This window comes from Rhinoderma darwinii, chromosome 2 (genome assembly GCF_050947455.1).
Source record: "Rhinoderma darwinii isolate aRhiDar2 chromosome 2, aRhiDar2.hap1, whole genome shotgun sequence".
NCBI lineage: Eukaryota > Metazoa > Chordata > Amphibia > Anura > Rhinodermatidae > Rhinoderma > Rhinoderma darwinii.
Window position 1 is genome coordinate 380,276,756 of NC_134688.1, and position 122,213 is coordinate 380,398,968.

The following is a 122,213-nucleotide window of genomic DNA, read 5'->3' on the forward strand; positions in this document are numbered from 1 at the left end:
CCGCCCCGTTTCCTCGTGGCGTTCCGTGGCTACTGCCCCTTCCCTTGCGTGTTCCCTGTTTGTCTTCCTGTGCACTTAGCCAGCGTAGGGACCGCCGCCCAGTTGTACCTCGTCGCCTAGGGCGGGTCGTTGCAAGTAGGCAGGGACAGGGCGGTGGGTAGATTAGGGCTCACTTTCCCTTCACCTCCTTCCTGCCATTACACCTATATTGGTCTTTACCAATCTATCTTTCAAATTGGACGATCTCCTAAACGAGAACGAGGGGGGGGGGGGGGGGTTTAAATGAGGGGACATCATAAAAATTACCCAACATGGGCCAATGTCTACGGATTACCTGCATGACTTTAGGACTGTGTACATCATAAGTGGGGACACAAGGAACACGTTTTTCCCTTTTACAACCTATGGTATCCCCAACACGGTCATCACTATTCCTTACTCGGGCAATATGGGACTTAATCAGTTTATCAGGGTAACCCCTAAACCAGAATTTCTCACTTATCTCATTCAGCCGATCAACCATTTTAGACTCGTCATCAACTATGCTTTTTATCCTCAACATCTGACTAAACGGAAGGGATCTGATCATTCTTCTAGGATGATGGCTTTCGTACCTTAACAGGCTATTACGATCCGTGCTTTTTATGTAGAGATCTGTCACAATACGGTTATTTTTAACAAAAACAGTGGTATCCAGGAATTGTATAGACTCAGTGGAGCCAACCATGTTAAATTTAATATCTTGGTCCATCCCATTAAGGTCCACAAAAAAATCTTGCAGGGAGTCCTGTGCATCAGTCCAAATGAGGAATATGTCGTCTATGTATCGCCACCATCCCAAAACCTTGGAAAAATGGTGAGACACATAGACGACAGATTCCTCAAGGTCTGCCATATATACTTTGGCATAAGTGGGGGCCATGTTGGACCCCATGGCGGTACCTTTTAATTGAATGAAAAAATCATCACCAAATAAAAATAATTACAAGTGAGAATAGTCTCTAATAGGCCCAGGGCAAACTCCTTACAATCGGGAGAATAATCTGTAGTATCCAAAGCTTTTTTAACACTAGACATCCCCTCTCGTGGTTAATGGAAGTATATAATGAAATTACATCAAATGAAACCAGAATAGCCCCCTTTGGTATACTTAAGTCATGAATTTTAGATAGGAAATCAGTGGTGTCCCTAATGTAGGATCTAGCTGACTTAGCTGAATTCCTTAAAAGTTTATCCAAAAACATAGCTGAAGGGCTGAATATAGAATTTCTGCCTGATACGATCGGACGCCCTGGTGGATTATATAAATCTTTATGAATTTTCGGAAGACAATATATAAGAGGAGTAACTGGATGTTTAGGCAATAAGAACTCATGCAACTCTTTATCTATCAAATCAAGTGCATACGCATTATCGACCAAACATTTAAGCTTCCTCATAAACTCAAATTTTGGATCCCCAGTGACTTTCTTATAAACAGCAGGATCATATAATTGCCTCTCCAATTCATTAACATAAAGCTGACGGTCCATAACGACGATCCCACTGCCTTTATCAGCAGGTTTAATAACAAAATCGTCGTTATGGACCAGCTCCTGTAATGCCACAATCTGTTCACACGTTAGGTTAGGACGAATCGAAGGTTCACCCTGACCCAACACGTTAGTCTTTAGTGTACAAATATCTTTCTTGACAGAAGAAATAAAACCATCCAATACATCAGAATTAACCATAGGTGAAAAGTCGCTCTTGATGAAGAGACCAAATTTCTTTTAGCAGAGTTCAGGTGTCGGTGAAGGTTCTAGATGAGATGGTTGCTGTTTTCCAGAGAACCACAATTTTAATTTAAGCGACCTAAAAAAAGACTGTAGGTCAATATCAAGTTGACACCAGTCTGTGGCTGAAGCTGGACAGAAAGAAAGTCCTTTACCCAATAGGGACATTTGTGTAGGAGATAACATACACGAAGATATATTTACCACAAAAGATTCTCGCATAGCATCTATTTCTTCTGAGCTCCCACGTTTCGTGGATCTTCCACTCCTTGTTTTCTGACTTTCGATGGTGACGTCTACCGCCGCCTTCTGGTGCGGTGTTTCTTTCTGACATAGACATCGTTGGTACGTCTAAAAAATCGATAGTTGTCGACTGAGGAAACATCTTATTTACAATGGATTTTTTACTACCATTGCTATTCATTTTCACATTTTTGTTATTATTGCCAGCCATACACATCTCCGGAGCTATAATCCTCATGATCACGAGGCCATTTATGTCTCTTAGCCTCCTCCTGTTCAGATTGGAATTTATCCATCAGTTGTGTAACTCGATCTTTGTAACTGGTCAATTCACTCGGTTCCATAACTGATGTAAGCTTCTGTTCACTCTCACTGAGTTTAAAGAGGCTCTGTCACCAGATTTTCAAATCCCTATCTCCTATTGCAGTTGATCGGCGCTGCAATGTAGATAACAGTAACGTTTTTATTTTTCAAAAACTAGCATTATGGACAACTGGGCATGTTTAAAGTTATGTCCAACTGGGTGTGTATTGTGTGTGTACATCTGGGCGTTTTTACTTGTTTTACTAGCTGGGCGTTGTGAATAGAAGTGTATGATGCTGACGAATCAGCATCATCCATTTCTCTACATTACCACCCAGCTTCTGGCAGTGCACAACGAGCATCAGAGGGGCTTATTAGCAGCATTGCCCAGAACCCCCATGACAACGAGCATCAGAGGGGCTTATTAGCAGCATTGCCCAGAACCCCCATGACAACGAGCATAAAAGGGGCTTATTACCAGCAGTGCCCAGAACCCCCTGACAACGAGCATAAAAGGGGCTTATTACCAGCAGTGCCCAGAACCCCCTGACAACGAGCATAAAAGGGGCTTATTTGCAGCATTGCCCATACCCCTGACAACGAGCATCAAAGGGGCTTATTAGCAGCATTGCCCATACTCCTGACAACGAGCACAAAAGGGGCTTATTACCAGCATTGGCCATACCACCTGACAACGAGCATAAATGGGGCTTATTAGCAGCATTGCCCATACCCCCTGACAATGAGCTTAAAAGGGGCTTATTAGCAGCATTGCCCAGAACCCCTTGACAATGAGCATAAAAGGGGCTTATTAGCAGCATTGCCCATACCCCTGACAACTAGCATAGAAGGGGCTTATTACCAGCATTGCCCATACCCTGACAACGAGCATCAAAGGGGCTTATTAGCAGCATTGCCCATACCCCCTGACAACAAGCATAAAAGGGGCTTATTTGCAGCATTGACCAGAACCCCCTGACAACGAGCATAAAAGGGGCTTATTTGCAGCATTGCCCAGAACCCCCTGACAACGAGCATAAAAGGGGCTTATTACCAGCAGTGCCCAGAACCCCCTGACAACGAGCATAAAAGGGGCTTATTACCAGCAGTGCCCAGAACCCCCTGACAACTAGCATAAAAGGGGCTTATTTGCAGCATTGCCCATACCCCTGACAACGAGCATCAAAGGGGCTTATTAGCAGCATTGCCCATACCCCTGACAACGAGCACAAAAGGGGCTTATTACCAGCATTGCCCATACCCCCTGACAACGAGCATAAATGGGGCTTATTAGCAGCATTGCCCATACCCCCTGACAATGAGCTTAAAAGGGGCTTATTAGCAGCATTGCCCAGAACCCCTTGACAATGAGCATAAAAGGGGCTTATTAGCAGCATTGCCCATACCCCTGACAACTAGCATAGAAGGGGCTTATTACCAGCATTGCCCATACCCTCACAACGAGCATCAAAGGGGCTTATTAGCAGCATTGCCCATACCCCCTGACAACAAGCATAAAAGGGGCTTATTTGCAGCATTGACCAGAACCCCCTGACAACGAGCATAAAAGGGGCTTATTTGCAGCATTGCCCAGAACCCCCTGACAACGAGCATAAAAGGGGCTTATTAGCAGCATTGCCCATACCCCTTGACAACGAGCATAAAAGGGGCTTATTACCAGCATTGGCCAGAACCCCCTGACAACGAGCATAAAAGGGGCTTATTAGCAGCAATGCCCAGAACCCCTGACAACGAGCACAAAAGGGACTTATTACCAGCATTGCCCAGAACCCCCTGACAACGAGCATAAAAGAGGCTTATTTGCAGCATTGACCAGAACCCCCTGACAACGAGCATAAAAGGGGCTTATTAGCAGCATTGCCCAGAACCCCCTGACAACGAGCATAAAAGGGGTTTATTACCAGCATTGCCCATACCCCTGACAATGAGCATAAATGTATGTCTGCATGGCCATGTATGATACTGTCTGCTGGCGCCCTGTATCTAAGCCAACTTTACGGCAGGCTTCTATACGTGGTACAACAGTCAGTATCACACATGAAACTGAAACTAAGCCTACAACATGTTTTATTCTTTTTTTTAGAGTGTTTTTTTTACAGGTTTGGTCGTTGGACTACGTCGGTTTCGAGGACTACTTTGATGACACCTCTTTTTTCTACAATAAAATGGTTAATGAGGGTTGTGTTGGGGGTGCTTTATTTCAATAAAATATTTTATCTATATCTTTGTCTTTTCTTTTCAACTTTTATTACTACCACTTTAGTAATGGCCGCTGTCTGACAACATCCATTACTAAGGTGAGGCTTAGTGTTAGCCGGTGCAGAGGCTAACACTAACCACCATTATTACTCCGGTACCCACCACCACTAGGGGTGCCGGGAAGAGCCAGGTACGATCCAGTCCCCGTCCATCTGTTGTGATGGCCGGGCACTGGGGCGGCCGCAGGCTGGTATTATGAGGCTGGGAAGGGCCAAAAACAGTGGACCTTCCCACCCTTGTAATGCTAGGCTGCTGTGTTGTAACTGGCCGGTTATAAAAATTTGGGGGACCCCACGTCATTTTTTTAAATTATTTATTATTTTTAATTTTTTTGTTTTAAAAAGACATGGGGTTCCACCCAATTTATCATAACCTGACACAAACACCACAGTGTTATTAGCCTGGGAATGTACAAAACCAGTGGACCTTCCCACCCGTGTAATGCCAGGCTGCTGCGGCCTTGTATATGGCTGGTTATTAAAAATGTGGGGGACCCAACGTCTATTGTTACTTTTTTTTTAAAAAACGACGTGGGGTTCCCCCCCCATTTTTATAACCTGCCCGATACAACACAGCAGCAGCAGCCTAGCATTACAAGGGTGGGAAGGTCCACTGTTTTTGGCCCTTCCCAGTCTCATAATAGCAGCCTGCGGCCGCCCCGGTGCCCGACCATCACAACAGATGGTCGGGTACTGGATCATACCTGGCTCTTCCCGGCACCCCTGGTGGTGGTGGGTACCTGGGTAATAATGGGTGGTTAGTGCTAGCCTCTGCCCCGGCTAACACTAAGTATCGCCTTAATAATTGACGCTGTTAATCAGCCAACTGCCATTATCTAGGCACTAATAAAGTTTAAAAAAAAAAACACAAACACAATTTTTTTTATTGAAATAAGAAATCCCCAACAAAACCCTCGTTAACCATTTTATTAAAATTTGAAAAAACGTAGATCTACGTAGTAGTCCAAAGAATCGAAGATGTAGTCCAATCGGTACATCAAAATCTGCAACAACATTTAAAAAAAAAGAAGTTATCAATGTGAACAATACCAATACTTATACTCACCTACACACACACACACACACACACACACACACACACACACACACACACACACACACACACACACACACACACACACACACACACAAACAACCCCACACAAACATATACACAAACACATATAAACACACACCCATATATACACAAACACACACATACACACAAACATACACAAACACACACATATACACTCAAACATATACACAAACACATGTACACAAACACACCCATATATGCACAAACACACACATATACAAAAACACACACATACATATACACAAACACACCCATATATACACACACATACAAAAACACACACAAACATATACACATATGCACAAACACACCCATATATACACAAACACACACAAACATATACACAAACACACACAAAAATATACACACAAACATATACACATACACACAAATACACCCATATACACACACACACACACACACACACACACATAAACACACACATATACACAAACACACACACACACACACACACACACACACACACATATACACAAACACACCCATATATACACAAACACACACACACAAATATACACACAAACATATACACATACACACAAATACACCCATATGTATATATATATATATACACACACACACACACACACCCACACACACACACACACACACACATATAAACACACCCACACATATACACAAACACACACACAAACATATACACACAAACATATATACATAAACACAAATACACCCATATATACACACATAAAGACACACACACACACACACACACACACACACATACACAAACATATACATACAAACATGGGCAATGCTGGTAATAAGCCCCGTTTATGCTCGTTGTCATGGGGGTTCTTGCCAATGCTGCTAATAAGCCCCTTTTATGCTCGTTGTCATGGGGGTTCTGGGCAATACTGCTAATAAGCCCCTTTTATGCTCGTTGTCATGGGGGTTCTAGGCAATGCTGCTAATAAGCTCCTTTTATGCTCGTTGTCATGTGGGTTCTGGACAATGCTTCTAATAAGCCCCTTTTATGCTCGTTGTCATGGGGGTTCTGGGCAATGCTGCAAATAAGCCCCTTTTATGCTCGTTGTCAGGGGGTTCTGGGCAATGCTGCAAATGAGCCCCTTTTATGCTCGTTGTCAGGGGGTTCTCGTCAATGCTGCAAATAAGCCCCTTTTATGCTCGTTGTCAGGGGGTATGGGCAATGCTGTTAATAAGCCCCTTTTATGCTCGTTGTCAGGGGGTTCTGGGCAATGCTGCAAATAAGCCCCTTTTATGCTCGTTGTCAGGGGGTTCTGGGCAATGCTGCAAATAAGCCCCTTTTATGCTCGTTGTCATGGGGGTTCTGGGCAATGCTGCTAATAAGCCCCTTTTATGCTCGTTGTCATGGGGGTTCGGAGCAATGCTGCTAATAAGCCCCTTTTATGCTCGTTGCCATGGGGGTTCTGGGCAATGCTGCTAATAAGCCCCTTTTATGCTTGTTGTCAGGGGGTTCTGGGCAATGCTGCTAATAAGCCCCTTTTATGCTCGTTGTCAGGGGTTCTGGTCAATGCTGCAAATAAGCCCCTTTGATGCTCGTTGTCAGGGGTATGGGCAATGCTGCAAATAAGCCCCATTTATGCTCATTGTCAGGAGGGTAATACTGCTCACGCACGTGGCATGCTCGTTGCCGAGGGGTGATGTCTGGTCTTTAAAAATAAAAGTCCAATGCCTCGTTGCAAATAGGGGAATATGCTCGTCTCTAGGGAGTTCAACTAGACTTACCTGCAAACGCCGATGCTGCTGCAGAATCAGCTGTAGCCTCTGTCGCCTGGTGCCGATGTGTCCTCGCTCGTCCGACGCGATGAAGGACCTGGGGCAGGAAGTGACGTCACAGCGTGATCTCGCGAGAACACGCTGTGTGTCTGTGCACTGCCAGAAGCTGGGTGGTAATGAAGAGAAATGGATGATGCTGATTCGTCAGCATCATAGACTTCTATTCACAACGCCCAGCTAGTAAAACAAGTAAAAACGCCCAGATGTACACACACAATACACGCTCAGTTGGATATAACTTTAAACACACCCAGTTGTCCATAAGAAAGGCTCATTTGCATAAATATAAAAATGCTCATAACTTGGCCAAAAATGCTCGTTTTTGAAAAATAAAAACGTTACTGTTATCTACATTGCAGCGCCGATCAACTGCAATAGGAGATAGGGATTTGAAAATCTGGTGACAGAGACTCTTTAAGTTTTATGTAAAGTTCTGGATCAGCCTTAGCATTAAGTGGACTATTCCCATTTGAAAACATTTTTATTTATTTGTTTTTTGTTGTTGTTATTATTGTTGTTGTTGTTATTGTGAAAGGAAAATTCTGTGCAGTGTTTGTGTATATATGTATATATATATATATATATATATATATATATATATATATATATATATATATATATATATATATATATATATATATATATATGTGTGTGTGTATGTGTATATACACTACCGTTCAAAAGTTTGGGGTCACCCAGACAATTTTGTGTTTTCCATGAAAACTCACACTTATATTTATCAAATGAGTTGCAAAATGACTAGAAAATATAGTCAAGACATTGACAAAGTTAGAAATAATGATTTTTATTTGAAATAATAATTTTCTCCTTCAAACTTTGCTTTAGTCAAAGAATGCTCCATTTGCAGCAATTACAGCATTGCAGACCTTTGGCATTCTAGCTGTTAATTTGCTGAGGTAATCGGGAGAAATTTCACCCCATGCTTCCAGAAGGCCCTCCCACAAGTTGGATTGGCTTGATGGGCACTTCTTGCGTACCATACGGTCAAGCTGCTCCCACAACAGCTCTATGGGGTTGAGATCTGGTGACTGCGCTGGCCACTCCATTACAGATAGAATACTAGCTGCCTGCTTCTTCCCTAAATAGTTCTTGCATAATTTGGAGGTGTGCTTTGAGTCATTGTCCTGTTGTAGGATGAAATTGGCTCCAATCAAGCGCTGTCCACAGGGTATGGCATGGCGTTGCAAAATGGAGTGATAGCCTTCCTTATTCAAAATCCCTTTTACCTTGTACAAATCTCCCACTTTACCAGCACCAAAGCAACCCCAGACCATCACATTACCTCCACCATGCTTGACAGATGGCGTCAGGCACTCTTCCAGCATCTTTTCAGTTGTTCTGCGTCTCACAAATGTTCTTCTGTGTGATCCAAACACCTCAAACTTCGATTCGTCTGTCCATAACACTTTTTTCCAATCTTCCTCTGTCCAATGTCTGTGTGCTTTTGCCCATATTAATCTTTTCCTTTTATTAGCCAATCTCAGATATGGCTTTTTCTTTGCCACTCTGCCCTGAAGGCCAGCATCCCGGAATCAGCTCTTCACTGTAGACGTTGGCGTTTTGCGGGTACTATTTAATGAAGCTGCCAGTTGAGGACCTGTGAGGTGTCTATTTCTCAAACTTGAGACTCTAATGTACTTGTCTTGTTGCTCAGTTTTGCAGCGAGGCCTCCCACTTCTCTTTCTACTCTGGTTAGAGCCTGTGTGTGCTGTCCTCTGAAGGGAGTAGTACACACCGTTGTAGGAAATCTTCAGTTTCTTGGCAATTTCTCGCATGGGATAGCCTTCATTTCTAAGAACAAGAATAGACTGTCGAGTTTCACATGAAAGATCTCTTTTTCTATCCATTTTGAGAGTTTAATCGAACCCACAAATGTAATGCTCCAGATTCTCAACTAGCTCAAAGGAAGGTCAGTTTTATAGCTCCTCTAAACAGCAAAACTGTTTACAGCGGTGCTAACATAATTGCACAAGGGTTTTCAAGTGTTTTCTAATCATCCATTAGCCTTCTAACACAGTTAGCAAACACAATGTACCAATAGAACACTGGAGTGATGGTTGCTGGAAATGGGCCTCTATACACCTATGTAGATATTGCATTAAAAACCAGACGTTTGCAGCTAGAATAGTCATTTAGCACATTAACAATGTATAGAGTGTATTTCTGATTAATTTAATGTTATCTTCATTGAAAAAAACTGCTTTTCTTTCAAAAATAAGGAAATTTCTAAGTGAGCCTAAACTTTTGAACGGTAGTATATATATATATATATATATATATATATATATATATAAAGAAGAAAAATGAGTTTGCATGTATCACTTCTAGTTATTGCTCAATGTGAACGTTTGATGTAAAGATGTTATTTGTTAATGGGTTTTTTTCAAATTAATTATTTGATTAAGATCAATTAATGTTTATACAATGAAAAAGTTTGTTCTCCACAGGAAGAGTCCAACTGGGAGCGGAAGGCGTGAGAACCAGATTCTAACAGAATGTGGACGGATAAGGGAAGGTGAACCGGTAGCACCCAAGGCACTCTTGATAGCACTTGTAGTGATGGTGTATGACCTCACATATGCCCCAAGACTGCAAGGATCGATTTGGTAAGATCTAATTGGTATGTCCCAGGCTTTATAGCTGATGCTGCTAAATTCTGTTAGAGCTGTTTGATTTGCCTACAGAACAGTCCTGGCAGACCGGTGCCAACCTTATCATACCCACCTCCCACGAAGAGAACAGACCTTGAGAGGCCTTCCCATGCAATACAAATTAGAGTAAGACAAATTGGTTTGCGACATTTGTCAGATAAACATGTGGAATCTGTGTATATTTCTGTGGGTAGAAGATGTTCCAGGCAATCAGCTCAGATCAAGGTACAAATCCTGCTGGAAAGTGTGACACCAAGTGCAAATGAAATGTACCCAGTAATCACACATCTTCTAGGTGCCATGTCCATTGGAACAGAGAAGTTTTTCTTATATAAAGGTGTTTGTTTGATTTAGTTTAAGGGCCTGACATTGTTATTGTATGTACTTAGAACAACTTTTATATTACGTAGATGTTATCACCAGATTAGCATTTATTTTAACAATTGACAAGGGTTGGGGGTCCCCAGCAAGTGCCAGTAAATATGAACTAAAAGACTTTTAATACGATGAACTCCATCACTGAGGTGCGGCAGGTGCAGCCGGAGCCAATACAATGCGTTTGTCATGAACGGACGGCAGTGTCACAATTCCAAGCAGCCGCCCAGACAAGTAACTTACCGGAGGAAGAGGACAGATGCGGAGGGTTTGTGGTTGTCACAATAAAACTCCACTAATCCGCCTACGTGGGATCTCACCCCAGGCTCACAGCATGAAGTGCTATGTACAGCCCGGTGATGTAAACTAAAAGAGACGGTGTGTCTCACAGATGAGAAGGACCAAACCAAGTCCTGATGACATCAGCAAAGTTCAAAGTAAAGACCAAAGACCTGAGTGAATCTGTCAGCAGTATCAAGTATTTTAATCAGAAGACAGGAGAAGAAGAGGACGATGATGTACAGGACTTGTCAATACACTGGTGGGACCCCATACCCAAACCGGACATTGGTGATGGCATCATATTAGTTGTGGCCCTATTATTGTTTGCGTTTTATAATCATAACATATAATTTCTGTCATTTAATATGATAAAAAGGGGGGTTTGCGAAGGATGGTTTATTTGCTTATATTCTCTGTATGAAATGACATTGTGAATTATCAAGCAGGATGCCGAATTACTAAGATATGTATTATGTGAAAGTGATTATAATAATGTTTAAATGATTTAGTTTCGTGCAGCAGCCATCTTGTCTGGAGTTCCCATCTTGGTTCTTTTGTAGTGAATAGGAAAGTCATTGTTCCTTTAATACAAGTAATGTTGATTTCGTATGTTTTATCTTTGACCTTGGTTCCCATACGAAGTTTGCAGAGAAGGAATGGAGTGAGAAGGGAGAGTGGCAAGTATGCGTGTGGGAGTGCCATCTTACGGGAACATTCTGCCCAAGAGAGATAAGGCCACCTGCAAACCTAATGTGTGAAGAATTATAATGATGTATCTGGGATGTATTTTATTGTATGCTTTGTACTGAATAACAAATATTGTCACATTGTCTCTGATTGGTTAACCTCAAGCCTACACCCCTTCTGAATGTCAGTATTACAGTTTGAGCTTGGAAATAAACCTTTAGAGGAGTATTTTGAGCATATCAGCAGCGTCTGTGTGTTTTCTTCTCCTCTCTCGATATATATCAGTGAAATATCCTGATTAGGATGCTGAATAATGGGGCCTGGCCTGAGAGTCTGTTAGGACTCGTATGAATTTCAGTCTAATATATTTTGAGCCATTGATTTCCACGACAATACCTATATCATGAGGGAAAAACCCACATGGACTTTCTTAATGGACCCACTGGGGCAAAATATAGGTAGTTTTGTTTCACTATATTGTAGCCCTCAATACTGTACATGTTTTTTTGTTAAATCCTATTTGTACTCATTTAGAAATAAATTAACAAGAATGTAAAAAGAAAATCTATTCACTGGACTAAGAATTTGAATGGTAGGACGACCTCCAGGATGAGATGAATTTATGAAAATTAGTGGGCATTCCAAAATATAAAATAATCAAGCATACAGTAAGCTACTGCTTGTTTGTTTTTTATTATTAAACTAAAGGAGTAATATTTATTGCCTGTCCTGGAGAAAAATTCTCTGTCTCTTTTCTAAAACCCAATGTATTGGTAAGATGAGCAGTAACTTATATGGGAAATGTAAGTGCTTCACCAGGTCCAATTTTTTTCATCTTGGAATAAAATCTGAGCTTGTAAATGATTCAGAACTGTGAATTCAGCATTTTGGATGTCTGGGTCTATGGACAGTTTAAGAAAGGGTAAAATGTTTCTAATGAGAAAAAGTTTCATTGCCAAAATGCAGTGACATTTGCAGTCAAAATGCAGTGACATTTCTGGGCTTACTGTTTTCCCCTTCTTTTTTTTTTTTAGTAAGTTTCTCACAGTATTATGCACTTTGCCACTCAACAAATTATAAAATGAAGAGCTGATGGACAGGTTGAACGTAATTTATGTGAAGTTACATTGGCTGGTTAGTAGATTATTTTAGACATTTTCTTACAGCTCCATGTCTTTCAGCATGCACCCACTCACATAACCTTCCTGCAGGCTAAATCTTTTTCATATTTCATGGTTTTTTCTACAACCTCCAAAGAGGCTTTGTTTAGCAGCCTGAGTCACTGCAAATGCTCCAGGCGTCCTGCTGATTTTAGTACCCATTAAGCAGAAATATGCCAATATAAATTGTCTGCTCTCCAAGTCCTCTTATGTATATGAATTCATTTCATAAAGTTTTCCAACCTTATTTCAAGGAAGAAAAAATACAGCAGATGAATGTTAGGATAAATCCTTAAAATGGAAAACTAAAACTGTACTGGACTGTATTAAACACATTGGTTTAATGGGATGCAATTAGGCATTTTTATTTATAATCACATAACAATAACTATGTACCTTCAACCAAAAATGAAACTTTGTCTGTGCGCCTCCATCCTTGAAATAGTAAAGGCCGTTTTACACCGGCCGACACTCGGCCGGAGCAGCGAGCGCCGATCAACGAGTCATCGTTACTCCGATCGCTCGTCCCCATCCATTATTATGATGATGTCGGCAGCGTGACTCCCTGTTTACACAGGAAGATATGCTTCCGACAATGATTATCTTTTCCTTTTTAAAACGATACGACCAGCAGATGAACAAGCATTTGCTCGTTCATCTGCTGATCGTTCCCCTGTTTACACAGGGCAATTATTGGCAACGAGCGTTATATTAACGCTCGTCTGACTGATAATCGTCCGGTGTAAAACCCCATTAACTTTGAGTATTCTTAAAAGATCAGTGGTTTGTGCTACACACTATAACAACTTTGCACAGACTAACAGTATGTCAATTGTTGCATAGAGATATACCCGGTAATTCCATTGACCACATCGGATTTAATCTTGGACCAGGCGTAGATGTATGCCTTCCAAAGGCTGCCAAGTATTACTTCATGAGTGATTAACATTCTATTAGGCCTTCCATTCACGCTCATAAGATTGTTAAAGAGGGTTTTCAACTGTGTTGGTGCTTACGACATAGATGGCAAAATCTTCTGTGATTATACTCCCTTTGCCAGAATTCTCAAACATTTTTACATACAGTGGTTTTGAGGTTAGTAATAGTATTCCTGTAATATTCCTGGTGGTCTAGAGTAAGGCCCCCTGCACACGGCCGTACCCGTGTGTACGGTCCGTGATTAATTCATGGACAGGCCACGGACTGTCACCCACATTTGCGGACCGTGCTCACATTAAAAAGTATAGGAGCATGCTCCGTAAATGCAAAAAATAGGACGTCCTATTTTTTGTGGGTAATTTCTACGGCCAGAACACTTAGGCTGGGTTCACACGACCTATTTTCAGCCGTAAACGAGGCGTATTATGCCTCGTTTTATGCCTGAAAATAGGGCTCCAATACGTCGGCAAACATCTGCCCATTCATTTGAATGGGTTTGCCGACATACTGTGCAGACGACCTGTCATTTACGCGTCATCGTTTGACAGCTGTCAAACGACGACGCGTAAATTGACTGCCTCGGCAAAGAAGTGCAGGGCACTTCTTTGCAACGTAATTTGAACCGTTCTTCATTGAACTCAATGAAGAGCAGCTCAAGATTTATGAGCGTCACAGACGCCTCGTATATTACGAGGAGGAGCATTTACGGCTGAAACGAGGCAGCTGTTTTCTTCTGAAAACAGTCTGTCATTTCATCCGTAAATGCCTGCTATCGTGTGAACATACCCTTACCTGTAAAAATACAGGAAGGTGTCCGTGGCCCATAGAAATGAATAGATCAGTATTTTTATCCGCAATTACGGATCTCGTGAGATGCTGGATGCTAGAGAATACCTGGATGCTGCTTATGATCTTATGAGCGGGATCTGCAGTCTGGGTCCTCCGTTCTTTTCCCTGTCGCTCCTTCTCTTGCGTTCTGCACGGCGGCAGCTCCCAGGGAGACTACTTTACAGAGGCTGGTCTTGCGAGATTAGGTAAATCCCCCACGATCAGCAGGTCTTCTGCATCGCTGTGAGGCTGTCAACACCTACTGAGGAGAGATGAGTGTTATGAAAACACCTGCTCCCTTAAGGTCGCTATAACAACTTCTCTAGCTTTTAGGCGGTTCTTCCTTTGCATTGAGCCTATCTCTTTTCCCTGTCCATCTGCCAATCAGCTGTGGGGTTGTATTTATGCCTGTCTTTTCCACCTGTCCTTTGCTTGTGAAACTCCTCCTTTGGTTTCTGATCAAGCTTCTAACATCACGTGCACTTCTGATTCTGGACCTCATGTACACTGACCTCGGATTGTCTCACGTTTACTCTCTGCTTACCGATTTTGATTATCCGATCCCGGCCGGTTTTGACCTTTTGCTATTCCTGATATCCACTTGCCTTCTGTTTTGAACTTTGTTACCCTCTGGCTGACTGGTTTCAAGCCCAAGTTTGTATGCATTGCACCTCCCGTCCCAAACTGCACTCTGCTAAAACAACCTGGGTTCTGAGCAGCAAAGTCCATCCCACCTTGCGGTCGGCTCTGGTGAACACATCAGAGTAGCCTTAGACGCTGTCAATCAGAGTGCTTGCGAATTTGGGGTTGCAGTTTACGTGCACGCTCTCTCCCGGCAGACTCCAGCAGCCTTGAGGTAATCGCTAACATTACAATGAGGTCTCCTCTTTTCTGTATCTTATCTCACAATTAGCATATTTTGCACCAAATCTGAGCTGGGTCTGTAGCGAGAGACTGTCTGGAAAAAACAACTAACCTCTAAAACATAACCTGTGCTAGGAATGCATATCCCTTAAAATTAACTCAACACGGGACACATGGCTTTTCTTTTAAACGTGAGTTTTATTTATTATTTAAATATTAAATATATAACCACAAATATATAACAATTTGGGTAAAATCCGTATGCCAGCCAACTAAATAAGTGGGCATGTAGGTAAGACCACCTTATAGAAAAACGCCAGCTGTGACAGTAAATGCTACACAAAATTCTCAAACAATAAGAGAAAAGTAAACAACATGACATATTAGTATCCTTTCTTTTTTCTCCATATATATATAGCTCCGCCATTCGTTATGTCATTTTCTTATTTATTTTTACTATGAATTTTTTTTTTCTATAAACAACAAATACACACATTTCCATTCCGAGTTATGGCCACAAAAGAGGCCGGAGAGCGGGAGCTCAGGGGTTTTGTTCAATGGAGGGGTGAGGAAGACCATAGACCACCCCTCCCTACTCGAGTGCACCAATTCCAGCACAGCCAATGCAACCTTGCCATTGGCTGTATCCAGAGCTGCACGCCTACAATTCCTAGCTCTCTCTCCCAACTATTTTAACCCCTTCCTAACGCTACAGTCTCAGGCCCGTCGGTTATACACCTGCAGGCCTCAAACAACGAGCCCCCCCCCCCAAAAAAAAACAACTGCTCTGGAATCGGGAGGAAGTCAGTAATAAAGGGAGGCATGTAGTTAAAAAATAAATAACAATCCATACCAGGTCCTCTTTAATACTACTAAACAGGTTGATTGAGATATTAACATTGATATCTATTATCCATAGTGTTCTAGGATGGCATAGTAATTAACATCTAATATTCATGGTAGTTTAGAACGATGGTAGACTAAGGCAGGAATTCTTTATAGGGTCAAAGCTCCGCTTTCTGATACAGAAATTTAAATCCCTGCCCCCCCCCCCCCCCGCTTTCCTTAACCCCATCCCGACCAGCCCTCGTAGATTAACAGGCTGCAGCGCGGGTTCTCGTGCCTGCAGCCCGTTAATTTACGTGTGCTCCTAACGGAGCGCACAGGCATCCCCCGCAACCCGGCATCTCCCAGTACAGGCTGCTACTAGCAGCCTTAGTACTGAGGGAAAACATTGGGTGGGATAACAATAGTGATCCCCGCCAATTAACCCCTTAAATGCAGTGGTCAATAGTGACCTCTGTATTTAAGTCGTTACAACAACATCGGCACCCCGCAGTGCAATTGTGGGGTGCCGATGGTTGCTATGGCAACTGGAGGCCTAACAAAGGCCTCTGGTCTCCCATCTATGAAAGACGATTGGGTCCTGCCAGAGGCAGAACCTAATACGCTGCATGTCCGTGTCAAACTGACAGGTCTAATACCCTGCAACACATAAGCATCGCAGGGTATTATAACAATGATCCAACAGTTGGATCTTCAAGTCCCTAGTGAGACAAAAAAAAAAAAAGTTACATTTTTTTTTACAAAAATAAAAAAGTAAAAGTTCAAAGTAATAAAATTAAACATCGCCTTTTTTCCCTTATAAAGTCTTTTATTAGAATTTTTTTTATCAATTATGCATAATTGGTTTCGTCACATCCGTAATGGCCTTAACTATAAAAATATAATGTTGTTTATCCCTCACAGTGGCCGACATAAAAAATTTAATTAAAAAACAATACCAGAAGTCACTATACCATAGTCACTTCAGCTCCCAAAAAATTTAATAAATAGGAAATCAAAATGTCGCATGTACCCAAAAATGGTACCAATAAAAACTACATTTGTTCCCTCACACAGCTTTCTTGATGGAAAAATAAAAAAGTTATGGCTCTTAGAATATGGCGACACAAAAACAAAATAATATTTCTAAAACCGTGATTTTATCGTGCAAATGCCATAAGACATAAACAACCTATATACATATGGTATCGCTGTAATCGCATCGACCCGCAGAATAAATTAAATATGTCATTTATAATGCATGGTGAACGCCGTAAAAAAAAAAGAATAAAAAACAAGTTTTCACGGCCTAATTACACTAAATTCAGCAAAAAAATCCTGTGGGATCAAAATGCTCACTATACCCCTAGATAAATTCTTTTAGGGCTGTATTTTCCAAAATGGGGTCAGTTCTGGGGGGTTTCCTCAGGCGCTTTGCAAATGCAACATAACACCAGAAAACCATTGCAGCAAACTTGAGCTCCAAAAATAGTGCTCCTTCCCTTCTGCCGTGTACCCAAACAGCAGTTTATTACCACATATGGAGTATTGCCGTAATCAGGAGAAATTGCTTTACAAATTTTGGGGTGCTTTTTCTTCTTTACGCCTTTAGATTTAGATTTTAATTTTTACGGACTAATTCCACTAAATTCAGCAAAAAACCTGTAGGGTTAAAATGCTCCTTATACCACTCTATAAATTCCTTAAGGGGTGCAGTTCACCAAATGGTGTTTTTTTGGGGGGTGTTTCCACTGTCTTGGCCCCACAAGACCTCTTCAAACCTGACATGGTGCCTAAAATATATTCTAATAAAAAGGAGGCCCCAAAATACACTAGGTGCCTCTTTTGCTTCTGAGGCCTGTGCTTCAGTCCATTAGGGCCACATGTGGGATATTTTTTAAAACTGCAGAATCTGGACAATAAATATTAAATTGCGTTACTCTGGTAAAACCTTCTGTGTTACAGGAAAAAATGAATTCAATTGTATTTTCTGACAATAAAAAGAAGTTTGTAAATTTCACCTCTACTTTGCTTTAATTCCTGTGAAACACCTAAAGGGTTATGAAATTTTCTAAATGCTGTTTTGAAAACTTTCAGGGGTGCAGTTTTTAAAATGGGGTGACTTATGGGGATTTCTAATATATAAGGCCCTTAAAGCCACTTCACAACTGAACTGGAACCTACAGTATAAAAATAGGTTTTGGAAATTTTCTTGAAAATGTAAGAAATTGCTGCTAAAGTTCTAAGCCTTGTAATATCCTAGAAAAATAAAAGGACCTTCAAAAAACGATGCCAACATAGAGTAGACATATGGTAAATGTTATTTAGTAACTATTTTGTGTGGTATTGCTATGTGTTTAACAAGCAGATACATTTAAATTTCGAAAAATGCTAATTTTAGAAATCTTCTCTAAAGTTTGGTGTTTTTCACAAATAAATACTGAATTTATTGATCAAGTTTTTAATATACAATATGTCACGAGAAAACAATCTCAGAATCGCTTGGATAGGTAAATGCATTCCCAAGTTATTACTACATAAAGTGACACATGTCAGATTCAGCTGCGTCCACAAGGCCAAAACAGGCTCAGTCCTGAAGGGGTTAAAGAGAATCTGCCATAGAGGTGCATGCGGCAATAATCGTGAGAGCAGGGTCCGCCGTCCTGACAATTTTGCGCATTCCATGCAAATGATGGTGCTACTGGGCAGCAGCATTACGGTTTAGTGCAGAAGCGCAGTGGCAAATATGACAGCACTTTTCAATGGTGTCGTTATTTGGATACAGGGTTCAAAGGGGGGTGTCTAGATACTAGAAACTCTAGCAAACCGAGCAATGCCCCAAATTGTGCCGATGGTCACAGTGACTAATATAATAAACCAGAAAAAGAAGAACAGTCACGACCATAAAGAGATGGAATCCAAACATGAAAGCAGCCTGGTCCCCCAGATGTTAAAGTGGTCAAAAGATCCCACAAAAAGCATAAATCAATATTTTTAGGCAGGTGCTAAGCATAGTACATTTGCACAGATAGATACCTAATAAAATACATGCAAAGTGCAGTCATAGGCAAACTAAGGAGCAGTATACCGACACCTACGTAGTGGAAAATGAGCAGGAGATCAGGACCGGGAGGGGAGACCGCTGCCAGACCCGACGCGCGTTTCACTGGTGCTTCACGGATTTCATCTCTTTATGAGGGTTCATTCTTTTTACTGTGTATAGTTGTAATATGTTTTTTCTGTGTATTTTTGACTGAAATAAAGATTGTTTGTAATTTTGCAAATACTTGGTCGTGACTTTTCTTCTTTTTCTGGTTTATACTAGAAACTCTCCTTCCCCCTTATTGTGACCCTATGCCCAAATTTATCCCTTTGTGGTACATTTGAAATGCTACAGCCACATTCCCATGATTCAGTTGTACTGTAGTTTTGATGTATTTTTTTCCAGTCATAAGCAGAAGTGGCTTTATAAAAGATAAGCGGCATTAATCTTTTTTTTTTTTTAGTTATCCGCTCTTAGGGTATGAACACACATGGCGTAAACACTGCAGATTTCCCACAACTGATTAATTGCGGAAAAACCTGCAGCGTATTACAGTAGCAGCAGTGTGGGTGAGATTTCAACAAATCTCGTCCCCACACTGCGGAAAAATGCCACCGAAAAAAACGCACATAAATTTACCTGCTGTGCGGTTTCTTCAACCACAGCATGTCAATTAATGCTGCGGAATTGCAGCTCTTCAGTTGCGGGTATTCCCATTAAATTCATTGGGATGCTTATACCCGCAACAAAGTGGTGTGTGTTGCGGCAGAATTACAGCGATTCCTCCACAAAAATCGCAAGTAAAAAAATATATATAAAGTTATACTTGCCCAAAGTTCCCTGCTTCTTCTCCAGTCCACCCTCCTGGCATGACATTTCATCCCATGTGACGGCTGCAGTCAATCACAGGCTGCAGCGGTCACATGACCTGCAATGTCATCCCAGGAGGCCGGACTCCAGAGGGAGGGGGTAAGTACGAGCGTTTATTTATATTATTCCAGCGCTGCTTTACGCAGCGGAAATTCCACCAAAAAAAGTGGTGCGATTTTTCGGACGGCATTCTCTGCGGTGTTCAGGGTGGATACGCTACGAAGCCGGACGCAGCATATCCGACCAGAACATGCCGTGTGTGTTCCTACCCTTAAGGGTCTTCTGGTTTTGGCTAAAAGAAAATGTTCACACATGCACCTTTTGAAACCAGAACAATCAATGCTTGGTGAAAATAAAATCTGGAACAACATGGGCGTGTAGAGATAATTATTGTAAAAGTGGAACATTTTCATAGTCACATAATTTAAATTACAATTTGCTTGGAGTTTTTACCTTGTCTCTTGGAAGTGTTCTGCTTGTCTGGATCTAGAGTGCTCAATAGAAGACCTAGGAAGCACAACGACCACTAGCAGTACCAGATTCCTAGCCAACCATATACTATTCCTTGTTTACCCCCTCATTCAAGAACACAATTTTTTTTATTTTCAATGAATGGTACGACAACATCCCGCCTCTTTCAATTGTTAATTTAAATTAGCTGTTCAGGCAGCATTACATTTTTCCATCTGTGACAAGGTTTATTAAGCACAGTCACAAAATAAGTGTACTTTCTATGATTAGCGCATTCCAGGTATGTCATCTGTGACATATGCAAATAGAATTGGCAACTAATTTGTGTAATTTTGCTGTTATATTTCCATAGGGTTAGACTGGGACGTAGCTAGAGGCTCATGGGCACGGGTGCAAGAATTCAGCTTGGACCCCCCTACCCCTCCCCAACACCACCATCACCAGACCCCTGCACGCGCCTATGCCAAGCCGCCTTGCCCAACAGCCCCCATAGTATAATGCCCCCATACTGTATAATGCTCCCATAGCTGCCCCCACATAGTATAATGCCCCCATAACTGCCCCACACCGTATAATGCTCCCCATATCAGCCTCCACAGTATAATGCCCCACATAGCTGCCCCCATACAGTATAGTGCACCCCATATAGTATAATGCCGCTCATATCAGCTCCCCATACAGTATAATGCCCCCATATGAGCTTCCCATACTCTATAATGCCCCCATATGAGCTCCCCATACAGTATAATGCCCCCTATATCAGCTCCTCATACAGTATAATGTCCCTTCATATCAGCTCCCCATACAGTATAATGCCCCCCATATCAGCCCCCCATACATTATAATGCCCCCATATCAGTCCCCCATACAGTATAATGCCCATATATCAGCCCCCCATATCAGCTCCACATAAAGTATAATGCCCCTCCATATCAGCTCCCCATACAGTATAATGCCTCCCATATCAGCTCCCCATACAGTATAATGCCCCCATATCAGCCCCCCATGCAGTACAATGCCCCCCACATTATCAACCCCCATGCCATATCAGCCCCCCATACAGTATAATGCCCCCCGCCATATCAGCCCCCCATTCAATATAATGCCCCCTGCCATATCAGCCCCCCATACAGTATAATGCCCACATGTGTGCATAACAGAAAAATAACATAATTACTTACCTATCCCCATTCCCACGCCGGGTGGAGGATCCTTCTCCTCCTCCGGTGTGTGCTATGAGTGACTCGGCGCAGACAGGCATGATGATGTCGCTACATCGCGTCTGCCTGCGTCGAGCTGCTCAGGGCACAGTGAATGCTGGAGCAAGGAGCCGTCAGCTCCTTGCTCCAGCATTGAATGGTACCGGGACCTTGGTGAGTGACTCGCAGCCCCCCGGAGATTTTCACACGACCACCCAGGGGGACGCGGCCCACAGTTTGTAATGTATTGTGTTGTATTGTGCAATTTGCAGTGGAGAGAGGAGGGGGGGGCTGTAATTTAATAGGCCCCCCTCCACCACAAACACAGAAGGCACAATACATTACAAGGCAACACAATACAACACATTACAATACAATACAGACTCTGCAGCTCACCTGGAGTCCTCCGCATCGGCTCTTCCACGCTGGCTGGAATGCCTCTCACGTGAAGTCACGGTCACATGGTACACTAACTGTACCATTTGACCGTAACCAGGAAGTGCTGGCTTCATGGCACAGAAAATGTATTTAATCAGCATGCTGTACGGCTAAGGGGGGCCCGGTCGCAACTGTGACCACTGCGACCCCTATAGCTACCCCACTGGGATTAGAAGTTTTGACAGACAGAAAGCATTGTAAAAAAAAAAATGTAATTTCAGTGCCCTGTGTTCACATCCTTCTATTTTTTTTAAATCTGTATCACTGGTAGAGTCCACTGCCATATAAATAGTATCATATTGGTGTTCTCTGCAGACAGATCGCTATTATGCTGTTAGATCAGGTCATTAGACCCCAGGTCGGGCCGGGACTTGCGACCGTAATGCGGATGGTAAAATGTGGTCGCATTACGGCTGTCTGTATGCAGCCTCAGTGTGATTGCGTTAGGAATACAACTATGTTCCATATATACTTGCTGCTTTGAAAATGCTGACCTTTACCATCCTGTTGCGCTACGGGTCTCTACGGGGGTAGTAATATGGCAGCCAATCACGTCACAATCTCTCATTGTTAACAGAGTCATGTTGGTGAAGGGTGTCAAAGTAGCAACTATATTTGGAACATAGTTGATTTCCTAACGTGATCACAGCAAAGGGGTTCTCCGAAATTCACACACATGTTGGAAAAACCTTTAACCCTTTCAGGACGAGACTCATTTTCGTTTTTATGCTTAGGTTTTTTCCTCCCTGCCTTCAAAAAGTCATAACTTTTTTTATCTTTTCGTTGACACAGTCATATGAGCGCTTAATTTTTACGGGACAAATTGTACTTTCTGGTGGTATTATTTAATATTATGTGTGATGTACTGGGAAGCTGGAAAAAAATTAAGAATGGGGCGTAATTGGGAAAAAGTTCCACCATTTTTATTGGTTTTGTTTTTACAGTGTTCACTGTACGGTGAAAATGACACATTACCTTTATTCTGTGGGTCAGTACGATCATGGTGATCCGAAATTTATATAGTTTTTGTTATGTTTTATTAACTTTAAAAAAAAAAAAAGTTTGAAAGAAACAAACAATTTTTTGCATCGCCATATTGTGACCTTCGTAACTTTTTTTTATATTTTTGTGTACAGAGACGTGTAAGGCGTCTTTTTGGGGAATGTCTGTCATTTCGATCACTTTTGATTCCATTTTTTCGGGAGGTTAAAGTGGCAAAAAACTGTGATCCGGACATTTTTTTCCGCTACGGCGTTCAGCGTATTGGAAAAATATTTTTATAGGATATTTTTGGACGCAGAGATACCTAATATATTTATTTTTATATGTGAATCTGTTTTATATTTTTAAACTTTTTTTCCATTTTGTTATTACAAAATGTTATTGAACCTGCGATCATTAGATCGCTTATGCCATAGACTGCAATATCACAACATTGCAGTCTATGGAAAAATGAGTGCATTGCTATTGAGACCTGCCTATAGCAGGGCTGGGAGTGTTTACAAGGCTCCCAGCTGCTATAGGAATATACAGGCTCCCGCGATCTCGCCGCACGGGAGCCGGTAACCGGCCCCGAAGTGAAAGGGGCAGTAAAAACCCCTCAGATGCCAGTGGTCACATCCGACACCGGCATCAGACGGGTTAAATGCTTGTAATCAGAAATTTTTCTGATCATAAGCATTGCCGCTGGGTCCCTGCTATGCAACACAGCAGAGACCCAGCGGCTATGGTACCCCGCTTGGCTTCTGAGCGGGCGCCATTTTTAAAAACCTTTTACCAACGTAAATAATACAGATCCTGAGTGTATTAAAAGAAAGTCGGAAAAATTTCCACCATTGTTCCTATGCCCTGTGATTGATACATTTGTAAAAACGGTAACAAAGGAATTTGAGTCTATGTCAAACACCCTAATTAATGATAATTTAACTAAAAATGAAAGAGTGAGCCTTCAGAAATTGAAAGCTTTAAAAGACGTAGTGTACAAATCAGCTGATAGGGGGGGAAACATTGTGATATGGCCTAAGGCTATGTATGAGAAGGAGGCAAATCACCAATTAAGAGATATTAAATGCTATAAGAGGCCAACATTTAATCCAACCCTCTCTTACAGTGAACAACTGATAAACATTTTAAGACAAGCAATTGATGATGAAATCATAACTAAAAAGGAATATGATGCACTCATTGTACCAACACCTGTGATTGCGACATTGTACTTATTGCCAAAAGTACATAAAAATCTGAGGAATCCACCAGGTAGACCTATCATTTCCGGGCAAGGTAACTTTACTGAGAATATTTGCAAATTTATAGACCATCATCTCAAACCCTTAGTAGAATGTTTACCATCATACATTAGAGATTCATCAGATTTGTTACAGAAATTAGAGAATATTCATTTGGATGCAGATATGTGGTTCGTGACGTGTGACGTCGAATCGTTATATACTAGAATCAGACACAGTGATGGAGTACAAGCCACCAGATACTTTTTAGGTATGAGCAACCTAGAGGAGAACTTTGCTCAATTACTTACCACCTTATTAGAATTTGCTCTGACACACAATGTATTTACATTCAATGGGTAATTTTTCCTACAGCAGGGAACTGCGATGGGGGCGGCAAGTGCACCCACGTATGCAAATTTGTTCCTGGGGCTGTGGGAGAGAGACTGATTCCTGTCAGATCGTGGCACATCAATGGAGCGGGTCATATTTTGGGCCCGTTTCATTGATGATATCTTCATGATCTGGCAGGGGACATTGGAGCAGTTACAGCAACTCATGATTGAGTTAAACTCAAATGAACAGGACATTAGATTAACATACAAATAACAACTAGACTTCTTAGACATTTTGATTCAATGTGATGATAATGGATATATTCAAACTGATTTGTTTAGGAAGGAAACATCGGTAAATTCACTTTTACACTCCACCTCTGCGCATCCAAAACTGACAATTGCAGCTATACCCGTAGGCCAATTCCTCAGATTGAAACGTACTTGCTCAAGAAATGAAGATTTTCAAAAGCAAGCAAAAGACCTTGAAAATAGATTTATTGACCGTGGATACAGTAAACGATGCATTAGGAAGGCTAAAAAGCAAGCAGAAGACACTGAAAGAAGCAAACTGCTACAACCAGTTGTGAGAACAACTAAGAACAATAAGGAGAGATTTATCACATCATATCATTCTCGTTGGGATGAGATGAAATGCCAGTTAAATAGATATTGGCCAATACTAAAAGCTGATCCAATATTAAATAATATTTTACCACAATTCCCCTCGGTGACATATCGACGTGCAAAGAATCTTAAGGATCATTTGGTACAGAGTTTTTATGCCCCAATACCACCAGGTAAAAAGTTCTTTGGGACCAAAGGGCCAAAATGGGGCTGCTTCCCCTGTGGAGATTGCATCTCATGTCCGAATATCGAACGTGCTGTGAGTTTACAAATTCTAAAAGGGATAAAACATTCAAAATTGTATGGCACATTACATGTGCCACACGTGGTGTGATCTATTATGCAGTATGCCCCTGCGAAAAAATCTATCTAGGATTAACTCAGAGGCGTAGCTAGGTTCTCCTGCACCCAGGGCAAAGATTCAGATTGGCGCCCCCTCCCAACCTCTTTCCCGACAGCTCCTTCCCCCTCGCCGTGTTTGCTTTCTATACCAATCAATGAGGTGTAAATTTTTTTCACCATTTTTTTAATGTAACTCATAAAAACATTTCTACATTTTATAGTTATATAATGTAATTAACATAAAAATAAATTGAAAGAAAATAAATTAAAGAGGCCACACACAGCCCCTCTCTTGTAGATAATGCCACACACATCCCCCCTTGTAGATAGCGCACACACAGCCCCCCTTGTAGATAGTGCCACACAGCCCCCCTTGTAAATAGCGCCACACAGCCCCCCTTGTAAATAGTGCCACACAGCCCGCTGCCCCTTTGTAAATAGCGCCACACTCCCCCCCTTGTAAATAGTGCCACATCCCCCCCCTTGTAAATAGCGCCACACTCCCCCCCCCCTTGTAAATAGCGCCACATTCCCCACCCTTGTAAATAGCGCCACACTCCCCCCCCTTGTACTTAGCGCCACACTGTGAACAGAACGGTGAGCGGTAGCCTACCGCTACCACTCTCCGCTCTGCCTGGTGTGACTTACCGGATGAGCCAAGGAGGTCATACGGCGCAGGTGGAGTTCCTTCTGACTAGGGTTGGTGACAGCCAGGGCCGGCCTTAGCTTGGATGGCGCCTTGTGCGGGACTCTCTATTGCCGCCCCCTACACAAACCAAAAATAAACCACATATATGGACACGCTGGAACATATATACTGTACATACATAAAGACAACATAAAGACAGATATTTAGACATACAGGCAAATATACATACACACATTCTGGAATCTATACATACAGGTAAATATATAGACGTACAGACACATACACACACATTTCATTTTAGTGGACATAGATGGTGTGAATCATCCTGATATGTAGGATATATTTTTCGACATTGCAGTACAGAGTACTTACATAAAAAAATCTGTTGGACCTATGCAAGATACCAATAAGATGTCCTTCGTTTGTTACTTCTTCATCTCTTCATCTGTGTACATGAATACTGTCAGTAGAAGACGCACTTTCATTACAATATATATATATATATATATATAAAATTGTGTATTGAACATATGCACACATATAAAAATATATATTTTGTTATGGCACAACTATATATAACACAAAATATAAAATAAAATACATTGATAAATACAGACATCACTTTTTGTCTCACACAAACATTCATTTATATATTTTTTCACTAATAATTTATTATTACGTTCTTTCACTAGAGTGCACTATGTGTAGAGAGACGCTTCGTTACATCTACATGCTTTTCACAATAACAAATTATTTTCACACATCTTTTTCACATTTACTATTTTGCAATTCATAACAAATATTATGATCTTCTTTTGTGTTATAATAATACAAGTTTTTTATATTTTTTTAATGTTTTTGTGACATTATTTCACTTGATATTATTTATGCACCATGATTTATAGTTCGATATGTGCATGTGCTTTAACAAATTTATCTATATATTGAAAGACACTGGAAGATTTGGATAATGAGATTATTTTATTATATGTATTCAACTACATATGTCATGATTACCATTGTGTTGCTTACAAATGTATCACACATTCTTAGATTTGGGTGTATGTATCTTTAAAGGAACAGTGTCATCACAAATAATTTTTTTATATGTTAAAGATGTTAGTGCCTTAATATAAACGTTTATTTTCATTTGTGTGTTTGTGTTTTACTGTTTCTTATTTTTACACTTTTTCTTCCCTATGGGGGCTGCCATTTTTTGTTCCATTTCTGTGTGTGTCGATTAACGACACACACAGACATGGAATACGGCAGCCACAGTCCCATAGGGACTGCGAACGGCTCCCGTCCCATTGACTGCCGTGTACGGCGTCTGTGTGGGAACTGCGCATGCGCCGCTCCCACACAGTCCTATTCGAAATTGGCGCCATCCGGCGCCATTTTCCTGTGGACCGGAAGTCGCGGCCGGACAGTAATATTACTACTTCCGGTCGCGGCTTCCGGACTTGTGCACATGGAACAGCGGCAGCAAAGGGAGCGGACGGGCCGGAGGGAGCCGCGGCGGCAGGAGCAGGTAAGAGATTTCAATGTATGTTCGTGTTTGTGTGTGTTTACTACTGTATGTAAACCTACTACACTGTGTGTTAGCTCAAAAAATGGCGACACACAGCGTAGGAGGTTACACCGTTCAAACCCCTCGTTTATCCCGGCACTAGCCAGGATAAAGGAGGGGGGGATGCTGAGAGCTCACTAGAGCGAGGGCTTTTAACCCAATGTTGCAATGCTGCAATTTTGGGAACTAGCTCCATCTAGTGACCAAAAATGGGTAGTATTATAAATTAGAAAAAATTTATAATATTTCCTGACTCGCGAAAAAAATAAAAAAAATTTGAACAATGTTTAATCACCCACACACTAAATGTTTAATTTTTAAAAAAAAAACATGTTTTTCTGGCAACACATTCCCTTTAAATCCCAGCTATGGTCACACCATACAAAATCGACAATTAGTAATGCTATAAGAACGAACAAACTTATAGGATGTTGTGGTGATATGACTTATCTGTGCACTTTTTTAGTAGTACATACGCAATACTTCTCCTCCTGTACATAGATGGAGATGCTGTGAGCACTATTTACTAAAACACTCACTTGTTATGATATAGACATGTAGAGAGATTTAGAAATGAATAGAAGTACGTACCTGTGTCAAGTGCGCATGCACAGGCGTCCATGGCGATTCACTATGGGCCGGTATCTGTAATGCACACGTGATGGTGATGCGTTGCGATGATGTCATCACGCACGCACTCCACGTGTCATATGACGCCCATATCATGTGATGAGCTGCCATGGACAATCGCGGTCAAGGAATGACAGAGATATTTCAGGTAATAACATTCTGCAGATGAGCAGAAAATCTTACAATTGGTTAGCATATGGGATAAATAGGAAGTAGAAACTAGCAAGTGCCACCCCCAGACAAAGGCGGAAGTCGAAACGCGCGTCGGGGCAGGTCGCTATCTCGGAGACACAGCAACATGGGTCAGTAGTCCACCATTTATTCCAGGTCGTTCATCGTTTGCACTCAGCACTTTATAAATAGTATATGGAGTATAATGCAATAGTGGTAGGGGGGTTTCTATTGGATTTCCTGTGGATGTTGGTAATAGTGTAGTTCTCATATCTCAACAACTAGACTGTCACGGGCACAGGGTATGTGGACCCACTAGGCCGCTCCGCCGTAGCGGGGAGGCAGCTGACCAGGTCACAGTCTATGTGGAAGTAAATGGCAGACAGTAATGCTTGGGTACCTGAAACAGTCCGGGCGGTGGCTGTGGCTTCAGCACGGATGGAGGCAGGTGTGGCAAGTGGCGCCAGACGTGGCGGGCAGTATCCGATGAAGCGGTAGACACTAGACGTGGCAGATGACACTTGGCGTGGCAGAAGACACTTGGCGTGGCAGATGACACTTGACGTGGCAGATGGCACTTGACGTGGTAGATGGCACTTGACGTGGCAGATGACACTTGGCGTGGCAGATGACACAAGGCGTGGCAGATGGCACTTGACGTGGCAGATGGCACTTGACGTGGCAGATGACACTTGACGTGGCAGATGGCACTTGACGTGGCAGATGGCACTTGACGTGGCAGACACAGGAACAATACGGAATACAGGAACGGTAACAGGGCACGGGTAACAGCTGGAACGGGAGACAATAAGGAACCATTTGCGAGACAGACTGGGAAAGACTAAACGCTCAGGCATCGAACTAGGGGGCTGGACCCCTCTTATAGCCCAGGGTACTCACGGGTCAAAGGTCGTTCAAGATGTCCGGTGCGCGCGCTGCCCCTTTAAGAGCGGGGACGAGCATGCGCACGCACCCTGCAGGCTCCGGCGGAGGTGAGTGGATGCAAGCGCTGGCGTCTCCTGAGGAGGAGGCTGGGGCCAGCGCTTGCCGACTCGTGGCTGCGGCTGTCAGCGGGAGGCTAGAGCGGACAGCCCGCAGCCACGGACATTACATAGACATTTAAATGGTCAAATATTTACTTTGCACTACGCACTTTTTCATGATATTGTATACCAACGTATATGTGGACATATGATTGTTATGTGAATCCTCTCACGATAATTGTCTCATTTTTTTGGCGGTCCTCTTCTGTAATCTGTGGTGATTCATTTTTAAACAGTTTATGTACTAATATTTTAAGAATTTGTGAAATAAAATCTACATTTTATCTTTTGACTTATAAACTCCATGTTCTCTTTTTTTTGGTGTAATTTAAGGGGTTTGTAGCATATCAGCAACCCCCACAAGCGCCGATGGTTGAGATGGTAACCGGAGGCCAAACAATGCCTCCGGTTGATCCTGATAGGCTTTCTGACAGAGTTCCATTTGTGGGACTCTGGAGCAGGTTCCTTTGAGGCTTGCACTCACTATATTTCATATAGCGTTGGGTCTCCAGTGCTGTGATATTCTACTTCTGTTTTTCCAGAGTGACAGGAAGTCACTGAGTGGTTCCTGATGCACACTATCAATGACAGTGTGCATCGGGAAGTCAGCTGTCTCCGACAGCTGACATTCCACTGATGCTGGCCACTGGTCCATCTCTGCTGATTTTGCTAATTGACTCCTTAAATGGGGCAATCGATTGTGATCGCCACATTTAGGGGATTGTAGCATATCAGCAGCCCCTACGATGTAATCGTGGGGGTTGCAGATGGTTGTCATGGCAACCGGAGACCAGACAATGGCAGCCTGGCCTCCGGGCTGCCATGTACGGAAGCCTATCAGCTGGTCCTCATAGGCATCCTGTCAGAGTGACTATCAGCGTCACAATGACAGTTATAATACATTACACTACGTAGTATACATACACTACGTATTATAGCAGCGATCAGTGCTGCACGTCGTCAGGTCCCCTAGTGGGACAAAAAAAAGAAATAAAAAAAAGTTAATAAAAGTGTTTTACAAAAGTGTCAAAATAAAAGTAGAAAAAAAGGGGGGGGGGGAAGCCTCCAGCTCACCTGACACTTGTGTTTTGTGTCGCTGACAGCGCACGAATCCTCGCGTCGGCACACGATATGTAGATAGCAAAGGTAACGGTGGGTTGAATCCAGCGCTAATTGGAATAAAATGGAAACTGTTTCCAAGTTTTAATGATCTTCTTTAAAAAGGGTCCAAAGGTATGGAGTCCTGGTGTGCAAAAAGGAATGTCAATCCAATGATGAAGCCTATGCGTTTCAGACGTCTCAAACGTCCTTAGTCATGGCTAAGGACGTTTGAGATGTCTGAAACGCGTAGGCTTCATCATTGGATTGACATTCCTTTTTGCACACCAGGACTCCATACCTTTGGACCCTTTTTAAAGAAGATCATTAAAACTTGGAAACAGTTTCCATTTTATTCCAATTAGCGCTGGATTCAACCCACCGTTACCTTTGCTGTCAAAATAAAAGTTATAAGTTAAAAAAACAAGAACTGCTTTTTTTTCCTATTAGTAATTTATTATAGGAAAAAAATGAAAACGTTCAAAAAAAGTACACATATTTGGTATCACCACATTTGGAACAACCCAAACTATAAAACTATTATGTTATTTTTCCCGCACAGTGAACACCGCAAAAAAAACAACTAAAACATTGTCAGAATAGCTATTTTTTGGTCACCACCCCTCCCAAAATATAGAATAAAAAGTGATCAAAAAGTCGCATGTACCCCAAAATAGTACCAATAAAAATTTCAACCTGTCCCTCAAAAAACAAGCCCTTACACAGCTTTTTTGAAAAATAAAATAGCTCTCAGAATTTGGCTCTCAGAATATGGTGACAAAAAATGATAATTTTTTTTAAAAAGGGATTTATTGTGCAAACGCTGCAAAACATAAAAAAAACCATATACATATGGTATTGCCGTAATCATATCAACCCGCAGAATAAAGTAAAATGTCACGGTGAACACTGTAAAAAAAACATAAACAAAAAAACATAGTCAGAATTGATGGTTTTTGGTCACCTTGCTTGCCAAAAAATTAAATAAAAGGTGATCAAAAAAATCGCGTGTACCCCAAAATGGCACCAATGAAAACCACTGATTGTCCTGCAATAAATAAGCCCTCACACAGCTCCGGTGAAGAAAAAATAAACATTTCTGGCTCTCAGAATATGACGATGCAAAATGTGCAGAGTGTTCCAAAAGCAGATAAGATTGGGTGCATTTATCAGTGTGACCATGGCCAAATATCTGCGGATTATTATTTATTTACCCCATTATTATACCCTCTTATTATACCTTGATGTACTCGGCATAGCTTACATATGCCCCCACATTATAAACTGAAATACCAGTAAAACACCAAACAACTACTACCAAGCAAAATCTGCACTCCAAAAGCCAAATGCCGTCCCCTCCCTTCTGAGACCAAACAGCAGTTTACAGATATGGCATCGCAAAGTCTGGGAGAACCCGATTAACATTTTATGAGGTATTTGTCTTCAGTGGCACAAACTAGGCACAACATTGCCACAAACTGGGCACAACATATTGTGCAGTAAAATGGCATATCAGTGGAAAATTTTGTTGTAATTTTCACTTTGCAACATCCGCTGTGCATTAACCCATTTGCGCACTATGACTTAATAGCATGTCATGGTGCAGAGGTTGATGCATCTCGTGCTGAGCCCGCTCCATACGCTGTGGTTGTCAGCTGTGTATTACAGCTGACACCTGGGACTAACGGACAGAAACAGCGATCGCGCTGTTACAGAAGCCTGTAAAAATTACAATATACTGCAATTCATTAGTATTGCAGTGTATTGTGACAGCGAGCCAATGATCGCTGGTTCAAGTCCCCTAGGGGGACTAATAAAATGTATAAAAAAAAGTTACAATTATTAGTAGTGTAAAAGTCCGAACTATAACAATATACCATTATTTAACACACACGATGAACGTCGAAATAAAATAAAGAATTTAAAACGCCCAAATCACAGTTTTTTGGTCACCTTAGCTCTCAAAACAACATGTAATAAAAAGTTATCAAAAAGTTGTATGTACCAATAAATATTACAGCTCATCTCACAAAAAGTAATCCCTCACACCGCTCAATCGACCAAAAAATAAAAAAGTTATGGCTCTCGGAATGTGGTGAATCAATTTTTTTTTTAACAAATAGTTTTTCTCTGTAAAAGTAGTCAAATCTAAAAAAAAAACAATATCAATTTGGTATCACCTTAATTGTATTGAGACGCAGAATAAAGTTACGTTTTCGTTTTTACCTCACGGTAAAAAGCCGTAAAACTAGAACCAAAAAAATAATGGAGGAATCACAGTTTTTCTAATTTCAGCCCGCAAAGATTTTTTTTTCCCGTTTACCAGTACATTATATGGTACTCTAAATGGGGTCAGTAGAAACTACAACTCCTCCCGCAAAAAAATAAGCCCTCACACCACTCTATTGACGGAAAAAGCAAAAAGTTAAGGCTCTTGGAAAGCGCGGAGTGAAAAACGAAAAAGCAAAAAATGGATCAGTCCTGATAGGGTTAATTAATTTCAAATAAAAAAAAAAGACGTATTGACCACATGTGGAGTATTGCCAAACTCATGGGAAAATTCTCTACAAATGTTGGGGTTCTTTTTCTCCTTTATTCCTTATGAAAAAGTTCTACGTTTTCTTTTTTAGAAAAAAAGGAGATTTTCATTTTTACGGCCTAATTCCACTAAGTTCTGCAAAAAACCTGTGTGGTCAAAATGCTAACTATACCCCTAGAAAAATTCCATGAGGGCTGTAGTTTCCAAAATGGGGTCACTTTATGGGGGTTTCCACTGTTTTGGTCCCTCCAGGGCATTGCAAACGCGACATGGCACCGAAAACCATTCCAGCAAAATCTGCGCTCCAAAATCCAAATGGTGCTCCTTCCCTTCTGAGCCCTCCTGTGGGTCCAAAGAGCAGTTTATTAGCACATATGGGGTATTGCCGTAATCGGGAGAAATTGCTTTACCAATTTTGGGGTTTATATTGTAAAAATTTGTACATTTTTTTCAGTAGATTTTAATTTTCACGGCCTAATTCGACTAAATTCTGCAAAAAAAACCTGTGTGGTCAAAATGCTAGCTATACCCCTAGAGGGGTATAATTTCCAAAATGGGAACACTCTTGGGGGGTTTCCACTGTTTTTGAACCTCAAAACCTCTTCAAACCTGACATGTTGCCTACAACATATTCTAAAAGAAAGGAGGCCCCAAAATCCACTAGGTGGTCCTTTGCTTCCGAGGCCGGTGTTTCAGTTCATAAGCATACTAGGGCCATATGTGGGATATTTCTAAAAACTTCAGAATCTGGTAAATAAATATTGAGTTGCATCCTCGGGTAAAACCTTCTGTGGTACAAATTTTTTTTTATTACAAATGAATTTCGGCAAAAAAAAATGTAATTTGTAAATTTCACCTCTACTTTGCTTTAATTCCTGTGAAACGCCTAAAGGGTAAGAAACTCTCTGAATACTGTTTTGGATACTTTGAGGGGTGCATTTTTTTAAATGAAGTTATTTATGTGGGGTTTCTAATCTTTAAGGCCCTCTAAGCCACTTCATAACTGAACTGGTCTCTAAAAAAATATTATAATTTCTTGAAAATGTGAGAAATTGCCGCTAATGTTCTAAGCCTTGTAACGTCCTAGAAAAATAAAGGGACGTTCAAAAAAACTAAGCAAACATAAAGCAGACTTATGGGAAATCTTGACTAGTAACTATTTTGTGTGGTATTACTGTCATGTCTTACAAATATATACATTCAAATTTGGAAAAAGGCTAATTTTTGATCATTTTCTCAGAATTTTGGTGTTTTTAAAAAATAAATACTAAATTTATCTACCACATTTTTTCACTAACATAAATTACAATGTCACGAGAAAACGACCTCAGGATAGGTAAAAACAGGATAGGTAAAAGCATTCCCAAAGTTATTACGACATAAAGTAACACGTCAGATTTGAAAAAATCGGCTGTGTCCTGAAGGCCAAAACAGGCTCAGTCCTGAAGGGGTTATAACCATATCTAAAGCCTGGATTAGATCGGAGGTTTCAGCCATACATTCAAATCAGAACTTTCTTTCAACATTACTGTATACTAGTTGAACATTTAGTAGAAAATGTGTTCAACTATGTATGTAAACGATAGGTATTGTCCTACAAGGATTTATATAAGATGAATTATATTCCTATTGTGAACACAGTAGAATTAAGTGTATTGACATCTATTCAATCACCCAATATAATTTCTGTAATGCTACTGTGTACTACTTCCACCAGAGGAGTCCTGCAAGGCAACTTTGTAGCAACTCAGAATAATATTTTTGTGCGATGAGGGTGTGTGGTGCACATCAGAGAACTGTTGTACAGCCGATCTTCTGATGTGAAATGGAGTGGATCTACTACACCAAGGGTCTGTAACCTTCGGTACTCCAGTTGTTGTGATGCTACAATTCCCAGTATGCCCTGACAGCCTTTGGCTGGAAAGATAAAGCCTAGGGCATGCTGGGAGTTGTAGTTTCGCAACAGTTGGAGTGCCGAAGGTTTCCGACCCCTGCGCTACACAATGAATGTCCTCATCATCCTTCGGGAACCCAAATCTTTCAGGTTCTGAGTTGAGGCCTTCAGGGGATAGGGATTCAGACTGGTAGATTTTCCAGGATTTGGCCCTAGACATCTTTGCTAAGGAATCACCCCCTCCCCAGTCTCTTGACCAATTGTATCGCTGCCATTAAAAGACCCTTGGATAACCATTGTGTGATTGTTTAAATTGCAAGCATAGGGGGTACCAGTATTTATATTATATATATGTTCTCAGATTCTTTTTTCACACTCCTTGATGTCTGGCCTTTCTATTGTTTCTGACACAGACATTGCACAATGTAAATGACCCCTTCGCTACTGTGCGTGTTAGCAGTTCTTCAATTCTATACTGGCACTGAAAATATGAGAGGGTTTAAGTTTGGGGCTTTTTTTGTAGAGTTTTGTGGAGGTATGGTGTTTTTGATATGGTTTTTTTCCATATGCTTCTGTATTTTATTTTAAAAACGGCAGAAAAAAAAGCAGATACAAAATGCCATAAAATAAAAAAAAACACAGCTAAAAATGCATTTAAAAAACATCATTAAAGCTGCTTGAAACACTTGTTGGAACTTATTAAACACGCTACGTAAATGTCAGAATTTGCTCAAAATTGTTTTAAAGCTTTTCCATTTTCAGTGGGCGGAGCTTAGCAGGAGGGGTTGGGGCCAACGCAACCCAAACAATTTACTGTAATTTTTTTAAAATTGGCATAAATTATAAAGCAAATTTAGCTTGAGTAGATTTGACTTTCTAGTGCATGGATGGCCGGAAATGCACCTTATTTATTAAGAGGCGTGCGACACTTAATAACTTAGGCGCATCATACTGTAGTGCTTTTTAGATTAAGACTAGGCCTTAGTCTCAGGCAAGTCATATGTATGAAATTTTGCAATAGTCCCAAGAATGCTTGCAACTTTTTTCTACATAGAGAACAGTCCATAAATTTTTTTGCTAGACAAACCACAGTCATCGGGCTGTTCACATCACATTTCTTTGCCTACATTAGAAGTATGCGCTGGGAAAAGCCCCCAACATATACTTTAGACATAGGATATGACGTATACCCAACAATAAAAAAGTCAGTCATGGAGAAAAAGCACTCACTGAATCAATGCAAAAATGGGTTTAATTCAGACATGCAACGTTTTGGCGCAGCTTTTTCAAGGCCAATAGTGGCATCTGTCACCCATAGGCTATAGTGGTATCTGTGTAATGGACACATCATGAACTCTCATGATGTATATGTTAAAAACCATACAATTATAGCCTATGGGTGATACATGCCACTGTTAGGAATTCGTTTTAACGCATCTGTCACGCATAGGCCATAATGGCATCCGTTTAATGGATACGTCATGAAAAGCTTTTGAAAAGCTCATGACGTATCCGTTTAACAAATGCCTATGACAGATGCTATACAGTGGTATCTGTCACCCATAGGCTCCTAAATTTAAAAATATATGTTTAACCTATATGTTTTTTCTAATGGACTCCATGGGTTGAAATAGCATAGTCTACTACGCTATTCCATACCTTTTTTTTGTGGTATAATAATGTATACAGACTAGATGTGCACTCTTTTGGCCTCGGTCTGCCCTATAGACACATTTAGTGTGTATGCCGGAAGACTTTGCGACATATGTGCTAACCGTAAACATATGTATTTCTTTAAATAATAGAAACATTTTCTCTAAGAAAAATCATGCAACCATTGCTGACCTCTAGTGGCTGCAGAAAGCTGTAAACTACCTTTGGAAATAAAAGCAAGATGCACGGCGCCACATAGTGTAGGCAAATCCAGGTAAGCAAGTATAGGTGATACAATACTATGCTTACCTAAGTGCTGTACTTAAACAGTGGTTAAACAACGTTCAGGGTAAAAAATCCAATATGTGCTGCTGCCAAGATCCAAACCGGTTAACCATACGGTCACCGCAATGCAAATGAGAGATACAAAAAATAGGAAAAGATTGGATCGTATGCGGTGCTGCTACAGTTACAATTTGCGTAAAACATCAGTCATAAAGGAATGCGTTACAAACTTTTTCGCCTTATAGTGTTTTTAACCCCTTAAGGACGCAGCCTAGTTTTGGCCTTAAGGCTCAGAGCCCATTTTTCAAATCTGACATATTTCACTTTATGTGGTAATAACGTCGGAATGCTGAAACCTACCCAAGCGATTCTGAGATTGTTTTCTCGTGACACATTGGGCTTCATGTTCGTGGTAAAATTTGGTCGATATATTCAGTGTTTATTGGTGAAAAATTGCAAAATTTAGAGAAAATTTTGAAAAAATTGCATTTTTCTGAATTTAAATGCATCTGCTTGTAAAACAGACGGTTGTACCACCCAAAATAGTTACTAGTTCACATTTCCCATATGTCTACTTTGGATTGGCATCGTTTTTTGAACATTCTTTTATTTTTCTTGGACGTTACAAGGCTTAGAACATAAACAGCAATTTCTCATATTTTTAAGAAAATTTCAAATGCCTTTTTTTTAAGGTACCTCTTGAGTTCTGAAGTGGCTTTGTGGGGCCTATGTATTAGAAACCCTGATAAAACACCCCATTTTAAAAACTAGACCCCTCAAAGTATTCAAAACAGCATTTAGAAAGTTTTTTAACCCTTCAGGCATTTCACAGGAATTAAAGCAAAGTGGAGGTGAAATTTGCAAATTTCATTTTTCTTGCTGAATTTCAATTTTATTCATTTTTTTTTCTGTAACACAGAAGGTTTTACCAGAGAAACACTACTAAATATGTATTGTCCAGATTCTGCAGTTTTTAGAAATGTCCCACATGTGGCCCTACAGCGCTCGTGGACTAAAACACAAGCCCTAGAAGCAAAGAAGCACCTAGTGCATTTTGAGTCCACTTTTTTATTACAATATATTTTAGGCAGCATGCCGGGTTTGGAGAGGTGTTGAGGTGCCAAAACAGTAGGAATCCCCCAATAGTGACCCCATTTTGGAAACTACACCCCTCGAGGAATTCATTTATGGTTGTTGTTACCATTTTGACCGCACAGTTTTTTCACAGCACATATTTGAATTGGGCTGTGAAATGAAAAAAATGTCATTTTTTCCAATAAAATGTCATTTGTGATCAAAATTTCTTATTTTCACAGGGAACAAAATACCCCATTTGGTTGCCCAATTTGTCCTTAGTGTGGCAATACCCCATTTGTGGTGATAAACTGCCGTTTGGGCCCATGGGAGGGCTCAGAAGGAAAGGAGCGCTATATGTTTGTTGGAGTCCAGATTTTGCTGGATTGGTTTTCGGGTGCCATGTCGCATTTGCAGAGCCTCAGGGGTATCAAAGCAATGGAAACCCACCAAAAGTGACCCCATTTTGGAAACTACACCCCTCAAGGAATTCATTTATGGTTGTTGTTAGCATTTTGAGCACACAGTTTTTTCACAGCACCTATTTCAATTGGGCTGTGACATTAAAAAAATAAAAAATTACATCTTATTGGAAAACATTTCATCAAAATTTCTTATTTTCACAGGGAACAAAATGCTCAATTTTGTTGCCCAATTTCTCCTGAGTGCAGCAATACCCCATTTGTGGCAATAAACTGCCGTTTGGGCCCATGGGAGGCCTCAGAAGGGAAGGAGCGCTGTGTGTTCTTTGGAGTACAGATTTTGCTGGTTTGGTTTTCGGGTGCCATGTCGCATTTGCAGAGCCCCAGAGGTATCAAAGCAATGGAAACCCACCAGAAGTGACCCCATTTTGGAAACTACACCCCTCAAGGAAATCATTTATGGGTAATGTGACCATTTAGACCACATAGTTTCTTCACAGAACTTATTTGAATTGGGCTGGGAATTAAAAAAATATATATTTTTTCCAATAATATGTCATTTTAGCTCAAAAATTCTTATTTTCACAAGAAATAAAATACTCCATTTTGTTGCCCAATTTGTCCTGAGTGCGGCAATACCCCATTTGTGGTGATAAACTGCCGTTTGGGCCCATGGGAGGGCTCAGAAGGAAAGGACCACCATTTGGCCTACTGGGGATTTTCTAGTGCGAAGTCATGTATGCAGAAGCACCTGAGGTACCAGTACAGTTGAAACTCGCAAGAAGTGACCCCGTTTTAATAACTACACCCTTAAGGCATTCATCTAGAGGTGTAGTGAGCATTTTGACCGGAGACCTACACCCCATAAACTGTAATGTGGGTTCTCCCGGGTATGGCAATACCCTACATGTGGCTGTTATCAGCTGCCTGGGCACACAGCAGGGCTCAGAGGGGAAAGACGAGGGGGGATAAGCTGTGCGGAGTGCATCAGGGTAAGTAAAATTGGGGTAAATTATAAACCAAGGGATGTATGATACATTTTAATACACTCTTTCATACAGAGCTCTGGTTATTCGGGACACGTGTCACATTGATATATTGTGTCATCCCTTATCGCCCTCTTATAGCAGACTTTGCACCTCTATTGACTATTTCCCTTCTTGCCAGTTTGGGGAACTTCTCCTGGAAAGTGTTGCCCTGGTACGATGCGTGTGTCCCCGCTTCCAGAAGTACTGGGTGCCCCCCCTTCTTGGTCCCTAAAGATTAGGTTCTTGATAATCACCTCTTGAAATTCCAGGAAAGTTCCCGTCTGGCCTGCACATCGACGTAGCACGTACGCATTGTACAAAGCCATCTGTATGATGTGCACGGCCAGCTTCTTATACCACACCGCATGGCGCTGTAGGGCTTCAGGATTTGATCTGACAAGTCCATCCCTCCCATGTACCTATTGTAGTCCAGGATGCAGTTTGTTTTGGGGGTGGCCTTTCCTTCATATATCCTAAACCTGTAGGTATACCCTGATGCACTCTCACAGCTTAGACATCTTCACGCCATACCTTGCCCTCTTACCCGGCAGGTACTCGCGGAATTGAACCCTCCCTTTAAAATGTACCAAGGACTCATCAATAGAAATACACTTCTCGGGGGTGTATGCTTGGGAAAACCGGGCACTGGAACGGTCTAATAGGGGTCTCCGTTTATACAAACGGTCAAAACTGGGGTCATCTCGGGGTGGGCACGGCTCATTATCAGTATAATGTGAGAAGTGAAGTATTGCCTCATTTTTTTTTTTTTTTTAGGTTCCAGTTCAGTTCTGAAGTTGCTTTGAGGGGCCCATATATTAGAAACCCCTATCAAACACCCCATTTTAGAAACTAGACCCCTCAAAGTATTCACAACAGCATGTAGAAAGTTTATGAACCCTTTAGGTGTTTCACAGAAATTTAGAGCAAAGTAGAGGTGAAGTTTACATATTTTTTTTTGTCAGAAAATCCTCTTTATACCATTTTTTTTTATATCACAAAAGGATTTCTCAGAGAAACGCAACTTAATACGTATTGCCCAGATTCTGCCGTTTAGAGAAATATCCCACATGTGGCCCTCGGGCGGTAATGGACTGAAGCACCGGCCTCCGAAGCAAAGGAGCACCTAGTGGATTTTGAGGCCTCTTTTTTATTAGGCACCATGTCCGGTTTGAAGAGGTCTGGTGGTGCCAAAACATTGGGAACCCCCCAAAAGTGACCCCAATTTGGAAACTAGACCCCTTAAGGAATGCATTGTAGTTTTCTTGGGGTGCATGCGACTTTTTGATCAGTTTTTATTCTATTTTTAGGTGGCGCGGTGACTAAAAAACAGTCATTCTACTATTGTTTTTTTATTCTTTTTTTTCTACAGCGTTCACCGTGCGCTATAAATGACATATTCACTTTATTCTGCGGGGCGATACGATTACGGCGATACCAGATGTTTATAGTTTTTTTTTATGTCTTATGGCGTTTGCACAATAAAATACGTTTTGTAAACAATCATTCACTTTTTGTGTTACCTTATTCTAAGAGCCAGAACTGTTTTATTTTTCAATCAATAAAGCCGTGCGAGGACTTATTTTTTGCGTAATGAACTGTAGTTTCGATCAGTACCATTTTTAGGTACATGCGACTTTTTGATCTCTTTTTATTCCATTTTTTGGGAGGTGAAGTGACCAAAGAATTGTGATTCTGGTACGGTTTATTATTATTTTATTTTACGGCGTTCACCGTGCGGGATAAATAATGAAATAATTTTGTAGTTCAGGCCGTTACGGACGCGGCGATACCAATTATGTATAGTTTATTTGTTTGTTTATATATTTTTATTAATAATAAATGACTGATAAGGGAAAAAGGGGTATTTTTACTTTTAATACTTTTAAATCTTTTATTTTCTTTTTTTTACACATCTTTTTTTAACTTTTTTTTACTTTATTACTTTGTCCCACTAGGGGACATGAGGGCAGGAGGCCCTGATCGCTATTCTAATACACTGCACTACATGCGTAGTGCAGTGTATTAGAACTGTCAGCTACTCACTGACAGCAAGCATAGTGGGTCCTGACGTTGTCAGGACCCACTAGGCTTCCGTCTATGGCATAGCCGGACGCCATTGTTTGGGGTCCGGTTGCCATAGTCACCATCGCCGGCCGCTATCGCGTAGCAGGCCGGCGATGGCAGCTTAACCCCTAAAAAGCCGCGATCTCTATAGAACGCGGCTTTTAAGGGGTTAATCAGCGGGGACACAGCGATCGGTCCCCGCTGTAGGAGCTGTGACAGCTGCTGAACAAGACAGCAGCGTCACAGCTCCTGTATGTGTCGGGAGGACGGCCGAAACGGCCGTTACTCCCGAGACGTACTATTACGGCATGGAGCGCGAACGATACAGCTGCCATGACGTAATAGTACGTCAAGGAGCGGGAAGGGGTTAATATAGATATAGATGTCTTATATACGCATTTGTTTTTGTAACGCATTCCTTTATGACTGATGTTTTATGCAAATTGTAATGTTTTAAAAAATAACAGTGTTTTTTTCGTATGTTATGATGTCATGGTCGCACTTTGACCTTTTTTCTTTGGTGGCTTTTTTTGCAAATTTAAATTTACTAAGGTATCATGTGTATCATATGTGATGTATATGGCCTGAGGAAGACGCTAGTTCGGTGTCAAAACGCGTAGCCACTATTGTTTCTATTAAATAGATATATGTTTCAAGTTCATGTTACTTTAAATCTCCGTGTGCTTTTCACGGAAACAATAATGTAGTCAACTACGCTATTTTAAAAAACGGAAACTTTCTGAAACGGAAACCAACTGCAATGGAAGAATTACCATTGAATTTAATAGTAATGCAAATAAGCTATAGTTACCGTTCAGCTTTCCATTCATCTGTTCCTCTGATGGAATGGATGAATGGAAACCCCAAACGGAACCTGATGCTGATGTGGACAGGGCCTTACATGTACCACTAACCTAAACATTGTTGCAGACCAATTACCCCCCTTACTGTGCACAATTGTTCAGGAATGGTTGGAGATATAACAAAGAGTTCAAGATGTTGACTTGGTCTCCAACTTCTCCAGATCTCAAGCCAATCGAGCATCTGTGGGATGTGCTCGAAAAACAAGTCCGATCCATGAAGGTCCCACCTCACAACATAACTGCTGCTAGCGTCTTGGTGGCAGATACCACAGGACACCTTCAGAGGTCTTGTGTAGTCCATACCTCAACGGGTCAAAGCTGTTTGGGCAGCACGAGGGGACCTACACCAATATTAGGCATCTGGTTTTAATGTTATGGCTGAACCGTGTATACTAGGGCTACATGATGACTTAAAATAACCTGGGCCTCGCATTTATATGCAACGCTTGAGATTTGGTAATATGCCGTAAAAATTCTAATGTGTAGATTTTTGGAGATAATATCACAATGCACTTTTCCAATATAAAATGTCTATGAATTACCGTTGAGCCCTAGATTTATTGCTGTGTTCTGGCCCTCCCTTGTCAAAGGATTTATAATTTATGCAGTTTTTGGAGCCAAACACAGGAATGGATACAAAGGAGAGGAGAAGTATATGTCTTTCCTTTATAACTTTATATCCATTCCTATGTTTGGCTCAAAAAACTGCATGTACGATGCGGATTTTCGGTGCGGATTGCGCAATATATCATGGCAGTAATAGCACGACGCGGCCATGTAATGTTACACAGGCCTGGCAGGGATTTGTGGCAATGAACAGAAAAAGAGTTTTACTAGTGATATAGGGTATTTCTATATTAATATCCCAAATATAGACTACAGGACAAATTTATACATATATACACGTCTAAAGTCCATAGACCTAACCATAGCAACCAAAATAAAAACATTAATTGTTATCTGCATTCAGAGAACTGGAAAACGATGCTCTGTTCACACGTCATGGTTCCTGTTTTACAGGATTGATAAAGGATATGTCAGATCTGTTATGACGTGGCTATATTGGCGAGAACAAAAACCCTATTCTAGCTGTAAATGTATCTCCCTCCCTTAGCTTTAGAAGCAGCCTCTTAAAGGGAATGTGTCGCCAGAATTTTTTTAATTAAACAATTATTATTTAAGTGATTACACATTGTTTTAATTTTTTTAATTCTTTCACAAGTCAGGAAATATTATAAATTAGATTCCAATTTATAACATTTCCATGTGCTGGTCACTAGAGGGAGCAGTTCACAAAATTGCAGCATGGTCAATGTGGTAAAGCAACCTCATTGCTTTATGCTGCAAATTTGGGGTAGACACACTCGCTCTAGTGTCGTCACACAATCCCCCCTCCCTTATTCTGGCTAGTGCCAGGAGGAGGGGGTTGAATCTTCAAACCTCCTACACTGTGTGCCGCCATTTTCTGAGCGACTGCACAGTGTAGGAGGATTAGATACAGTGCTAAGCAGACAGTATAACACGAACATACACGAACATAATACACACATCACGTACACGAACATAACTTACCTGCTCCTGCCACCTCCGCTCCTATGCCTTGCGCCTTCGCTTCCTTGAACACATGGCCGGAAGCCGCGGCCAGAAGTCATCACCTTACTGTCCGGCAGCGGCTTCCGGTCCACATAAAAATGGCGCCAGATTTCGCTCTGCTAACGAGCTTCGTTTTGGTCTGTGTGGGAGCAGCGGATGCGCCGTTCTCACACAGATGGTGTACGCTGCAGAGAATGGAACGGCTCCCGTTTGCATTCTCTATGGGGATGTATATGCCGTATTCCATCTCTGTATGTGTCGTTAATCGACAAATATAGAGATGAAAAAAAAAATGGCAGCCCTCATAGAGAAGTAAAAGTAATAAAAAAGTAAAAAGTAGAACACAAGAACACAAATAAATAAAATGTATTTTAATATCATACTAAAACCAATATGATAAAAAAAAAATATCATGACACCTTCCCTTTAACATGGACGATTATTAACCCCTTCTCGACTGCCATACGGATATACGTTCTAACTGCCGATGCCCCGTGCAGTTAGCACGTATATAGGCGTTTGCAGCGTGCATCAGGGTTTAATGAGTGCAGAACTGCTTCAACGTGAGCAGCTCTGCACTAATCTATGTGTCAGCTCTCTCTTTTTTTTTTTTTAAACTCGTTTTATTGAAAAATGTAACAAAGTTTAACACAAGTCAAATCCAAAATAGTGAATGGACCGCAATGTCCTATAACTTTGTAACAAAGCACTCGCAGGTGCTAAAAACATAAGTGCCATATTTTCACGTAATGCCAGCATTATCTTGCGAACAGATACACCATATTTGTGAAGCGTAACCATCTGAGCGTTCATTAATAAAAACAGTACAAGTGTTTAATTGTATGCGAGAGGCCCGGGACATCCACTGTCACCCCTTCCAACCGCGATTATCTCCCCCCCCCCCACCAGCGCACTCCTTGCTTGCCCCAGTTCTCTGGAGGAGTAATTAGTATCTGGTGCTTCACACCACAGGTCCCAAATTTTGTGGAATTCGTCAGGTAAGTTTCTGTGTTTGTAGATGATGCGTTCGTACGACACTGTCGAATTTACCATATTTTTCCACACTGTAACATTCGGGGGTCGTCTATCCATCCATCTCATTGATATACCTTTGCGAGCTAGAAATAGTGTCTCCTGTATGAAAATTCTGGTGTAATGTGGCCACTGGTCTTCCTCCATTATTCCAAACAAACATATTTCTGGAGAGCTGGTGATCGGGAATGGTAGCATCCGATTTAGGACTTCCACCACTTCCGCCCAGTATTTCTTGATACGAGGGCACGTCCACACCATATGCCAAAAATCTGCAGGAGCGTGTGAGCATTTAGGACAGGAAGGTTCCGCTATGCAATGCATTTTAAACAGTCGTATAGGCGTTAAATAGGCTTGATGTATATAGTATAACTGAATGAGCTTGTTATTAGCCGCCGGTGACACATGTAAGTGAGACTGCAGTAAATCATCAATTTTCTCTTCGATTAGCGATGGTATCAGTTGGACCCATTTAGAGATAGTTGGTAGGGGTGCCGCTGAAGCCTTTTTATCCAAGAGGTGAGCGTATATGGTAGAGATCAGTCCTTTAGGACCCTGAGATCTGATCACCCCGATGAGGGGATATGAGGAGATGGGCTGACGAGGTGCCGGAAACTGTGTGGAAAGGAGATGGCGCAGTTGTAGGTATTTGAAGAAGTGCTGCCTTGGAATGCGAAATCTTTCCTGCATCTGTTCAAAGGATATAAAGGTATCATCTTCATAGATATCGTTGAGCACCTGTATGCCCGCAGCTGTCCAGTATGCTGCATCCGGGTAGGAGTGCAAGGCTTTCAAGTCCATATTGTGCTATAATGGAGTCTCCTCCGGTATGGTGGGGGCACCTGAAATTTCCACCGCCACTTTCCACACTCCTTGGGCTAATCGACAAATGGGTAGTAAAGGTGTCCCTAGGTTCCCACGATGGAACAGTACAGGCCATAGTATTTCATGCACGGAGTATTCCAGTAAAATCCCTTCAGTTCCAGACGGTCGGTTTGCTTGTGTCCAGGGGCCCAAATATTTGAGTTGGCCAGCTAAGTAGTATAGGTAGATATCTGGAAGAGCAATTCCAGCCATCTCTTTTGGGCGTTGTAATTTTTGTAAGGCCAATTTAGATCTAGAGCGGCCCCATATGAAGGATATGATTAATGAGTCCAATTGTTTGAAAAAGGACTTTGGTATAGGATTACATACATGTTGTAGGACATACAGGCTCTTTGGTAGTACCACCATTTTAATCAAATTAATGTGGCCCATGACTGATAAGGGAATGGCCGCCCACACCTTGAATTTTTCTCTAAAGATTGCCAGAAGCGGGTGGACATTGAGTGGAAGTGAGCGCGATGAGTTCCTGGCGATATGCAGTCCCAGATATTTGAAGTGATCCACTACTGCCAGACCTTCCATCGTGGAGCCCACCGGTTGAGATTCGATTTGATGAAGAAACATTACTGACGACTTTGACCAATTTATGCGCAATCCAGAGTAGTCTCCAAATGTATTAATTAGGCTCATTGCCCTTGGAAGGGAGGATTGCACCCTTGAAATGAAGAGCATGATGTCGTCTGCGTATAAGGCAATTCGATCCTCCTGTGTCGCGTGATGGATACCTTGTAGCTCTGTGTCCGATCTGAGAAGTATCGCCAACGGTTCCATTGCCATGGCAAAGAGTAGTGGCGATAGAGGGCATCCCTGCCTTGTTCCACGACCGAGCTCAAATGAAGTTGATGTCAGGCCATTCAGTGCCACGGTAGCTTTCGGATGGTTATATATGAGTTGTATCCAAGACACAAAGGCCGGTCCAAAGCCAAAGCATGTGAGAACGCTAGAGAGATAGGGCCATTCCACTGAGTCGAAGGCCTTAGCTGCATCTAGGGAAGCCAGGGCCCAATCATTGCTATTCCGTTCCGCTATTTGTGCCACCGCGTGTACTCTCCTCAGGTGCTCCTTCCCGGTATGAATCCCGATTGGTCAGGATGGATGAGCTCAGCTATGATCAAATTCAGCCTGTTCGCGAACACTTTCGTCAATAATTTATAATCAGCGTTGAGCAAGGATATAGGCCTGTATGACCCGCAGTCTAATGGTGACGTCCGGTTTCAGAAGTACAATTATGGTAGCGTCATAGAATGAAGCCGGTAGAATTCCCTTTTCAAATGACGTATTCAAGACTTCAAGTAGCTGAGGCAAAAGTTGTTCCTGGTATTTGACGTACACTTCAAGCGGTATGCCATCCGGGCCAGATGCTTTGCCCTTCGCCATTGAGGATAATGCTTCTGTCAATTCCTGGAGTGTTAGAGGGGCATCCATAGACTCCCTTTGTATGTCCGTCATTTTGGGTATATTTATTTCCGACAGATAGTCCCTGATGTTCTGAGGGGACACCTGCAATGTCGGGCTATAGAGGTCCTTGTAGAAGTCCGTAAAGCAGTTGAGGATTTGCACATTATCATGAAGCACGTTCCCGCCAGTAGTTTTAATGCGTAATATGGCAGGAGAGGCAGAGTTGCAGTGTATGAGATGTGCCAAGAGACTACTGGATTGATTGCCATGCTCGAAATATCTCTGCTTAGAAAAGAAGATGCAACGTTTAGTCTTTTCGTGGAGAAGATTTATGTATTCTCTGCCCTTCCGTAACCAGTGTTGTTGAGTGCTTGGGGAGGGATCTGCAATGAATGCGGCCTCCAAGTTGGTGCATTCGCTCTCCAGCAGCTGCTCCATCTTGGAAGATTGTCGTTTGTGATAGGAAATTGATGACTGCAAACATCCACGAAGGTATGCCTTCAGGGCATCCCAGAGGGCCGAGTGATTATCAAAGGGAAGGTTATCCGCAAAGAACATTTAAAGTTGGTCAGGTATTCGATCTTGAGCGCCGAATACTGTAAGCCAGAATGGGTGTATCTTCCTGGGACCTCTATTCAAGTGTGGGCGGAGGGTAAGCTTAACCAGCATAGGTGAGTGGTCCGACATTGCACGGGGTAAGTGTGAAATAAGTTCCATCATGCTATATACTTTGGGATTACCGCACATATGATCAATCCGTGACAGTGTATTTCTCCCAGGTGTAAAGCAGGTAAACTCTCGTTTATCCGGGTATCTCTGTCTCCACATATCCAGCCAGCCCATCTCTCTCAAAAACCCAGCCAAGGGAGTAATTACAGGTGGATTTCCCGGTACCGCTCCAGAATTAAACTTGTCAATAGACGGGTCCAGCAACAGATTGAAATCTCCCATGCACAACACTCCGGCCATGGGAAACTGTGAGGCAAACTTTGCCGCTTCATAAAGTACCGACATGGGGGCCGGTGGTGGAAGATAAAGTCCAATCAGCACAAAGGGATGACCTTCTATCCAGGCATGTATGAATATCCATCTGCCGTCTATATCCTTTAGTACCACGTCCAGTTCCCATCTAAGTGACTTATGGACTAAAATGGAAACCCCTCTGGAATAGGAACTATAAGTGGAGTGGGCCGACCATTGTATCCACGAGCGATTCAGGCAATGAACAGTGGAAGGAATTAGGTGCGTTTCCTGAAGACATATTAATTGTGGCCCTTGGTTGCGGATAAAGGAAAATGTTAGATTCCTTTTATGGGAGTCTCCCAGGCCTCTCACATTTACAGACAAAACATTCAAAGTCATGGCACTTATTTCCTTACATATCAATACAATGCAATTTTCTGGGTAAACAGCTAGTGCAAAGAACAAGACACCAGAACTAACAGTTTGTAACAGAAGCTTTCAGGGCTATTAAGTTACGTTATATCACAGGTGTGATATTGTGGGTAAATGGGGGATCACCTATATACCTTATAGCTGATATAGGTGAACAAGTTATAAAAATAACAGAAGAAAAACCAGCATTATGTTTCCTCATGTGTGAATTGTTTTAACCGCTATTACATGTATCAAAGCATGCCATGAGCCACGCGCTGCCGCTCAATATCTATCCCTGCCAGGGGCCCGCAACAGGTTCTATTGATTCTACACAAGGTAGTTTTCCCGCTATTTCCTTCTAATCATATACCTGAGAAATGCACGATATAACATTCATGAAAGAAATAACCCTATTACAAAAAGGATTAACCGCAGGGTTCTCTCTCCAATCCGCCTTGCCAAGCGAAATCTGCGTCCACAGTATAAGTAGAAAATATGGTAAGGCCACTAGCAGCAGGATGAATATTATGTCAAAAACACATTATCTATACGTTGCATACTCATCTGAAAGTCCCATACGATATTCCGAAAGTGCAGGCATTGTGGACATGGCATACATATAGAACAGTCCCGATGATTCAAATGTTAGCGACGGGGCGAGCGACCAACAGAACTCAGCCATTCATCTGCCTCAGCTGGATCAGTGAAGAAGATAGTTTTCTCTGATGGACGACTCTCAATCTTGCTGGGAACGCCATTGAGTAAGGTATTTGTAGGTCTCTGAGTCTCCTCTTGACTTGCACGAAGGAAGCCCTTATTTTCTGTAATGCAGCTGAAAAATCTGGAAAGAGCAGTATGGTGGCATTCTGAAAACGAATCTCTCCATGTTTGCGCGCAGCTTGTAAAATGGCATCTCGATCTCTGCTGCTGAGTAGACGAGCTATCATGGGTCTCAGAGGAGCTCCAGGGGGTGGTGGTCTGCCCGGCATGCGGTGCGCTCTTTCGATAGTGTAGGAAGAAGACAAAATGGCGTCCGGTAATAATTCCTTAAACCAGGCCTCCATGAATGCGCAGGGGTCTCATCCCTCACTACGCTCGGGTAGCCCCAGGATCCTTATATTATTGCGGCGGAGGCGGTTTTCCAAGTCGTCTGCTTGTTGCGCCCATTGGCCTGCCACCCTATCCAGCTGAATCAGTTTAGTGGTCTGCGGCGCCACTCTGTCTTCAAGTCCTGAGATTCTATCTTCTGTCTCTCTCACTCTTTCCCTTAAATTCTGCAAATCCTGTCTCAGAAGACCCACATCCGACTTTACCTCTGCAATCCTGCCAGTCAAGGAAGATGTGGATAATTGAATCGCATCCAGTAATCTGGAAGACACTTGTGCCAAAGTAAGCTCTGTTTCAGGAGCTGGGGGAGGTTCAGGCTGTTCCTGCTCTGAGGAGGGAGACAGTGAAGATGCAGAGGCGCCGGCGCCATCTTGTGGAACAGCCCTAGCGTATTCCTTCAGCCGCACAGCCGCCAAGGATTGCCTGGTTCGGTTCATGACAGCTTGTCCTCTTTGGTAAGTATGCAGGTCGGTTCTGGTAGAAGTTATGGCGGTATTTCAGCAGGATAAATAGAGGAAAACCTTAGCTGGGTACGGAGCACCTAAAGAATGCGACCGCTCATGTCCGTCGTTGGCCACGCCCCGTGTCGGCTCTCTTTACAAGTGACGACATCTCTTTGACTTAGTTTCATAAAACAAACGTGTTTTTTTTAATGAAACTAAAGTTACAAGTGCAGCCGCTGCTCCCAATGAAGCAGTCGGCACTTATAACTCTGCCCGTGTATGGCGACACCTCCCCCTCCTTCTCCCTCTGTCCAGCTTCTGCCCAGAGATAATGGAGCCATTGTGCTCGTTATCTGGGCAGATAAGGTACTGATTGTTTTTTTTTAACTCTTTAGTCTTCTTCTCTCTCTTTGGAGAGAAAACTTCTAAGGCGGGGTTCACACACCCTATTTACGGACTTAATTCAGGCGTTTTAGCGCCCCCACAGGATAGGGGATACATGTGTGATCGCTGGCAGCAATAGGGAGAACGGGGGACCGAAAGTCCCCTGAAGTTCTCCATCACAAACCTCGGACTTCCGGGGTCTGTGTCGGCAGCTCCGTAGAAATGAATGGAGCGCCGGTCGCGCTTGTGCGACCAGCGCTCCTTTCATTTTTATTGAGCTGCGCAGACTCCGGAAGTCCGAGGTTAGTCATGGAGAAATTGGGGGGACTTTCGGTCCCCCGTTCTCCCTATCGCTCCCAGCGATCACACATGTATCCCCTATCCTGTGGATAGGGGATACATGTCTTTTGTAGGACACACAATAGGTCTGATTTTTTTTGGGGGGTTGGGGCTGCATGGTGTTACCTACAGGGGGGGCTGTATAGCGTTACCTACAGGGGGGGCTGTATAGCGTTACCTACAGGGGGATGTATAGCGTTACCTACAGGGGGATGTATAGCGTTACCTACAGGGGGGGGTGTCTGTATGGCGTTACCTACAGGGGGGCTGTATGGCTTTATCTACAGGGGGGGCTGTATGGCGTTACCTACAGGGGGGGCTGTATGGCGTTACCTACAGGGGGGGCTGTATGGCGTTACCTACAGGGGGGGCTGTATGGCGTTACCTACAGGGGGGGCTGTATGGCGTTACCTACAGGGGGGGCTGTATGGCGTTACCTACAGAGGGGGCTGTATGGCGCTATCTACAGGGGGCTGTATGGCGCTATCTACAAAGGGGACTGTATGGCGTCATGGAGAAATTGGGGGGACTTTCGGTCCCCCCTTCTCCCTATCGCTCCCAGCGATCACACATGTATCCCCTATCCTGTGGATAGGGGATACATGTCTTTTGTAGGACACACAATAGGTCTGATTTTTTTGGGGGGGTTGGGGCTGCATGGCGTTACCTACAGGGGGGGCTGTATAGCGTTACCTACAGGGGGGGCTGTATAGCGTTACCTACAGGGGGGCTGTATGGCTTTATCTACAGGGGGGGCTGTATGGCGTTACCTACAGGGGGGGCTGTATGGTGTTACCTACAGGGGGGCTGTATGGCGTTACCTACAGGGGGGGCTGTATAGCGTTACCTACAGGGGGATGTATAGCGTTACCTACAGGGGGATGTATAGCGTTACCTACAGGGGGGGTGTCTGTATGGCGTTACCTACAGGGGGGCTGTATGGCTTTATCTACAGGGGGGGCTGTATGGCGTTACCTACAGGGGGGGCTGTATGGTGTTACCTACAGGGGCGCTGTATGGCGTTACCTACAGAGGGGGCTGTATGGCGCTATCTACAGGGGGCTGTATGGCGCTATCTACAAAGGGGACTGTATGGCGTTATCTACAGGGGGACTGTATGGAGTTATCTACAGGGGGACTGTATGGAGTTATCTACAGGGGGACTGTATGGCGTTATCTACAGAGGGGGCTGTATGGCGTTATCTACAGAGAGGGCTATATGGTGCTATCTACAGAGGGGGCTGTATGGCGTTATCTACAGAGGGCGCTGTATGGCGTTATCTACAGGGGGGTTGTATGGTGTTATCTACAGGGGGATGTATGGCGCTATCTACAAATGGGACTGTATGGCGTTATCTACAGGGGGACTGTATGGCGTTATCTACAGAAGGGGCTGTATGGCGTTATCTACAGAGGGGGCTGTATGGCGTTATCTACAGAGGGGGCTGTATGGCGTTATCTACAGAGGGGGCTGTATGGCGTTATCTACAGAGGGGGCTGGATGGCATTATCTACAGGAGGATGTATGGCGCTATCTACAGAGGGGGCTGTATGGCGTGATTTACAGGGGGCTGTATGGCGTTATCTACAGGGGGGCTGTATTGCGTTATCTACCGGGGGGGCTGTAAAAAAGGCACTATCTACAAGGGGGGGTTGTGTGACACCCAGGGGAGGGGGGGCCCCAGTCAAAAGTTTGCTATGGGGCCCAGTCTTTCCTAGTTACGCCCATGTGGAATACGGCACATACAGCCCCATAGAGAATGCGAACGGGAGCCGTTCCATTCACTACAGCGTACGCCGTCTGTGTGGGAACGGCGCATGCGCCACTCCCACAAAGACCAAAAGGAAGGTCTTTTGGCAGAGCGAATTCCGGCACCATTTTCATGCCGGACAGTAAGATGACGATTTCTGGCCGCGGCTTCCGGCCATATGTTCAAGGAAGCGAAGGCGCAAGGAATAGGAGCAGAGGCGGCAGCGGCGCCAGGAGCAGGTAAGTTATGTTCATGTATGTGATGTGTGTTTTACGTTCGTGTATGTTTGTGTTATACTGTCTGCTAGCACTGTATCTAATCCTCCTACACTGTGCAGTCGCTCAGAAAATGGCGGCACACAGTGTAGGAGGTTTGACGATTCAATCCCCTCCTTCTCCTGGCACTAGCCAGAATAAGGGAGGGGGGATTGTGTGAGGACACTAGAGAGTGTGTCTACCCCAAATTTGCAGAATAAAGCAATGAGGTTGCTTTACCACATTGACCAAGCTGCAATTTTGGGAAGTGCTCCCTCTAGTGCCCAACACATGGAAATGTTATCAATTAGAATTTATAATATTTCCTGACTTGTGAAAAAATGAAAACAATGTGTAATCACTCAAATAATAATTGTTTAACTAGAAAAAAAAAATACAATTTCTAGCGACACATTCCCTTTAATGACCAACTGGGCGTGTTTTTACTTTTCTACCAACTGGCCGTTGTAAAGAGAAGTGTATGATGCTGACCAATCAGCGTCATACACTTCTCATTGTTCTCCGTCTGATGGAATCGATGAACGGAAACCCCAAACGGAACCCGAATCCACATGTATGCCAGGACCTAAGGTTTTACAGTAGAACATTTCCTAGAGCATCACACTGCCTCTGCCGGCTTGTCTTCTTCCTATAGTGCATCCTGGTGCTATCTCTACCCCAAATAAGTGACGCACACGCACCTGACCGTCCACAAGAAAACGTTTCATCAGACCAGGCCACCTTTTCCAATTCTCCATGGTCCAGGTCTGATGCTTACGTGCCCATTGTACGTACTTTCAGTGGTGGACAGGGGTTAGCATGGGCAGTCTGATTGGTCACCAAGTGCACCGCCCCAAACACAGCAAGCTGAGATACACAGTGTGCACTGACACCTTTCTATCATAGCCAGAATTAACTTTTTCAGCAATTTGTTCTACAGTAGCTCTTCTGTGGGATCGGAACAGATGGGGCTAGTCTTCGCTCTCCTTTGGCGAGCATGATCCTGTTGCTAGTTCACGGTTGCCGTTTCTTGGACCACTATTGGTAGGTATTATCCACTGTATAATGGGAACACCCCATAAGACCTGCCATTTTGGAGATGCTCTGACACAGTTGTCTAGCCATCACAATTTGGCCCTTGTCAAAGTCGATCAGATCCTCACACTTGCCGATTTTTCCTGCTTCCAACACATCAACTTCAAGAACTGACTGTTCACTTGCTGCCTAATATATTCCACTCCTTGACAGCTGCCATTGTCATAAAAAAATAAATGTTATTAACTTCACCTGTCAGTGGTTGTAATGTTGTGGCTAATCTGTGTAAAGGTTTAAACTGATGGAGAGTGCGGACGTTACATAAAAATATCTGTGTACACCACAGTTTTAAAGGGAACCTGTCACCAGCATTTCACCTATTAAACCAGCAATACCAGGTGAAAAAGCATTTTTATGTAACCTATAATTGAAGTCTAAGCAGGCTCTGTACCTTTAGGCCCCATTCACACGAGCGTGAATCACGTCCGTGTGCTGTCCGTTGAAATAACGCACAGCACACGGACCCTTTGATTTCAATGGGGCCATTCACACATGCGTGATTTTTCACGCAGCGAGAGTCCGTTGCGTAAAACTCACTGCATGTCCTATATTGGTGCGTTATCACACACCTACGCGCCCATTGAAGTCAATGGGTGCGTGAAAACCACGCACCGCACACGAATGCAAAAACGTGTGTGGTGCGTGATTAGCGCATCAATTCAGTCGAAAATAATAAAAAAAAAGAAAAGATGTGCTTTGCGAGTGTGTGAATAACGCATGCCATTCGCAAAGCACACTGATACATAACGCAACACACACGGACCAATTCACGAGCGTATTTCACGCGCGTTAATCGGTGTGAATAAGTTAGTATTCCGTTTTTTTTGTGTTCCCGCGCCGTATGCTAATGAGCATAAGTCATATCTTCAGTTGAAAAGTCATATCTTCATTCCTCACCTCCCCCAGCACACACAAAATCCCACGCTTGCGCATCAATGTCCTGTTCTGGGGCGTGCGCACAACGGGACACCACGCGCAGTAACTAGATTTGAGTCCCAGATGAAGCAGGGAAGGGTGTCGGAACATACATGACATGCACAGCACGCTATCTCAGACGATTTTTTTGGCGGTTGGCGGGCATAAGAGGAACAAACGAGACTGCCGGATTATTACCATAAAGGGCGCAAAATGTTTGCAGACCGTTATTTACGGTCGGAGAAGGATGGCGGCAATGAACTTTTGACAGCAGTGGCCAGCGAAGGGTGAGTAGAGTTCAATAGGTTAAATGCTGGTGACTGGTTCTCTTTAAAATGCACATAATTCCTGTGACTATTTAAAGGGTTTTAATGGTAAACGGCATTCTAACGTAATTCTCTAATATAACATTGTTATTGGATTTGCGGATTTACAACCTGCAACGATCTGAAAATAACCTCAGGTAGACGGAACTTTCTGCTGCTGCCTTGTATTCGCCAGCAGCAGAGTATGGCGGAAGCCTGAACTGCACTGCATGACTCTGCGGGTAACTATAGTAACCGTCCACCCGCTTCCAGCTCGCAGCAGAGCTTATATAACCTGACCGGCGGACATGACATATGCTGACGTCACGAACACAAGCCCTCCCATTAGCGTACACCGCGCATGCGCTCTATGTTTGCAGTGGGGAGCGAGTCTCTTCCGGTTTAGCCCCTTCCCCCGACGCTGATGCATTCGCTTCCGGTGCGTGAAGGAGGCGGCCGCCTGTAGGGCCCGTGGTTCTTACACATTTGTTGTATTTACTATTACAGGGGCTTCAGTGTACGGGAGTTACCGGCACTGGTATCCCATGTCTTTCCTCCGCACACACGAACGGTAGCGTGTGAATCGCAGGCAGAATGCCTCCTGTACAGCTGGAGAGCAGTCAGCTGGTGGTGACCGGGGGACCCACCACTGCTCCTCAGCCACCTCCCCCGGGCACTGTAGTGGCCGCGAGCTCCACCAGCCATGGCTATCGTCTCAGCACCCTTATCGACTTCTTGCTGCAGAGGACTTACCAGGAGATTAATGTGCTGGCCGACCTGTAAGTGTCTTTCAGGGCATGGGGATATTGCTAGTCTTCGTACTCATTATAGTGTAGTCCTATGTAGTGTATTTATACATAGATGCTTAGCAATAATCAGTTTACTTGTGGCTTCCATACAGTAGGATCCTGATAATGTCATGTCTCAGGATGAGCAGGAATAGATCAACGATCGATAAGATCTTCCAAATGGTAAGATCTGTGATGATCAGGGGATCGTTTCATTGAAAGTCTCCATGTGTGAGATCAGGATTTAGTGAGGTTTGATGGAAGGACCTCATGCTGGTCAGTGCTGCAGACAGTTTCCTCTATGTGCATGCTGTGCTGTCAGATTTGACTTATCTAACACAGTCCTCATAAAGTCTCCATCAGAGTCTGACAACCACAAACCTACTGTAAAGACACAACCAACACCCACAACCCTGCAAGAATTGTCATTGTCACCACTTTATTTATGGGGTCTCAACTTTATGTATCATGGGGGATCTTGTGAACTTTGGGTATCACCGTTATTGAGACTTTGTTAGATTTTAACATTCATGTAGTGCATCTGCGATTCAACCTTTCCTGAACTGAAGCAAATCATCTCGACACCTTACAATAAAGATGCCAAATAGTGGTCATTTGTATACAGCTCAAAGTGATGAGTGGGATAGGTAGGGGGAGGGGCAGTTGGTGGTGGAAAATATAGTTCATCAATAGATATCGTGGTTCTTATTCTGCAACTTTTTGCTATCAATTCTGGTATGTTTGCATTTGGACATATAGGCTTTATAGTGAATGATGGCAAGCAAGGCTCTTTCCACGCTGATCGTAGTGGGTGCTATACATTATATATGGGTTGATGTATTTCCTACTGTAAATTGTAAGACTATTAGCAGGCACTTAGGAGTTCTGTGGCCATATAAATGCATAAGGTTGATGGTGGAGGTCCATTTATGAGGGTCTTGGAGCTCCGCGGTGACTTCTAAGGCTCAAATCACATCTTGTTTTTTGCCTAAGTTTACTGTATACGCTCCTGAAGGATACGTTAAGTTTGCTGTGATTCATACTTAACAGTGGCATCTGTCACCCATAGAATATTATGGAATACGTCCTTTAAAACAATTGAAAAGCTCATATAATGCGTGTATTTACAGACCGGTCAATGAGAAATTTCCATTGATGTGTATTATAAGAGTATTAACAGCGTTGGTTATAAACAGGTCTTTGGACTGAAGGAGAAGGCTCTGTTCACACTTGCGTTGGTTTTGTTCTGTCAGGTTTCTATTGATCTTTGACAATCAGAATAACGTAGCATGCTGTACTATTATTTTCAGTAAAAACAAAAGCTGGAATTCTCAGGTACTCATGGGTGGTAAATAGATCATAAGTGATCTCTCATATCTGCCATGGATCCTGTAAAAACTGAAGCCATGATACAAGTGTGAACAGAGCCAAATACTCATGTTTATCAGTTTGATTAGCTTTAGAAACGATTTTCTATATTTATAATGTATTCGCTCGGTTACACAACATAGTTATTGATAATTGCTACATTTAAATCAATGGGAGGCATTTTCGGCGGTTCTTTGGCGCGTTTTGCAGCGCGGTTTCCACGTCCAAAAAACTAGTAAAAAAACTCTGTGTGAACTCCCCCTTATTTGGATTTTCTTGTTTGTTTTGGTAATGAAATATATAACAGGAGTATCAATGTTCATTTATACTGAAATAATACTTCTGTTGTTTTTAAGGGCTATGTAAACCTTTGAAAGGGACTTTTTGTTTTAATAAAAAGGTCAGTCAGTGTGTTAGGTGCAACTTTATAATAAATTTTTATAAAAATATATTTTAACTTTATGAGCTACAGCTGCTCTGTATTCTGCATATACAGCAGCTGTATCTGTCGCTAAGACCTGAATCCGTTAGTCCCGCAGACCTGACAGATTCAGTGTCAGCAGGTCCTGCGTCTCTGTCACACATCTAAGTTATGAACTTAGATGTGATGGATAACCGGTGTATCCTGCCTGTCAGAGACCCGCAGGACAAGCTGACACTGAACCTGTCAGTAAGGCGAGTCAGGATTCAGCGTAAGATACAGCTACTCTGTATGCAGAATACAGAGCAGCTGTATCATAAAAAATCATTTTTAATAAAAACGAATTATAAAGTTGCACCAGACACACTGTCCTTTCTATTCAAAAAAACAACCCAAATCCTTTCACAGGTTTACATAGCCTTTAAAGTGTCTCTAAACATTCGACGAACTTCTGACATGTCATAGTGACATGTCAGAAGTTTTGATTGGTGGGGGTCCGAGCACTGAGACCCCCACCAATCGCTAGAACGAAGCAGCTGAAGCCCTCGTGTGAGCGCTCAGCCGCTTCGTGTCTGTTCGGCTTTTTCCTCAAAGCCGATGTATCGGAGTACGGGCTCATAGACTTTCTATTGAGCCCGCACTCCGATACATTTATTTCCGGAAAAAGCAGAACAGACACGAAGCGGCTGAGTTCTCACACGAGGGCGTCAGCTGCTTCGTTCTAGGGATTGGTGGGGGTCCCCGTGCTCGGACCCCCACCAATCCAAACTTCTGACATGTCACTATGACATGTCAGAAGTTTGTCGAACGTTTAGCTACACTTTAAGAATTTGCTTTAGAGAACCTATCAGCTCCTGACTTGTGTATTTTAGTGAATACTTGTACTATAGTAATTCTAGAATACCTTTTCTATGTTGTGCTATTTCTCTGTTATTTCTTCTGGAAAGTTATGAACAAATTGACAACTGAGTGTTACCATTCCCCTTGGCAATGTGGAATGCCCCTTTGTTGCGGTCATATTGCAGTTTTTGCCGCGTCTTTTTCAGATGACCCCAACATGTGACTACACCCTGACACTGTCAGTCCTGATTGGATTGGTGTATCTGTGTTTTATATCGTTGATGTTTTGATCCTTTTGCATTTACTACTATTGCTGTTTTTTTTTTATTATTATTGGGAAGCCCTATTTATGGATTCATAAACAAATGAGTATAGCAGGAATCCTGTGACGTGAATACGTTTTTACCACATGGCATGGGCCCATATTATCCCTTTGCTTTAGTGGTACCACACTGTATTCTGTCACCAATAATAGTATCAATGGCAGTATAGCATGCTGTGTATATAAATGTATGTCTGTATTGTGCCATGGAAGTGAATAGTTGCCACACAGGATTGGAGCTCAGAGACTTTACTGGACAACAGGATCTGTATTATCTGCAGCTGTCAGTGGTTTATCAGAAGCCGCTGCTCAATAGGCGTCAATAGTCCCCCTCACCTTTAGGCCACTCACACGGCAGTATTTTTGTCAGTAGTGCGTCCAAAACACGGAAGAAGTACAAATCTTTCCATTATGCTTTCCCTCTGTGTAGGTTCGACTTCTGGTTTTGGCCCACTAATACTGATGCAACATACTGATCAGAATATTGTTGTGTGAAAGTGGCTTTACTATGACTATTGTGCTGTTCCCCTCCTTACATCATGTCCTATGTTCAAGGAATACCTTTTTGGTACATCAGAAAGAAATCTTTTCCTTCTGTGTTTTAGGGTTGCCCTTTTTGGTTCTCCTTTACTTTCACCTTCCCCATTCTCTACCCATGTTAGAGCATTTTTGTGCATTTTTTCCATGGAACTCCTTTTAAACTAGGGCTACACGGCGACTTTGGCCGAGACACAAGTCGCACAGCGTGCACCACAGTAATGTAGATGTAAAGTGAATGTGGCCGCGCTGCGACCCCCAGGTTTCCGCGACCGCCGCGCAAGAGTCACAAGAAATCCAAACCTGCTGGTTGTCTTAAGACTTCTGTGTCACAATGCGGCCACATTCATTTTTATTACTGGGTTGCAGGCAACGCGTCGCACCAATCTTGGGCCGTGCGAGATGTGTTCCTTCCAAAGTTGGCGTTTACACAATAATTAAAACTATAGCTAATTAGTTTTGCAACTTTCTAATATACACGTACCATTATTAACCTCTTCCTGTGCTCCCAATGCATGGAAACTTTGGGCCAGATTTACTAATACAGTCTAAGATTTAGGCAGCATAAACTTAGACCAGGTAGTCCGAAGATGCACCAAATTGATCACAGCGGTTCATGCTGTATGATAAATTTGACGTATCTTCCTAGACATGTTAGACACTTTTTTTTTTTTTTTTCCTTTATACCACCTTTTGGTTGGCTTGGTTTACAATCGTTTTTTGCTCCAAATTATGTCAACTGCTGTGCAGGAATCCATGGAGATTGTAGGCTTTATCGGAGGCCTGTATCGAGACGCTAATATTCGACCACATTATGGACATAGAACGCCGCCTTAAGATCGCAACACTGGGCTATGAGCACAGCAGAATTTTTTTTTTCTCTCTGCTTTCACAAAAAAGTAGAGGATGCAATATGTACATTGTTATTTTGCTGTTGATCTACTGCAATGTGAATTTTAGAATGTACCAGCTTTATGTTTATGCTGAATAAAAAGTTAACCTGATACACATTTAGTAAGTGATAGAAATAACTTAACAGCTATTTCTTTCTGATCTTTTCAGGCTCCCAAGGAAGACTGACATGGAAAGGTGAGACTTCATGTAATTGACCTGATATTCGTAAAGAAGCTGATTTTTCCACCATGGATTTTAGCTGTGAAACCGCAGCAAGATTTGCATCTATTATAGCTGCAAATCTATGACTTAATAGACCGTCCCTAAAATTAGCCCAGATTTCTTCCTGCTAAATGTGAATGGGATTTTCAAAATCTCATTCACGAGCTTTGTACTGTAGTTTATTGCGGATTATCGGTGCTGAATCCGCACTGAAAATCTGCAACATATCTGCCACGTCTGAACGTTGTTTTAAGAAACCATATGTGAATCTAAAAGAACGCTTATTGTGGGTAAGTGCTTCAAGTGTCGCTAAGCAGTTCTGTAGCAGCCCAGCGCCATGCCCACACACTGCCACCCTGCGCATAGTAAATCAAATACCCTGTTAGACTTTGGGGATGGCGCGCTCGCTGCTTGTTTAGAAAACTATTGTGAACACCACTTAAACAAACTGAACCTATATGTAACCTGTTTTGTTTGTGTTATAGGAAAATTGAAATTGTGCAATTTGCTAGCCGTACACGTCAGCTCTTCGTTAGATTGCTTGCCCTAGTGAAATGGGCAAACAATGCTGGCAAAGTGGAGAAATGTGCGGTGAGTATTAACAACGTTTACAAACCTATGACTCTGCTTCCACACCTATTCCGGTTAGAAGGCTATGTGCACTTTTGCAACCATTTTTATTGCTCCAATGCATCTAAAATAAAAAACTTAAAGGCTTATTCTCATCGCAAAAAGTCATGGCATATTGCTAGGATCAGTGCGACTGCCGGGAGCACTAATCCTCCTGAGAATGAAGGGGCCACAGTGCTGCGTCCCCTTCTCCGTTATTCCCTGGCCAACGGCTGTGCAGGAAGCTGAAGCACGGCGCTTATTTACTTGAATGGAGCTGTATTAAAGATTGGTGGGGGTCTCGGAGTGGAACCTTCATGGTTTGCAAAGTAATGGCAAATCCTAACGATATACCATCATTTTGTGTGATAGGAATACCCCTTTAACTTTTCCAATGGTTGATTAAAAATATCCTTATGGTTTATGTATTCAGCCCCGATGCAGGTCTATGTGTCTCCATGGTTACAGGCTACAACCAAATGTGTACAGTCTGATCCTGCAGCCATGTGAAACCCCCACCTAATTCGGCCTCTGCAGGCTAGATATATGTTGATGTTGGGTGAGCACACTAATTTGTGACGTGCAGCGTGCTTTTCATTGGGTATGTGTTTATACAATACATACACCGCCATTTCCCAACAAGTACTTACCATTTGTAATTTCTACGTTTGGAAAAGCTATAGGTAATTCTAATTCCTGATATCTTTTCTGTCATCCTGTCAGGGGAGGGTCCGGTCTGCTTAATATGCAATATAAAGGCAGCTTTCATATTGTGGTTAGATTCACAGGCCAAGAATGGAGTTCCGCTTATTGTAGGAAGGGAGCGACTCTGGTTCTAAGTGCTTCTAGTTGAGCAATTCCATTCTAAGCAGATGTTGTTTATTTTGCATTCATGGCAGTCGTGTTCGCTGTTTACGTCTATGTTGCATTGTGTCCATATATACTGAAAAGAGAGATTAGAATAAGTTGTAATTGTTCATGTCGCTAAAGTGAAAATGTGTCAAATATAAGGGGAAAACTGTTATATCAATTTGTGAAATCCCATGTGTTTTAGAATCGCTGTGTTTTTGGGAACTAGATAAGAGGTCTAACAAAATAAATGTAACCATTAGTAGTAACTATGTGAGAAATCATTTAAAAGTTCATTTTCTGTTTTTCTACAGATGATATCAAGCTTTCTCGACCAGCAAACCATCTTATTTGTTGACACCGCTGACCGACTGGCATCATTAGCCAGGGATGCCCTGGTACACGCTCGTCTACCTAGCTTTGCAATTCCTTATGCCATTGATGTCCTTACAACAGGGTCCTACCCACGACTGCCAACATGTATCAGGGTATGTTTATAGACCAAATACTCATAGGAACTCTGAAGAGCGAATGATGAGACAACCTGCTGTAAGATGTGCATTGCAGACAGTGCTGCTTGTAGGCCTGCAAATGGTTTTTTGCTTACACTGCGTGTAGCCGCTACATTTGGCATATATGCCAGGGAAACCCTCTGGCATACACGCCGGACCTACATCCCTGACATATGCAACTGTACACCATATCATACATAGGCCTGATGTTACAAAAAAAACGTATACTACGTGGTGTTTGTAGCTCACTATATATGAAAGTGCAGCAGACTACACATATGCCAAACACATCCACAGGGCTCCATTTTCCAAACGTATGCCAAAAGTGTCCTTACCGGTGGTATGCGCCGGCATACCTTTTTCTGTACTTAAAAGCATAGTTGACTATGCTTTTCAGTGCAGAAGGATCCTAAAAATAAATTTATACTGCACGGTATACAATTTTTTTATTTTTATTTTTACAGGATACAACTCTATAGGCATCCTATTTTATCTTCTTACTCTATGTGTTTTACTACATACTGCCCAAAAAAAAAATACATGTTGTAGCTCTATGGCACAAATGTGATCTGAACCTAGCCTAATACAGTGCAGTGTTTTTGGCAATGGTTTTGCAGTATGCATCAGGTTGCCCTAAGTATAAGTAATATACTTGATTGCACTTATAACCTAGTTATTTTATTATGATGACTTGTTCTGTTAAAGAGGCTCTGTCACCACATTATAAGTGCCCTATCTCCTACTTAATGAGATCGACGCTGTAATGTAGATTGCAGCAGTGTTTTTTTTATTTAGAAAAACATTCAATTTTGACCAAGTTATGACCTATTTTAGATTTATGCTAATGACTTTCTTAACGCTCAACTGGACGTTTTTTAGCTTTTGACCAAGTGGGAGTTGTGAAGGGAAGTGTATGACGCTGACCCATCAGTGACCAATCCGTAACCAATCCGTGTCATACACTTCTCATTGTTCCAGCCCAACTTCTTTCACTGCACAATCACGCTGTAACAATGGGCTGGAACAATGAGAAGTGTATGACGCTGACCAATCAGTGACCAATCAGCGTCATACACTTCTCATTGTTCCAGCCCATTGTTACAGCGTGATTGTGCAGTGAAAGAATGAGAAGTGTATGACGCTGATTGGTCGCTGATTGGTCAGCGTCATACACTTCTCTTCACAGCGCCCACTTGGTCAAAAGCTAAAATACGCCCAGTTGTCCATTAAGAAAGTCATTAGCATAAATCTAAAATAGGTCATTACTTAGTCAAAATTGATTGTTTTTCTAAATAAAAAACACTGCTGTAATCTACATTACAGTGCCGATCACATTATGTACAAGATGGGCCACTTATAATGTGGTGACAGAGTCTCTTTAAAGGGGTAGTTCGACCACAGAAAATTCTCCGAATTGGTTAGGAAATGTTAGAATGAGACACTTATATACTTTCACTTCCGAAATGGCAAGTATGTCCAGATTTCCCTGTCCTGTGATGCGGTCCCAGAAGTGGAGCTTCTCCCCTTAGCTGTGATGTGCCGACAAAGCTTCAGGATGCAGGGAGCCCCCCCCCCTCTGCATGTTGGGGACGTGATGAGAGGGCTGGCTGTCATGCTCTGTTCCTTAGATAAGCCAGTCCTTTCTCTGTCACCGCTAATTCACAGTAACTTTATGTCCAGTTTGCAATTGTTCCTTTTCCCCCTGCTCTCCTTATCAGTTATCTCACTCCCCCCCCCCCCCCTTGACTGTCAGCAGGGAGTTGTCTATTGTCAATGTGAGAATTCACAATCTCTTCTAGACGCTAGTCACTGATTCCTCTATCCTATGATACAATTCATTCTTGTTGTGTAACTATTTGATTCTTTAACTGACAGGATAAAATTATCCCTCCTGATCCAATTACCAAAAGTGAAAAACAATCAACGCTCCATCAACTCAACCAGATCCTCAGGCATCGGCTGGTTACTACAGACCTCCCTCCGCAGCTGGCAAATCTCACTGTTGGTATGGATGATTGCTTTTTATTACTCAAACACACTAGTACCACACCAGTATCTGCATAACCTGTGCAATGAGTTTGTGCATTTGTAGCTTTCTTTGTTATAGGTAAATTATACTTATAAACTCACATTTTTGTCTTCAATATTTCTGTAGCCAATGGAAGGGTGAAGTTTCGTGTAGAGGGAGAGTTTGAAGCTACTCTTACAGTAATGGGAGATGATCCTGATGTTCCATGGCGACTTCTAAAACTGGAAATTCTGGTTGAAGATAAAGAAACTGGAGGTAATAGAATATGAATTGTTTGTACATTTTTCTAAATAAGTTAACGCAATATGTTTGGTAGCAAAACGCAATATTTAGCTACCCGAATGTGTCATTGTAATGTCTAATTTGTGGTAGCAATTATCTCACCACATTAAAATTACAACTCCGAGCTTCATACGTATTTCTATTCTAATAAGAGAACGGATCTCCATCTGATCATTGGTACTCGTTCTGATTATTGGCACAGACAGTGTCCTGTTTGATTGTACCCACTTGGCCGGCTTGCATGCTGGTACATGCACTTCAGATGTATTGGATTGCTTGTGACAACAATCTGTTGATTGGTATGTTTTTCTGTTGGAAATTAATAAAAACAATTTTATAAAGAACTTACAACTCCACAAATACAACTTATTTGTTTATATTATGTTAATTGTTAAAAAAAAAATATTTTACCTATTTCTTCCAGATGGTCGTGCACTAGTTCATAGCATGCAAATAAACTTCATCCACCAGTTGGTTCAGTCCAGGCTTTTTGCTGACGAGAAACCACTTCAGGATATGTACACATGTTTGCGTATCCTTTCCTTTTATACATACGTTTTTTGAAAATCTCTTTGGAAATGTAGTCTGTTCAGTGTTTTTTTTAAATTGAAATATTGACCTGATAAATAGTTTGGACTAAGAAGCTCTCTTCCAGGTTTTCAGCCTCTCCAATAAAATATGTATTTTATAAATATGTTAGTGTGCAGGAGAACTGTATGTGATCATGTTAAAGAGGCTCTGTCACCAGGTTATAAATGCCCTATCTCCTACCTAATGTGATCTGCGCTGTAATGTAGATAACAGTGGTTTTTATTTTGAAAAACGATCATTTTTGAGCAAGTTATGAGCAATTTTAGATTCATGCTAATTAGTTCTTAATGACCAACTGGGCGTTTTTTTTAAACTTTTTACCAAGTGGGTGTTGTAAAGAGAAGTGTATGACGCTGACCAATCAGCTTCATATACTTCTCTTCATTCCAGCCCAGATTGTTTCACTGCACAGCGTGATCTCGCGAGATCACACTGTGACGAGACTTCCTCCCACAGGTCCTTCACCAGAGTGATGGAAGAGTCAACAGACATCGCCTCTAGCCGTGCCAGGATGTTTTTCCGAATCTGCAGCGGCTGGAGGTGATGTCTGTGCCGTCTTCCATGGCTCTGATGAAGAACCTGTGGGAAGAAGTGACGTCACTGCTTGATCTTATAAGATCACGCTGTGCAGTGAAACAAGCTGGGCTAGAATGAAATGAAGTGTATGACGCTGATTGGTCAGCGTCCTACACTTCTCTTTACAGTGCCCACTTGGTAAAAAGTTAAGAAACCACCAGTTGGTGATTAAGAACGAATTACCATAAATCTAACATTGTTCATAACTTGCTCAAAAATGATCGTTTTTCAAAATAAAAACCACTGTTCTCTACATTACAGTGCCTATCAGATTAGGTAGGAGATGGGGCACTTATAATGTGGTGATAGAGCCTCTTTAACATGATCACATACAGTATTGCTTTTAGTGTGATATTAAAATAAATTTTATTTATTTGTGTTCTACCTATTTTTTTTTTCTTTCTTTTACTTCTCTATGGGGGCTGCCATTTTTTTTTCATCTCTGTATGTGTCGGTTAACGACACATACAGAGATGGAATGCGGCACATACATCCCCATAGAGAATGCGAACGGGGGCCGTTCCATTCATTGCCGTGTACGCCGTTTGTGTGGGAATGGCGCATGCGACGCTCCCACACAGACCAAAACGAAGCTCGTTAGCAGAGCGAAAACCGGCGCCATTTTCATGTGGACCGGAAGCTGCTGCCGGACAGTCAGATGACATCTTCCGGCCGCTGCTTCCGGCCATATGTTCAAGGAAGCGAAGGCGCAAGGAGCAGGTAAGCTATGTTTGATTATGTGATGTGTGTATTATGTTTGTGTATGTTAGTGTTATACTGTCTGCTTAGCACTGTATCTAATCCTCCTTTTCTGTGCGGTCGCTCAGAAAATGGCTGCACACAGTGTAGGAAGTTTGAAGATTCAACCGCCTCCTTCTGGCACTAGCCAGAATAAGTGAGTGGGGATTGTGTGAGGACACTAGAGCGAGTGTGTCTACCCCAAATTTGCAGCATAAAGCAATGAGGTTGCTTTACCACATTGACCATGCTGCAATTTTGGGAACAGCTACCGCTAGTGACCAGCACATGGAAATGTTATACATTAGAATCTAATTTATAATATTTCCTGACTTGTGAAAAAGTAAAAAAAATGAAGACAAGGTGTAATCACTCAAATAATGATTGTTTAAATAAAAAAAAATTCTAGCGACACATTCCCTTTAACTACCAGAGGATTGCTTAGGCTGGATACAATTATAGAAAACTCTCAGGTTTGTATGGATTTTCAGCCTTTAGGTTTCAATATGAACATTCTCATTCACTGACTGCAAACAGATCTTGAAATGGTGAGGAATTTAAACACACAGTATATTAGAAAGTTGCATAACTTTTCATTATACATACCCTATACAAGGTTAGCATGAAATAGTGACAGGTGCTAGGGGAGACATGCCTGATGGATGCCTACTCTTGGGTTTCTCCCTGCCCGGCTTAGCTTGATTGACATGTTTCCCTATTTGTTTAGGTAAGCTGCTGACTGTTTCCTTTCACCTATGCAATTTTGGAGAAAAACAATATAGAATCCAGAAAAGAAACTAGCCTCCAGTATTTCTGGAATAGCATTTACTTTTCACGTTCTTATTTGTTTTATATATTCCACAGTTTATCGAAATTTGAAAGTATTTAACTATATTGTTGCTTTTTCCATTTTGCTGTTTTTCAGGAAATGTCAGTGAGGTACAAATGAGTCTAGGTTTGCCAATGTGTGAATGAGTCTATGGACTGGAACTTTGAGGGCTTTAAACAATCGCCATCACTTTATAAATACATTGAGAGACTATTAACCCCTTCCCGACATTTGTCATATGGATACGTCATGGAAAGCTAGTGCTTCCCGCGTTTTACCGCATCCATACGACAAACAGTGGACACAGGCTCAGAAGCTGAGTAGGTGCCACCATCCCCGGGTGTCGGCTGTATGTTATAGCTGACACCCTGGGGTAATGGCGAGGACCGAAGTTTGCTCAGATTCCCGCCATTAACCCTTTAAATGCAGTAGTCAAAAGCGATCGCTGCATTTAAGGTATTTGCAGCTCACCGGCACCCCAGCAATGAAATTGCCGGGATGCTGGTGGCTACAAAGGCGACCGGAGGCCTAACACTGGCCTCCTGGTGTGCCTAGTACTGAAAACTGAAGACTTTCATGCCCCTACTCAGGAGCTGAGCCGGCGTCATCAGCGGTGGATGTCAGCTGTATGTTACAGATGACATCCACCTGTAATGGCAGGAACCGGAGCTAGCTCCGATTCCTGCCATTAACTCCTTAGATGCAGCGATTGCTGCATCGAAGTGGTTGGCAGCAGATCGGCAGATACATATTTGGTATCGCCACGTTTGTAATGGCCTGAACTCTAAAAATATTATGTTATTTATTCCACGTGGCGAACGGCGTACACATTTTTTTTTTTTAGAAAATACTATGCTAGAATTTCAGTGTTTTTTTGTCACTTTGCCCTACAAAAATTGGAATAAAAAGTTGCATGTATCGAAAAATGTTACCTATAAAAACTATAGCTCATTTCACAAAAAAAAAGCCCTCATACAGCTACGTCAACGAAAAAATTAAAAAGTTATGGTTCTCACAACATGGCGACAGTAAAGACATTCTTTTTACAAAAGTAATTTTATTGTGCAAAAAGTTGTAAAACATAAAGTGCTATAAATTAGATATCGCCGGAATTGTACTGACCCGCAGAATAAAGTTATTATGTCAATTATAACGCATGGTGAACGCGGTATAAAAAAACTGCCAGAATTGCTGAATTTCAGGCACCTTGCCTCCCAAAAAATAAGATAAAGTGATCAAAATATCGCATGTACCCCAAAATGGTACCAATATTAACTACAGCTCGTCGTACAGAAAAACAGCCCTCATACCACTACGTCTATAAAAAAATAAATTAGTTAAGGCTCCAATAAGTCAGGAAAGAAAAATATGCAGCTTCACAGCATAAGTATTTTATAGTTTTTTTTTTTTACCCCATTATTATACCACCTGACTATGCCCCTGATGTACTCTGCCCAGCTTACATGTACCGCCACATTATAAACTAAAATACCATTAAAACTCCAAACAAAACTACTACCAAGCAAAATCCACGCTCCAAAAGCCAAAGGGCGCTACCTCCATTCTGAACCCTACAGCGTGCCCAAACAGCTATTTACTTCCATATATATGCCATACCTAGGAGAACCCTTTTAAAAATTTACTGGTATGTGTCTCCAGACGTGCAGAAAAGTGGTCAGGATTCTGAATACACATCCTGTCCTGGCTGGAGGTAATGTATATTCATTGTCAGGACACTGCAGTAACGTTATAGTGTGTTTATGTGGCTGCACATAGCGATATAGCTATATCGCTATCTGCAGTGTAAGTAAATGAATGGAGAGAAGTGTATGACGCTGATTGGTCACTGATTGGTCAGCGTCATACACTCCTCTGTACAACGCCCACTTGGTCAAAAAGTAAAACACGCCCAGTTGTCCATTGAGAAACTCATTAGCATAAAGCTAATATAGGTCATAACTCCGTCAAAAATGATCGTTTTTCTAAATAAAAAAACACTGCTGTAATCTACATTACAGCGCCGATCACATCATGTATAATATAGGGAATTTATAATCTGGTGACGGAGCCTCCTTAACATAAAGTCCAATGTGTCACGAGAAAATATTCTCAGCATCGTTTGGATAGGTAACAGCATTCCAGAGTTATTACCACATAAAATGGAACATGTCAGATTTGAAAAATGAGGCTCTGTCAGGAAGGTCAAAAGTGGCCAAAGCGGGAAATGGTTAAATGATGTATTATAGAGGACTGCACGTGGGTACGGCATTTTGATGAGATTCTGGTTAAATGTTGTTACTCTACAATGTTTCAGTAGTTGTTTGCTTTTTTATATGTACATTTGTGTTCTGTTTCCTTAACTCTGTTCTGTGTAGATTCTTTCTGCTTATCACTTCAGCTGGAAGTCCTCCATTCACAGGCGCAAATGCTAATAAGGGAACGTTGGGGAGATCTTGTTCAGATAGAAAGATACATTGCAGGAAAATGTCTCATTCTGGCTGTTTGGAAGTAAGTTTTATGTGTTTAGATGTTTATAGGTACAATCCTCCATTAAATACACAACCTTTTGTTAACCCCATGTTATGTTTAAAAAAACGAACAAGTTTTATAATCTTCAGTCAATTTGCTAGGAATTTAAATTCTTAGCCGCTTTTTTATCAGGACTTATGCTGACACACTTTTTCTAGGCATCTGTGAGGGTCCCATCAGTTGGACCCTTGCTGACTAAATATTGATAGCATATTTTATTGATACTATTCATATAGTGGGAAAACGCCTTAATTTCAAACTCTTAAGCTACTCCAAAGGAAACCATCTAGAAGCAATGGTTTCATCTTCTGTTCCCACTAGTTTTCCTAGCCGACTCAACACTTTACTTTTAAGTTTGTGTATTTGTATATAGGATAAAATGCATAGTAACAAATTATCATTTGCATGTCAGTAATTTATTTGTAATTATCTTTTGTGTATTTTTTTTTTGATACAGCCAACAGGTACTGGGAAGAAAAACAGGTACAGCTTCTGTTCACAAGGTCACCATAAAGATTGATGAGACTGATGGCTCAAAACCATTGCAAATTTCACACGAGCCTCCGCTGCCGGCTTGTGATTCTAAATTAATAGAGAGAGCTATGCGGGTAAGAATTTGGCTCTCATTAATACGTTTTCTTTGCTACTTATTCAATATAAATATTTATGAATCATCTTTTCATGTTTTGTAGATTGACCATTTGTCTATAGAAAAACTGCTAATCGACAGCGTACATGCTAGATCACATCAGAAGTTACAGGAGCTAAAAGCCATCTTAAAGAATTTCAACACAAATGACAACTGTACGTATTTTTTTTTTGCTTCTGATGTTTTTAGGATGTTTTTCTTTTTTCGCATAAGATTTTTAAATCCAAGGTTAACTGGACCATATAGTTGCCAATAGGGCTGGGCAATAAATCGAAATTCAGTGCAATTAATTACGTCAACTTGCGAATTTCAGTTTTATCAATTATTTTCTCGCGGTTTAAACTGTATCTACATCTTCAGGACGCAGATACAGTTGAATCCAATGGTAGAGGTAGTGACGTCATCGCACCTGCCTGTGCCGAGCTGCACAGACCAGAGGAGCAGAGGGAAGCCAGCTGTTAATCACAGCTTTTGTATCTGCGTCCTCACTATACTGTACATTTTAGGACGTTGGTCTTTTAACAGCAGGCATCCAGCGCCGTAAATGTAGAGTGTGGTGCAAAGGGGTTAATGAGCAACACTGGCAATAATAATGGGGGCACTCTGCTGTCACTATTTATAATGGGAGCGTCAGCACTAATAATGTTTTTTAAACCCTTCCCCTGCTGGCCATCCTATTTCCTAGGTAATTAGGATCACTTTCCTTTAATACAAGGGAAAGAGCTTATTCTTTAATGCAGGCCCCTGTCACACAGACAGTCTGTAACTGTGTGACAGGAGTCTTAAAGAGGCTCTGTCACCAGATTATAAGTGTTTTATTTTGAAAAACGATACATTTTGAGCAAGTTATGAACAATTTTAGATTTATGCTAATTAGTTTCTTAATAGACAACTAGGCATTTTTTTACCTTTTTACCAAGTGGGAGTTGTAAAGAGAAGTGTATGACGCTGATAATCAGCGTAATACACTTCTCTCCATTCATGTTTAGCTGTGCTCGCGACACAGTGTGATCTCGCGAGATCATGCTGTGCTGTCACATACACCCACATTAACTTTACCGAAGTGTCTTGAGAGTAAATAGACATTGCTTCCAGCCAGGACGCAGTGTCTATTCACACTCCCGACACTTCGGTAAAGTTTCTGTGGGACTTAATCACACAGCGCAGCGTGACCTTGCGGGATCATGGTGTGCTCTTATTAAGTCCCACAGAAACTTTACCGAAGTGTTGGGAGTGTGAATAGACACTGCGTCCTGGCTGGAAGCAATGTCTATTTACTCTCAAGACACTTCGGTAAAGTTAATGTGGGTGTATGTGACAGCACAGCATGATCTCGCGAGATCATGCTGTGCTGCGAGCACAGCTATAAATGAATGGAGAGAAGTGTATTACGCTGATTATCAGCGTCATACACTTCTCTTTACAACTCCCACTTGGTAAAAAGGTAAAGAAACGCACAGTTGTCAATTTGGAAACTAATTAGCATAAATCTATAAAAATAAAAACCACTTCTCTACATTACAGCGCCGATCAGATTATGTAGGAGATAGGGCACTTATAATCTGGTGACAGAGCCTCTTTAACCAATCAGCGCTTTCCTTTACTGCAGGAGAAAGCGCTAATTGCTGCCCTGCAGAGGCTGAGCCTTGCCCCAGCAATTTACCTAAAGAATCACAGATGATCGCAGAAGCAGGCGATCAGTTGTGTTTGTCAAGCAGGGTGGGGGACCGCTCACCCTTTCACTAGACAGTCTGAGAGTTTTAGACAGATCTCTATATTGACCATTGATATATTTGTACATGGTATATTATAAGTTTATTTTTGTTGATTTAGGATTTCTTCTTGTATTGCAGCATTTGTAGAAACTGCTCTGCCAACCCTGGTCATCCCAATTCTAGAGCCATGTGGGCGAGCAGAGTGTCTTCATGTGTTTGTAGATCTCCATTCAGGAATGTTCCAGCTCATGCTTTATGGATTTGGTATGATTAAAATGTTGTGTATTTTTTGTTAACAAAGCCATACAGATATGTACATAAAACTCATTGTGATAATTTTCAAGGATATACAACAATCTGAAAGCACTGGTTACGTATAATTGTAAACATTCTTTAAAAAAATTAGAAAATGCCACATTTAGCCTTCTGTTAGGGCCTGTTCACATCACCGTTCATTTCCGTTCCGCGGTTCCGTCGGAAGTTTCCGTCGGGTGAACCTCGCAATGGAAAGTGAAAGCACAGCTTCCGTTTGTCATCTTTGATCTCAATGGTGACGGAAACATCGCTAATGGTTTCCGTTCGTCACCATTTCGGCAGGTTTCCGGTTTTCCGACTGAATCAATAGCGGCATCGACTGCGCTATTGATTCCATCGAAAAACTGGAAACCTGCCGGAATGGTGACGAACGGAAACCATTAGCGATGTTTCCGTCACCATTGATCTCAATGGTGACTGAAACGGAAGCTGTGGTTTCACTTTCCGTTTCGGGGTTCACCCGACGGAAACCTCAGACGGAACCCCGGAACGGAAAGCGAACGGTGATTTGAACAGGCCCTTAAACATATTAAACGAAACAAACCCTTTATAAAAAGAAAGCTGCCCCGCCATCAACTGAATGCTATGTTCAACTTCTGTAAACTCAGACGATCAGCTAAAATTGCTGGGGTGAGTTGCGGGTTGATTCTATAGGGGAAATATAGGATAAGATGACACCCATACAAATAAACTGACAACCTAGATCGAGTTCTCCAGAGCAAAAGACAATCTTTCTTAGTGACTTTGGCTTATAGAGGAAATCCCGCGCAGGATACCCCCTCTGAGATTTATATTCGGGGCACATGGACAGGGGTGGTCTTACTGAAACAAGTTCTTTGCTGCAATGTCCTTGGGCCGGAAAATATATGGTTTCTTTAGTGGTTGTTTTAGACGGTTACGTTAACAAATGAAAATGTTTTATATTGTAGACCAGGCCACATTAGATGATATTGAGAAATCCATCAATGATGACATGAAAAAAATAATTCCTTGGCTTCAGCAGTTAAAGTAAGTGTAATTGATATGCAAACTAGATCTTGAATACAGAGAAGTAAATGTTCTCTTTCTCATTTTCACTTCTAATATTCTTAATGCCATGCTGCTGGTGTTCCTTACTTGCTGTTCCCTACATCTAGTCTTTGTGGATTCCAGTGGTCAGTCCATCTTGTATTAGATCTGTATTTGTTGGTCATGGTCCAGCTTTTGTTATACAAGCGCAGCTGCTGGCAGTCTCTTACACAGTAACTTTGGTCTTTTTGTACATTGTGATGTGTTTCCCCCCCACAGGTTCTGGCTTGGCCAGCAACGATGTAAGCATTCAGTGAAGCATTTACCCACCGTGTGTAGTGAATCTTTGCTTTTGACAAACTCTGCAAACCATCCGATTAGCAAGCTTTCCAAAAATAAACTGTTCATAAAGCTTACACGTCTTCCACAGTACTACATAGTAAGTGGTTTTCTTTTTTTTTTTTTTTTTTTTTATGACTTTTTTTAATATTTTTGTTTTTTACAAACAATGAAATAATCAAATTTGGCTGCCTGTATTTTATGACTATCTTAGGATAATAAAACAAAAAATACGACATTATTTTTTATTAAGATCTTTGGTCTCTGAACCTGTTCTCATTCATTTAGGTAGTGGAGATGCTCGAGGTTCCTGGTAACACGACAGAGCTGGAATACAACTACCATTTCTTATCAGTCAGTCACACAGACGGAGAAGATAACCCACCAACTGCTCTTCTGCTACAGCGATTCAAGACAAATGTTGATGAGATTTCTTTTGATGGAACGTGGCGAAAGCAAGGGAAAGCTGGCTGTAAACGCAAAGTATGTTAAACATCTTGTAGATAACTAGCGCGCCGACAGTACAGTGTACGAGTGTGTGAAAATGCTTCACGAGTTCTTTTAAATAAAATTACTAAAATGAATTTCTTTCAGCTCTCTGGGGATCAGGCTACTCCGGAGCCTAAGAAGCCGAAGCGGACGGGAGAAATGTGTGCCTTTAATAAAGTGCTTGCTCACTTTGTGGCCATGTGCGACTCAAACATGCCGTTTATTGGACTACGAACAGAAGTGAGTGTTCATAGTCTTTGTGTTGGTACATGGTTTACCCTGGACTAATCCCTAGTAAACGGGAGCCCTCATTTACACCAGTAAAATCCGGTGAGAATAAGGAGCTAAATATAGACCCGAATTAATGATAATTTTGTCTGTAATTACCTGTCGCTATGTCCATATTGTGTTTTTAAAGCCCCGTTAATTTTTTATAATACGGACAAAATATGGTTCTAAAATACAGATCCATATTTTCCCACTCCGTTGACATCCATGTTGGTGGACTATGGCTGTGAATACGACCTTTGATAGAGCATGCTTCTTGACATGCATATATAAAAAGACAAAGACCTCATGAAGGTTGAAATGTTGCACATGTACTGGGGAATAAACACCCCTTTGGAATGCTAAAGTCTGGAGTGCTGCATTCTTTCTTCGTTTTACAATTTTTACTGTCTCAAAATCGGGGCGCCAACTGCTACGGACCCCCTTCTCCAAATATAGCGGTTAGCCGCTACCTAAACAAGCAGTGCCAACGACTGGATACTCCAGACACCAGGAGGAATAAGTGCCTGATGAAGGTCTAAATTTCGACCGAAACGTCGCACTAAAACCTCTGGCATCAACTAATGATAAAATAAAAATGTTAAAAAATTTGCAAGAATCACGAATTTGCGTGCCGAATACTTCTTTCGTTACAGATTTAGTACAGTTGTTAGTGTATGTGCAACTTGGACGTTTTTGTCTCAGTACAGAACTTGAAACCGTGCACCAGCGTAGAATTTATTTGATGACTAACACCAGTTATAGCCCTACATTAAAGTAAATTTGTTGGCGTGCAGTTAGTCGGACTACTTTTGCTAAGCCACACCCCCTTAAAAGCCCCAAAAAAAGGTCAGACATGGCGTAAGTATAGAAAGTCGCAGATTTTTACACAAAACACAAGTGTGGTGTTACTTTTTGAGACATCCAGTTTAAAGAGGCTCTGTCACCAGATTATATCTCCTACATAATGTGATCGGCGCTGTAATGTAGATAACAGCAGTGGTTTTTATTTTGAAAAACGTTCATTTTTGAGCAAGTTATGAACAATTGTAGATTTATGCTAATTAGTTTCCAAATGGACAACTGGGCGTTTTTTACCTTTTTAACAACTGGGCGTTGTAAAGAGCAGTGTCTGACGCTGACCAATGAACAGCCAGCTCTGTTTTCTACACAATTTGTCTCACGGCAGATATCGGATGGTGGAGGGGACAGTGCCAGGGGATAATAATTTCAAGTTTCCTGGTTGTCTAGGAATTTTAAAGGGGTTAAACATTCCTGCCATCAGGCCCCACAAACCGGATCTCAAAGGGAATAGGTCTTGTGCATATTGGTATTAAAAGGGGAATTTTTAGGCAGTTTTGGGCGGTGTCCTGTGATTCGGGTTTCCATTGTTTATGAGGTTAATAAATACCTGCTTTCCCGGTGGTCTAGTGTAGTAGAGTGGTCAATACCAGCTTCTATGGTCTAGGGGGAGTTTGCCCACCCCTAGAAATGTCCCTGAGCACAGCCCAATAAGACTGTGTTCAATGCTCTGATGCACCAGGAGTTTTGAAGGAGCACTTTGAAATGTTTTCTGCACTGTTTGTATCCATTGTTATTTTGGCTTATCAATTTTTTTTCTTATTTCTCATGTACTTTTACAGTTGTCCAACATGGACATTCCCCATCAAGGTGTCCAGATAGAAGGGGATGGTTTCAGCCATGCTATTAGAATACTAAGGTAAATTTAGGATTTTACTGCCATACTTGTTTTCTGTATTACGTTTTCAAAAATAGAATGAAAATGTTCATTGCTGTAGTTATCAAGAATTTTAAGTTTTTGTTTTTATTATTCTCCTACATCAACTAGATTCACAGTAGGTTCATCATTATAAAACTTTAAGAGAAATGCACTAAAATCAAGTATTTAGAACTTGGTTGCACCACACCAAGTGTAAATACATGAAACCTATGAAGATAAGCTGTTCATTTAGCCCCTTTGGAAGCAGTATTAAATTGGTAGATCCATTGAACCTATTTCTGTGTTCTAGCTAGATAAACCCTTCCTGTATAGGAACCCCTATATTTTTAACCTTCGTGAACCATGGGACATGCTTTTACACTGTCCACAGTGCAATCTTATCTGTTCTTTTTCTGGCGGCTCAAATTGGCTGTGGACTAATCAATCGTCTGGTAACATCACTCAGGTCAGTATTGATTCTTAGTAAGGCCCAAGATTTTTATATTATGTTAGGCATGTCTGATGCCTCAATCAATACCTAGTAGGGTATATGAAGGAGATACCAGACTGGGACCACTCTTATCAAGGCAGCAGTTCCGCTGCAGTCATGGCGATTTATATCGTAGGGTCGTAGGCTTGATTTTAGTGTACTTTTGTTGAATCTACCGATGCTTTGACCACAATAGTTTTTGTATAGCAGCTTCTGATGGCTGATAGGTCAGTTTTTTGATAGCGAGTACCCTACACTTGTTAGTTACTCTCTAATAAAATAATGTTGCAATCAGGTGATGTTTATTTTTTAATACAAAAATAAGTACCAGCAGAATGAGTCTAAGATGAGTAAATCTGTAGTAAGTGTGTTTTGTAGGTATATGTAAACCATGTATGTGATGGGGTGGAGCAATGAGGACAAACTGGTAGGCTATCCATATCGATATTAAGGAGGACTTTTCACCGCTACTGATGTTTATTTTAGTAAATACTTGTATTCCCCATGAAATAACAATTCTGGAGCATATTTTCGTAGAAGACTGCATTGTGATGTTCCTCTGTTATTCCTCCAAGAAATTTATGAATAAATTGACAACTGGGTGTTACCATTTTACTTGTCAACGGGGTGTGTCCCTGCACAGTCTTACTTTGTCACCACTGAGTGGACATTGTCACTCTGTGTAGGGACACCCCCTCAACTAGTAACACCCAGTTGTCAATATATTCATACATTTCTAGGAGGAAAAACAGAAGGATTGCACAACATAGAGTTCTAAGAAACGATGCTCTAAAATTGTTATTTCATGGGGAATACAATTATTTCCTAAACCAGACCTGTCAGGAGAGGTGACTGGTCCTCTTTAAGGGTATATACAGTGAATAAGCGGTTGTCGGTGGTAAAGTCAGCCTGTAAGTATTGTAGGGCATTTATAGAATGGTAGCTTCAGGAGATTGGTTGTCTCATTAAAGGGAATGTGTCGCTAGAATTTTTTTTTTTTAGTTAAACAATTATTATTTGAGTGATTACACATTGTTTTAATTTTTGACAAGTCAGGAAATATTATAAATTAGATTCTAATTTATAACATTTCCATGTGTTGGGCACTAGAGGGAGCAGTTCCCAAAATTGCAGCATGGTCAATGTGGTAAAGCAACCTCATTGCGTTATGCTGCAAATTTGGGGTAGACACACTCTCCTCTAGTGTCTTCACACAATCCCCTCTCCCTTATTCTGGCTAGTGCCAGGAGAAGGAGGGGGTTTGAATCGTCAAACCTCCTACACTGTGTGCCGCCATTTTCTGAGCGACTGCACAGTGTACGAGGATTAGATACAGTGCTCAGCAGACCATATCACACGAACCTACACGAACATAACTTACCTGCTCCTGCTGCCGCTTCCGCTCCTATTCCTTGCGCCTTCGCTTCCTTGAACATATGGCGGGAAGCCGCGGCCAGAAGTAGTCATCTTACTGTCCGGCCGCGGCTTCCGGTCCACTTGAAAATTGCGCTGGATTTCGCTCTGCCGAAGACCTTCCTTTTGGTCTGTGTGGGAGTGTCACATGCGCCGTTTTACACAGACGGCGTACGCTGCAGTGAGTGGAACGGCTCCCGGTTTCCATTCTCTATGGGGTTGTATGTGCCGTATTCCATCTCTGTATGTGTCGTTAATGGACACATACAGAGATGGAAAAAAAAAGGCAGCCCCCATAGAGAAGTAAGTAAAAAGTAGAACACAAGAACACAAATAAATAAAATTTATTTTAATATCCTACTAAAAGCAATTTGATAAAAAATAAATAAATTTCATGACCCCTTCCCTTTAAGACAGCCCCGGTCCATATTCCTTATTAGTGCATATGGACATCCCAGTGGAGGGTCCCCCGCTCGTGAGCTCCCTATTTGAGCCACCCATTGCAGGGAAAATGTCTGGCTTTCCGCATCTTCCCCCGGCGCAATCAGCTGTTTGCAGAGACTGTGTTTGGGATGATTTGCTTATTGCCCCAGGGTCCACATTCTGAAAGGGGTTTTCTCTTATTCGACAACCACTTTCACATTCTCTTGGGCTGTTGTGCCTTCTATAAAAAAACTTATTTACATGATTCTCCAAGCTTGTGAACGTTTTGGCACCAACTCTAGTGGTCAATCAGCAATAGACTAATACATTAGTATTTCAGGTTTTTGAGACTGTCCTAAGTTTTTATTTTTCTGGGCTTAACAATTGAAGTTTTTGTAAACCTTTTAGCTTAGAGGCATACTGGCAATTTCCCCGAACAACCCCCCTGCAGTGGTATGCATGGCCAAATCTTCCACACCGCTTGGCGGTACTAAATGTTCCTGATTCTTTAAACTTGCCACCATTATTTTTTTTACCTACACTTGTCATTTTACCAGTCTACTTCATGACGGTTGGAGAAATACCCTAATGAAGGAGTTCCCTTTGGGGTTGCATTTCCTTCACTCTACAGTCCAACTGATCTTAAACCATTTCTATTGGGTTTAGATCAGCTGACTGGAGGCAAGGTCATCTGATGCAGCACTCCATCGCTCTCTGTCAGATAGTTCTTACACAGCCTGAAGGTGGGCATTGGGTCATTGTCCTGTTGAAAACGAAATGACGGGCCAACTAAGCGTAAAGCAGATGGGATTGCGTGTCGCTACAGAAAGCTGTGGTAGCCATGCTGGTTAAGTATGCCTGCAATTCTTAATAAATTGCCGATAATGTAGGGGTGCTATGCTAATGACACTATCAAACCTCTCCCATGCGTTACAGTGGGAACCACACTACCAGACATTATGCGCTCATTCTTTGTCTCTCAAAAATGTAGTGGTAGGAACTAATCGTAAGTTTGACCTCCTATTTGCATTAGTTTGATGTACCTTGGTCCACGTTCTTCTTAAGTAGTGGTTTCTTTGCAGCAATTCTACCATGTAGGCCTGGTTCACGCAGTCTGCTATTGACTTGAATGCCATGATGTTTTTGGCATTTTTTTTTTCCTTTAACCATTTCAGGACCGGGCTATTTTGAGCCTTCAGGACCAGAAACCGTTTAGCCCTCTTTAGCACGTGTTCGTTAAATAACTCTAACTTTTTTTATTTGTTGGGCTAGCGACGTGATTTTTGCGATGTTTTTTTCCATAGACAATGCAGGTTTCTTTTTTTTTAATCATTTTTATACGCACCTTTTTTGCTATTTTAGAATTTTTTTTCTTACATTTTGAAAATAGTAAAAAAATAATCTTTTTTTACATTTCGGCTATTTTTTTTTGGGTAATAACATAGTTTTACCCTAAAATAGACCTTTTTATTTGTGAAAAGTCATTGTCTACCGTAAATTTTAATATATTACATGTCTATATTAGGGTAATTGGGTCCGGGCTAGCGTTATGCCAATGATTGGCGGGAGGGGAACGTTTTTTTTGGGGTGGGTATTTTATGTGTATTTATTATTATTTTTTTTTGCACTTTAATTTTAGTTTTTTATTACTATGGTCTGTCCCTCAAAGGTTAAAAAAGACCTTTGGGGAATTTTATATATATTTTTTCTTTCTTTTACACCATGCTTTTCCCCTGTAACTGGAGCTGCACAGCAGCCCCAGTTACAGCGGAAATCAGCCCTCATAGTGACGATTGTCACTAATAGGGCTGTGCTGGGTCTAGTTAGACCCAGCAGCAGTCTGTCAGTAACGGCACCCGGCGATCATGTGACCAGTCACATGATCACCGGGAGGAATAGAGACAGCGGCGCGGCCGCTGCCTCTATTCCTATACACAGCGTTCATTGAGCGCTGTGTACAAGGCATCAGAGAAGACCAAAGCAGCGAAAGCTTCTTCTATCCTTTCCTCAGAGTTCCCGGCAGTCACTGACAGTCGGAAACTCGACATTCAGCTGCCCGATCGCTCGGGCAGCAAGTTAAAACCTGAGCCGTAAAAAGTCTATGGCTTGGATTTTAAGGACCCTGACCGCTGGCCGTAAAAACACAGCCAGTGGTCGGGAACCAGCTAATATGGGTTACATACATAGTTACATAGTTAGTACGGCTGAAAAAAGACACATGTCCATCAAGTTCAACCAAGGGAAGGGAAAAGGGAAGGAAAAATTTCTACACATAGGAGCTAATACTTTTTTGTTCTAGGAAATTATCTAACCCTTTTTTAAAGCCATCTACTGTCCCTGCTGTGACAAGCTCCTGCGGTAGGCTATTCCATAAATTCACCGTTCTCACTGTAAAGAAGCCTTGTCGCCTCTGCAGCTTGAACCTTTTTTTCTCCAGACGGAGGGAGTGCCCCCTTGTTTTTTGAGGGGGTTTTACAAGGAACAGGATTTCACCATATTTTTTGTATGTGCCATTAATATATTTATATAAGTTAATCATGTCCCCCCTTAGTCGTCTTTTTTCAAGGCTAAATAGGTTTAATTCTTTCAATCTTTCCTCATAACTTAAATTCTCCATGCCCCTAATTAGCTTCGTTGCTCTTCTTTGTATTTTTTCCAACTCCAGGGCATCCTTTCTATGAACTGGAGCCCAGAACTGGACTGCATATTCTAGATGAGGCCTCACTAATGCTTTGTAAAGTGGTAATATTACATCCCTGTCCCGCGAGTCCATGCCTCTTTTAATACACGACAATATCCTGCTGGCCTTTGAAGCAGCTGTTTGACACTGCATGCTGTTATTGAGTTTATGATTTACAAGTACACCCAGATCCTTCTCAACAAGTGAATCCGCCAGTGTAGCTCCCCCTAGGACATATGATGCATGCAGGTTGTTGGTACCCAGATGCATAACTTTACATTTATCTACATTAAACTTCATCTGCCAAGTGGACGCCCAAACACTTAGTTTGTTTAAATCTGCCTGTAATTCATGAACATCTTCCATAGTCTGAACTATATTGCATAGCTTGGTGTCATCTGCAAAAATAGAAATAGTGCTATTAATCCCATCCTCTATATCATTAATAAATAAGTTGAATAATAGGGGTCCCAGCACTGAACCCTGGGGTACACCACTTATAACCGGTGACCATTCAGAGTAGGAATCATTGACCACAACTCTCTGGATACGGTCCTTGAGCCAATTCTCAATCCAATTACAAACTATATTTTCTAAACCTATAGTCCTTAATTTACCCATTAGGCGTCTATGGGGGACAGTGTCAAATGCCTTTGCAAAGTCCAAAAACACTAAATCCACAGCGGCCCCTCTGTCTAGACTTCTGCTCACCTCTTCATAAAAACAGATTAGGTTAGTTTGACAACTTCTGTCCTTAGTAAAACCGTGCTGGCTGTCACTTATAATGCTATTTATTGTCACATAATCCTGTATATAGTCCCTCAATAGCCCCTCAAACATTTTCCCCACGATGGATGTTAAGCTTACTGGTCTATAATTACCCGGGGAAGACCTAGAGCCCTTTTTGAAAATAGGCACCACATTTGCCCTGCGCCAGTCCCTTGGCACTATGCCAGTCACTAGAGATTCTCTGAATATTATGAAAAGTGGGACAGAAATAACTGAACTAAGCTCTTTAAGAACTCTAGGGTGTAACCCATCTGGTCCCGGGGCCTTGTGCACATTTATTTTATTTAATTTAGCTTGGACCATCTCTACATTCATCCAATTCAGTATATCAACTGATATATTAACAGCACTGGCACCGGCTACATCAGCTGCTCCTTCTTCAGTTGTATATACAGAGCTAAAGAACCCATTTAGTAACTCTGCCTTCTCTTGATCCCCTGTGATCAACTCCCCATTACCATTATCTAGGGGTCCTACATGTTCAGACCTGGGCTTTTTTGCATTTATATGCTTGAAGAATTTTTTGGGATTTGTTTTACTATCCTTGGCCACCTGCCTTTCATTTTGTATTTTTGCTGATTTTATTACATTTTTACAGATTTTATTAAGCTCTTTATATTTTACAAAGGCTACAGCTGTACCCTCAGATTTGTATTTTTTAAATGCCCTTTTTTTGTCATGTATTGCCCCTTTCACAGAATGTGTAAGCCATGTGGGGTTTAATTTGAGTCGTTTATACTTGTTACCTGTAGGAATAAATTTTGCACTATAATAACTCAAAGTAGATTTGAAAATCTCCCATTTATCATTTGTTCCATTATTTGACATTAGTTCTTCCCAGTCCATATCCTGAATTGCAGCCCTCATCCTGGGGAAATTGGCTTTCTTAAAATTAAATGTTTTTGCCCTCCCAGCCTGCGTTTGTTTTTTACAGTATAGGTAAAATGTAACTATATTATGATCACTGTTACCGAGGTTTTCACGAACATTGACATTCCCAACAAGATCTGCATTATTAGAAATGACCAGATCCAACAGAGCTTCACCTCTAGTCGGGTCTTCCACAAACTGGCCCATAAAATTTTCCTGCAACAGGTTGAGGAAATGTCTCCCCTTTGCAGTTGAAGCCGAACCATGACACCAATTAATATCCCGGAAATTAAAATCTCCCATTATCACTACAGTACCCGCCTGTGCAGCCCGCTCCATCTGTTTATATAGCTGAACTTCCATCTCCTCAGTTATATTGGGGGGTCTATAGATTACACCAAAAGTAATTTTTTCAGTGTTTACCTCCCTTTCTAGTTCCACCCACAAGGTTTCAACCTCCTCACAGTATTCACCCACTATTGTCTCTTTCACACTCGCCTTCATATCATTTCTCACATACAGACATACACCACCACCTTTCCTATTTGTCCTGTCTTTCCGAAAAAGTGTAAAACCCTGTAGATTTACAGCCCAGTCATGTGAAGAGTCCAGCCATGTTTCAGCAACACCAACTATATCTATATTTTCTTCCAGTATCAAGGCCTCCAGCTCCCCCATTTTGCTTGCTAGACTTCTGGCATTTGTGAACATACACTTTAACTTGCCTGTCAGTTTTTCACTTTTATTATCAGAAATGTGATTTGACATTAATCGTTCCTTTTTATTTACACTGATGTTTTGTAACGAAAGGATCTCCTTATCTTGTTGTCTAGTCCTCTCCCCACCGTCTGTTTCTCCCCCCACCAATATAGTCTGACCCCTCTCTAACCTGGCTACCCCTTTTTTTTCTACATTGACCTCCCTCCTCAGCCCTAGTTTAAATACTCCGCCACCCCAGCTAGAATTCTCTCCCCCAGCACAGCGGACCCCCTTCCATTTAGGTGCAAATCATCTGCAGAATACAGTTTGTACCCCAATGAAAAGTCAGCCCAGTGCTCTAGGAACCCAAATCCTTCTCCTCTACACCAAGACTTTAGCCATGCATTTAACTCCCTGAGCTCCCGCTGTCTTTCCTGTGATGCGCATGGCACAGGCAGTATTCCTGAGAATACTACTTTGGAGGTCCTTCCCTTCAGTTTGTAGCCTAGTTCTTTAAAATTATTCTTAAGGCTCCTCCACCTACCATTTATTCTGTCGTTGGTACCGACATGGACCACGACAGCTGGATCATCACCAGCCCCTCCAAGCAATTTGTCCACCCGTTCCACCACATGCCGAACCCTGGCACCAGGGAGACAGCAAACCATTCGGTTGAGGTGGTCTTGGCGACAAATTATTCTATCCGTCTTCCTGATTATAGAATCCCCTACGACTATCAATTGTCTTGGCTTAACTGCATTACCATCCCGCCGACTACTAGCTGGGCTGTTCTCCCGGCTGTTAGGGAGATCAGTATCCACTAGGGCTGCCATTTCTGAGACTGACACCCTCGCATCATCACCCAACTTGGCAATTTTGCCTGGAATGTCAGAAACCGGATCGGCATTCCTTGTCTTTGACCCCTTTCTACTGCCCCTAACTACATTAACCCAGCTACTTACCTGATCCTGCTCACCCATGTCTTCACCCTCCAGTTGTAACCCACTAACTGCATGCTCTGTGAGCAGCAAGCTCCGCTCAAAATTGTCTATCCTCCTCAGTGTTGCATTCTGCTCCTCCAGATCTCTAATACGAGCTTCCAGGTGAACAACATGCTCACATCTGCCACAGAGATATTCACCCTGGAACTCCGGCTCCAGTCGTGCATACATATGGCAAACTGTGCACCGAAGAAAACCTCCAATCTTGCTATCCATTATCCAAGTTACAAAAAAACAGCGAACAGGTGTTAATCAAAAAGAAAAAGAAGTAGAAGAGCACTTACTGGGACTTTAACTCCTCTTTTGAACTCCGGTTTTTGGAACTCCACTTGATATACAAACCACTTGTTGTTTCAAGCCACAGAGGTTGTTAATATGCGGCTGGTGACTTTAATAAACCTATCCTGTATAGCCATGATATCGCTTGATCTTCCCTTCCTGTGGTGAACCTCCATGAGGGGTGTCATGAAGATGAAACCAAGTTCTTGTTTTTTCCAATTTTCCTGATTTGACTAACCTGAAAAGTTTAGATCTTGTGGTTCAATCAAAATTAATGATGATAATTTTAATGCCGCTTCAAAAACATGGTCTATATCCAAAGTGCTCATTTCAATAACCCTAAATCGGACATGTTACACAATAAGAAAAAAAAAGGGTGACCATAAACAATGTTGCTTTATATGATTACTTATAGCAGCAATTGTTTTTTCCTTATCTGAAGCTGGCCACACGCGAGTGAAACGTTGACCAATCCCCAACTCCATTGAAATAAACACGCACGTTTGTCTGAGCTTGCATGTTTATGGTGGAGTTAGCAGAAATACTTGTAGGTTAAACAAGCGTTCAGCCAAAAGGTATCTCGTGTATGTCCGGCTCATCAAAATCATAGCCGATAAATCTGTTTTGGACTCTAACGGAGTTGCACAGTGTTTCCACCATGTAACAAAGGGACAACTAAAGCAGCTCTACATTGCGAGGACCTAATGTAATCACTCCCCATATATCCGCTTCCCTATTAGTGTGACATAGGGATATATGATAATTAGGGGCACTGCAGGCGCACCTGAATTTTCAGGTTTTGGAGTTAGACTTTGCAGAAGAACTTTTAAGGAAAATCTCCATGTCATTCATGACTCTTCCCCCTTTTTTCTTTCTGTGTTTGTAACTATTCTGGAATCTTAATTTTGCCTTTTTTTTTCCTTTTGTATTTAAAGAATTCCTCCATGTAAAGGAATTTGTGAGGAAACACAGAAGGCACTAGAACAGTCACTTCTCGATTGCACTTTTCGTTTGCAAGGCAGGAATAATCGCACGTGGGTTGCAGAGCTGGTATTTGCAAACTGCCCTCTAAACAGTACTTTGTCTAGGGAGCAAGGTTGGTGTTATTTTTTGCAGTATTTGTAGATAGTTATTGTGTAAGAATTAAGAAATCGTAAACTTTAATATTTTTTATTTTTAGGTCCAACACGACACGTGTACCTGACCTATGAAAATCCGCTTTCTGAACCAGTAGGTGGCCGCAAAGTGGTGGAAATGTTCCTAAATGATTGGAATAGTATTGCTCGATTATATGAGTGTGTGCTTGAGTTTTCCCGGTGTTTACAAGGTAATCTCTACTTCTCAATATTGTATCTGAGCAGTGTTTAACTTTACTATAAATTACAATTTCTTTTTTTTTTTTTCTTTTCGTCTATTTAAGACATTCCACCTCACTTAAACCTTTTTTCTGAGGTCCGACTATACAATTATCGCAAACTTATCCTGTGTTACGGGCAAACAAAGGGCAGCTCGGTATGTGAAAAGCACTTTTTATAAATGTCAAATTTTACATACGTTATTCATTAAACCGTTCTCCTACATGTTTTGAACTATAATTTGTTTTCATCCATCTTGCAGATAAGCATTCAGTGGAATTCTGTTCACCATAAATTTCACATATCACTTGGGACAACTGGACCTAATTCGGGTTGCAGTAACTGTCACAATATCATCCTTCACCAGCTTCAGGAAATGTTCAACAAAGTACCAAATGTAGTGCAATTGTTACAGGTATATGTCGTTTTTTGTTTTATTTTCCTTTTTGTTTTGTTTTTTTTTCGGGTTGGTTTATTAGATCCTGAAAAGTTGCTTGAAACAGAGCAGTTAAGAAAACCGTTCAAGGTCATTGGACTAGAGATGTATAGTCTACTTGTTTTAATCATAAGGTACCACCACATCTTAATGTCTAAAAACTAAGAACCAATGAACTTATACACTTACCATGTTTCTTCACAGAAGTGTAATGCGAAAAAGACACCTCTTATCCTTTTAGTGAAACTGCTCCCAGACTAGGGGGGGGGGGGGGATGTAGGAGTTTCACTCTTGGAACCATGCTTCGTTTTGGTTTAGAGCGTACCTACTGTTTAGGGCAGCTAGATATAACTTTTACCTTTCCTCCGCTGGTTTCTGTAAATGCACATTTTCTCTCTATACTTGATGAGCGGGCAGCTCTTCCTGGTGTGATGTAAGAGCTGTGCTGTGTGCGCTGAGCCAATCAGATGTCTCCGCCCAACTTACAAAATGAACGCAAACACAATTAATGTGGCCATACTCATCCAATATTTGGCAGCCGAACCCGCCGATTTTGTCGGGTCCAGCCAACCATCTAATGCGTATTGGGGTTTCTCAACTCTACCGTGACGGCAGATGTTGGGGGAAAGAAGGGTTGGGCATATTGCCTTTAAACATGCCCGATCCTATTATTTGTAAGGAGATAAGCTTGTGCTAGAGGAGTTGGTCATCGGCTTTCTCCCTATTGGGAACGCATGCACACTCAGGAGGATTAGCTGTCTGTCAAATAAGCGTTTGGCCAACAGCTATCTAACGGTTTGGTGCAGATTTTACAGTACAGTTCTAGTGAATGGAGTTTTACAGAACCTTATTCACATGTGGCAGAAAAATTCTCAGTGGCTTTTAGGGCATGCTGCGTATATATTGCCAATTTTTTTTAACTCCCTTGTACCAAAGATATTCCTCCACTTCTAAACAGGGCCTTAGGGAGAGAAGCTATATAGGTAACCCTATTTTTTACATGGGTGTGTATCGCATTATTGTATTAAAACTTGTGGGGTTAAAATATTTTGGATGGTTCTTCTTTTAGTAAGATCACTGCAATATTGCATCTTATGTTGCAAGAGGTAAACATCAATGGATATTAACCACTTGTCATATTTCCTTTTTTTTTTCCTGCAAAGGTATTGTTTGATACTCAAGCTCCTTTAAATGCCATCAACAAGCTTCCAACAGTGCCAATGCTAGGACTCACACAGCGGATAAATACTGGATATCAGTGCTTTTCTATACTTCCTCAGTCTCCTACGCATATTCGGTTGGCCTTCAGAAACATGTATTGTATAGACATTTATTGTAGGAGCAGGGGAGTAGTGGCAATACGTGATGGCGCCTACAGTCTCTTTGACAACAGCAAAATTGTTGAAGGTTTTTATCCTGCCCCAGGGCTGAAGGTTTGTACAATCTGTGTATTTTATTCTGAGTTCCTTCTACTAATTATTAAGTCTTCTCAATGTAGTCTTGGATAAGCTCTGGTTATCCAGCTGTTAGAGCTCTGTTATTCCAAGGGAGTCATTGTAATATGAAGGAGTGGTTATGTAGAGTTAAGAGACCACATATTATCGTTTATTATGCTAGTATGATATACTGAACATCAATGGGCATCTCTATTGTGAACTGGAAAGATATCGGCAAGTTATTTTCTTAATGCTCCACTCTAGTTAATTCACGCAAAGCAAAAGTTGTAATAGTACATAAGTGCATGTTGCCTAATGCTGGAAAGTAGGAATAAGCTACTTATTTGCTCAGCATGCTTTTTATATTTATATGTGGTGATGTCAGCATAAGATGCATACAGTAGAGTTCCTTTAATCCAGGATCAATAGTGAAATCCTACACTTGTTGAATTGTAAAAGAACCTGCATGGCAAGATGGGTAAGTGCACATTTCAGAGGGTGTACATTATGAAGAGTTACAGATCAGGCAGTTTGTGGCTGGCAAGACATGATGGGAATTGGAGACTTTTGTTTTGAAGTGTAACCGTCGTTTCATTCCCCCCCCCCCTAATAAATCAATAGTATAAGCGAATGTAAGAAACTGTAATATATCTTATTAGTTAGTTGCCCCCCCCCCCCACCCTTCTCCTCTTAATAGTTAAAATCAATCTGTAGCAGTACAAAACGTTTGTGACGCCCTGGCCTTATGGTTCACTCACTCTGAATTTACTGGTAAAATCCGTGAGGCATTGATTAAGACAGCTCACTGAGAGATCAGGTTACAGCTGCACGTAGAAGTCTATGGGGAGAAGAGGGGGAGCAGGAGGAAGAGAAGGTAGCTGCTGGAAAGAGAAACAGACAGATATTTTACTAGAATACAGCACTGGGCGGTGACAGTGAAACACCTACTGGAAGCTGCATTGAGGACATTGCACAGCAGTTAAAAGCAGTCTAAGGGTATGTTCACACCGCTTATTTTCAGCCATTTTTCGGCCGTAAACGCCCCCAAAAAAGTTTGAAAATGGAAGCTGAGCGCCTCCAAACGTATGCCCATTGATTTTAATGGGAAAACAGTGTTTCGTTCTGATAGGGCGTTTTTTTACGTGGCTGTTTGAAAAAACGGTGCGTAAAGAAAACACCCCGTGAAAAGAAGTGCACGTCACTTCTTGGGCCGTTTTTGGAGCAGTTTTTCATTGTGTCAATAGAAAAACAGCTCCAAAAACGGCTGCAAAAAATGCATCAAGAAACGTTTGTTGCTCAAAAAAACAGCTGAAAATCAGAGGCTGTTTTCCCTTGAAAATAGCTACGCATTTTACAGCCGTTTTTCGTTTAGCATGTGAATGTACCCTAACACTTACTAGAACTCTAACTCCTCTGCTTCGCTCCAGCAGCTCCCTCTCCCTCCCCCTCTCCATAGACATCAAGCATGAGTAGCTGTATGGGGAATTCTCTTCATGTCTACTTTACTGAATACGGATTGTAGCAGTGAATTGAGCGAATGGTGAGTGGAGAGGTTGCCGGATTTGTGGAGAAAATAATTTTTTTCCTCACGTTAGATATTTTACAGTTTCTTATATTCACCTATACTATTGATTGTTGGATATTAAAGCCGAACGCTTTTATTTGTTTGTGTGTTCTGTTTGTTATGTAAAATTACTTTTTCCCTCATTCAGACTTTCTTAAACATGTTTGTGGACAGCAATCAGGATGCAAGGCGACGATCAGTTAATGAAGATGACAATCCACCATCACCTATTGGGGGTGATATGATGGACTCTATAATATCCCAATTTCAGCCTCAGGCACAGCAGGTAATAAAAAGTAAAAAAAACAAAACAACTTTGACACTATGCGACTGAAAGCTGCATTGTTTTTAGGGCATTGATCCTTAGCTGCTTTATTTTCAAAGGGTTACACGTATGTGATATGTCCTGACTAAACTTCTGCATCAATAAAACTTTGGCCACGGATTTCACTGATTGCGTTGAAATCCGCTGTAACAATTCACAACCGAGAGGGCGTGCTGCAATCCACTGCGGATTAGTTTCCGCTGTTAATGAAGGAGGTTTGTTAAAACCCCATTAATTGGTTCTTTTTTTTACTGTACTTTGTTGCAGAATTTTGGTGCAAATTAAATTTCCAAAATCTCAACAAATACGCTCTGTGTGAACATAGGGGGCGATTCATATGCTAGTCAAGCAGAAGTAAGATGCGACAAAGTAGTCAGGATGCGCACACATCTTAATAACTGTGTTGCATCGCCGGCTGTCCGTGCGCCACTGAATGAAATATACGCCAGCCAGAAGCTAGTGTGGATTTCAGCTGTAATTTACGCCAGTTTCTGATATGAGTTATAGTAAATAATGTGGGCGGTGGTTGGCCTGTTAAGCACCGGGTCACTTTTCCGACCCTGTTTTTGCGACTTTTGTGCCGTTTGCGACTTTTGTATTGCAGATAACTGGCATATAAAAGTTGTTAAACTCCCCCCCGTAGCCTTAAGCAATTTTCTATATAGAGGCAAAAAAAGTTTACTACAAAGTGGAGTTACGCTATATCTCACAGTGAGAAGTTTGACTTCAGCTCTTTGTATTTCTTATTGACAGTTTGCAAAGCAGTCTGGAACATCAGGTGCTTATCCTCTTACTTCTCCACCGTCTTCATACCATAACACTGTTACTCCTTCCCCGGTAATGATGCACGCACAGTCGCCAGGTGGGATTTACTTTTACTATTGTTTTTGTACCACGTTTTTATTTATTTTATATCGGCATCTAGGAAGGTGACAGTTTTGCAATGTGGTTAATGTTAGACATTTTTTTCTCTAAATGATATGCTTCAGTTCTGGTTTTGGTTTAAAAACAAAACACCTCAACAAACTGCACGTGTGTGCACTTTCTTTACAGCATCTAGGAAACATGGCCTACAGACAGTGTGTTAAGTCTTATTAAGATTACACAGTAACCTCACAATAGCTTTCTTACGGTCAGTTTACACTGAGTTTTTTGCCGCAGAAACCGCGTAAAAAAACAGCCGAAAATGCATCCCATTGATTTAGGGTAGGTTCACACAGCGTTTTTTGCAGGCAGAAAATCTGCCTCAAAATTCCATTTAAAATTTTGAGGCAGATTTTGCTCTGCCGGCACGCCGATTTTCGCTGCGTTTTTGCGCCCGCGGCCAAAAAACGCCGTGAATTACGCTTTCTCTGCCTGGAGGTCAGAGACGTAAACGCCCGAAGATAGGGCATGTCACTTATTTTTCCCGTGAGACGGCTTGAAATCTATGGGAGGCATTTTCGGCCGTTTTTTTAATGCGTTTTCCGCATCAAAAAAGGTGTCAAAATAACTGTGTGAACTGGCCCTTAAAACGGAGGGGAAAAAAACCTAACATGCTTAGGGTCAGTTAACACTGAGTTCTTTTACACTTTTTTTGATGCGGAAACCGCGTCGGAAAATGCGCCAAAAAACGGCGGAAAATGCCTCCCATTGATTTCAGTGGGAGGCGGAGGCGTTTTTTTCCTGCGAGTGGAAAAAAGGGACATGCCCTTTCTTCTGGCATTTTAAGTCTCTAACCTCCCATTGACCTCAATGGGAGGCAGAGAAAGCGTATTTCGCGTCATTTTTTGGCGATGGCGCTCAATCGCCGTGTAGGCAGAGCAACATCTGCCTCAAAATGGAATTTTGAGGCAGATTTTCTGCCTGCAAAAAAACTCTGTGTGAACCCAGCCTTCCGTTTGGAAGTTTGAGGCAGATTTTCCTCTCCTTGGATGCCGAATTTCGCAGCGTTTTTCGCCCGCAGCCATTGAGTTCCGTGGGCATAAAACTCAGCGAAATACGCTTTCTCTGCCTCCCAATGGGAGGTCAGAGGCGTAAACGCCCGAAGATAGGGCATGTCCCTTCTTTCTCCCATTGAAATCAGTGGGAGGTATTTTCGGGCCGTTTTTGACGAGTTTTGCATCGCGGTTTCCACGTAAAAAAACTCTGTGTGAACATACCCTAAATGTGCATTGAGTTTTTATGTAACACTAGTTAGCATAATATATACAATTTTGCTATGTATTTAAGGGTATGTGCACACACACTAATTACGTCCGTGATTGACGGACGTATTTCGGCCGCAAGTCCCGGACCGAACACAGTGCAAGGAGCCGGGCTCCTAGCATCATACTTATGTACGACGCTAGGAGTCCCTGCCTTGCTGCAGGACAACTGTCCCGTAGTATAATCATGTTTACAGTACGGGACAGTTGTCCTGCAGCGAGGCAGGGACTTCTAGCGTCGTACATAACTATGATGCTAGGAGCCCGGCTCCCTGCACTGTGTTCGGTCCGGGACTTGCGGGACTTGCGGCCGAAATACGTCCGTCAATTACGGACGTAATTAGTGTGTGTGCACATACCCTAAAGGTGCAAGTCGTGCCCAATTATTACCAAGAGAACAGTACATATGGAAATTGCTGCGTGATTTTGACTAATTTGCCTTTTAACCATGGCGCAATGACATCCAGTAAATAATAGGATGTCCTAATAAACCTGTAGCGGAGACTGGATACCATATGCAGATTAAGCTGCTAATAACCGACATGATGTCCTTGAATGGGAAAAACCTTTAAGACCAGACATAAAGTATATAGGTGTGAAGGGTCTGCAATTTTTGAAATACTGCTTAACGTGTCCTCATGATAACCTTTGTTTGACACAAAAAGACATTGAGAGTGTTTCCATGAAATGCTCAGTTTCAGCGTTACATTCCCCGTCTTTCCTCAATAGGGAACTTACAAAGCTCTCCTAGCGGTGCACTTAGAGCACCTTCTCCTGCATCGTTTGGTCCCACACAGTCTCCTTCCTCCCTTGGAATTACAATGGTTCCAACGCCTAATTTTGCAAGTCCTCATGGTGAGTATGTGATCTAGAACTTTATCATTGTTTTTTTTTTAATATTTCATTTAAATTATTGCGGTGACTACTTTTGAGCATTTTGAAATTTGAATGAAAACGATTGGGTTTTCTTTTTTTATACTCAACTGTTTGCGTAATGAACATTGATAAAATTAGAAGGTCTAAATTACATTTGAATTTCTACGTAGACTGCATATTTTTCTCATGAATGCTTTGCAGTGTTCAGTGACCATGATGACATACTGTATTTCTCGGACTATAAGACGCACCCAGGTTTTAGACAACAGAAAATAGGAAAAAATTGCATATTTTACTACTTTTACAAAGAAAAAAGGATTATATTTTTTAATCGTTTGAGCGGTGGAAGGGCTTATTTTTTTGTGGGACGAGCTGTAGTTTTTATTAGTACCATTTTTTGGTACATACGATTTTTTTTAAATCACTTTTTGTTTAATTATTTTTAGCGCTATGGTGACAAAAAAACATTAGTGGGGTTTAAAAAAAAAATAAATATATATTTTACGCCGTTCACCGTACCAGTCAAATAATGCTATATTGTAATAGTTTCTGACTTTTAGAGACGCAGCGATTTTTTTTTTATTTTTTTTATTTTTTATTTTTTTTATTTATTTATTTTTTTTTTTACATTGTGCTTTGGGAAAAATGGGAAAAGGGTTTTATTTTTGTAACTTTTTTAATATTTATTTTTTTTCACTCCAGAAGATTTATCTAACTTTTTATTTTTATTTTACACGTTTTATTAGTTCCCCTAGGGATCATAAGATCGCTGGTACAATACACTGCTATACATGGATGAGTTACGGAAACGGCAGAACTCGCTGATCTACGCTGTTTCCGTAACTCACATAGTAGTGAATGGCAGTTACAGAAGCAGCGTAGCATGCTACGCTGTTTCCGTAACTACTATTCAGTTCTATGAGAGTTACGGAAACCGTAACTAGACCATGTACGCAGTTTTCGTAGCTACCAACTTTCGGAAACAGTGTAGCTCACAGTGGGACCCGCATCTATCTGACATTTATGACATATCCTGTGGATGTCATAAATGTCCTTCATGGAATGACCCCTATAAATACCGCTGTTGCTATTGACCGCGGCATTTAACTAGTTAAACTGCCAGGAACAGCGCCATCGCTGTTCCTGGCCGTTAGAGCAGCATGTCAGCTGTAAAACACAGCTGACACCTTCAGTGTATGGAGCATGCTCAGCGCGTGAGTCCGCTCCAAACATCATCCCCCTCCCCACTCCATGATGTGTTGGCACATCATGGGTCAGGAAGGGGTTAAGTAAGAGGCGGTCAGGGGGCCTGGCGCTGCCGGATCCCTTGACTGCCGATTATAAGACGCAGGGACTTTTTAGCAAGATTTAATCTTGCTAAAAACTGCGTCTTATAGTCCGCAAAATACGGTACATTTTAAGTGGGATTTATGCCAAGATAGAAGTAATTATTTAAATCCAGCAATAACTTAAAAAAATAAGCCAGTGGTCAGGGCCAGTTTTCTTACCCCTTATTACTGTCCTAATGGCATATTTAAACATTCAAGGAAAAATTATTCTTGGCTAAATGACCCTTTGTTTAGGCCAGGATCACACACCGTTTTGATGCAGTTTGTGGGACAGTTTATTTTGATCCAAACACAGAAGAGGACGCAAAAGAGGGGATGCATTCGTCTTTTTTTGTTTTCCTTTCGAATCCACTTTTGGCTTTGGCTCAAAAAAACGGAGCCAAAAGCTACACCTAAACGGTGTGTGTGATCCTGGCCTTATCCTATTTTTCAAGAGGCTGTTTGGCTTTGTACGCCCCCAGTTTATCAGAAAGGAACCTTAACAACTAGCTGATCATGGGGAGTCCTGATCAGCTATTATTTCTTAGGGAAGCAGTCAGTGGATACATAGTACATTTGAATCAAGGGGGGGGGGGGGGTGTCTGAGGAATGTTTGGACATGTTGGGTTTTTTAGAGTGAGTTTCTCTTTGTAGCTGTGGCTGATACACCGGGTTAATCCCGAAAGGGGGCACCCACCCTCTTACAGTCATTCGGTGTAAATGAGATTAGGAATAGGGATTGTGTGTTACTCTTTTAAAGGAAACTACACTCCAAGGTACTGAAAAAAATTTCTATTTTTTTTCTTGCAATTTGGCAGCAGATTAGACTGCTGCACTAGATTGAGAGTTCAAGACCTAACTCACTTGAAAGCACTAGTTTCACCCACGGGCTACCCACTAATCGCTGGTCGTGCACATGGCCGTGTGCATTAATTTCTATGACCCTGAACCGCAGAACACGGCCGTAATAAGAAATGTCCGTTCTTTTTGCAGTCCAGGCACCTGGGCCATGCACAGACTGTGGAAAGCACGGTCGTGTGAATGGGGACGCAATTCACCCGCAGATTTGCGGGTTAATTGCGGCCATAAAAATATGTTCGTGTGCATGGGGCCTGTTTATTTCTTTCTTGCCTGTTCTCCTGTATTTCACTTTCATAAAACTTTTTGATATTTCAATTGCAGTTCATTAATTTTGTGCTGTACTTTTTTCTACCTAGTCGAGGAATAACATGGTAGACATATCTCAATGCATTGTTCCCTGTTAAAGGCTAGTTTGTCTGATATGTCTTTGCTTGCTCTGTGTCATATTTTCGGTACTAAGATGTGAATCTTAATCCATATATATCTACTGTCTGTGACATCTACCTTGTGACTACCAAGCGCTCATATCCTATTTAATTCAGATAACATGATATTGGTAAGGCTTTTTACATCGGCACATCTTCTATCAAGTTCCCTTTTAGGCTTTTCCAGGCCATAGTAATTAAACTATGGGGGGAGATTTATTAAGACTGGTGTTTCATACGCCAGTCTTAATAAGAAACAAGCTGGAATAAGATCCCTCAAAGTTATTAAGATGCGCACGCCCCTTCATAATTTTGTCGCATCTTCGGCTGTCCGTGCGCCACTAAATGAAATCTATGGCAGCAAGGAGCTAAACAAATGGCGAGAGCGTCGGAACCGGGCTAAAAGTCTAAAATTTTGCGACTTCACTACATTGGAAATCTGGTGTAGAAATGTTGTTAAATCCCCCCCCCCCCCCCTCCCCACATTTGTAAATTCTTCATCCTCCAATCAGAATTATTCTCCCAGTAATAAAAAACATACACAAAGTTCTGCAACCTTCTAATATACTTTGTGTAATAATTTCTGAGTCTGGAAACCTTTTCTAAGCATGATCTGCTCACACAGTTGCAGGGCTTGGTACAAAAGTCAGCTGGACATGGTCAGGACACATTTTTACTTTCTTACTATAAAATGAAATGGTTCCACTCACTGACAAAAGGCAAAGATCTTGGAAATGGCAAAGAAAATTGGCTATATGAACTGCATTAGATCTGTAGAAGTGCAAGGCAGGAAGCGGTAGCTGAGCGCGATTTATGTAAGAATTCACTCTTAAAAGGGATTACTCATCAGGGACATTTGTTATATCCACAGGATATGGCATAAATGTCAGATTGATGCAGGTCCCACCTCTGGAACCCGCACCTTTCTCTAGAATGGGGCCCCCTAAACCCGTTCCCGCTGCAGGTTTGTTTTAGCAATTTCCGAATATTTAATCAGCAGAACATCGTCACTCGCTGAGCTTTGCTGTATTCGTAACTCCCATAGAAGTGAATGGCAGTTACAGAAACAGCGAAGCTCGTATGCTACGCTGCTACCGTGATGGCCATTCACTTCTATGGGAGCTACGGAAACCTCGTAGCTCAGCGAGCTACGCGTGTTTTCTGATTTACACAGTCTGAAATTACGAAGTGGCAGCGGGAACGAGAAACGAAGAACGGGGTTTAGGGGGCCCAGTTCTAGAGATAGGTGGGACCCGCATCGATCTGACATTTATGGCGTATCTTGTGGATATGTCTCTATTGGAATACCCCTTTAATGTTTGATATTTCTTTTACACCCTTTTAAGAAGCACTGCTTGTTGGCTGACTGGTCAATATTCTAACCAGGGTGCATGTTACTGATATACGTAGACATGTGTGGTATGTATCAACATCTTACAGTTCTTCGCAGAGTACATTTTGTTTGCATAAGTGGTCTGTCTGATTTGTGCATTTTAGTCCAGAAAGTTGAATTTTCATTCATATTTTGATTATAATTACTTTGATACAAAGTTGCCTGAAGGTGTGTGTGTGTGTGTGTGTGTGTGTGTGTATAAATTAAGTTTTATTGTTATACACGTGTGCTATGTAGTCTCAAAAAAAATATAGATTTCGGTATCATAGTAGCTGTTTGCCTTGTTCAGTGTATATTTTGAAGACCTTTGTGGATGATGGCCAAATATTGCATGTCCTCTGTTTTTTAAGAGCACAAGTGCTTGTTATGAACGCCTGTGGTATTTGTAAATTTTGTGCAATTTGGTCTATTTTTACATTGTTTTTATGTGGAAACCTTGACTTGTATGTGATTTGTAGGGTTTTTTTTGTTTTTTTTTTGCGAATCCTGTTTTTTCCAAAGTGAAGGGTGGACATGACTGCCAAAAGCACGTCAAGACTATTGCAATCGTCAGGTTGTCTGCTTACAGGAAATATACACGGTCTGGCGGTATACCTTTTTAAGGCACAATATCCCTGTATTTTATAGGTTGCTACTTATTGTTAATTTCCAGCTTAAAAACCAGAGTTATGGTTTTTAATTCTGGTGATTTTCTAGAGATATGTGCATGTAGACATGGGCATAAGTGGTATGTATAAACGCTGCACATATTAAAATTGTATTTTTAGGATGAAAGATCCTTTTTTTTTCTTCTTGGGTCACACTTTTAGCCACAAATATCAGTTTCTATGCATTTTTTATGAGCAAATCAGATCATATATAGGTATGGTCGTTTAGTATGATTTCTTTTGTAATTTAGATTTTATTTTTACATGTCAAGTGTGAGAATTGTCCTAGCTACCAGAGGTGAAAAATGTCCAAAAACCCCTGGCAGCAAAAGGCTTAATCTAAGATGTTACCGTGTTTATCTAGGATTATCTTCAATTATGCTGCTTGTGACCAACACGATGATCTTTATACTTCAATATAACATCAATCTGTTAAAGGCTTCATAATTTTAGTTGTACCTTTGTTATATTTATTTGAAATAAATCTGCAGACCTATATTGTTTCCAAAATTCCAGCTTTATTAGTTTAATATCCCTTCAAATCTATAGTTGAAGAGGAAGTGATATGACCAAATCTCGTTTTGCAACCTGCACAGGTACGTTAGACCCTAGTTCTCCGTACACCATGATGTCACCCAGCCAACGTGCAGGGAATTGGCCAGGGTCTCCTCAAGTGTCTGGTCCTTCTCCAGCAGCTCGCATGCCTGGAATGTCACCAGCAAATCCATCTCTTCACTCTCCTGTCCCTGATGTGTCTCACTCCCCTCGAGCTGGAACAAGTATGTTGTGGTTCCAATCATGCTCTTATTTAGTGATTCTAGTTTATCGCTCTACTAGAGCTTTTGCATATTTACTTTGCATTTTTGTCAGCCAATGTCGAGGCATTAACAGCTGACCAGAAATGCATACATTACACCATAACATGTCAGGAGAGATCACATATTGAATAGAAATTCTACAATATCTGAAATCATTTTAGCCCATCCTGTCATGCAAAAAGTGCAAACAAATTTGTTCCCATTGGTCTGTTTCTTCTTGCCTTCGATATTATGCTGCTGTTCAGCTTGCTGTGTTGACCTGTGGCCACCATGTCACCACATCGTGTTGTAACCGTTCAGTTGATTGGTGCGACAACGCAACACATTTACTCTGGGCTACAATAAAATACATTGCCTTTGCTATCGTGCTGAATGTCATCGGGCAACATATTTGTTTAAAGGGGTGTTCCTAGAATAGATGTTTATCCACAAGATAGGTCATAAGTGTCTGATATCTGGGGGCACCACCACTGGGACCCCCACCAATCGCTAGAATGGGTGTTCCAAGCCCCCTGTTCCTTCTTAATGTGAGACAGGTGAACTTTGAATGGAGCAGCAGACGAGCATGGCTGACGGAGTCTGCCAAGTACAGTGCTCCATTGTTTTCCATCAGCCCCATAGACATTGAATGGAGCGTCGGGGACTCCTCTGCTCCATTCCAAGTTCTCCTCACTGCGATTTTGCAGTGAGGAGGAACCGGGGTTATGGAACCCCTATTCTAGTGATATGTAACTGATGGAGACATCCGAGTACAGGGCTCTGCTTTTTCAGGCAGCCCCATGGAATTTTTATGGAACAGCATTGGCATGTTTGTCCACCGCTCCATTCAAAGTTCTCCTTATTTTGCACTGAGGAGGGGCTATGAACACCTGTTCTAGGGATTGGTGGGGGTCCCAGCGATCAGACACATGACCGGTCTTGTGAATATGTGAAAAAATATCTATTGTGGGAATACCCTTTAACTCTCGCCTTAAAGAAACACTCCAGACAACTTTTGTTCTGGTTATTCCTAGTGCAGTGTCTGATGGGGCAGTGCATGACACAGGGAATCAAAAAACACCAAAGAAAATAACCCTGTGTCATGCACTGCCATCTCAGACAGTACATTCGGCATAACAGTATATCAGTTTTGTCCAGAGTGTTCCTGTGTGTTTTTTTTTTTTGTTTTTTTATCATTCTGGGTGAGCTCTATTTTTCCTCTCCAGTATTTGACAGATGAACTGGTTTAAGCACATGATATTGGGGAAGGTAATCTTATCTTTAGTCATGCTTTCTATTCTTGCATTAGGCTTACAAATAATGGCAAATAAATCATAATAAATCTGATTAGTTTCAATTTCTGTCAGCACCTTAAACAAAAAGTTACTAAATTCGTGTTTTTTTAAAATCCTCTTTTCTAGGCTCCCAATCTCTGCCAACGAATATGCCTCCACCTCGCAAGCTACCTCAACGACCTTGGGCTGCATCTATCCCTACAATCCTCACTCACAGTGCCTTGCACGTACTTCTACTACCATCTCCAACACCTGGGTTATTACCAACACTGGCAGGAAGCTATCTGTGTTCTCCACTTGAGAGGTTTCTAGGCTCTGTAAACATGAGGCGGCATCTTCAAAGGATAATCCAGCAGGAGACTGTACGTTCAATCCCGCATATTTTATCCTATCATTACTCATTCAAGTTCGCTATAAGTTATTGTATGGGAACCTCCTTTTTTTTTTTTTCTTTCTTAGATTAAAACTTTAAAATTGGTTTGGTTTTAAATGAAACAGTATCTTCATGTGAAGATATTAAGTGGGATGTGTCTAGTGTGTTTTTAATTTAAATGTTATTCCTTCTAGTTGCAACTAATAAACTCCAATGAGCCAGGAGTCATTATGTTCAAGACAGATGTTCTAAAGTGTCGAGTGGCTCTTAACCCCGCAACGAACCAGACTTTGCAGCTGAAAGTGACACCTGAAAATGCTGGGCAGTGGAAGCCAGAAGAACTGCAGGTCCTTGAAAAATTCTTTGAGACCAGGGTAAGTGTTACAGTACTTTCCAAATCCGGGATTTTAAGAGCATATAGAGGAACACACTGGGGCTCCTTACATTAATGCGTAATAAGGCACGGGTGGCTGCACTATAGTTATGAAACAACGCCTTTTTTTGAGGCTGATAATGAACCTTAAGACACTTAGTCACTACTGGTGTAGCAAACTGAGTGAATATTTGCTGATGGATTTTTTTTTCATATATACCAATGGACTCATACACAAAACAATCAGGCAGGAAAATCGTTGTGATATAATATAGTATAAATCTTTTTATTATGGATCAAATATGTAATGAATAAAACATAAGGAAAAACGACAAGCCAATGATAGACAAAATCCCTCCAGGAAAGTACAAAAATCCTCCTACAGACATATAAATATGGAACAGTCAATTAAAGAACTAGTGCCAAAAAGCTAGCAGCCCTAAAATACTTAGTGCAATGAAGGGCAAATTAGCGCACAAAAACAGACACCTAAAGAAAGGAGGGAATTTTGATCCTCTACACGTGTTTCGCCACCATCTACGTCTGGGGGTCTCAACCATAATGGCTAATGGGTCGGTATATAAAAAGGGTCTGCCCAATGACAATAGGTGACCTCACATATGTGCCAAATCAGTAATAAATGATCAAGATGGAAGGACCTAGACACCTGCGCACAGCATCCAATTCAGGGTAAAGTGGAAAATCCGCCGGAAGTGATGTAAGTAATGCAGGGGGATGCAGCATCTAGAACAGGAAAGGGATTGCAGCTACCTCCAGAAACATGGTGCCGTCCATGCAGGTGCATGGGCGGCTGCCACGAGTAGGCGTGGCTTTTGCGTCACATGACATGCATTCACTCACTGTGCTGCATAAAGGGAGTAAATGTCCTCCAAAAATATGGTGGCGCCAGTTAGTGTAATCAAGGTGGGCGTGGCATGTTGGTCACGTGATACGCAGGACCCATAGGAGGTGGGAGATTATTCCGTATGGGAAGAGGTGTGTAGTCACAATAGATGGGCTGAACACAGTGCTTGTAAATCACATAAAAATGCCTAAGTGTAGGAAACATGGCAGCCCCCTAAATAGTGACAAAAACCGGGCAGATAAACCACGGATGCTTAGAAAAACTTTGATAGGGAATGAAAGTTTGCAGCATGGAAACAGAATTACATAGAGTATAGTACAAGACAAGATGGATAATTAAGGGGACAGTGTGAAAAAGATCAAGTACAGTTATTTATACACAGAAGAGGGGGGGGGGTTCTCAATAAAGAATGTACACTGGAAAAATAGAATAAAATAAACAGAATAAATATATAGGTAAATGCACGTGCTAGGTAAAAATAGTGCAAAAAACACATGAAAGTGTAAAGTGACAATGCAAAATAAAAATCCCATATATAAAATGTGTACACAATAAATGTTAGATATTTGGATTAAAACCCATGTAAACAGCTGTACAGGAAAACAAAGTTATCATATTCAATACACATAATAAAGTGCTTGTGTGGCACCACATTACGGTGCTAATCAAAAAAATTAAACCGTGGACAGCTGTACATGAATACAAAATAGTCCGGTCTAATACTTGTGGTAATCAAGTGCTATATAGTAGCACGTACGCTGCTGATAAAGTGTGACTGCGTATAAAAATAACTGTAAATAAACTCCCGGATGCATGACAAACAGTGACAGAGCAAAAATGATTGGTATTAATGAGATCTCAAAGAAGGACTCAAAAGTAACCGGTTATACAAATACACAGATGTAGTTCAGAGAATGGAAGGTATGATGAGTAGTCCATATGCTCAATCCGAGGTCCAATCGCGTAGATACTACGTTGTATTCAAGAAATCTAAGAGCGTTCTAAAACATATTAATATCATGCCAAGTAAATGAAGTAAATACCGACGGTGTGATTGTAAATGCTCATCGAGTTAAAAAGGAGAAAAGGTAGAGTGGTGAAAGGGGCAAAAAAAAAGTAACGGGGATTTAAGAGGATATGAGAGAGTGGAAGGAGACCAGCACAAAAGGAAAAGGTGAGAAAGATGAAAATAGATGAGGAAAGAGGGAAAGAAGGAAAAGAAAAGGGGGAAAATAAGACAAACCGAGAAACAAGTAGAAAGAATATAGAGGAAGAAGCCTGGAGAAGAGCAAACCGGTAAAGAGAAAATAAATACTACATAAACCAGCCTAAGGGATAAAACCATTAAAAACTGAATAAAAACAACCCATGTAGCTACTGGGGAGAGACAGAAAATGATCAGATAATATAAATTGTGAATAAGAAAACAAATTATAATCAGAAAAGGAAAGTCTGTGGAATCAACCTAAGAAGGGGACAAAACTCAACTATCCAAGTACCTTAGGGGAGAGGAATATACAACTCCGTAACCTCGCCTCTTTCCGTGCCAAGATTTGTCTCCATTTGCGACCCCTAGAATTGATCAGGACCCGATCGATCCCCTTTACTTGAAGTAGTGAGGCATCGCAATGATGATTCTTAAAGTGTCATGGAATGGTCTTCAACTGGGACTCCTCTAATTCATCTACAGCACCAAGGATCCCCAATACCTTCTCTCTTGTCCGACTTCTCCGTTAACGGCTAATTAGGCCCACGTAGATTAAGTTGCATGGGCAGATGGCGAAATACACCACCCCAGTTGTGCCACAATTGATTATTTGAGTTATGGTGTACTCTCTATCCCTAGAGGAATTGTGAATCTTGGGGGTGGTCAAAATGTTTGTATCTTATATATACACCAATGGAGCTTATATCTCCGCTGGAGGTTTCATTAATATTTGACGGGAAAAATAACGTTGCATGCGGCACTATTTTTCCCGACGACACAAAGGACAGACGCATTTCCAAGTCTTTCAAACTTTCTATGTATATAGAAACCAGGATTCAGATGTGAGTATGTATATGTGTATATGTATATATATATATATGTGTGTATATATATATGTATATATATATATATATATATATATATATATATAAAACAGGATTCAGATGTGAGTACAGCCTTGGCCAGCTGTCTTTCACTATCGCCGACATCTGTTCTTTTAGCTCTGTTTGGTGTAACTCTCTGGTCCTTCTTTTGCAAAGTGGTTATTTGCTTTGTTTTCCTCTATCTTGTTTAAAAATAAGCCTAATCAAATGAACTAAAAAAAAAAAAACCTTTTCATAATCCAAACTTTTGACTTCCTTAGGTTGCGGGTCCACCATTTAAAGCAAATACTCTAATAGCTTTTACCAAGTTATTAGGTGCACCAACGCACATACTCCGAGACTGTGTACACATAATGAAGCTGGAGCTGGTAAGAATCTTATGTTTTCCTGTGTTCTATGGGCAATCAAAATAATTAACTATGGCAAGTTTGGGATGTTTTCTCCTCTTGTAATATAAGCTGTTATCCAATTGGATTAACGTGATTATAGAAACAGCCCTGGACCAGTGGGGTGTGATGTCTGGTATTGCATCTTATCTAGGCCGCCGTAGTAGACAAAGTTCTTTGACAGGGAGGGGGCTCACCATCTCATTAAAACCTACCAATTTTATTTTTTACAATTGTATCCCTAAGTTTCAAATACTTAGAACGACTCGGTTTCTTGAGCAAATCTCAATTTAGAAAATTCTTTCATATTTCAGTATATAATAAATTGTCAGCCGTTATTTAGAAATCAATCTTAGGTAGATTTTATCTTTTCTAAGGAGATTTCTAAAATACCTTAAATGCAACAGATGTACAGATATTTCAATCCTAAATTATTTACTTTAACTTTTTCTCTAATACATCTTTCTCACAACAGTTCTGCGTGTTTCACTTACGTTTCTGTCGTGCTTAGACCTTATTGCCTTAAATTGAGACCTGTTTTTCCTTAAGGTGAATACCACAAATTGCAGTACAATACATGTAAATGGAGTTTTTAATCCGCAACACGTAAATTCTGTTGCAAAGTTCTCCACGAATTTCAACACCTGCAACGCATAAGATGAAATTTGTCTCACCATCCACATGTAACACTTGCGGATTTCCAGCGTGTTAAAAAGTAAATTTTACTGTGTTTACTAATTTTGTAACTTGATCGTCTGGACACTAACTCCTGCTCCTTAAACAAATAGTTTCCAGATCAAGCAACGCAATTGAAATGGAATGTGCAGTTCTGTCTGACCATCCCTCCAAGTGCGCCACCAATTGCTCCTCCCGGGACTCCAGCTGTTGTCCTTAAATCCAAAATGCTGTTTTTTGTAAGTATTGTTAAATTGTAAAGGTGAAGATCAGTCTATTAATGTGGAGAAAAAATAAAATTCCTATGAGCAGGCCTGATGATAAATGATTATTGCATGTAAATGACACCGTGCTACTCTGGAAATAATAATAAAAATAAAAGTATACTAAAATTTAGCGAGGCAGCTCGGTGTACCCTGTGTACACTCGAGTAGTGAGCAGAGACTCATCCATAATCTAAGGCTATGTTCACACTTGATGAATTCAATATCATAGGTTTTTCTTCACCCCTTTAACTTATAATGTGTCCATTAGGTTTCCCTTTTTTATTGGATAGGTAATAGCAGAGGTCTGCTATTCTGGGCGTTTAAAGGATATGTACAGCTTTAAAAAAAATTTTTTTTAAATGTATCATTGTGATTGGTGTAACATTCAGAAATACTTCTAATTAAATATAATTTTTACTTTTTGAAATACAGCTGCTTTGTGTACTGTATACAGAGCAGCTCTTCTAACGCGGAAACCTGTATATGTCAGGTCCGCCGGACTGACGGGTTCTCTGACACGCAGGATCCACCTGTAATGGATCACAATTTAGATGTGATTGATAACAGGTGGATCCTGCGTGTCAGAGACACTCAGAACCCGCTGACCCTGAACCCGTCAGTGCTGCAGACCTGACGGATTCAGGTCTTCGCGCTCGATACAGCCGCTCTGTATACAGTAAACATAGCAGCTGTATCTCAAAAAGTAAAAATATTTTTTAATAAAAGTTTCTTGTAAGTTGCACCAATCACACTGATAGACATTTTATTTAACAAGTGTACATAGCCTTTAACCCCTTCCCACACCTTGGCGTAAATGCACGTCCAGGTGAGCAATAACTTCGCGCACCTGGGCGTGCAGTTACATCCGCGCTTTAACAGTTAACCGCCGCGTGGCGCTACACCGCAGCGGCGGTTAACTGTGCAGGGCGTCTGCCCTGCTCTCCCCGTTGCCGATCAGCAGCCTGTCGCCGCTGAAATTGGCAATTAACCCCTTTAATGCGGTGGTCGATTGCGATCACCACATCGAAGAGGTTTACAGCGGATCGGCAGCCCCCCACATACATTTGCGGGGGCTGGCGATCCTTATCATGGCAACCAGAGGCCAGACTATGACCTCCGGGTTGCCATGTACGGAAGCCTCGGAGGAACAGCCTCCGGCCGGTCCTCCGATGCTTCCTGTCAGTGTGACTGTCACGTCACAATGACAGTTAGAACACATTACACTACGTGTGTAGTGTAATGTGTTCTAGCAGCTATCAGAGCTGCAAGTCTAAGTGTCCCCTAGTGGGACAAGTAAAAAAAACATAATAAAAATGTTTTTAAAAAGTGTAAAAATAAAAGTTAGAGGTGACATAAACAAAGAATTCTTTTTTTACTATAATAAGTCTTTTATTATAGGGGAAAAATTAACACATTAAAAAAAGTACACATATTTGGTATCACCGCGTTCGTAACGAGCCCAACTATAAAACTATAATATTATTTTTCCCGCACGGTTAACACCGCGAAAAAAATTAACGAAAAACAGTGCCCGAATCACAATTTTTTTTGGTTACCAACCCTCCCAAAATATACAATAAAAAGTGATCAAAAAGTCGCATGTACGCCAAAATGGTACCAATACAAACTACATCCCGTCCCGCAAAAAACAAGCCCTTACACCGCTTTTTTGACTGAAAAATAAAAAAGTTATCGCTCTCAGAATATGGTGACACAAAAAATAATTTATTTGATAAATAAGTGATTTTATTGCACAAACGCTGCAAAACATAAAAAAATTATATACATATGGTATCGCCGTAATCGTACCGACCCGCAGTATAAAATATAATGGTAATTTATAGCCCAGGGTGAACGCCATAAAAAAAACGAATAAAAAACATTGTCAGAATTGATGGTTTTTGGTCCCCTTGCTTGCCAAAAAATGGAATAAAACGTGATCAAAAAAATTTCTGGTACCCCAAAATGGTACCAATGAAAACCTACAGATTGTCCCGCAAAGAATAAACCCTCACACAGCAACGGGGGAGAAAAAAGAAAAAAGTTCTGGCTCCCAGAATATGGCGATGCAAAATGTGCAGAGTGTCCAAAAGCAGATAAGATCGGGCGCCATTTATCAGTGCGACACCGGCCACATATCTGCGGATTATTTTTTATTTACTGCATTATTATACCCTGATGTACCCCGCACAGATAACATATGCCCCCACATTATAAACTGAAACACCAGTAAAACCCCAAACAGAACAACTACCAAGCTACATCTGCGCCCCAAAAGCCAAATGGCGTCCCTCCCTTCTGAGCCCTGCAGCGTGCCTAAACACCAGTTTACATCCACAGATATGGCATCACCATACCCGGGAGAACCCGGTTAATATTTTATGAGGTATTTGTCTTCAGTGGCACAAACTGGGCATAACATGTAGTGCACTAAAATGGCATATGAGTGGAAAATTGTAATTTTCACTCCACACCATGCGCTGCACATTAACCCCTTCGCGCACCACGACATAGCATGTCTTAGTGTGGGGGGTGATGTATGGAGCGTCTCACGGTAAAAATAAGGCATTTAAAACGGCAAAATCACAGTTTTTTTGGTCACCTTGGCTCTACCTAAAAATGTAATAAAAAGTGCTCAAAAAGTTGTATGTACCAAAAAATGGTACCAATAAAAATGACCGCTCGTCCCTCAATAAATAAGCCCTCACACCGCTCTATTGACTGAAAAATAAAAAAGTTGTGGCTCTTGGAACGCGGGGAGGAAAAAAGAAAAAGAAAAAAATTGATCAATCCAGAAAGGGTTAATTACTTTCTAATGAAAAACCATTTATGACCACACGTGGGGTATTGCCGTACTCGTGAGAAATTGCTTTACAAATGTTGGGGCGCTTTTTCCCCCTTTTATCCTTTGTGAAATTGAAAAAATGCATCATTTTAGTGGAAGAAATGTTGATATTCATTTTCACGGCCTAATTCTAATAAATCCTACAAAAGACTTGTGGGGTCTAAATGCCCACTATAGATTCTTTAAGTGGTGTAATTTCCACTTTTGGGGGGTTTCCGCTGTTTTGGCCTCTCAGGGGCTTTGCAAATGCGACATGGCACCCAAAAACCATTTCAGCTAAATTTGAGCTCCAAATAGCGCTCCTTCCCTTCTAAGCCTTGCTGTGGGTCCAAACAGCAGTTTATTACCACATATGGCATATTTCCGGAATCGGGAGAAATTGTTTTACAAATGTTTTCAGAAAAAAAGTAGATTTTCATCTTCACAAACTAATTCAAATAAATGTAGCAAAAAAACTATGGGTTAAAAATGCTAACTATACCCATAGATCAATTCCCTGAGTGGTGTAGTTTCCAAAATGAGGTCACTTTTGGGGGTCTTTATTGTTTTGGCCCCGCAAGACCTCTTCAAACCTGACATGGTACCTAAAATATGCTAAAAAAAATGAGGCCCCAAAATCCACTAGGTGCTCCTTTGCTTCTGAGGCCTGTATTTAAGTCAATTAGCGCACGAGGGCCACATGTGGGATATTTCTAAAAACTGCAGAATCTGGGCAATAAATAATAAGTTACATTTCTCGGGTAAAACCTTCTGTGGTATAGAAAAAAATGTATTACAAATGAATTTTGTAAAAAAAAAAAAAAAAAAAAGGAAATTTGGAACTTTCACCTCTACTTTGCTTTAATTCCTGTGAAACGCCTAAAGGGTTAATACACTTTCTGAATGCTGTTTTGAATACTTTGAGGGGTGCAGTTTTCAAAATTGGGGGATTTATGGGGACTTTCTAATATATAAGGCCCTCAAAGCCACTTCAGAACTGAACTGGTCCTTGTAAAAATCGCCTTTTTAAATTTTCTTGAAAATATGAGAAATCGCTGCTAAAGTTCTAAGTCTTGTAACGTCCTAGAAAAAGAAAAGTGTTAAAAAAATTATGCCAAACTAAAGTACACATATGGGAAATGGTAACTAGTAACTATTTTGTGTTGTATTACTATCTGCTTTACAAGCAGATACATTTAAGATTAGAAAAATGCACATTTTTGCACATTTTCTCCAAATCTTGGTGTTTTTTACAAATAAATATTGAATTTATCAACCAAATTTTTTCCCTAACATAAAGTACAATATGTCACGAGAAAACAATCTCAGAATCACTTGGATAGGTAAAAGCATTCCGGAGTTATTACCACATAAAGTGACACAGATATGAAAAATTGGCTTTGTCCTGAAGGCCAAAACCGGCTCAGTCCTGAAGGGGTTAAAGAGCAAAGTAAACGCTGTTGGAAAAGAACTAACAAAAATGTGAACAGGGCATTATTATACTACAAGTACTCTTGAAGAGCAGTTTGTTTCATTGACTCCATTTGTTAATAAGAACCATGTACTGAACTGGATGAACTTGAATATAAACTAAATATTGGTCAATAATGCTGGATTACATGAATTTACATATAACGTTTCTAAAATGTAGACTGTTTATCATTAGCTGTTCTGTTGCTTCTCACCATTATCCAATGGCTAACTGCATTGTAAAATTCTGATTTTTTTTTTTTTCTTTTCTTGTTCACAGCTTCAGTTAACCCAAAAGACATCTGTGCCACCAGAGCCAGTTAGTATTATTGTTCCAATCATCTATGACATGGCGTCCGGAACAACTCAACAAGCAGACATCCCTCGTCAGCAGAACTCCTCAGTGGCAGCTCCTCTTATGGTCAGCAACATTCTGAAGAGGTTTGCAGAGATGAATCCACCTCGTCCAGGTTAGCATATGCTAATGTTAAAATTGTATTTTTAGATTGCGAGTATTTGGTGAAAGATGAAGCAATTCTTAGTCACTGCTTCCCAACTCGATAAAAAGTGTAAGAACCAGAGTTAGTGTGTTGTTTTTTTCCCCCTATATTTGGCAGTGGAAGTCAAAGACTTGTCTTCGATTCCTACTACTAGTCTGTGAAGTGGGAGAATGATTCTTCCTAGACTAGAGAACTCTACTTCCTTGTTCATCACTTGGGGACACAAAACCATGTTACATGATGCTGCCACTAGGAGGTGACACTAGGCAGGAATGAATCTAGGCTCCGCCCAGACAGGCCTTACCCTTCCCACAGAGACTGGATAGTTCAGTTTTTAGCCTAGTGTCTTAGGAGGCAGACATCACTTGATACTTAGGTCTTCTATTTTTTTATTTTAATTTATTTACTTTCCTTAGCTCCAGGTGGGGTTTCAGCCTGTTTACAGTCTATGTAAACCCCTGCGGGTGTTGGGAAACCAGGCAGTCCTCTGTTCTATTTCTCCCTCTTCGCCAGTCACTTAACTTAGATTTTCTGCTTCTAAAGACAGAGTGCCAGTACCCCACTGTATGTGCATGGTTACGGAAGAGGTGACCCTACGTCCGGGCCGGCTCCAGGTTTATGTGGGACCTTTGGCGACACAGACTTAGTAGGCACCTTCGCGGTGGAACTCACGGCGGCAGTAAAATGGAAGAAAACATCACTTTGTTCCCCCATATAGACGTTAGGCCCGGTTTATGCCCCCATATAGAAGTTAGGCCCCCAGTTTTTACCCCCTCTGTAGATAGTGCCACGCAGCCCGCCCTCCCGGGTAGGGCCACGCACTACTAGCACTCTGCCTGGAACTCCTGCCCTGCTCCTGACATCGCTGTCCATATATGGATAGTGATGTCTGGAGCAGAGCTGAAGTCCCAGGCAGAGCGCTAGTAAAGGCTCTGCTCTGGTACTGCAGCTCTGGGAAAGCCCCTGACATCGCTGTCCATATGCGGCTAGTGATGTCCGGGGCAACCCCAGAGCCAAAGTCCCGGGCAGAGCGCTACCAGCACGCTGCCTGGGACACTGCTCTGCTCCTGACAACACTGTCCATATATGGACAGTGATGCCATGCCGACGCCGGCCCTGCCCTACGTGCACTAAAAGAAGTGTGAGGGTAAGTATGTACCCATGCCCCCTCCATTTGTTCTGCTGTCTGGGGAAGTGCTGGTCTCTATGCAGCCTGGCTTTCTAATCTTGCCCCCGGCGTGTCTGACCTAGGCCGTGTTTATTTGATCCGTTTTGGCTCCTCCCTGGCCTGTCAGGTGTTCCTTTTTAGCCTATTGCCTCCCTCCTCACGTCTTCTCTTGATTTGAGGAAGACCTTTTTGGGAGGTGGGGTTTGGGGGTGGGGCTTAAGTCTTTCGAACTCTGTCCATTTTGAAAGTCTTGAGGACATAAGCTCTGATGCAACTCATTTTCTGGTGCCATCCATCTTCTGTCTTCAACCACAGGGGTACACAGCTGCAAGGGTCTTGTAGGCGTGTCCTTTTGGCTGTATTGTTTGTTTTGGAGGTTCATTTTCTTCTGACGTTGCTGCTTATTTCCTTTTTTCTGTCATGTCCTACTCCTGGAGGATGTTACCAAGCAGCCTATACAGGTGGGCAAGGCTACTTTTTATGCCTGTAGCAGTTGAGATACAAAGTGTACTCTCCCTGAGCATGTGGCACCCACTGAATGGGCGAAGTCTCCAATTCATGGTTTAGTATTTGAAGCATTTTCATTCCTATATTATGGCTGAGCTCAAGAGCCCTCTTTTCTTTGGATAATACTCAATCTACTTCTTGCTCACCCTTTTGGAATTGCCACGTCTCATCGGGTTTTCACCAAGGTCCTGGCATCTCTTATGATACTTCACTGCGCAACGAGTCTCCATCATTCCTTACCTTCACAACCTTAGTGTAGGCACACTCCAGAGAGGACAGTCTTTGCAGTCTCCAGATCTCCCTGAATACTTTGAGAGGGTTTGGATGGATCATCAACATGTCCTAACTCAGAGCATAGATTTTTGGGAATGATATTCAACAGCAGGACTGACTGAGTTTGCTCTTTATAACCAGGAAACTCCTTTCTCTCTCATTTTTTTGCATGCTAGTGCTGGGTAGAATGGGTTTGACCTTTGGGGCGATTCCATATGCACAGTTCCACACCAGGTCCTTGAGAGGGCAGTCCTCTTATGCTGGAACAAGTCTCAGGACTAGCTGGACAAATTGATTCTTCTGCCTGTTTGGGTCTGTCAGGAGTTTCGAGATGGTGGCATACCTCACTGACAATCTCGATGGGTTGTTTTTTTTCCCTCCCCCTCCAGAGGCTGGTCAACTCATGCCAGTCTTGTCCGGGTGGGGTGCAGTATTCGGGCCTCGCACAGTTCAGGTATTTGGTCGCAAGAAGAAAAGTTTTTTCAGATCAACCTGCTGGAATTGAAGGCAATCTTCCTAAACCTCTCCCACTGGACTCCTCTTCTTAAGGGTCGGCCGGTCAGGAGCCAGATTGACAACTCCACGGTGGTGGCTTATCTGAACCACCAGGGTGGCACCAGGAGCCGGGCGACTCTATTGAAATTTTCTCGGATTCAGCTGTGTCAACATATTCCAGCGCTGTCCGCAATCCACATACAAGGCGTGGACAATTGAGCTCAGTCGAGAAAAACTAGATTCAGTAGAGTGGTCACCAGCATTTCACCTATTGAACTTTACTTATCCCTCACTGGCCGCTGCTATAAAAAGTTCATTGCCGTTATCCCCGCTCCTAAACTCCTCTTCCGACTGTAAATATCGGTCTGCAAACGTTTTGCGCCTTTTATCATAATAATCCGGTGTCCCTTTGTGCGCACACACCAAAAGAGGACATCAATGCACAAGCGCAGGATTTTGTGTGCTGGGGGAAGGCGAGGAGCTCTCAATCAAAAGTAAGGCGGCGAAGTAAACTTGGAAAGACTTGAGGAATGAAGATATGACTCTTTCCAAACGAAGATTTGACTCTTTTCAAATGAAGATCTGACTCTTTTCTGCTCATTAGCATACGGTGTGGGAACACTAAAAAGCTAAATACTAAAGCTACAGAGCCGACTAAGAAGATAATTATAGGTTATATAGAAATGATTTTTCACCCACTACCACCAGGTATAGTCGGTTTAATAGGTGAAATGCTGGTGACAGGTTCCCTTTAAGAGTATTTCATCAACTGTACCAGAGATGGGACTACCCTGATGAGGATATCTTTGTGTTCCGCCTCAACAACATGGTTCCTACCTACGTAGCCAGGGCACGGGATCCTAAGGCTATCGCAGTCGTTGCGCTGGTCACTCCATGGAGAGTGTTGGATCAGGTTTCCAAAATTACAGACCGATCGGTCCAAGGGTAAAGTTTCTCCCCTTCAGGTTATTGCCTATCCTACAAATTACTGTTGGTTCCTCCTGGATAGTCAGGCATCAAGCTTTCCATTGCTAAGGGCTGCATTTTCTAAGTTTTACCAAATTCATTCTTTGACCTCTGCTGATGCCAGTTTGGGTAACAGTGTTGAAGGCAGCTGTGCGTTTGGCAGATCGCATAGCTGTACTTTTAGTTTGTGTTTTCCACGCCTTCTGTGACTGCTTTTGGACGTCATATGGTGCTGTCCCCCAATGATTAACAAGAAAACAAGATTTTTGAACTTACTGTAAAATCTATTTCTTATTGGGGGACACATTAAAATAGCCAATGAATCAGAAGTGAGAGCAGCAGCCAAATATTTATTTTGATTTACAGAGATATGGGGCTTTTTATTATTTTTCTGCAGCGGCCATTTTCGCAAGAGGAAGTGCAGCCATATTCGTAGCTTCCTAAAATCCACTGTCATGTTACATCAATAAAAAAAAGTTTGCTTTGAGTTGCTGAGATGCTAATTCATAAGTGCTAACATCGCTGCAGTTCCTGATAGTGCTGCAGAGAAGAGGATGAAGATGGAGTCGTGTATACATAGGTGAGTATTGTTTTTTACTCTAATCACAGCCACCTTACTATTTTTCTTTGTTTGGGGAGTCATGTGACACTCCACCCGCTGCACACTCTCCACCACTTATACATGGACGTTGCTTGACTCCTTCGTTGAGGTGAAGCTCAAATCCTGATGAAAACCTGACTGACATCTGTATGCCAGACTTCTTTACGGTCCCCTGATAGGGCAAGTCTGTCAGGCTTTTTCCCTCCTACCCCTAGGCCAGCCCTCAGTAAGGCCTGCTCAGTTGGGGGGGGCGGGCTTCTCCTTTTATTGGAGTTTTTGCTCAGGCATGTCTCCTAAAGCTTGCGTTTGCGAGGGGGTTCCCGTGAGTTTTCTCAGCCTCTGTCCTTCTGGGCTGCTGCCTTTTTTTATTCCTGCTGTAGACTCTTCCTCCGTTTTGTTTTTTCCCCCATTCCTCAGGAGAGGAAATTCCATGTTTTTTATATTTTTTTCCCTCCAATCGGTTCGCCGTTCAAAAAAGGACAGGACTGTTCAGCCTATCCTGGACCTCAAGTGCCTTATCCACTGTCAGGGCGAATCATTTTCAAATGGATTCTATAAGGGCGGTGATAGCCCCTATACAACAGGGCGAGTATCTCTCCTCCAAGGATTTAAAGGACGCATATTTCCACATTCCAGTATACCCGGCCCACCGACATTTCCTCATGTTTGCCATATATGCTTGCAGCTATCGTAGCTCCCACCCAGTTCCAGTTTTCTGAGGTTTTTTTTTTCCTAGTCATTTCCTAGTCCATTCTTGCCTTTTGGTGTTTGATTTTGTGTCAATTCTTTGTACCAATTGTTTTTTTGCAGATAATACGGGTTTGCTGCTTATTGCTCCTACTGCTTGTGTACATACTGATTATCTCAGTGCCTGTAGTAGGGGGTACAGACTGTGTAGAAGACTTTTGGCTTAGTGACCACCTTCTAGTGGCAACAGCCTAAACCCACGGTCTTCTGTGTCCCCCAATGAAGTAAGAGAGACATAATCACTACTCTTTGGTTACTGCTTGAACTCTTCATTTGCTAATTTAGAGTAGTTCTTAACGTTTTGGGTTGGAAGCCTCTTCAAGTAATATCCATTCCCCACCATATAACACGGTCCATATTTAGCCTTGGATCCTCTACCAATTATAGAGGAGCATCCTGTTTGCCTGCTGAATTACATGTGGTATTGTGGTCCTTAAAAAGTATGTGAGCCTCTGATCCGAAGAATTCACTTACTGTTTTGAGGAAATTATCGTCATTTGTTTGATATCTTTGTAAGGAGGTCTGACTTGTGAGTCGTGTGTCTGGTCTCCTTTCCTCTGCCTCTTTGTAACATACTAGTCTGTAAGTAAACAATATTTTTATGTTCTACAACCTGTTAATGCTCTGCCCTTTGCTACTTTGTCTACAGGGGAATGTACGATATTTGCTGCAGTGCGTGATCTTATGGCAAATTTAACCTTGCCACCTGGTGGACGACCTTGAACACCTTTTAGAAGTCGCATGGGTTAATATATTTTTTTCTAATATATTTTGTGTTCAGATGAAAATACGGATCGGACAAGAGACAATTTACCATTTGATATTTTTTTTTGTCTGTATGAACAATGACACAAAAGCTGGCAGATATTTTTCAAAGATGCACTTCACCAGAAATTATATATAATTGATCAAAAAGTAATTTTTTTTGTATATTGCTGTTGTACAGTGTTTTACGAAGACTCATTTCAAGTGATGAAAACTTAATATTCCCCTCCCAAGAACACGTTTAATATTCTGTTTTATACCGAATGAAATTTGAAAATGCCAAACTTTGTTTTGTTTTTTTCTGTAAATGTGTTTTCTTTAGTGTAACAGATTTTTTTTTTTTCTTTTTAAAAAAAAAATGATTTGTCATTTTGAATACTGTAAAACTGTGACAGACTTTATAATGAAACTGTATTTTAATATGACTGCTTCAAATCCTAATACAAAAGCATCTGGGCGTGTTAAGAATATGTCCTCTAAAAAAAAAAAAAAAAAAAAAAAAAAAAAGCAATATTTAATAAACTAGGAGAAAGAGACAAAAGTCTGAACATGTTGTGACGCAAAAATTTTTAAAAAAGAAGAAAAAAAATCACAAAACAAAAAGACCCTATCAACAAGTCGAGGTGAAATCGTGTCCGCAAGGTTTCCTTATGGGGAAAAAAACAAAACTAAGGCCTCATGCACACGAGTGAATTGCGGCCCCATTAATTTCAATGGTCCCTTGTACACGACCGTGGTTTCCACGGTCTCTGCATGACCCAGGAGCCTGGACCACAAAAAGAACGGACATGTCTTAGTACGGCCGTGTTTTACGGTCCAGGCTCATAGAAATTAATTCGCACGGCCCTCTGGTGACACTCCGCGGCCGTCCGACCCGAAAATCACGGCCGATAAAAGTAGATTTCACTATAACACAGGCTGTAATTCTGTGTCGTAGCCAGATGGGTAAAACCATTTATTTTCATATCTACGAAACTATTTTTATGTGGATTAATTGTATATATAAGCTGTGAAGTTACATTTAAGGGTGAAGCTGAGGTTTTTCTGTTACTTCCAAAGACATTTATAATACGTTCTAGCTTTAAACCTTTTGCAGCCAGAGGTTTTTGGACATTTTGCACCTATGCTAGTCAGGACAATTTTCACACTTTTGACCTGAAAAGATAAAACCTAAATTAGAAAAATCAAACTAAATTCACATACCTATATATTTTCTGAAAGTGGACACCTGGCACATTGTCAAAATGCCACTCAGAACTCTTTTCCCTTCACCCATGACCGCACTGATCGAGAGAGAGAGAGAGTGTAAACAGACCGATGAAAATATGGAGCCTCCTAGTTACTCCTTTGTGGATTTCTGTACTTGGTAGGAGACCTAGAGACCATTGTGCACCAGAGCTAAGGCAATAGACCAATCAGGTTTATTTTTTTCTCATGTACCTGGATAGTAATTTTCTTCATGGTCATTGCTCTTGTTTTACATTCGGGGAGCTGGTCCGGTGTGAGTCGCTTCCAGTTAGTAGTTCCATGACAGCAGATACTAGCAAGACAGCAGGGTCAAGCAACACGGAGGCACATTTCCTGGTTTGTAAGGGTAGGCGGCTAGATATGAGCGCGTATGTATCTTTAGTGGCGGTCACCTAAAAATGCTCATTAAGGTGAGTGCACGGTACGTTGGGTCAGCTGGAGAGGACACCGCAGTAGTCCTTTTTTTTTTTTCTTTCATCTTTCAATGGCTTTTCTTTCAGATGTTGTGTTGCCATTGAAGAAATAAAAGGAAAAAACACGGCGCCACATAGTGTGAGTAAGCCCAAAAAATGACAAACTGTTTCTGACAGATGGATGCTTACCACAGTTAGATAGATCTTAAGCGTGAAATAGGTGAACAGGTGAGTGCTGCTGCCGAGATCCCAGGCGGTTGGGCCTGAAAGGCCACCGCAATGTGGTACTGTAAAAGTTCTTCAAAAAACGGGACTACGTGAGGCGCTGCTACTCAATGATGATTCAGTTGTAATGGATAATAATATTTATTGATAAAGGCTACGCGTTTCAATGCCGCACCGGCATCTTCCTCAGGCCATGTGAATTGCAGTCTAAACACCAGCCCTTTTAAATACACCACGCGGGAAAAAAAAAACGCCAATGTAAACAAGGTCAGAGTGCACCAGTGACGTAATCGCTGGAGGCAGTTATACTTAAAAATACATCAAAACATTTGTACATACCAAATACATCATTAATTAGGACGAGAAAAGTGAAAAGTTAGAAAAAGCATAAAATCTAAAATAGTGACATATAGTAACAGTTAAAAGACAATCTGACAAATTCAGTAGTATACGTGCCGATGAGTTAAACGTGAGTTCAACCTCAAACGATCATCTGGATGTGCAGAAATTTTCCTATATCACATTTGCGATGTTTTACAGTACTAGACATTCAATTAGAAAGAAAACGAAATTAAAAGAAATAAAAGTAATAAGTAAAAAAGATTAAAACTACTGTTGAACTAAAAGCAAGAGGAACTCAACTGGACGAAGAGAACAAACCTCATGATGTCTAAAATAATAAGAAATAATACTAATAATAACCATCCGTTTGAATGATCTTATTGATATTCTCAATAGTAACCATTTGGACATAAATGTGATGATTAAGGCTTCCAAATACGTCCCCAGTGGAGACATCAATCATAAATGATTGGGAATATCAAGCTTACGATTTGATGCAAATAAAGTTAACAGAATATATGGAATACTGAAAATTAAAAGTAAGAAAGAAGGAAGCCACCTAGTTGATATATAAATTGATCAACCTGATTACAAGCACCAATTTCACCTACTGTAGAGGTTATATAATGAGTAAAATGACGTGAATACAAATTTAAAAATGAACTATGACAAACCGTATTTATCAATAATGAAAATTATAAGGATAACCACAGCAACCAGAACCTTTCCCCGGAAAGAACCGGGCAGCCACAGAACACTCAGAATCCCGAGGGATAACCGGGGGGGGGGGGGGGGGGCTAAAAGGTAACCGAACTCAAGTAAGGATGAATAAATATATATAAAACGAGTATATATATATATATGTAAATATACAACAATAACCCCTTCAGCGTATTCAAAAAACATTATAAACATATACACACATATATATATATATATATATATATATATATATATATATATATATATATATATATATATATAGAGATAAAAAGAAATAACACCAGTATATTTAGATCCAGATCATGTGTATGTATAAAACCTAAATCATTAGTCAAGAGATGTTGTTTCCGAAATATCATTCAAACCGTTTGGATGCAGGGTCAACAGCTTAAAAATCCAAAAATTTTCTCTTTGTTTGAGTTTTTGGAACCGGTTAGGAATATCACAAGAAATTTGTTCAATGGGGGTAATGGTAATTCTATTGAATTGGCAGTTATGGGAAGAAGCACAGTGTTTCGAAACACTATGTTTTAAAAACCCTTTTAGAACATTATATTTATGTTTATTAATTCTGCTCCGAAAGGCATTGGATAGTCCTCCCAATGTACTGTAGCCGACATGAACATTCAAGGAGGTAAATAACAAAACTGCTGCCACAATTAAGGAAAGCCCTAATTGGGAAAATTTCATTGGTTATGTTGGAACAGAAGGTATATTTTTTATGTGAAATATTATTACAACATAAACAGCGCCCTTGGCTGCATTTATAGGAACCATTTAAAACTGGGAGAATTTTTGGGATAAAAGACTTAGAATTATTAATCCGACTGGGGGCTAATATATTTTTCAAATTTGCTGACCGTCTAAAGGTGATACCTGGTTTATCTGGCAGAGAATTTTTGAGAAAAGGATCATCTTTCAAGATATGCCAGTGTTTGGACAGAATAGATCTCACAAATTTGTGTCCACTATTATATGCTGTGATGAAATTATTTGTATATTTAATCTTATTTGTATCTATTTTTCCATTTTCGTTTGTGCAGTCAGTGGTAACCTCCATCTTTTTTTATTGGGTTTACACAGGACTTCTGGGTTAGTTCAGCCGCTTTGGAGCGCGCCCCTTTAATCAATTGCATAGGAATTTTTTTTTCTTTAAATCTACCTTCAAGAATATCACATTCCTTTAGAAAATTATGTTCAGAGGAGCAATTCTTCCTCACTCTCCTGAATTGCCCAAAGGGTACATTTTTGATCCACGGAGGGTAATGGGCACTTCTAAAATCGATATAGCTATTAACATCAACGGTTTTAAAATGTGTTCTAGTATTAAAATTGCTAGTAATTTCATCGTAACCGTTGGTTAGATCTAAAAAGTCGATGCAGGTAGTGGAAAAGGTGTAAGTGAAAGTTATTCCAAAATCATTAATATTTAACGCTTCCATAAAATCAGCTTCTTTTTCATTACCTTTCCATACAATAAATAAATCGTCATTAAAACGTCTATAAAGTAAAATTTTATCTTTAAAATTGTGACCATTAAAAATATGCTTATCCTCAAAATCACCCATATATAGATTGGCATATGCCGGGGCAAACCTAGAGCCCATCGCACAGCCCTTTACTTGGTTGTAAAAGTTGTTTCCAAAACTAAACACATTGTGCTTGAGAATGTATTCCACACAATTAGTTAAGAATAGAATTTGTGCAGTCGGAATGTTGGGGTTCGAGGCTAAAACTGATTCCATCACTTCAAGACCTCTGTCATGGGGAATGTTGCTATATAAGGCTGTGACATCAGCTGTCAAAAAACTCACCGTAGGTAAGGGGGGCTCAAACAGATTTTGTAAATCTTTAATGAGCTGAGTAGAGTCCCTCAAATAAGAGGGTAGTTGCAGCACAAATGGCTGGAGATGTAAATCAATATAATGAGACAGATTACTAGTGAGAGACTCAATGCTGGAGATGATGGGACGGCCAGGTGGATTGCTCACACATTTGTGTATTTTCGGTAGATGGTATATGAAGGGCAAACTAGGGCATGGCATATTGAGGAAATGCCTTTCTTTTTTAGTCAGTAATCCCTCTGAGAAAGCCGTATCTATAAAATGTCTATAATCACATATATAAGAGGGAAGCGGGTTAACCACTAATTTTAAATAAAATGAACTATCCGATAAAATCCTGGAGGTTTCCTTAATGTAATCACATTTGTTCTGTATTACAATACCCCCTCCTTTATCCGCAGAGCGGATAACAATCTCCTTATTGTTGCGTAAGGATTTGATTGCTTTTCTCTCATTGGTAGATAAATTGTCTGGCATAAAATTAGGTTTATCCAGTAAACGGAATTCATTTCCAACAAGTGTAGAAAAGGTTTCCAGAAAGGAACCTTGGTGGTGTATAGGATAGAAGCTGGATTTGGGATGTACTTCCACACTTACAGCCATTTGGGTAGACACACACTCAAGAGAATCATTTTTTTGGAGGAACAACTGAGGAGTAGTCGGACATGGAAAAATGTCTAGATAGGGTTAGTTTTCTAATAAACCTATTTAGGTCCATAAAAAGTTCAAACGTATCAGGAGGGGCCACTGGACAGAAAGAAAGCCCCTTACCCAATAAACTCATTTCCCAATCATTTAATTTATAAGAGGACAAATTGAAAAGTTTTACTGTGTGTTCCTTTGTTTTTTGGACTGCAAGTGGAGTATTGACACATTTACGGCTCCTACCACCCCTCTTTCTATACCTCTGTCGGTTTCTAATTTTCTTTTTATCTAAATTTTTTGAATTGTCAGAAAAAAACTGGTAATCGTTTGGATTTTGGGGCTCGTGATATACGGTATCAAGCAGTCTTTGCTTTTTAGTGTTGGAGTTATCGGGGGCATAGTTAATTGGGACGGAAGGCCTAAAAAAGAAACAGTGGAAATGGTGTTATCCATGCATATGGAAGGATGATCAGAAGGGGGCTCTGTACGTTTTTGAGTTGTTATATTCTGCTGATTAACACAAAATGAATCATCGGAAATGAATGGTGATTCCACATCATGCACTGACAGGACAAATTGTTCATTAGAATTGCTGTGTGTAGATAATTGCATAAGTGAGGAATTACTATCATGATTATGAGAGTCGATGGAGTCATTAAAATGGGGAGATAATGGACATCTAGGTGATGAAACACCTGACTGTAAGTTATAACGCAATAGTTCTATATCAAGATCTGCGGATTTAAAGGCATTAATGGGTATATTAGAAAGTTGGTGACTGGATGAGGACGTAGCTACATCTAAACTAGTCGCAACTGAACATGCAGATGGATTAATTTTTCCAAAAATGGTATTACTGTTATTATTGCTGGAGCTA

At 41.4% G+C, this 122,213-nt stretch overlaps 1 protein-coding gene across 2 annotated transcripts; it reads left to right on the top strand.

Moving 5' to 3' along the window:
* The first annotated feature begins 55,977 nt into the window (after positions 1-55,977).
* MED14 (mediator complex subunit 14) lies at positions 55,978-116,371 on the top strand. 2 transcript variants are annotated; one of them, XM_075853943.1, is made up of 31 exons: positions 55,978-56,324; positions 60,884-60,910; positions 61,423-61,528; positions 62,710-62,883; positions 64,783-64,912; positions 65,063-65,191; positions 65,643-65,750; positions 70,328-70,460; positions 70,939-71,089; positions 71,174-71,285; positions 72,984-73,109; positions 74,090-74,168; positions 74,448-74,607; positions 74,796-74,990; positions 75,102-75,236; positions 76,907-76,983; positions 86,563-86,723; positions 86,808-86,954; positions 87,048-87,139; positions 87,245-87,397; positions 88,582-88,851; positions 90,567-90,704; positions 91,497-91,605; positions 93,659-93,784; positions 99,056-99,238; positions 100,678-100,913; positions 101,119-101,298; positions 104,514-104,621; positions 105,428-105,553; positions 110,155-110,344; positions 115,781-116,371. In XM_075853943.1, exons 1-31 carry the CDS (start codon positions 56,140-56,142, stop codon positions 115,852-115,854), a joined length of 4,320 nt encoding a protein of 1,439 aa, XP_075710058.1. In that variant the 5' UTR covers positions 55,978-56,139; the 3' UTR covers positions 115,855-116,371. The 2 variants fall into 2 exon arrangements, with proteins under 2 accessions (XP_075710058.1, XP_075710059.1); XM_075853944.1 differs by lacking the exon at positions 99,056-99,238 and having other exon boundaries at positions 115,781-116,370.
* Positions 116,372-122,213: the final 5,842 nt, after the last annotated feature.

What these genes read in the sequence shown, in the direction of transcription:
- MED14 (XM_075853943.1), top strand. Translation starts at nt 56,140, where the DNA reads ATGCCTCCTGTACAGCTGGAGAGCAGTCAGCTGGTGGTGACCGGGGGA. An exon ending in GCAAAGTGGAGAAATGTGCG is followed by an intron (nt 61,529 to 62,709) that starts GTGAGTATTAAC and finishes GTTTTTCTACAG; the next exon opens with ATGATATCAAGCTTTCTCGA. An exon ending in GATGCACGCACAGTCGCCAG is followed by an intron (nt 91,606 to 93,658) that starts GTGGGATTTACT and finishes TTTCCTCAATAG; the next exon opens with GGAACTTACAAAGCTCTCCT.